Source organism: Ranitomeya variabilis, chromosome 4 (genome assembly GCF_051348905.1).
Source record: "Ranitomeya variabilis isolate aRanVar5 chromosome 4, aRanVar5.hap1, whole genome shotgun sequence".
In the NCBI taxonomy this organism is placed as follows: Eukaryota; Metazoa; Chordata; class Amphibia; order Anura; family Dendrobatidae; genus Ranitomeya; species Ranitomeya variabilis.
The window spans coordinates 14710669-14854847 of NC_135235.1; the positions used below are offsets into that span (position 1 = coordinate 14710669).

Below are 144179 nucleotides of genomic sequence, written 5' to 3' on the forward strand. Positions count from 1 at the left end.
ACCAACGCCATACCATACTGGTTTTACCACCAATGCCATACCTTACTGGTTTTACCACCAATGCCATACCATACTGGTTTTACTCCCAATGCCATACCATACTGGTTTTACCACCAACGCTATACCATACTGGTTTTACTCCCAATGCCATAACATACTGGTTTTACCACCAATGCCATACCATACTGGTTTTACCACCAATGCCATACCTTACTGGTTTTACCACCAATGCCATACCATACTGGTTTTACTCCCAATGCCATACCATACTGGTTTTACCACCAACGCTATACCATACTGGTTTTACTCCCAATGCCATACCATACTGGTTTTACCACCAAGGCTATACCATACTGCTTTTACCACCAATGCCATATCATACTGGTTTTAGCACCAACGCCATACCATACTGGTTTTACCACCAACGCTATACCATACTGGTTTTACTCCCAATGCCATAACATACTGGTTTTACCACCAACGCCATACCATACTGGTTTTACCACCAACGCCATACCATACTGGTTTTACCACCAACGCTATACCATACTGGTTTTACTCCCAATGCCATACCATACTGGTTTTACCACCAACGCCATACCATACTGGTTTTACCACCAACGCCATACCATACTGGTTTTACCACCAACACCATACCATACTGGTTTTACTCCCAATGCCATACCATACTGGTTTTACCACCAATGCCATACCATACTGGTTTTAGCACCAATGCCATACCATACTGGTTTTACCACCAATGCCATACCATACTGGTTTTACTCCCAATGCCATACCATACTGGTTTTACCACCAATGCCATACCATACTGGTTTTACTCCCAATGCCATACCATACTGGTTTTACCACCAATACCATACCATACTGGTTTTACCACCAATGCCATACCATACTGGTTTTACTCCCAATGCCATACCATACTGGTTTTACTCCCAATGCCATACCATACTGGTTTTACCACCAATGCCATACCATACTGGTTTTACCACCAATGCCATACCTTACTGGTTTTAGCACCAATGCCATACCATACTGGTTTTACCACCAATGCCATAACATACTGGTTTTACCACCAACGCCATACCATACTGGTTTTACCACCAATGCCATACCATACTGGTTTTACTCCCAATGCCATACCATACTGGTTTTACCACCAATGCCATACCATACTGGTTTTACCACCAATCCCATACCATACTGGTTTTACTCCCAATGCCATACCATACTGGTTTTACTCCCAATGCCATACCATACTGGTTTTACCACCAATGCCATACCATACTGGTTTTACCACCAATCCCATACCATACTGGTTTTACTCCCAATGCCATACCATACTGCTTTTACCACCAATGCCATACCATACTGGTTTTAGCACCAATGCCATACCATACTGGTTTTACGACCAATGCCATACCATACTGGTTTTACTCACAATGCCATACCATACTGGTTTTACCACCAATGCCATACCATACTGGTTTTACCACCAACGCCATACCATACTGGTTTTACCACCAACGCTATACCATACTGGTTTTACTCCCAATGCCATAACATACTGGTTTTACCACCAACGCCATACCATACTGGTTTTACCACCAACGCCATACCATACTGGTTTTACCACCAACGACATACCATACTGGTTTTACCACCAACGCTATACCATACTGGTTTTACTCCCAATGCCATACCATACTGGTTTTAGCACCAATGCCATACCATACTGGTTATACCACCAATGCCATACCATACTGGTTTTACTCACAATGCCATACCATACTGGTTTTACCACCAATGCCATACCATACTGGTTTTACCACCAACGCCATACCATACTGGTTTTACCACCAACGCTATACCATACTGGTTTTACTCCCAATGCCATACCATACTGGTTTTACCACCAACGCCATACCATACTGGTTTTACTCCCAATGCCATACCATACTGGTTTTACCACCAACGCCATACCATACTGGTTTTACCACCAACGCCATACCATACTGGTTTTACCACCAACACCATACCATACTGGTTTTACTCCCAATGCCATACCATACTGGTTTTACCACCAATGCCATACCATACTGGTTTTAGCACCAATGCCATACCATACTGGTTTTACCACCAATGCCATACCATACTGGTTTTACTCCCAATGCCATACCATACTGGTTTTACCACCAATGCCATACCATACTGGTTTTACCACCAACGCCATACCATAATGGTTTTACCACCAACGCCATACCATACTGGTTTTACCACCAACGCTATACCATACTGGTTTTACTCCCAATGCCATAACATACTGGTTTTACCACCAACGCCATACCATACTGGTTTCACCACCACCGCCATACCATACTGGTTTTACCACCAACGCTATACCATACTGGTTTTACTCCCAATGCCATACCATACTGGTTTTACCACCAACGCCATACCATACTGGTTTTACCACCAACGCTATACCATACTGGTTTTACCACCAATGCCATACCATACTGGTTTTACCACCAATGCCATAGCATACTGGTCTTACCACCAACGCCATACCATACTGGTTTTACCACCAACGCTATACCATACTGGTTTTACTCCCAATGCCATACCATACTGGTTTTACCGCCAATGCCATACCATACTGGTTTTACCACCAATGCCATACCATACTGGTTTTACCACCAACGCTATACCATACTGGTTTTACTCCCAATGCCATACCATACTGGTTTTACTCCCAATGCCATACCATACTGGTTTTACCACCAACGCTATACCATACTGGTTTTACCACCAATGCCATACCTTACTGGTTTTACCACCAATGCCATACCATACTGGTTTTACTCCCAATGCCATACCATACTGGTTTTACCACCAACGCTATACCATACTGGTTTTACCACCAATGCCATACCTTACTGGTTTTACCACCAATGCCATACCATACTGGTTTTACTCCCAATGCCATACCATACTGGTTTTACCACCAATGCCATACCATACTGGTTTTACCACCAATCCCATACCATACTGGTTTTACTCTCAATGCCATACCATACTGGTTTTACCACCAATGCCATACCATACTGGTTTTACCACCAATGCCATACCATACTGGTTTTACTCCCAATGCCATACCATACTGGTTTTACTCCCAATGCCATACCATACTGGTTTAACCACCAATGCCATACCATACTGGTTTTACCACCAATCCCATACCATACTGGTTTTACTCCCAATGCCATACCATACTGGTTTTACCACCAATGCCATACCATACTGGTTTTACCACCAATGCCATACCATACTGGTTTTACCACCAACGCCATACCATACTGGTTTTACCACCAACGCTATACCATACTGGTTTTACTCCCAATGCCATACCATACTGGTTTTACCACCAATGCCATACCATACTGGTCTTACCACCAACGCTATACCATACTGGTTTTAATCCCAATGCCATACTATACTGGTTTTACTCCCAATATATAACAATATTTCTAATCAGAGAAACTCGCTTCTTTCTTCACCTCTGAGCCATTTCTGTACAATCCCCGTGAACAAATCTTATGCAAGTTCACTGAGGGATCAGATTATAGCTGACTAATGGAGTCTATGGGAGAGGAAGAGACATTTTATGTTTTACCTCACCTGACTGCTGGATTCTACGCTACACTGCTCATTAATGCTGTTTAATGTCTTCCATTGTGCTGCTGCTTTTTATTAAGTGTGACAGAAGCAGGGGCATACTGAGCATGCGCTGCCATTTAGAAAGTGTTTTTCTCACCCCAGAGCTGGATTCACAGCTAGACTACCAAATACTGCTGCACAATGTCCTACATCAGAGGTGTCAAACTGCATTCCTCGAGGGCCGCCAACAGGTCATGTTTTCAGGATTTCCTTGTATTGCACAGGTGATAATTTAATCACCTGCACAGAATGATTCCAGCACCTTGTGGAATGCTAAGGAAATCCTGAAAACATGACCTGTTGGCGGCCCTCGAGGAATGCAGTTTGACACCTCTGTCCTACATGTTCTTACTTTCTGATAAGTGTAAGAGAAGCAGAGATATATTATGCTGATGCTGTATTCCAATACATATTTTTCTCACCCCAGAGCCGCATTCACATCTACACTGTTCACTACTGCTGTATAACATTCTCCATGCTGCTGCTGCTTTCTAGTAAGTGTTGTTTAATCTAGCCAGCACTAGATGCACAGCCACATTGCTCAGTACTGCTGTATTATATTCTCCATGCTGCTGCTGCGCTCTAGAGTTTAATCATACCCCAGAGCTGGATTAACAACCACATTGCTCAGTACTGCTGTGTAATCTACTCCATGCTGATGCTGCTTTCTACTAAGTGTTTACTCTTTCCAGTGTTAGATTCACAGCCACATCACTCTGTATTGCTTTATTGGATTCTCCATGCTACTGCTTTCCTAGAGTTCAATCACAGACTAGTGCTGGATTAACAACCACATTGCTCAGTACTGCTGTATTATATTCTCCATGCTGCTGCTGCTGCTTTCTAGAGTTTAATCTTACCCCAGAGTTGGAATCACAACCACATTGCTCAGTACAGCTTTATAATGTTCTCCATGCCTCTATTGCTTCTGAACATGTGCTACATAGAGGCTGGAGAGCATTATTCCATCATATCGGTGTGGTGTGTACGGGATACATCCTCGCAGCTTGTGTCCAGCCACTATTTCAGAAAAGTGAGCTGAGCCTCTGATGAAACGTGGTCGATTTTACACCACCCTAGACGCCAATAAACAAGGCAGCTGACCTGGAGTCACTGAACAAAATGAGGGACTTTTCATTGAGGTCAGTTACAGAAACTTGAAGAAATAGTGTAAAGGGTTAAGGTGGTGATGTGGGTTATATGGCCGCCATTGATTTGAGAATTGATAGGGAATTCCGGTCACTTGCTCTTACGATGTATCGCTGTGACATTTCTTCAGAAAACAGTTGCAGACGAATAACAGTTCAGGCCTGCGACTGTCAGAGGATGCTGGGAGTTGTAGACGATGGAGCGAGCTGCTGTTGCGCTCAACGATGCTGTATTGGATTTTCCTACACAGGAAACGATGATGAGTGCGGTGCAAATGTAATTTCTCCATCAATGATAATTAAATGCATATAGAGCTCTCAGCGTCTTTGGTCGACGGGTGTGAATAGGATAAGTGGTGACTTGTTGCTCCAAATTTAGAAGGAAAAGTTAATTACAATCTGAAAAAACTCCTGATGGGGCCCTGACAGCTCGGGCAGAATGCAGAGGATGACTCCATAGGACTTGTAATAGGATTGGTGGAACTTCCTGAATTTAAAGGGAAAGGCCACCGAAAATCCATCTGACTTCAACAAGGGGCCACGGAGCTCTAAGAAGACCCTGAGCCCATTCAGTGTTTGTTTAGTCCTATATAAATAGACTTGGGAAATAAAGAGGAGAACTCCCAAAAAACAAGAAATCCCCGCACTGGACCAGTGTTCTGGATGCTACATACTCACTATATGCTCACCTCACTCCTCAGGGCCTTGAAAATGGGGGTCTGGTCTTGGGTTTACATTTATGTAGATTGTCTGGTTGACAGATCAGGAGACACTTGGCCACTAAGTCACTATCACCGGTTCTCCAGAAATGCAGCAGATGTTAGTGTTGTGCCATTGTCCTTGAAGAAGTCCTGTCTACCGAGGGCCGGAGTGATGGCGGCATCTTCTCTGTCACTATAGAGCAGCACTTTCCCCCCGACACCGGTAGCTCATGTGCCCCCTTGACACAGCAGCCCATGTGCCCCCTGACAACAGTAGCTCATGTGCCCCCCTAACACCGGCAGCTCATGTGCCCCCATATGAGGACATGGCCTCCACAAGTTGTCACTGGAGGCTCTACGTAGTTTTCTTTGTCCTTTCTGACTCCATTTCTCTTGGTCTCATCTTTCCAGAGTCCCAGCGTCTCCTTATTTTGGGAACTGCACATTGTAGGTGGATTTTTTGTGCCTGGGCTTTATGAGGGGCTTCCTCTGTGGATGCCCCCATTACCTCCATGTTGCCATTCCTCTGCAGTGTGCGCCGGATTGTGTCCCCAGTTCAGCTTTTCACTTCTTTAGATAATAGAAGAGAACTTGCGTGTGGAGTTTCTTCCTCTTTTAGTGGTGACTTCCATGGCTGGACCTTGCTGTGAGACGCTGCAGTTCCAGCTTTGTTACATTTTTGTATCACTTTTGCTCCGGCACCTGATAAGTAAAGATCTTCTTGTAGCCATCACCTTTCTTAGGTCTTGTGACATTTCTCTTCCATGTGGTGCATTGCTGACAGCATGAAATGGGAAAGGTTTTTTTTTGTTCATTATTGCCTTTTTATAGTCCCCAGTATCTGTTGGACACCAGTGTAATGAAGAATTAGACTTATCTGTGGTTAAATTCTTATTAATTAGAATCTTGTAGTCTAAACATTAGCTTTGCTAAGAAAATACAGCTGCACTCTGAAACGCTATAATATGCAAACATTAAATATATAGAATTGGAACTGAGTTACTGCAGTAGAAAATACATATAAAATGAAGGTACTTAGTGCACAAATTGGACAATTCGTGAGAGCCCAACAGCCAGCGACAAGGCGAACCCCTTTGTTGGGACCATAACCTAACATGATGCCTCTCCGAAGCTAAACACCTACAATTTTAAGGGCAGGTAGGATCCAGCTGTAATTAACCACACCTTAGGCTGGTTTCACATGTCAGTGGCTCCGGTACGTGAGGTGACAGTTTCCTCACGTACCGGAGACACTGACACACGTAGACCCATAAAAATCAATGCATCTGTTCAGATGTCATTGATTTTTTGCGGACCGTGTCTCCGTGTGCCAAACACGGAGACATGTCAGTGTTTGTGGGAGCGCACGTATTACAAGGACCCAATAGAGTCAATGGGTCCGTGTAAAACACGGACCTCACACGGACGTTCTCCGTCTGGGGTCCGTGTGCGTGCAGGAGACAGCGCTACAGTAAGCGCTGTCCCCCCACATGGTGCTGAAGCCGCGATTCATATGTTCCCTGCAGCAGCGTTTGCTGCAGAGAAAATATGAATAATAGTGTTTAAAATAAAGATCTATGTGTCCGCCGCCCCCCCACCCCCTGTGCGCACCCCCGCTGTCCTGAAAATACTCACCCACTCCCACGTTGGCTGTCACTCCTTCCTCTCTGCCCCGCAGCTCCTACTGTATGCGGTCACGTGGGGCCGCTCATTTACAATCATGAATAGTCGGCTCCGCCCCTATGGGAGGTGGAGCCACATATTCATGACTGTAAATGATCGGCCCCACGTGACCGCATACACTAGAAGCCGCGGCCAGACCAGGAAGCAGCGAGGGAGGCGGGTAAGTATTTTCTGAACAGCGGGGGGGGGGGGGGGGGGGGGGCGCACAGGGGGTGGGGGGGCGGTGGACACATAGATCTTTATTTTAAACACTATTATTCATATTTTCTCTGCAGCAAACGCTGCTGCAGGGAACATATGAATCGCGGCTTCAGCACGATGCAGGGTACCACACGCGTGGGTACCACACGCTCCGTGTGGTACCCACTCGCCATACGGGCGGCACACGTGTGCCGCACGTATGGCCTACGTGAGTTCCCAGGCACACGGACACGGATAACTCCGGTACCGATTTATTCCGGTACCGGAATTATCTGGACGTGTGGGACAGCCCTTAGGCTGATGGGAGCAGTGCTCGGTCAGGAGGAGTGCACTGCGTATATCAAAAAGACTGACCAGCCCCTCCAAACAGAACAAGTGTGAACAGGTGCAAGCTGAGATGACCAAGTTTTTCTTAGCGTTATTGACTTGGTCATCTCAGCTTTCACCTCTTAACACTTGTCTTGTTCTTTTTGGAGGGCCTGGTAAGTTTTTTTGATAAACTTTAGCTTTTTTCCTAAGACTTTCATTGGGGTGTACTATTTTGTTTTGTTAAGAAAATTACTTTTTTGGGTGCAAAATAACAAATTTTGTTTGAAATTTTTTTTAGTACTTGGTCCCATAGAAAATGTTCATTCTGAACGGAAACTAAGGGTCTTCTGACATATCTGTTGGGGTGTACTTATTTATGCTGAGCACTGTAGGTGGTCTTTTCTTGTGTCTGTGTAGATAATAATGAAGGTACTGTGAGTAGCACCGGGGCATCGCGTCTGATACTGATCTTATTTATACCTATAAATCCTCTGAGTAGCGATAAAGTTACATGATGAACTCTTGTCAGTCCGCGGCCACCACTAGGGGGAGCACATGAGCTCACTGAATACTTAGCTGGGGAATAGATGATTCTACACATGAAGAATAAATGGAAACTTCACATCCCATCATCCCAACTCTGTGTACTTCAGTCTAGCTGATGTGTAATACCAGACGCGACCTAAATTCGGGAGTGGTGCTGTTCTTGTTTTCCTAATTGTATACAAGCATTGTTACTTTACTGATGGATATTCCCGCATTACTCTGTGACAGACAGGACCACATGGACATCACCATCTTCACTGAATACAATTGTTTGCTCTGGATTTGTGACATAGATCTATATTTTCCTCTAGAGCTTTCTCACTAGTGGTTTTCTCAGCTTCTTGTGTGTTTTTTTTTTATTGATATAAAATCCCCAGTTACAGGAATGAATCCTCCGAGGGACGAGCTCTTCATCCGGCCTGAATAATTAATATTTTATTAATCGATGGGAATCATTAACCAGAACAATAGAATAAAGTCCTTACAGGAAACATCTCAACATGTGGAATAACAAACTCTGTAATGTCCTATCATCAAGGGACCACTTATAGGGAACCGGATCCCCCCAACATTGAGTAATGTGATCAGTCCGAAGAAGAGGCAGACGGATCATAGGTATGAGATAGATAATAGAGAAATAATAGATACAAAATAATAGATAGATAATAAATAGATAATAGATAGATAATAGATAAATATAGATAGTAAATAAATAATAGATAGATAATAGATAGATGATAGATAATATATAGATAGATAATAGATTATAGATAGATAATAGATTATAGATAGATACTAGATATCAGACAGTAGATCTTCCACATATGACAGACAGGCTGACTACACGAAGAGCTGATACATCGCACATTCTTTTGTTATTTCATTATCCCACATCTGCTGCCATTTTTGCTGTCTGTATATGGAGGATTTATATCCTTTTACTATATCAGTTTTGTCACTTGTTCTATTACTGATATTATGTGCAGGTTGATAAGACTTGTACTATGGGGGGGCTGTGACCGGGACGAGCTCTGGCCCCTTCTTGTCTTGGCCCCATAGCACCAGGGGGAACATTTGCTGATTCTATGTGTTCCATATATTTTACATGATAACAGGCCATTGCTGGTCGCACTCCTCTGATATTCTGGACTCTCGTCGTCTTCTCCATTATCTGATATTCTGCAACAGTTCTGATTTTTTTGGATGGGTGTAAGTGGAGGGTCACAGCTCTGTTGCCCCCTGGTGGTTGCTGCAGGTGATGACATCATGAATTGTCGCTGCTTGTTTATATCATTGGAGAATCTGCCCGAAGCCAAAGCTCTACAGGTGACATCAAAATACAGGACAGACCCAGCAAATGTCAGGAGGAGGAGGGAAGAACTGAACCTAAGGAATTGTTTTCTTTACTTGGCATGCTGCCATCTTGTAACACATCATGGAGGATCTCAGTTGTAGAATTAATGTAGCCACAGGATCCGTGCTGATGGTAACCTGAGTTGCCTATGTAGATCCCTATACCGGCCTCATTACCTGCCCTTGGTGCTATTTAATGTGATAACTGTAAAATCCCAGACAACACCTTATTTGCTGCCAGTGAATGGAAACTTTCCTGTTTACATCCTGAGGCAGAAAACAAGTAGAAACCATGTCCTGATTCCACAGGGCTTGTCCTTCTTACATATGGCTTGTCCTTCTTACACAGGGCTTGTCCTTCTTACACAGGGCTTGTCCTTACACAGGGTTTGACCTTCTTACATATGGCTTGTCCTTCTTACAAAGGGCTTGTCCTTCCTACACAGGGCTTGTCCTGCTTAAATAGGGCTTGTCCTACTTACACAGGGCTTGTCCTTCTTACACAGGGTTTGACCTGCTTACACAGGGCTTGTCCTTCTTACATATGGCTTGTCTTTCTTACAAAGAGCTTGTCCTTCCTACACAGGGCTTGTCCTGCTTACAAAGGGCTTGTCCTACTTACACAGGGCTTGTCCTTCTTACATATGGCTTGTCCTGCTTACACAGGGCTTGTCCTGCTTACAAAGGGCTTGTCCTACTTACAAAGAGCTTGTCCTTCTTACACAGGGCTTGTCCTGCTTACATAGGGCTTGTCCTACTTACACAGGGCTTGTCCTTCTTACGCAGGGCTTGTTTGAACGAATCAATGTCTTTGGCCATTCAGATTGATCGGCGCCTGCGCGAGCACAAGGTGGTGCACCATATGGCGGTGTCCTCTGGGCTGAGTCCTGAGCCTATGCAATGTGATAGGATTTTGACTAGAGCAGAACGGCAGGAATTCAGACGTCAGAATGGGCTGTGTTTTTACTGTGGTGACTCTACTCATGCTATTTCTGATTGTCCTAAGCGTACTAAGAAGGTCGCTAGGTCTGTTACCATTAGTACTGTACAGCCTAAATTTCTCTTGTCTGTTACCCTGATTTGCTCATTGTCGTCCTTTTCTGTTATGGCATTTGTGGATTCAGGCGCTGCCCTGAAATTAATGGACTTGGAATTTGCCAAACGCTGTGGTTTTTCCTTGGAGCCTTTGCGGAGCCCTATTCCCTTGAGGGGGATTGATGCTACGCCATTGGCCAAGAATAAACCTCAGTACTGGACACAGTTGACCATGTACATGGCTCCAGCACATCAGGAAAATATTTGTTTTTTGGTGTTGCATAATTTGCACGATGTTGTTGTGCTGGGTTTTCCATGGTTACAGGTACATAATCCAGTGCTGGATTGGAAATCTATGTCTGTGACTAGTTGGGGTTGTCAAGGGATACATAGTGATGTTCCTTTGATGTCAATTTCCTCTTCCCCCTCTTCTGAAGTTCCTGAGTTTTTGTCAGATTTCCAGGATATATTTGATGAGCCCAAGTCCAGTTCCCTTCCTCCTCATAGAGACTGTGATTGTGCTATTAACTTGATTCCTGGCTGTAACTGCCCTAAGGGTCGACTTTTCAATCTGTCTGTGCCAGAGCATGCCGCTATGCGGAGTTATGTAAAGGAGTCTTTGGAGAAGGGGCATATTCGCCCGTCTTCGTCACCGTTGGGAGCGGGGTTCTTTTTTGTTGCCAAGAAGGATGGCTCCTTGAGGCCCTGTATAGATTATCGCCTTCTCAATAAGATCACGGTCAAATTCCAATACCCTTTACCTTTGCTTTCTGATTTGTTTGCTCGGATTAAGGGGGCTAGTTGGTTTACCAAGATTGACCTTCGAGGGGCGTATAATCTTGTTCGTATTAAACAGGGTGATGAATGGAAAACAGCATTTAATACGCCCGAAGGCCATTTTGAATACCTTGTGATGCCATTCGGGCTCTCTAATGCTCCATCTGTGTTTCAGTCCTTTATGCATGATATCTTCCGGAATTATCTGGATAAATTTATGATTGTATATTTGGATGATATTTTGTTTTTTTCCGATGATTGGGAGTCTCATGTGAAGCAGGTCAGGATGGTATTTCAGATCCTTCGTGCTAATGCGTTGTTTGTGAAGGGGTCTAAGTGCCTCTTTGGAGTTCAGAAGGTTTCGTTTTTGGGTTTCATTTTTTCTCCCTCGGCTATTGAGATGGACCCTGTTAAGGTCCAGGCCATTCATGATTGGACTCAACCCACATCTGTAAAGAGCCTTCAGAAATTTTTGGGCTTTGCTAATTTTTATCGCCGCTTCATTGCTAATTTTTCCAGTGTGGTTAAGCCTCTGACCGATTTGACGAACAAAGGCGCTGATGTGGTGAATTGGTCCTCTGCGGCTGTTTCTACCTTTCAGGAGCTTAAACGTCGTTTTACTTCTGCCCCTGTGTTGCGTCAGCCAGATGTTTCTCTCCCTTTTCAGGTTGAGGTTGACGCTTCTCAGATTGGGGCAGGGGCCCAATTTTGTCTCAGAGAAGTTCTGATGGCTCTTTGATGAAACCGTGTGCTTTCTTCTCCAGAAAGTTTTCGCCTGCTAAGCGTAATTATGATGTCGGCAATCGGGAGTTGTTGGCTATGAAGTGGGCATTTGAGGAGTGGCGACATTGGCTTGAGGGAGCCAAGCATCGCGTTGTGGTCTTGACCGATCATAAGAATCTGATTTGCCTTGAGTCTGCCAAGCGGTTGAGTCCTAGACAGGCTCGATGGTCTTTGTTTTTCTCCTGTTTTGATTTTGTGGTCTCGTATCTTCCGGGATCTAAGAATGTGAAGGCTGATGCCCTTTCTAGGAGTTTTTTGCCTGATTCTCCGGGAGTCCTTGAGCCTACTGGTATTCTCAAGGAGGGGGTGATTCTTTCTGCCATCTCTCCTGATTTACGGCGGGTGCTTCGGGAGTTTCAGGCTGATAAACCTGACCGCTGTCCAGTGGGGAAACTGTTTGTTCCTGATAGATGGACTAGTAAGGTAATTTCTGAGGTTCATTGTTCAGTATTGGCTGGTCATCCTGGGATTTTTGGTACCAGAGAGTTGGTTGCTAGGTCCTTTTGGTGGCCTTCCTTGTCGCGGGATGTGCGTTCTTTTGTGCAGTCCTGTGGGACTTGTGCCCGGGCCAAGCCTTGCTGTTCCCGTGCTAGTGGGTTGCTTTTGCCTTTGCCGGTCCCTGAGAGGCCCTGGACGCATATTTCCATGGATTTTATTTCTGATCTTCCTGTTTCCCAGAAGATGTCTGTCATCTGGGTGGTTTGTGACCGGTTTTCTAAGATGGTCCATTTGGTACCTTTGCCTAAGTTGCCTTCCTCCTCTGATTTGGTTCCATTATTTTTTCAGCATGTGGTTCGTTTGCATGGCATTCTAGAGAATATTGTGTCTGACAGAGGTTCCCAGTTTGTTTCTAGGTTTTGGCGGTCCTTTTGTGCTAGAATGGGCATTGATTTGTCTTTTTCTTCAGCATTCCATCCTCAGACAAATGGCCAAACGGAGCGAACCAATCAGACCTTGGAAACCTATTTGAGATGCTTTGTGTCTGCTGATCAGGATGATTGGGTGACCTTCTTGCCGTTGGCCGAGTTTGCTCTTAATAATCGGGCTAGTTCGGCTACCTTGGTTTCGCCTTTCTTTTGTAACTTTGGTTTTCATCCCCGTTTTTCTGCAGGGCAAGTTGAGCCTTCTGACTGTCCTGGTATGGATTCTGTGGTGGACAGGTTACAGCAGATTTGGACTCATGTGGTGGACAATTTAACGTTGTCTCAGGAAAAGGCTCAACGTTTTGCTAACCGTCATCGGTGTGTTGGTCCCCGGCTTCGTGTTGGGGATTTGGTCTGGTTGTCTTCTCGTCATGTTCCTATGAAGGTTTCTCCCCCTAAGTTCAAGCCTCGCTTTATTGGTCCTTATAAGATTTCTGAAATTATCAATCCGGTGTCTTTTCGTTTGGCCCTTCCAGCTTCTTTTTCCATTCATAACGTTTTTCATAGATCTTTGTTGCGGAGATATGTGGTGCCCATGGTTCCCTCCGTTGATCCTCCTGCTCCGGTGTTGGTTGAGGGGGAGTTGGAATATGTGGTGGAAAAGATTTTGGATTCTCGTTTTTCGAGGCGGAAGCTTCAGTATCTGGTCAAGTGGAAGGGTTATGGCCAGGAGGATAATTCTTGGGTTGTTGCCTCCGATGTCCATGCTGCCTATTTGGTTCGTGCTTTTCACTTGGCTCGTCCTGATTGGCCTGGGGGCTCTGGTGAGGGTTCGGTGACCCCTCCTCAAGGGGGGGTACTCTTGTGAATTCCGTCCTTGGGCTCCCTCCTGTGGTTGTGAATGGTACTTTTGTGAGTTCTGCCCTTGGGCTTCCTCTGGTGGTTTCGAGTGGAACTGCTGCTCCTTGAGTTTAGCTGTAGCAGCTGCTTTCACTGATCGTCTCTCCTGGCTTTGCTATTTAACCTTGCTCTGGTCTTCAGTTCATGCCAGCTGTCAATGTTTCTGGTTTGGGGTTCAGATCTCTCCTTGGATTTCTCTGATGGCCTGTCCATTTCAGCAAAAGATAAGTTTTTGCTAGTTCTTTGTTGTCCATTTGCTTTGGACTTTATTGCTCAGCTCATGTTATGTTTCCTTTTGTCCAGCTTGTCATTATGATATATTCAGGTTAGCTGGAAGCTCTGGGGAAGCAGATTTGCCCTCCACACCGTGAGTCGGTGTGGAGATCATTTTTGTAAACTCTGCGTGGATTTTTAGTTTTTAATACTGACCGCACAGTATCCTTTCCTATTCTGTCTATTTAGATTAGTATTGGCCTCCTTTGCTAAAATCTGTTTTCATTTCTGTGTATGTTATTTCCCTCTCCACTCACAGTCAATATTTGTGGGGGGCTATCTTTCCTTTTGGGAATTTCTCTGAGGCAAGATAGCTTTCTGTTTCCATCTTTAGGGGTAGTTAGTTCTCAGGCTGTGACGAGGTGTCTAGGGAGAGACAGGAACACTCCACGGCTATTTCTAGTGTTTTTGTTAGGATTAGGAACTGCGGTCAGTAAAGATACCACCTCCACAGAGCTTGTCCCATGTTGCTCTTTAACCACCAGGTCATATCAGTGTTGCTCCTTAACCACCAGGTCATAACACTTGTCCTTCTTACACAGGGCTTGTCCTGCTTCCACAGGGCTTGTCCTTACACAGGGCTTGTCCTTCTTACACAGGGCTTGTCTTTCTTACACAGGGCTTGTCTTTCTTACACAGGGCTTGTCCTGCTTCCACAGGGCTTGTCCTTCTTACACAGGGCTTGTCCTTCTTACATATGGCTTGTCCTTCTTACAAAGGGCTTGTCCTTCTTACAAAGGGCTTGTCCTTCCTACACAGGGCATGTCCTTCTTACACAGGGCTTGTCCTTCTTACACAGGGCTTGTCCTTACACAGGGTTTGACCTTCTTACATATGGCTTGTCCTTTTTACAAAGGGCTTGTCCTTCCTACACAGGGCTGTTATGGTCCTGGTGGTAGGAACACATGAACTGACCTGATAGGTAAACCAAAACATAGGACAAGCTCTGGGGATGTGGGAACTTTACTGACCGCAATTCTGATCCTATCAAAACACACTATAGGCAGCCATGGAGCGTTCCTAACTCGGCCTAGATGCCTCTGCACAGCCTGAGAAACTAGCTACCCCTAGAGAGAAACAAAGCCTCACTTGCCTCAGAGAAATTTTCCCCAAAGTGAGAGCAGCCCCCACAAATAATAACGGTGAGTTAAGAGGAAAACACAAACATAGAAATGAAAACAGGTTTTAGCAAATGAGGCCCGCTAAAAACTAAATAGTCAGAAGATAGCAAGGAATCTGTGCGGTCAGTATAAAATACTACAAAAAATTATCCACGCAGAGAATACAAAAAGACCCCCACACCGACTCACGATGTGAGGGGCGCAACTCCGCACCCCAGAGCTTCCAGCTAGCAATCAAATAGCATATAAGCAAGCTGGACTGAACTCATCATATACTGAGAAACATTTTCAAATAGCAATGAGAAAAAATAGACTAGCATGAACTTAGCTTCTCCACGAGGAGACAGGTCACAAGGGAAGTCCCAGAGAGATCTGAACCAGTACTGAATACAACGACAGCAGGCAACAAGTAAAGATCCAAGTGGAGTTAAATAGGCAGCAAGCCTAGCAGGAAACGAGGCAGCTGGAGTCCAGCTACAGACCAGCCGTAACACTCAAAGCCACCAGAGGGAGCCCAAGAACAGAACTCACAAAGTACCACTCATGACCACAGGAGGGAGCCCGAGAATGGAATTCACAACACAGGGCTTGTCCTGCTTAAATAGGGCTTGTCCTACTTACACAGGGCTTGTCCTTCTTACACAGGGTTTGACCTGCTTACACAGGGCTTGTCCTTCTTACATATGGCTTGTCTTTCTTACAAAGAGCTTGTCCTTCCTACACAGGGCTTGTCCTGCTTACATAGGGCTTGTCCTACTTACACAGGGCTTGTCCTTCTTACATATGGCTCGTCTTTCTTACAAAGAGCTTGTCCTTCTTACACAGGGCTTGTCCTGCTTACATAGGGCTTGTCCTACTTACACAGGGCTTGTCCTTCTTACGCAGGGCTTGTCCTTCTTACACAGGGCTTGTCCTGTTTACATAGGGCTTGTCCTGCTTACACAGGGCTCGTCCTGCTTCCACAGGGCTTGTCCTTCTTACACAGGGCTTGTCCTTCTTACACAGGGCTTGTCTTTCTTACACAGGGCTTGTCTTTCTTACACAGGGCTTGTCCTGCTTCCACAGGGCTTGTCCTTCTTACACAGGGTTTTACCTGCTTACACAGGGCTTGTCCTTCTTACATATGACTTGTCCTTCTTAAACAGGGCTTGTCCTGCTTACACAGGGTTTGTCCTTCTTACACAGGGCTTGTCCTGCTTACACAGAGCTTGTCCTTCTTACACAGGGCTTGTCCTTCTTACACAGGGCTTGTCCTGCTTACACAGGGTTTGTCCTTCTTACACAGGGCTTGTCCTTAAACAGGGCTTGTCCTTCTTACATAGGGCTTGTCCTGTTTACACAGGGCTTGTCCTGCTTACACAGGGCTTGTTACAATGTGTGATATTGCTGGTTTCTTGTCACCACTGTATTGTGGGCTGAGCTGGGAGCTTATAGGCGTATAAGTCCTATAAATCAACGTCTTCCCATAAGGATTCTGAATGCAGCTCTAGCTGTGACTGGAGTAGATGACACCACAAGATACAGTATAGCAGGGGACACTGTCGGTTTTGACCTCAGTATATATAAATGTATCCATACACATTAATCTGGGGAATGTAATCATTATTTACTAACATGTAGCAATGTTTCTTTCTCTCTTGTTCCCATAGAAACAAGCTGAAGTAATAGGTATTATATTTTAGGTGGAAACATCCGCCCCGTGCGTCCTGTGATGAGACCCCGGGTGGAAATTTACAATCATGCGATAGAGGATGAGCATGTGGTGGTATCACGCCAGCCGTGCCGTCCCCACATCAGTCCTCATATTCCATCTTCCTCTCTTAAATCCATTTGACATCTGTGTTTTTCGCTATTTTTCATTAATGGGTAGATGTGCCAGGCAGACGGGGAGACGGCCGCACTTACAGACTGTGGGATTTAAGAGATTTTCTCTTTCAGCCTCCGATTCTTATTTGTCTGACATGAGTTCTTGTAAATATCCTTTTTATTTCATTAACCCATTGAGAGTTGTATCCTGGGAGCGGCTCGGAGGCTCCTAACATTTAATGATGTTTTTGAAATCTTGAGATGTTCATTAATTTCTGAATTATAAATTAGTCCTTGTAGCCATCATGTATCGATCGTTTATCAATGCTTGTATCCATCCTCATGTCAATCATGTATCAATCGTGTATTAATCCTTGTATACCAACATTTGTATCAATTGCGTCATTCTGTCAATCATGTATCAATCATTGTATCAATCACACATCCATCCTCATGCCAACCATGTTTCTATCATGTATTAATCCTTTTAATTGTGTAATTGTGTCAGTCAGGTGTTAGTCCTGGTATCCATAATGTATCAATCCTGTATCAATCATCTGCTAATTATGTAACAATTCTTGTGTATCAATCATGCATCATCATGCATCAATCCTTGAGTAAAATTGCTACAATTATCCTTGATTCCAGTCCATGACCTGTGCTCCTGCAGAGGGTCCTGTGTTAGATTTGGGTCTTTAATTACAATGCAGCACTTTTATTAACTCTTCCTTCCATTTTTTCCCTCCAAAGTTAGCTTTTTCAGTGATCTGGTTTCTTTGGTCATAGGTCCACTTAAGACCAATCTGTATATTCTATTAATATATATAGAGGTCATATGGAGCTATTGGCTATATAAGAGAATATGGGCCTCTAACTATAATAATAATAATAATAACTACAACTATTGCAGTTACGGTACATTGGGGCCCGGGAGGCTGAATGGCCAATCTGTTGCAGGAATGTTGTTCTTTTTTTTGTGGGGAATATGAAATAACATGTTGCGATCACTTTCTAAATTTGCAAATTGATTTCTACTTATCTTCCACGATTGGGTGCAACTTCAGCAATGACCCCTCTAAGCCGTATAGCTTTACATGTACCATTGGTTGTTGTGTCCAGTACACAACTGAAATGAGAGATAGATCCCATCAAGTCTCCATCCCTCGCTCCACATACACATTGTCCTATGAGGAGCTCTGCCGGGTGTTTATCTTTCCTTGTATGTCTCCGACTCTGTGAGCACGAAAAACAGCAGTAATGTAGCGATGGATTCACCTCTTCATAAACACCTCTAAAACAAAATTGTACAATTGTCCAATCTGAAAATCGATCTCCGATCCCCGATCCTTCCAGTGAGAGACCGCCGGCGGGCAGTCTAGGGTAGAAATGATGTCTCCCCTAATTTCTAGGACTGTCTTAGAAGTTTGGGATACTAATGTCGGCATGTAATATAGCGACACCTCTCAGAACGTGTTTGTTGTATAATTATAGATCGTATTATAGATCGTCTCATTAATTAAAATGATTCCACTGCCTCAACCTAATTGTTTCAATTGCTTCTCTGTGCTGGACTGATAATAGTTTATTTAAATTAATAGAGTCGCTCATTAATGAACTAATATGCGGCAGAAAATGTGTCGGGATTAAACAACTATATATTTGCTTAAAGCCCAAAGAGTAGTTGGTCCGGCTCCACCATATTCTGCAGAGGTGCAGCCCCAGCATTTGTTATATTGGAGGGAATCAGCCATCATTATGACGCTAGATGACATGTCTGGGGAGACGTTAGGAAACATTCTTTAAATATTGGAAATTGCACCATTAGTTTAGTAATTGCTGGACCTTTTACACATTGAAGACGCATTTTATGATAGCAACATATTAGCAATGTGCAGGATTGGTCCTGCTCGAGGGGTAGCAAAAGGGTCGTGTTAAAATTGCTCTTAGCCCAGATTGTGATAACCAGATCGTGAGAAAATCCAGTGGTGAAAGTTTGAGTATGAGAGACTATGTATAAAGGCAGAATAGCCGAATTCGAGAGAAGCTGGTCTCTCTATAATTGTGCGATGATGGGCAGAGGCCGGAACCTTCTTCTATCTCAGGTCCAGTGTGAAATAAATCTAAGGATTTATGTAAGAAAAAAGTTAAGGAAAAGAAATGCAAAAAGTTTTTAAAAAACACAAAAAAACTGAAAAGTAGAAGAACGTTGACTACAGAGAAAGAGCCAGGAGCACAGCCTTGACTTCTGCTTAGAAGTTGCCACTACTTTGGTTCCAACTTCTGTATAAATATTCCCGAGCCGCCGGATAATGAATTCCCTCTCAATATGGAAAGCAATTTGTAACTGTTCCATATACAATAGTTACTTATCAGCAAATGTCTTGGCGCTGCAGTTCTCATCTAAATGAAGGAGCGTTGTCTTCTGCCGTCTGTTATCAGCCGCAGATTATCTGCTACATTGTAACAAAGGTAAACAGCGGACTTATTATCCTGCAGGACAAATATGAAGAGGTAATAATGGGGGAGCGCAGCGTCACTCGCGGTCAGGGTCACTTACACGGGCCGCCGCTTATGTTTGTAAAAGTGAAGTTTGCAAACTTTAAATATTAGAGTTTTAGAATTTATAATGAAGAAAAACCTGAGGATTTGCCTGAGCGGCTCACAGATCATGTGAGACATATTGCTGAATTACATTAGGGCCGAGAGCTTCATCATTATACAATGAATATGGAACATCTGTCTCCATAATATCTCTTTATAGGAGGAAAAGCTTCAAGTTTCATATAAATAGACCTAATTCTATCTGGGAGAAGACACCACTATGGCGACCTTCCTGTATACAGCGGCATGTAAAAGTTTGGGCACCCCTGGTCAAACTTACTTTTATTGTGAACAGTTAAGCAAGTTGAAGAGGAAATTATCTCTAAAAGGTCTAAAGTTACAGATGACACATTTCCTTTGTATTTTAGGCAGATAACTTTAACCAAGGTTTGAGACCTTAATTAGCCTGTTATGGTTATGGATTATTCACGATCATCGTTAGCAAAGGCCAGGTGATGCTAATTTCCAGCTTTATAATAACCCAGCCTCCACTAACCTTGTGCCAAAAACCAGTAGCCATGGGTTCTTCTAAGCAGCTACCTAGCACTCTGAGAATGGAAATGGTGGAGGCCCACAAAGCAGGAGAAGGCTATAAGAAGAGAGCAAAGCATTTTCAAGTTGCCTTTTTCTCAGTTGGAAATGTAATTATGAAATGTCTGTTACCAGGAACAGTGGAGATCAAGATAAGGTCTGAAAGACCAAGCAAAATTACAGTGACAGCAACTTGTAGCATTGCTAGAGAAGCAAATCAGAACCCCCGATTGACTGCAAAAGACCTTCAGAAAGATTTATCAGACTCTGGCGTTGTGGTACATTGTTCTACTGTTCAGAGGCACCTGCAGAAATATGACCTTCATGGGAGAGTCATCAAAAGAAAACCTCCTGCATCCTCACCATAAAAATTCAGCAGCAGAAGTATGCAAAAAAAATCTGAACAAGCCTGATGCATCGTGGAAGCAAGTCCTGAGGACTGATGAAGGTAAAATAGAACTCTGTGGCCACAATGATCAAAGGTATGTTTGTAGAAAAAGGGGCACAGAATTTCAGGAGAAGAACATCTCGCCCACCATTAAGCATGGGGGTGAATCCATCATGCTTTGGGGCTGTATTGCAGCCAATGGCACGGGGAACATTTCCTGGGTAGAGGGAAGAATGGATTCAATGAAATTTCAACAAATTCTTTACACAAACATAACACCATCTGCAAAAAAAGCTGAAGGTGAAAAGAGGAAGAGGATGGCTTCTACAAATGGATAATGATCCTAAACGCATGTCAAAATCCACAACAGACCTCAAAAGACTCAAGCTGAAGGTTTTACAATGGCCCTCACAGTCCCCTGATCTGAACATCATTGAAAATCTGTGCCTAGATCTCAAAAGAGCAGAAGAGGCAAAATGAAAAAGGAATCTCACAGGATTCCTGGTTCTCCAAGGAAGAATGGAGGAAAATCCCTCAAACAAGAATTGAAAGACTCTTGTCTGGCTACAAAAAGTGTTTACAAACTGTGCTTCTTCTTAATGGGGATGCTACTAGGTACTAACCATGCAAGGTGCCAAAACATTTGCATCAGCCCATTTTCCTTTTTGTAATTTTTAAAATGTAAATTTTAAATTGTTCTCCTGGTCTATTTTTTGTGTCTGTGCTCCTGACTCATTCCTGGTGTCTATGTTGCTTATTCCTTCCTGGTGACACCATTTTCATCTGCTTTTGTTATGTTTGTCCTTCTTGTCCGTCTGCTTCTCTCCTCCTGTTCCTGATGTCCATCCCACTTTCCAATTCTGCTGTCCGTGCTCCTGGGTCATTCCTGCTGTCTGTGCTCCTAGTCCAATCCTCGGGACCATCTACCGTTCCATTCCTAGTGTTGCTGCTCCTGGTCTATTCCTTTGAGACCATATTTCAGTCTTGTTCCTGCTGTCTGTGCTTCTGGTCCATTCCTCCGAGCTCCTAGTCATTTCCTGCTGTCTAGTCTTCTTGGAACTTTTTGACATCGATGCCTGGTTTGTTCCTGTTATTGATACACCTGGTTTGTTCCAGGGCTCTGTACTCATGGTGCACTCTGGATTTTCTTGTGATTTGTATACATTCCAATCTTGGTTCCTGGACTCTAGATTCGTTCTTGGTGCCCATGCTCTTGGTTCTGTCATTCGTCTGGGTTCGAACCCTTCAGCCTGTGCTCAGTGGTCGGCTTCTCTATCCACCAAGACACAGCAGATACACTGCTTCTCTGGGTGTTTAGTTTCTGTTGTCCTTGCTTCAGTCTTTTTAGGGTAACAGGTGTTTTCATTTGCTCATTTGTCTGCCCTATCACCTTTCTGGTGCGGCTTTATATACTTTCTTCCTGCTCGTATTTCCTGGTATTTAGGCCAACCAGTGAGAGACCAGCTAGAGTTTATCTCTCTGCCGATCATGTTCTTTACCCTGAACCTACCTTCTGTATCTTCTTAGGAAGTAGCCGGCATATTCTGTAACAGTGTATACTTAATCCTTTATTTTGTATTTCTTGTTTTGTTTCAGCCACTCTGGGATCTTTCCTTTTTCAGCACACTTTCCCTTCTGTAGGTAATTCACACTCTGCTCTGCCCTCCGCTCCTTTAGGAGGAACGTTAGGCACTCGATAGCCTTTCAATCAGCACAGTCTGTGGTTAGGACGGTCTCAGCTCACGCAGGGACCACTAGGGACTGCGGGTCAGGATATCTAATCTGTACAGGAACCAGCAAGGTTCTTTGTGTCTCTGCTCCTTTAAAATTGCCGGATCTGGTGACTGTCTCTTCTATTTTCTCCATCATAAGCAGAAGTTCATAGAATAATTCCCCCGAAGACTTTTCCATTTCACTTTCAGTGCATGTTCGCAGGTAATAAAACACAATCCTCATCAAGTCCGTAGACTAATTACAGCAGGAGACCGGAGAACCCGCGGAGATTAATACATCCCGCATTGGATTGTTACAGAGCGGAATATTATATTCCTATCGGCATCTGGGATTTCAGACTTCGCCGCTCGTGTGATAACATGCGCTGGAAACGACAGGAAACTTTGCTCCATAACCTGCAAGTTAATATAAACGATGGCGCTCATTTCTCCTGAGAGACCACTGCGGTCATGTATATGTATTTATGAATAAATGAACGCTGGCGCCGCCGTGGAGCCGCAGACGCTTTGTTTGTATCTTGATTAAACACGATGTTTTCGAACAGGATCTTCTGAAAGTAAATTGGATATTTTAATTAAAGTGTTGCACTTCATGCGCGGAGCCGCCCGTCTGAGCAGCGATAGCATCTTTTCAGGAAAGAGAAGAACAAATTAATTTATCACCAAAGGTAAAACTCCAGGAACCGGCGTCCGTGATGGCGAAACTGAGATAACCATCAATTTACCTGCACAAGAGAGGAACACATATTCACCTTATTTACCTTTACTGCAAATCCACAGGAAGCTGAGAGGAGATCATATGAGTATGTATGTATGAGTTGTATGCCCAGGTTATACCAGCTGTACATATATAATTATATACAGGAGATACCCAGGTTATACCAGCTATACATATATAATTATATACAGGAGATGCCCAGGTTATACCAGCTGTACATATGTAATTATATACAGGAGATACCCAGGTTATACCGGCTGTACATATATAATTATATACAGGAGATGCCCAGGTTATACCGGCTGTACATATATAATTATATACAGGAGATACCCAGGTTATACCGGCTGTACATGTATAATTATATATAGGAGATACCCAGGTTATACCAGCTGTACATATATAATTATATACAGGAGATACCCAGGTTATACCAGCTGTACATATATAATTATATACAGGAGATGCCCAGGTTATACCAGCTGTACATATATAATTATATACAGGAGATACCCAGGTTATACCAGCCCAGCTGTACATATGTAATTATATACAGGAGATACCCAGGTTATACCAGCTGTACATGTATAATTATATACAGGAGATACCCAGGTTATACCAGCTGTACATATATAATTATATACAGGAGATGCCCAGGTTATACCAGCTGTACATATATAATTATATACAGGAGATGCCCAGGTTATACCAGCTGTACATATATAATTATATACAGGAGATGCCCAGGTTATACCAGCTGTACATATATAATTATATACAGGAGATGCCCAGGTTATACCAGCTGTACATATATAATTATATACAGGAGATACCCAGGTTATACCAGCTGTACATATATAATTATATACAGGAGATACCCAGGTTATACCAGCTGTACATATATAATTATATACAGGAGATACCCAGGTCATACCGGCTGTACATGTATAATTATACACAGGAGATGCCCAGGATATACCAGCTGTATATATAATTATATACAGGAGATGCCCAGATTATACCAGCTGTACATATATAATTATATACAGGAGATGCCCAGGTTATACCAGCTGTACTTATATACAGGAGATACCCAGGTTATACCAGCTGTGCATATATAATTACATAAAGGAGATACCCAGGTTATACCGGTTGTACATATATAATTAGATACAGGAGATGCCCAAGTTATACCAGCTGTACATATATAATTATATACAGGAGATACCCAGGTTATACCAGCTGTAGATATATAAGTGTATACAGGAGATGCCCAGGTTATACCAGTTGTGCATAAATAATTATATACAGGAGATGCCCAGGTTATACCAGCTGCACATAAATAATTATATACAGGAGATGCCCAGGTTATACCAGCTGCACATACAGTATATGATTATATACAGGAGATACCCAGGTTATACCAGCTGTGCATGTATAATTATATACAGGACATGCCCAGGTTATACCAGCTGTACTTATATACAGGAGATACCCAGGTTATACCAGCTGTGCATATATAATTACATAAAGGAGATACCCAGGTTATACCGGCTGTACATATATAATTATATACAGGAGATGCCCAGGTTATACCGGCTGTACATATATAATTATATACAGGAGATACCCAGGTTATACCGGCTGTACATGTATAATTATATATAGGAGATACCCAGGTTATACCAGCTGTACATATATAATTATATACAGGAGATACCCAGGTTATACCAGCTGTACATATATAATTATATACAGGAGATGCCCAGGTTATACCAGCTGTACATATATAATTATATACAGGAGATACCCAGGTTATACCAGCCCAGCTGTACATATGTAATTATATACAGGAGATACCCAGGTTATACCAGCTGTACATGTATAATTATATACAGGAGATACCCAGGTTATACCAGCTGTACATATATAATTATATACAGGAGATGCCCAGGTTATACCAGCTGTACATATATAATTATATACAGGAGATGCCCAGGTTATACCAGCTGTACATATATAATTATATACAGGAGATGCCCAGGTTATACCAGCTGTACATATATAATTATATACAGGAGATGCCCAGGTTATACCAGCTGTACATATATAATTATATACAGGAGATACCCAGGTTATACCAGCTGTACATATATAATTATATACAGGAGATACCCAGGTTATACCAGCTGTACATATATAATTATATACAGGAGATACCCAGGTCATACCGGCTGTACATGTATAATTATACACAGGAGATGCCCAGGATATACCAGCTGTATATATAATTATATACAGGAGATGCCCAGATTATACCAGCTGTACATATATAATTATATACAGGAGATGCCCAGGTTATACCAGCTGTACTTATATACAGGAGATACCCAGGTTATACCAGCTGTGCATATATAATTACATAAAGGAGATACCCAGGTTATACCGGTTGTACATATATAATTAGATACAGGAGATGCCCAAGTTATACCAGCTGTACATATATAATTATATACAGGAGATACCCAGGTTATACCAGCTGTAGATATATAAGTGTATACAGGAGATGCCCAGGTTATACCAGTTGTGCATAAATAATTATATACAGGAGATGCCCAGGTTATACCAGCTGCACATAAATAATTATATACAGGAGATGCCCAGGTTATACCAGCTGCACATACAGTATATGATTATATACAGGAGATACCCAGGTTATACCAGCTGTGCATGTATAATTATATACAGGACATGCCCAGGTTATACCAGCTGTGCATATATAATTACATACAGGAGATACCCAGGTTATACCGGCTGTACATATATAATTATATAAAGGAGATGCCCAGGTTATACCAGGTGTGCATATATAATTACATACAGGAAATACCCAGGTTATACCGGCTGTACATATATAATTATATACAGGAGATGCTCAGGTTATACCAGCTGTGCATATATAATTACATACAGGAGATACCCAGGTTATACCAGCTGCGCATACATAATTATATACAGGAGATGACCAGGTTATACCAGCTGTACATATATAATTATATACAGGAGATGTCCAGGTTATACCAGCTGCACATATATAATTATATACAAGAGATGCCCAGGTTATACAAGCTGTACATATATAATTATATACAGGAGGTGCCCAGGTTATACCAGCTGTAGATATATAATTATATACAGGAGATGCCCAGGTTATACCGGCTGCACATATATAATTATATACAGGAGATCCACAGGTTATACCAGCTGTACATATGAGTCTCTGATTGGCGGCTCTATAGCTGTCAGGTTTGCTCTCTCTTCTCTTCTCTCTACGTTTCCTTTCTCGCCCTTCATTTCTTTACAGTTATGATGGCTGCCAGACAAGATAATGACGGATACACAGGACTCGTCCTGTACAAACGCTCTGAAGTTTTCATTGTTTCTATGGACTGATACATTTTGTTACATTTCCTAAAGTCAGGTTTCAGCACCTCGGACAGTTCACATTGTTCATTATTGTTAAACAAGGAGTTTTACATTTAGCAACGTTTAACAGAGATTATATAAAGGGGTCGTCCACCACTAGGACAACCTCATCGTGATCTAAATGTTTGGCCCCAATAAGATAATGAAGCCTGTACTCCCCTCCCTCCCTGGCGGCGTTCTCGCGGTGTCGGCACCCGCTCTCCCCGGGGGTCTTGTGCGGTTGCGGTGACACGTGAGCCTAGTGCCCAATCAGTGCTGGCGTCAATGTCTCCGGCTCCATCACCTGGTATCAGGAGTTTAGACCTCAAACTAGTGGGCTGTATGTAAAGACGCTTTCATGCTGAATAAATCCTTACCTTGCTGGTAGAAATCAGTTTTGCTGTTTTAGGGAAATCCATGGTTGAAATTGTATGCTAATTGTATGCTAATTGTATGCTAATTAGTTGCAGCTGCTGCGGGAGGATTTCTTGGATAGATTTATTCAACCCAGGTATCATTTTAATCAGTGTAACAGCGCGACCTGACAATACATGTACTTTACTTATCACAATCCTGATGACAGGTTCGCTTTAAATAATCTCTGTAACTCTAAATGTAAAACAGTAATGAACTCTGCGAACTGTCCGAGGTGCTGAAACCTCACTTTAAAATGTAACAAAATGTATCAGTCTGGCTCCACAAAAACACAGAAAGCTGTAAGTGCTGCGCCCGCCCACTGCACCTGCAACTCATTAGCATACAATTAGCATATAATTTCAACCATGGATTTCTATTAAATAGCAAACATGATTTCTCCAAGCAAAGTAAGACTTTAATCTGCACCTTGATGTATATGGTTTTATATATATTGTAAAGTTTCCACTCACTGAGTTGTGGCTTAGGCAGGCACGGGAAGCAGTTTAGATAAAACATCCGGGCTGGTTCATTAACACTCCATAAACTATGCCTTAAACATAGGAAATAAACAGCCTTTCGGTGCAGATAAACAAAAAAACAAAATAAACTGTCTAAATATCGGCACTTTTGTATTGTTCTGGTAAGCTCATTAGCATCTAATGGAGACATCTTCCCTCCACATACTGTGTCATAATGATACAGCTGGACCTTCTTATATCTGCCATACCACACCCCGGGGTGGGGATACGTGAACAGTCAGTCCCACCCATCTGTCTGACTGCTCGTATACCCAGTTGTTGACACACCCTATTAACACTCTCAGCACTATACGTACTGGAACTTACTTCCAGGCTTATATCACTGAGGACGTCTTTGATACATATTTTTGTCGAAGAGAAAAATGGTAAAGTCCATAAAGGCATCTCCAAAAAGAGGACATAACACCCTCACATTGAATATATGGGATTAATTATAACTGGGGAAGTGAGAAAGAACTGACACTTCAACCTTCATTGAAGTAGGACCTCCTGCCATGAACAGGCAATTAAAGCAGGTGATCTGCTGAGAGCTGGCCACCAAGTCTAGGTTTCGTATACTCAAGAGGTGGAGAATCCCCAAGGCAAGAGCTTCCTCTGTCCAAATGAATTATCTCAGACACTATGGAGCCAGTGATCAGTGATGAATATTGCGATTTGCATCGATCCGATATTCATGGGAGATATATTTTTAGCGTCGTGATGAAGTGACAAACATAATGTAGCACATAGTATGTCCATCTACAACTATATACAACTAGGTTCAATTATTCATACAGGCACCATCTGCAGAGGTAGAGGAATGGAGAAGTGAAGGGGTGGAGAAGCTATGTGGTAGAGAGGTGGAGGGATGGAGAGGTGTAGATGTGAAGGGGTGGAGACGTATAGGGGTGGAGAGTGGAGGTGTAGCTGGGTGGGGGATGGGGAGGTGGAGGGATGGCGACTTGGAATGGCATGGAGGTGGATGCTTGGAGAGGTGGAGGGGTTGGTGGTGGAGGGGTGGAAGGGTCAAGATGTGGAAAGGTAGAGGGGCAGAGGGTGGTGGAATGGAGAAGTGAAGGGGTGGAGAAGCTATGTGGTAGAGAGATGGAGGAGAGGATGGGTGGAGGTATAGAAAGGTGGAGATGTATAGGGGTGGAGGTGAAAAGGGGTGGGGGATGGGGAGGTGGAGAGGTTGGTGGTGGAGGGGTGGAAGGGTCAAGATGTGGAAAGGTAGAGGGGCAGAGGGTGGTGGAATGGAGAAGTGAAGGGGTGGAGAAGCTATGTGGTAGAGAGATGGAGGAGAGGATGGGTGGAGGTATAGAAAGGTGGAGGGATGGAGAGGTGGAGATGTATAGGGGTGGAGGTGAAGAGGGGTGGGGGATGGGGAGGTGGAGAGGTTGGTGGTGGAGGGGTGGAAGGGTCAAGATGTGGAAAGGTAGAGGGGCAGAGGGTGGTGGAATGGAGAAGTGAAGGGGTGGAGAAGCTATGTGGTAGAGAGATGGAGGAGAGGATGGGTGGAGGTATAGAAAGGTGGAGGGATGGAGAGGTGGAGATGTATAGGGGTGGAGGTGAAGAGGGGTGGGGGATGGGGAGGTGGAGAGGTTGGTGGTGGAGGGGTGGAAGGGTCAAGATGTGGAAAGGTAGAGGGGTGGGGGTGGATAGGTGAACAGGTCGAGACGTGGAGATGTGGAGAAGTACAGAGGTGGAGGGGTGAAGAGGTGGAGGAGCAGAGAGTAGGGGAGATGGAGGGGTAGAGAGGAGGAGAGATGGAGCGGTGGACACATAAGAGTCATGGACACATGGCGACGCTCTGTTTTCTGCTTTATTGCTTTATTCTTTCTTTCGTCTCCCATTGGGAATAAAGGAGATATAAAACCACACATTTCTTTTATTTTCACATTTTATGGTGACCAAAAAATTTGGCCAAGAACATTTTTCTGTATGAAAATTAATGAACACACCGTATGCCGCATGATTTACACTTAGTGATCTAGAGCCGCTGAGAAACTGCAACGAGACGTTTATTATAAAAACATCTGAAATATTCGCTACACAAACAACGATCACAAAGTAACATTTAAAATAAACAAACAAATGTCAGGTAACACATCCTGCTTTATGCTCCAGAGCTGCGCTCACTATGAAGCCTCCATCTGTATTATAAGAACGTAGCAAAGCTGGGAGGTCCGGCAACAAACCTGCTGACTGTTTCCAATAACTAACAGCATAATTGTGAGCGCCGCCCAGAGGGGAATCGATCAGGCATTATCTGCTGGAGCAGGATCACTGCAAAAAAGAACATAGAAATCACTAGGACACAATTTATTCCCCCCTGTTCTTGATGTATGTTGATAAACATGGAGATATTTGGGATTTGTATACTTATCTATGCACCGCTTGGTAGTATCTGGATGCTGTATGGTAACATATGGGTACTGTACAGCAATAGTATCTGGGCACTGTATGGTAGTATATGGGTACTGTATGGTATTATATGGGTACTGTGCAGTAACATATGGGCACTGTACAGCAATAGTATATGGGCACTGTATGGTAGTATATGGGCACTGTATGGTATTATATGGGTACTGTGCAGTAACATATGGGCACTGTACAGCAATAGTATATGGGCACTGTATGGTAGTATATGGGCACTGTATGGTATTATATGGGTACTGTGCAGTAACATATGGGCACTGTACAGCAATAGTATCTGGGCACTGTATGGTAGTATATGGGTACTGTATGGTAGAATATGGGCACTGTATGGTAGTATATGGGCACTGTATGGTAGTGTATGGGTACTGTATGGTATTATATGGGTACTGTGCAGTAACATATGGGCACTGTACAGCAATAGTATATGGGCACTGTATGGTAGTATATGGGCACTGTATGGTATTATATGGGTACTGTGCAGTAACATATGGGCACTGTACAGCAATAGTATCTGGGCACTGTATGGTAGTATATGGGTACTGTATGGTAGAATATGGGCACTGTATGGTAGTATATGGGCACTGTATGGTAGTGTATGGGTACTGTATGGTATTATATGGGTACTGTGCAGTAACATATGGGCACTGTACAGCAATAGTATCTGGGCACTGTATGGTAGTATATGGGCACTGTATGGTATTATATGGGTACTGTGCAGTAACATATGGGCACTGTACAGCAATAGTATCTGGGCACTGTATGGTAGTATATGGGTACTGTATGGTAGAATATGGGCACTGTATGGTAGTATATGGGCACTGTATGGTAGTATATGGACACTGTATGGTAGTATATGTGCACTGTACAGCAATAGTATCTGGGCACTGTATGGTAGTATATGGGTACTGTATGGTATTATATGGGTACTGTGCAGTAACATATGGGCACTGTACAGCAATAGTATATGGGCACTGTATGGTAGTATATGGGCACTGTATGGTATTATATGGGTACTGTGCAGTAACATATGGGCACTGTACAGCAATAGTATATGGGCACTGTATGGTAGTATATGGGCACTGTATGGTATTATATGGGTACTGTGCAGTAACATATGGGCACTGTACAGCAATAGTATCTGGGCACTGTATGGTAGTATATGGGTACTGTATGGTAGAATATGGGCACTGTATGGTAGTATATGGGCACTGTATGGTAGTGTATGGGTACTGTATGGTATTATATGGGTACTGTGCAGTAACATATGGGCACTGTACAGCAATAGTATATGGGCACTGTATGGTAGTATATGGGCACTGTATGGTATTATATGGGTACTGTGCAGTAACATATGGGCACTGTACAGCAATAGTATCTGGGCACTGTATGGTAGTATATGGGTACTGTATGGTAGAATATGGGCACTGTATGGTAGTATATGGGCACTGTATGGTAGTGTATGGGTACTGTATGGTATTATATGGGTACTGTGCAGTAACATATGGGCACTGTACAGCAATAGTATCTGGGCACTGTATGGTAGTATATGGGCACTGTATGGTATTATATGGGTACTGTGCAGTAACATATGGGCACTGTACAGCAATAGTATCTGGGCACTGTATGGTAGTATATGGGTACTGTATGGTAGAATATGGGCACTGTATGGTAGTATATGGGCACTGTATGGTAGTATATGGACACTGTATGGTAGTATATGTGCACTGTACAGCAATAGTATCTGGGCACTGTATGGTAGTATATGGGTACTGTATGGTATTATATGGGTACTGTGCAGTAACATATGGGCACTGTACAGCAATAGTATCTGGGCACTGTATGGTAGTATATGGGCACAGTATGGTAGTATATGGACACTGTATGGTAGTATATGTGCACTGTACAGCAATAGTATCTGGGCACTGTATGGTAGTATATGGGTACTGTATGGTATTATATGGGTACTGTACAGCAGTAGTATCTGGGCACTGTATGGTAGTAAATGGGCACTGTATGGTATATGGGTACTGTGCAGTAACATATGGGTACTGTATGGTAATAGTATATGGGCACTGTATGGTAGTATGTGGGTACTGTATGGTAGTATATGGGCACTGTATGGTAGAATATGGGTACTGTATGGGAGTATATGGGTACTGTATGGTAGTATATGGGTACTGTACAGCAATAGTATATGGGCACTGTATGGTAGTATCTGGATGCTGTATGGTAGTATATGGGTACTGTATAGTAACATATGGGTACTGTATGGTAATAGTATGTGAGCACTGTATAGTAACATATGGGTACTGTATGGTAATAGTATATGGGCACTGTATGGTAGTATATGGATACTGTACAACAATAGTATCTGGGCACTATATGGTAGTATATGGGCATTGTATGGTAGTATATGGGTACTGTAGAGCAATCGTATCTGGGCACTGTATGTTAGTATATGGACACTGTATAGTAACACATGGGTACTGTATGGTAATAGTATCTGGGCATTGTATAGTAATAGTATCTGGGCACTGTATGGTAGTATATTGGTACTGTATGGTAATAGTATCTGGGCACTGTATGGTAGTATATGGGCACTGTATGGTAATAGTATCTGGGCACTGTATGGTAGTATATGGGCACTCTGGTAGTATATGGGCACTGTACAGCAATCATATATGGACACTGTATAATAACACGGGTACTGTACAGCAATAGTATCTGGATATTGTATAATTTATCTGAGCAAAGTACATATCTGGACACTCTATAGTAGTATACAGTAACTCCACAGTAATATCTCGACACATTATAGTAGTATCTGACCATAGTATAGTAAATATCTGGACACTGTCTAGGACTTGCCTGCCATCAAGCACATCAGGGATGTTATTGGTCGGTGATTATACAGCAGCTGCCAGCAGTGGATCTTGATGTTTTGCCCATGTGCATCCAACAGCAGAACCTTCCTCAAACAACCATTAATAACCTCAGTGACAGCAGCCGAGGCCGGAGGTGCCGGGATGTCTGCACAAGGCTCACACTTTGGACTGAATAATCCAGATGGTTTGTAAATTTATTTTCCATTTTTCCATCATTTGCAGACCAGTAATATCTCCATCCTGCGGGCTCCATCTTTCCCCCCGCTTTTCCCTCTTGGTGTTACAATGTCATTGTTGAGGAGTGTGTGTTCTTGCAAAGCCAGGTAGGACTAAAATAAATCCTAGCCCTGCCGATCTTGATTAGATGCACTTGGCTAGTTATGACTAGGAACCAGGACATGAGTTCACCTTGTGTCAGTTTGCTGGATGTAGAGCAGAGTCGCATGTGCTGCTGGTGAGTGACCAGCCATAATGTGAGCTGTAGCTGGGAGAAAGACAAACCCGAGTCTCTCTCTGAATAGAGACTGCACGGGTCAGTGAGGAAAGCTGGGCAGTCTGTGTGTTGGAGCTGCAGAGTAATGTGTGGGAGCTGCAGCCTGTTCAGTGTGAACTGAGCATGGAGTTGAACACTTCTGTTTAGTGCTGGAATCTGTTGGATCTCTGGCTGAAGGTGATAATGAGACTGGTGGGATCAGCCTCTTATGTGTGTAAAGGAGAAAGGACTGTACTCTTATGGGGTGAGCTGCACTGACATACTGTATATGTGCTTCTGAATGAACGGTTTATTTGCTGTGATACCTTTGTGCCCAGAAGAGGCTGTTTTGGGTTTTGAATCCCTTGGGGTTTTATGAAAGCAATAAAACTGCAGCTGTCTGGACCAAACCACATCTCCTGTGTGAACGCTGCCTAATGCCTACCTGAGAGCGTGAATCCCTACAGTGTATACATGCATTCATATATTAGCTGAAGATACAATGTATCTAGAAACTATGTGACACTTTACCTGGGGATGGTAATGAACATGTGCACTATAGGACACTATTAGAACACTTGGGAATGTTACTTATATAGGGGTAAAGGATGTAATACTTTATGTGAGCACTGTATATCACTAATACACCATTATTTAGTTCACCTACTGTGGCAGTGGTATCAGTAATATAAAGCCCACCATACACGAGTGCCCAGACAATTACTATACAACCTATTCTCTCATTAGAGTGTCGGCCAGGACCCTCGATATTGGTGGGTTCAGTCCGTGCATTGGGGGCTTCTCATATAGCGCTGTCTCTCTTTTCACTCTCAGATGTAATATAGTATGCGGCAGACAGGACAATATATGGAATATTATATTGTAAGACATCAAGGAAGAAGAGAGGCATGTCCATTGTGAAAGGAAAACAGAAATCTGAACTTGCTGACACAATGTAAGAATAGTTACCTGCTGGAGGAGAAGCATTTCACCAGGAAGACAATGAGGAGGCACAGACAGACGAGCGCCGCTACGCCACAGTTGACGATAGTAAAATACATTTCACAGATGAGCAGAACATTGTGACACTGGCTATAGTAAGAATCTCTAAAGGAAACAATGACACAACCTGCAGAAAGCACAGAAATAACATAGTCAGAATATTTATTTATAAAAAATGGATCTGTGGATGATGCACTGTTATGTGGGGTCTGTGGATGATGCACTGTTATGGGGGGTCTGTGGATGATGCACTGTTATGGGGGGTCTGGATGATGCACTGTTATGGGGGGGTCTGTGGATGATGCACTGTTATGGGGATCTGTGTGATGATGCACTGTTATGGGGGGTCTGTGGATGATGCACTGTTATGGGGGGTCTGTGGATGATGCACTGTTATGGGGGGTCTGTGGATGATGCACTGTTATGGGGGATCTGTGGATGATGCACTGTTATGGGGGATCTGTGGATGATGCACTGTTATGGGGGATCTGTGGATGATGCACTGTTATGGGGGGTCTGTGGATGATGCACTGTTATGGGGATCTGTGTGATGATGCACTGTTATGGGGGATCTGTGGATGATGCACTGTTATGGGGATCTGTGTGATGATGCACTGTTATGGGGGATCTGTGGATGATGCACTGTTATGGGGGGTCTGTGGATGATGCACTGTTATGGGGGATCTGTGTGATGATGCACTGTTATGGGGGATCTGTGGATGATGCACTGTTATGGGGGATCTGTGGATGATGCACTGTTATGGGGGGTCTGTGGATGATGCACTGTTATGGGGGATCTGTGTGATGATGCACTGTTATGGGGGATCTGTGGATGATGCACTGTTATGGGGGATCTGTGGATGATGCACTGTTATGGGGGGTCTGTGGATGATGCACTGTTATGGGGGATCTGTGTGATGATGCACTGTTATGGGGGATCTGTGGATGATGCACTGTTATGGGGGATCTGTGGATGATGCACTGTTATGGGGGGTCTGTGGATGATGCACTGTTATGGGGGATCTGTGGGTGAAGCACTGTTATGGGGGATCTGTGGATGATGCACTGTTATGGGGGATCTGTAGATGACACACTGTTATGGGGATCTGAGGGTGAAGCGAAGCACTGTTATGGGGGATCTGTGGCTGACACACTGTTATGGGGATCTGTGGATGATGCACTGTTATGGGGGATCTGTGGGTGAAGCACTGTTATGGGGGATCTGTGGGTGAAGCACTGTTATGGGGGATCTGTGGGTGAAGCACTGTTATGGGGGATCTGTGGATGATGCACTGTTATGGGGGATCTGTGGATGACAGCAGCTTTACTATTATTTACCACTGCTGATCTGTAATGTATTGTTGCTATCACAGTGATATAATTACCATTACTTCTACACTGTTGCTTTTCTATTGTTTACTACTGCTGTTAGTTTACTATTATATACTAAACAGATAATACTACAAGTTCTCACTAGTGATATAATGCTGCTACTAGACTTTGCCACTACTACAACTCAAAGGTCATATAATACTACACAGGAATAGAGTTTTATTGCCGCTATGATTATATACCGATAGTACAGTGCAATATACAATTACTGTATGAAATGTTCTAAACCTCCCGAGTCACACAGTGCGACCACACGAAAACATAGCGCTAATATGGGCGCTCCACTCCTCCCGAGTCTCGCTTATTTCTAGGCAGTGCTGTACAGCCCCGAGCTCTGCCGCGCACTGGTTTCCCCCCACATACGGGGTATCGGCATGTTTAGGAGAGATTGCACAACAAACTGTATGGAGCCATTTCTCCAGTTACCCTTGTGAAAGTAAAAAAAAATTGGGTCTAAAGTAACATTTTTGTGAAAAAAAAATTAAATGTTTATTTTTCCTTCCACATTCCATTAATTCCTGTGAAGCACCTACAGGGTTAATAAACTTCTCGAATGTAGTTTTGAGCACCTTGAGGGGTGCAGTTTTTAGAAAGGTGTCAGTATAACACGGCCGAGAGCTATGTGATGTTTTATCGGACAGCGCTCGGCCCAATGCTATACTATGGCGCAGTGCAGATCTGCAATTATTTACTCATGTCGATTCAGGACCTGCTGTGAGTGCATCTGATATTCGGATCATGCGCACCCACACAAGTCTATGGGTGCGAGTGAAACATCAGACTGCACTTAGATGTCATCCAAGTGCAGTCTGATTACCACGGACGCTGGCAATGATAAGATGGAGAAATAATGGTCTCCGGACCTCTGCTGCCCTGACACTCGCATCAGAGTTTGATCTAATTATGCTAACGACAATCAGCCCGATCCTCTCTCATGAGACAACATAAACACGTGTGAACGCAGCCCTAATGTTGAGGTACACTCTGCCGATATGACATTGGGGCTGGAGACAACTGAACACTGGGCGGTAGAGTTGGGGCTCATACTCAGATCCTGCGAGTTCACGGCCAGTGAGTTCACTTCACCTATGAGAATTTTCCCACGGCTCACACTGATGTCAGAAAGGTGAATTCAGTTCATTGGCCATGAACTCGCTGGATCTGTCAGACGGCACCGCGAGCAGGAGAACTTTCTCACGCTCCTGGTGCCCTCAGACAGGGAATAGGAGTTCACAGGCAGACACTGAGCACACGGTGTCTGCTGGATGACAGGCTGTATGGTCCCATCATACACTGGGTACGGAAAGTATTCAGACCCCTTTAAAATTTTCACTCTTTGTTTCATTGCAGCCATTTGGTAAATTCAAAAGAGTTAGTTTTTTCCTCTTTAATGTTCACTCTGCACCCCATCTTGGGGATCCTCGGCCATTCTTCCTTGCAGATCCTCTCCAGTTCCGTCAGGTTGGATGGTGAACGTTGGTGGACGCCATTTTCAGGTCTCTCCAGAGATGCTCAGTTGGGGTTAGGTCAGGGCTCTGGCTGGGCCGGTCAGGAATGGTCGCAGAGTTGTTCTGAAGCCGCTCCTTTGTTATTTTAGCTGTGTGCTTAGGGTCATTGTCTTGTTGGAAGGTGAACCTTCGGCCAAGTCTGAGGTCCAGAGCACTCTGGAAGAGGTTTTCATCCAGGATATCTCTGTACTTGGCTGCATTCATGTTTCCTTCAATGACAACCAGTCGTCCTGTCCCTGCAGCTGAAAAACACCCCCATAGCATGATGCTGCCTCCACCATGCTTCACTGTTGGGCTTGTATTGGGCAGGTGATGAGCAGTGCCTGGTTTTCTCCACACATACCACTTAGAATTATCACCAGAAAGGTCTATCTTCATCTCATCAGACCAGAGAATCTTATTTCTCATAGTCTGGGAGTCCTTTATGTTTTTTAGCAAACTCTATGCTTTCATATGTCTTGCACTGAGGAGAGGCTTCCGTCAGGCCACTCTGTCATAAAGGTCTGACTGGTGGAGGCTGCAGTGATAGTTGACTTTGTGGAACTTTCTCCCATCTCCCTACTGCATCTCTGGAGCTCAGCCACAGTGATCTTGGGGTTCTTCTTTACCTCTCACCAAGGCTCTCCTCCCACGATTGCTCAGTTTGGCTGGACGGCCAGGTCTAGGAAGACTTCTGGTGGTCCCAAACTTCTTCCATTTAAGGATTATGGAGGCCACTGTGCTCTTAGGAACCTTGAGTTCTGCAGAAGTTCTGTTGTACCCTTGGCCAGATCTGTGCCTTGCCACAATACTGTCTCTGAGCTCCTTGGCCAGTTCCTTTGACCTCATGATTCTCATTTGGTCTGACATGCACTGTGAGCTGTGAGGTCTTATATAGACAGGTGTGCGCCTTTCCAAATCAAGTCCTATCAGACTAATTACAGCTGGACTCCAATGAAGGAGCAGAACCATCTCAAGGAGGATCACAAGGACATGGACAGCATGGGACTTAAATATGAGTGTCTGAGCAAAGGGTCTGAATACTTATGACCATGTGATATTTCAGTTTTTCTTTTTTAATACATTTTCAAAAATCTCTACATTTCTGTTTTTTTTCAGTCAACATGGAGTAAACATTAATGAGAAAAAATTAACTTTTTTGAATTTACCAAATGGCTGCAATGAAACAAAGAGTGAAAAATGTAAAGGGGTCTGAATACTGTACCCACTGTACATCCATGCAGCCTGCCATCTAGATGTAGCAGAGCTGGACCCGTCGTGGGACAAATGAATTAAAAGCATCTCTGTGGAAAGGTGATGAATATTTTTTTTTTTTACCTCTTGCAGATGACAAAGTCATTGGGGTAATGGGCGAGGTCATAAGTATGGTTTAGTTAAGATTATTAAAGGAGTCTGTGTCATTCACAGACACACAGGACTTTTTTCTGGGTGTCTGTGTTTTCTTACAATGTGACTATGGGATTAGTAATGGGGGCGTCTTAATGATGCCTCTCCATTACTAATCTCGGGGCTTGATGTCACCTGACAATACAAAGGTGACATCAACCCCCCCAACTCTTACCCCACTTGCCACCACTACAGGGCAAATGGGAAGAGTGAGCCTAAGTGCCAGAATTGATGCATCTTAGAGCTGCGCCTTTTCTGGGGCAGCTAAGAGCTGATGTTTTTAGCCTGGGGGGGCAGTATCCATGGCCCCTTCCTAAGCAATTGATATCAGCTTGCAGCTGTCTGCATAGCCTTTGCTGGTTATTAATTAAAGGGGACCCCACGTGAGTTTTTTGGGGGTCCCTTATTTTCATAGCCGGCAAAGGCAAAGTATACAGTTGTGAGCTGATATTTATAGCCTGGGAAGCTCCAAGGGTATTACCACCTTCCCAGGCTATAAACATCTGCCCCCAGCTGTCGGCTTTCCCTCTGCTGGTTACAAAAATTGTTCGGGAGACCACACCATTTTTTTCCCAAAATTAATCTTTTATTAATTAAATACATGTACAATAAGCTGCACACACACTGTAACAGAGGCTGGACAGACATCTGGGATGATTTAGTGAATCCTGCTTTGAGCAGGGGGATGGACCAGATGACCCAGGATGTCCGTTCCAACTCTACTATTCTAGGATTCTACTAATTGTATTTGTCACAGACATCTGTACATCTACCTATTCTATGTGTATTTACTGTATGTAATCCATTTCTTCTATTCTGTCGGCTCCTGCAGTGATTCTACAGTACATGGCTGCCGAGTTGCCAGATTTTCTTCTATCTAATATACAGTATATACATATATGTGTGTGTGTCACTGACATCTATATGTCTATGTATTCTAGTGTATATATCTATTATATCTATTCTATTCTGTCACTGTGATTTACAGTAATTGTATGCTGCACATGAATTGCAAGCTTTTATTATATATATATATATATACCGTATGTGTGTTTTGAAGAATATTTCCTTGAAAAGAGAATTGCTTTATGTAAATGCTCATGTTACAATCGCATTGCAGTTGGATGTAAGTCTGATGCTAGCTCTGAAAAATCGAATTGTACTCCCATAAAAAACGCATTACACTTGTCCGACTCTCCTGCATCAAAATCGGACCGATTTTAAAATTGCTAGTGTGACTCCAGCCGATCGGATACAGCAGCGTTTTTGATGCGCTCTATTTTCTCTATGTTGTAATCATGCAGGTAAATCCAGATGTGTACAGTGAAACATGCAGATTTACTGCGTCTAATGAATGACTATGGGTGATACTGGCATCTCCGCTGCGGCTCGTAATCTCACACCACAGGGGGAGTATACGCAGCGTCAGATAGAAACACAGCGGGCACGGGACTTATAGAAACCAATCCACTGTGCGTCTAATGTAGAACGCAGCGAAGGTGAGCTGTGCCCACACCGCTGCTCTTCCTGACCGTGGCACGTACTCTAAGGCTACTTTCACACTGGCGTTAACTGCAATACGTCGCAATGCGTCGTTTTGCCGAAAAAACGCATCCTGCAAAAGTGCTTGCAGTATGCGTTTTTTCTGCATTGACTAACATTAGCGACGCATTTGCGACGCATTGACACACGTCGCAACCGTCGTGCGACGGTTGCGCCGTGTTGTGGCGGACCGTCGGGAGCAAAAAACGTTACATGTAACGTTTTTTGCTCCCGACGGTCCGCTTTTTCCGACCGCGCATGCGCGGCCGGAACTCCGCCCCCACCTCCCCGCACTTCCCCACACCTCACAATGGGGCAGCGGATGTGCTGGAAAAATGCATCCGCTGCCCCCGTTGTGCGGCGGAGACAACGCTAGCGTCGGGGACCTCGGCCCGACGCACTGCGACGGGCCGAACCCGACGCTAGTGTGAAAGTACCCTTAGAGTTGCAGTTATAGACAGAAGTTACCAGCAGAGTTGACCTGGTTGTGCAGCTAAGATCTAGCAGCTCTGCACTGACCAAGTAGAATCAATCACCTCCTGCAGCAGCCCCTGTGTGCTCCGTCCTGGCTGCTTTCTCTGAGCCCCTGTGTGCTCTGTCCTGGCTGCTTCCTCTGAGCCCCTGTGTGCTCTGTCCTGGCTGTTTCCTCTGAGCCCCTGTGTGCTCCGTCCTGGCTGCTTTCTCTGAGCCCCTGTGTGCTCCGTCCTGGCTGCTTTCTCTGAGCTCCTGTGTGCTCCATCCTGGCTGCTTCCTCTGAGCCCCTTGTGCTCCGTCCTGGCTGTTTCCTCTGAGCCCCTGTGTGCTCCGTCCTGGCTGCTTCCTCTGAGCCCCTGTGTGCTCTGTCCTGGCTGCTTCCTCTGAGCCCCTGTGTGCTCTGTCCTGGCTGCTTCCTCTGAGCCCCTGTGTGCTCCGTCCTGGCTGTTTCCTCTGAGCCCCTGTGTGCTCCGTCCTGGCTGCTTCCTCTGAGCCCCTGTGTGCTCCGTCCTGGCTGCTTTCTCTGAGCTCCTGTGTGCTCCATCCTGGCTGCTTCCTCTGAGCCCCTGTGTTCTCTGTCCTGGCTGCTTCCTCTGAGCCCCTGTGTGCTCTGTCCTGGCTGCTTCCTCTGAGCCCCTGTGTGCTCCGTCCTGGCTGCTTCCTCTGAGCCCCTGTGTGCTCCGTCCTGGCTGCTTCCTCTGAGCCCCTGTGTGCTCTGCCCTGGCTGCTTCCTCTGAGCCCCTGTGGGCTCCGTCCTGGCTGCTTCCTCTGAGCCCCTGTGTGCTCTGCCCTGGCTGCTTCCTCTGAGCCCCTGTGTTCTCTGTCCTGGCTGCTTCCTCTGAGCCCCTCTGGGGTCTGTCCTGGCTGCTTCCTCTGAGCCCCTGTGTGCTCTGTCCTGGCTGCTTCCTCTGAGCTCCTGTGTGTTCCGTCCTGGCTGTTTCCTCTGAGCCCCTGTGTGTTCCGTCCTGGCTGCTTCCTCTGAGCCCCTGTGTGCTCTGCCCTGGCTGCTTCCTCTGAGCCCCTGTGTTCTCTGTCCTGGCTGCTTCCTCTGAGCCCCTGTGTGCTCTGTCCTGGCTGCTTCCTCTGAGCCCCTGTGTGCTCTGTCCTGGCTGCTTCCCCTGAGCCCCTGTGTGCTCTGTCCTGGCTGCTTCCTCTGAGCCCCTGTGTGCTCCGTCCTGGCTGTTTCCTCTGAGCCCCTGTGTGCTCTGTCCTGGCTGCTTCCTCTGAGCCCCTGTGTGCTCCGTCCTGGCTGTTTCCTCTGAGCCCCTGTGTGCTCTGTCCTGGCTGCTTCCTCTGAGCCCCTGTGTGCTCCGTCCTGGCTGCTTCCTCTGAGCCCCTGTGTGCTCTGTCCTGGCTGCTTCCTCTGAGCCCCTGTGTGCTCTGTCCTGGCTGCTTCCTCTGAGCTCCTGTGTGTTCCGTCCTGGCTGCTTCCTCTGAGCCCCTGTGTGCTCTGTCCTGGCTGCTTCCTCTGAGCCCCTGTGTGCTCCGTCCTGGCTGCTTCCTCTGAGCCCCTGTGTGCTCTGCCCTGGCTGCTTCCTCTGTGTTCCTGTGTGCTCCATCCTGGCTGCTTCCTCTGAGCCCCTGTGTGCTCTGTCCTGGCTGCTTCCTCTGAGCTCCTGTGTGTTCCGTCCTGGCTGCTTCCTCTGAGCCCCTGTGTGCTCTGTCCTGGCTGTTTCCTCTGAGCCCCTGTGTGCTCTGTCCTGGCTGCTTCCTCTGAGCCCCTGTGTGCTCTGTCCTGGCTGTTTCCTCTGAGCCCCTGTGTGCTCTGTCCTGGCTGCTTCCTCTGAGCCCCTGTGTGTGCAGATTCTAGTTACGTCACTTGCAGGAGGACACAAGCGCTGGTTGTGGGGTGCTCTGGAGTATAAGGCTAAGTTCACACTGGCATTTTTTCAACATTTTATTTATGCATTTTTAATGCAAATTTTCAGATGCGTTTTACAGTACCAGCAAAGTCTATGACATTTCTGAAATCCCATGCGCGCAGCTTGTTTTTTTTCTCAACAGGGTTTTGTGCTTTGCTGCGTTTTTTACAGAATGGAGCAGGTCACTTCTTTCAACTTTTGTCCAACGTTTTTCACCCATTGAAAGTAATGGGTGGTGAAAATTCACACCTAAGAACACAGGTATCAGGTTTTGCTGTGTTTTTTTGTGCCAAAACCTGTTTAAATTAAATAAGATTTTTTTTTGCATTAATCTTTATCAGCATGCACAAGAGATAAATGTAGCATAACAAAACCGCAGGAAAAAAAAAGCACCAAAAACGCAGCAAAAATGCATTTTTGATGCAGCTTCTTTCCTGCCAAGGGATCAGGTTTTACTGCGAAAAAAACAGCAAAAATGCCCAGTGTGAACATAGCCTAACTGCTCACATGTGAGGTCCATAGGTAGGAGGCAGAAAGCGAGGGGATGTGACCTAAAGCTAACGGGCAAGGCCTGAAGGTTAGGGGTGTGGCATGAAAGGAAGGGGCAAGTCCTAAATATAAAGGGCGTGGCCTTAAGGTTAGATAGGCGTGGTCTAATGATGAAGGGGCATGACCGGAATCTAGAGGGGGTGTGGTCTAATGAAGAAGGGGCATGACCTGAAGCTAGATAGGGTGTTGTTGCTGCTTCTCATTGCAGTGCAGGATGAGTAGATCCCGGCCATGGCAGCAGGGCAGAATCTCAAAATCGTGACTGTCGCTCTGTATCAGGGACGGTTGGGAGCTATGGAATATAATCGGGTGGTAATAGGGTGTAACTGTTACAGCAGTAACATATAACTGGGTGGAAATCATGCATTGTATCGTCTTACCTGCAATATGGAAACCTATGGATACAATTCCAGATGAAATGGCGGCATGTTTGGTCTTCTTTGTGCCACTTCTTTTGAACTTATAAACTGCTGGTAATAAAGACATCAGAGCCAAAGCCTGAAGGATCACATTGTAAGGAAGATATGGCATTCCGGGGCATCGGTTGAAATATATACTTGCTGAAAGAAAAAACGTAATTTCGTGTTGAATTGTGAAAATGTAGAAATATTAGTTCTCTTATTCTATGAGGGCTCATCCTCATGTGGGATGTCCGTCAATATGAACAGCAGTAAATGTATAATATATTATATACTCTACTGACTCCAAAGGGAAATGTAAAGTAAGATTGTGGCACAATGCAAAGGCAGAGAGCACAGAATACATTGTTAACCCACTTAGGTGAAGAGGACAATAGTGGCTGCGGCATCTAAGCGGTTTTAGCAAAACACTCTCATCCATGACAGCACCCACACAATGCAAGAAATGTTATAGCAAGAAGAGGCCTCACGAGAGCCCACAGGTGCCAAATTTTTGGCCAATTCTCAGCTTCTCTTCACAGCAGACTGAAAATCATAATACAGAGAAAAGTTTCATCGTTATTATTATATTAATGATCAGAAGATGGAATGGTCTCATCACATCTCTGCTGAAACAGCAAACACTCTAATGTAAGAGCGGTCACACTATAGAGCTCTGTAATGTAAGAGAGATCACACTATAGAGCTCTATACTGTAAGAGCGGTCACACTATAGAGCTCTGTACTGTAAGAGCGATCACACTATAGAGCTCTGTACTGTAAGAGCGGTCACACTATAGAGCTCTGTACTGTAAGAGCGGTCACACTATAGAGCTCTGTACTGTAAGAGCGGTCACACTATAGAGCTGTGTACTGTAAGAGCGGTCACACTATAGAGCTCTGTACTGTAAGAGCGGTCACACTATAGAGCTCTGTACTGTAAGAGCGGTCACACTATAGAGCTCTATACTGTAAGAGCGGTCACACTATAGAGCTGTGTACTGTAAGAGCGGTCACACTATAGAGCTCTGTACTGTAAGAGCGGTCACACTATAGAGCTGTGTACTGTAAGAGCGGTCACACTATAGAGCTCTGTACTGTAAGAGCGGTCACACTATAGAGCTCTGTACTGTAAGAGCGGTCACACTATAGAGCTCTGTACTGTAAGAGCGGTCACACTATAGAGCTCTGTACTGTAAGAGCGGTCACACTATAGAGCTCTGTAATGTAAGAGAGATCACACTATAGAGCTCTATACTGTAAGAGCGGTCACACTATAGAGCTCTGTACTGTAAGAGCGATCACACTATAGAGCTCTGTACTGTAAGAGCGGTCACACTATAGAGCACTGTACTGTAAGAGCGGTCACACTATAGAGCTCTGTACTGTAAGAGCGGTCACACTATAGAGCTCTGTACTGTAAGAGCGGTCACACTATAGAGCTCTGTACTGTAAGAGCGGTCACACTATAGAGCTCTGTACTGTAAGAGCTGTCACACTATACAGCTCTGTACTGTAAGAGCGGTCACACTATAGAGCTCTGTACTGTAAGAGCGGTCACACTATAGAGCTCTGTACTGTAAGAGCGGTCACACTATAGAGCTCTGTACTGTAAGAGCGGTCACACTATAGAGCTGTGTACTGTAAGAGCGGTCACACTATAGAGCTCTGTACTGTAAGAGCGGTCACACTATAGAGCTCTGTACTGTAAGAGCGGTCACACTATAGAGCTGTGTACTGTAAGAGCGGTCACACTATAGAGCTCTGTACTGTAAGAGCGGTCACACTATAGAGCTCTGTACTGTAAGAGCGGTCACACTATAGAGCTCTGTACTATAAGAGCGGTCACACGATAGAGCTCTGTACTGTAGGAGCAGTCACACTATAGAGCTCTGTACTGTAAGAGCGGTCACACTATAGAGCTCTGTACTGTAAGAGCGGTCACACTATAGTGCTCTGTACTGTAAGAGCGGTCACACTATAGAGCTCTGTACTGTAAGAGCGGTCACACTATAGAGCTCTATACTGTAAGAGCGGTCACACTATAGAGCTCTGTACTGTAAGAGCGGTCACACTATAGAGCTCTGTACTTTAAGAGCGATCACACTATAGAGCTCTGTACTGTAAGAGCGGTCACACTATAGAGCTCTGTACTTTAAGAGCGGTCACACTATAGAGCTCTGTACTGTAAGAGCGGTGACACTATAGAGCTCTGTACTGTAAGAGCGGTCACACTATAGAGCTCTGTACTGTAAGGGCGGTCACACTATAGAGCTCTGTACTGTAAGAGCGGTCACACTATAGAGCTCTGTACTGTAAGAGCGATCACACTATAGAGCTCTGTACTGTAAGAGCAGTCACACTATAGAGCTCTGTACTGTAAGAGCGGTCACACTATAGAGCTCTGTACTGTAAGAGCGGTCACACTATAGAGCTCTGTACTGTAAGAGCGGTCACACTATAGAGCTCTGTACTGTAAGAGCGGTCACACTATAGAGCTCTGTACTGTAAGAGCGGTCACACTATAAAGCTCTGTACTGTAAGAGCGGTCACACTATAGAGCTCTATACTGTAAGAGCGGTCACACTATAGAGCTCTGTACTGTAAGAGCGGTCACACTATAGAGCTCTGTACTGTAAGAGCGGTCACACTATACAGCTCTGTACTGTAAGAGCAGTCACACTATAGAGCTCTGTTCTGTAAGAGCGGTCACACTATAGAGCTCTGTACTGTAAGAGCGGTCACACTATAGAGCTCTGTACTGTAAGAGCGGTCACACTATAGAGCTCTGTACTGTAAGAGCAGTCACACTATAGAGCTCTGTACTGTAAGAGCGGTCACACTATAGAGCTCTGTACTGTAAGAGCGGTCACACTATAGAGCTCTGTACTTTAAGAGCGATCACACTATAGAGCTCTGTACTGTAAGAGCGGTCACACTATAGAGCTCTGTACTGTAAGAGCGGTCACACTATAGAGCTCTGTACTGTAGGAGCGGTCACACTATAGAGCTCTGTACTGTAAGAGCGGTCACACTATAGAGCTCTGTACTGTAAGAGCGGTCACACTATAGAGCTCTGTACTGTAAGAGCGGTGACACTATAGAGCTCTGTACTGTAAGAGCGGTCACACTATAGAGCTCTGTACTGTAAGGGCGGTCACACTATAGAGCTCTGTACTGTAAGAGCGGTCACACTATAGAGCTCTGTACTGTAAGAGCGATCACACTATAGAGCTCTGTACTGTAAGAGCAGTCACACTATAGAGCTCTGTACTGTAAGAGCGGTCACACTATAGAGCTCTGTACTGTAAGAGCGGTCACACTATAGAGCTCTGTACTGTAAGAGCGGTCACACTATAAAGCTCTGTACTGTAAGAGTGGTCACACTATAGAGCTCTGTACTGTAAGAGCAGTCACACTATAGAGCTCTGTACTGTAAGAGCGGTCACACTATAAAGCTCTGTACTGTAAGAGTGGTCACACTATAGAGCTCTGTACTGTAAGAGCGGTCACACTATAGAGCTCTGTACTGTAAGAGCAGTCACACTATAGAGCTCTGTACTGTAAGAGCGGTCACACTATAAAGCTCTGTACTGTAAGAGTGGTCACACTATAGAGCTCTGTACTGTAAGAGCAGTCACACTATAGAGCTCTGTACTGTAAGAGCGGTCACACTATAAAGCTCTGTACTGTAAGAGTGGTCACACTATAGAGCTCTGTACTGTAAGAGCGGTGACACTATAGAGCTCTGTACTGTAAGAGCGGTCACACTATAGAGCTCTGTACTGTAAGGGCGGTCACACTATAGAGCTCTGTACTGTAAGAGCGGTCACACTATAGAGCTCTGTACTGTAAGAGCGATCACACTATAGAGCTCTGTACTGTAAGAGCAGTCACACTATAGAGCTCTGTACTGTAAGAGCGGTCACACTATAGAGCTCTGTACTGTAAGAGCGGTCACACTATAGAGCTCTGTACTGTAAGAGCGGTCACACTATAAAGCTCTGTACTGTAAGAGTGGTCACACTATAGAGCTCTGTACTGTAAGAGCAGTCACACTATAGAGCTCTGTACTGTAAGAGCGGTCACACTATAAAGCTCTGTACTGTAAGAGTGGTCACACTATAGAGCTCTGTACTGTAAGAGCGGTCACACTATAGAGCTCTGTACTGTAAGAGCAGTCACACTATAGAGCTCTGTACTGTAAGAGCGGTCACACTATAAAGCTCTGTACTGTAAGAGTGGTCACACTATAGAGCTCTGTACTGTAAGAGCAGTCACACTATAGAGCTCTGTACTGTAAGAGCGGTCACACTATAAAGCTCTGTACTGTAAGAGTGGTCACACTATAGAGCTCTGTACTGTAAGAGTGGTCACACTATAGAGCTCTGTACTGTAAGAGCGGTCACACTATAGAGCTCTGTACTGTAAGAGCGGTCACACTATACAGCTCTGTACTGTAAGAGCGGTCACACTATAGAGCTCTGTACTGTAAGAGCGGTCACACTATAGAGCTCTGTACTGTAAGAGCGGTCACACTATAGAGCTCTGTACTGTAAGAGCGGTCACACTATAGAGCTGTGTACTGTAAGAGCGGTCACACTATAGAGCTCTGTACTGTAAGAGCGGTCACACTATAGAGCTCTGTACTGTAAGAGCGGTCACACTATAGAGCTGTGTACTGTAAGAGCGGTCACACTATAGAGCTCTGTACTGTAAGAGCGGTCACACTATAGAGCTCTGTACTGTAAGAGCGGTCACACTATAGAGCTCTGTACTATAAGAGCGGTCACACGATAGAGCTCTGTACTGTAGGAGCAGTCACACTATAGAGCTCTGTACTGTAAGAGCGGTCACACTATAGAGCTCTGTACTGTAAGAGCGGTCACACTATAGTGCTCTGTACTGTAAGAGCGGTCACACTATAGAGCTCTGTACTGTAAGAGCGGTCACACTATAGAGCTCTATACTGTAAGAGCGGTCACACTATAGAGCTCTGTACTGTAAGAGCGGTCACACTATAGAGCTCTGTACTTTAAGAGCGATCACACTATAGAGCTCTGTACTGTAAGAGCGGTCACACTATAGAGCTCTGTACTTTAAGAGCGGTCACACTATAGAGCTCTGTACTGTAAGAGCGGTGACACTATAGAGCTCTGTACTGTAAGAGCGGTCACACTATAGAGCTCTGTACTGTAAGGGCGGTCACACTATAGAGCTCTGTACTGTAAGAGCGGTCACACTATAGAGCTCTGTACTGTAAGAGCGATCACACTATAGAGCTCTGTACTGTAAGAGCAGTCACACTATAGAGCTCTGTACTGTAAGAGCGGTCACACTAGAGAGCTCTGTACTGTAAGAGCGGTCACACTATAGAGCTCTGTACTGTAAGAGCGGTCACACTATAAAGCTCTGTACTGTAAGAGCGGTCACACTATAGAGCTCTATACTGTAAGAGCGGTCACACTATAGAGCTCTGTACTGTAAGAGCGGTCACACTATAGAGCTCTGTACTGTAAGAGCGGTCACACTATACAGCTCTGTACTGTAAGAGCAGTCACACTATAGAGCTCTGTTCTGTAAGAGCGGTCACACTATAGAGCTCTGTACTGTAAGAGCGGTCACACTATAGAGCTCTGTACTGTAAGAGCGGTCACACTATAGAGCTCTGTACTGTAAGAACAGTCACACTATAGAGCTCTGTACTGTAAGAGCGGTCACACTATAGAGCTCTGTACTGTAAGAGCGGTCACACTATAGAGCTCTGTACTTTAAGAGCGATCACACTATAGAGCTCTGTACTGTAAGAGCGGTCACACTATAGAGCTCTGTACTGTAAGAGCGGTCACACTATAGAGCTCTGTACTGTAGGAGCGGTCACACTATAGAGCTCTGTACTATAAGAGCGGTCACACTATAGAGCTCTGTACTGTAAGAGCGGTCACACTATAGAGCTCTGTACTGTAAGAGCGGTGACACTATAGAGCTCTGTACTGTAAGAGCGGTCACACTATAGAGCTCTGTACTGTAAGGGCGGTCACACTATAGAGCTCTGTACTGTAAGAGCGGTCACACTATAGAGCTCTGTACTGTAAGAGCGATCACACTATAGAGCTCTGTACTGTAAGAGCAGTCACACTATAGAGCTCTGTACTGTAAGAGCGGTCACACTATAGAGCTCTGTACTGTAAGAGCGGTCACACTATAGAGCTCTGTACTGTAAGAGCGGTCACACTATAAAGCTCTGTACTGTAAGAGTGGTCACACTATAGAGCTCTGTACTGTAAGAGCAGTCACACTATAGAGCTGTGTACTGTAAGAGTGGTCACACTATAGAGTTGTGTACTGTAAGAGCGGTCACACTATAGAGCTCTATACTGTAAGAGCGGTCACAATATAGAGCTCTGTACTGTAAGAGCGGTCACACTATAAAGCTCTGTACTGTAAGAGCGGTCACACTATAGAGCTCTGTACTGTAAGAGTGGTCAAACTATAGAGCTCTATACTGTAAGAGCGGTCACACTATAGAGCTCTGTACTGTAAGAGAGGAAACACTATAGAGCTCTGTACAGTAAGAGCGTTCACACTATAGAGCTCTGTACTGTAAGAGCGGTCACACTATAGAGCTGTGTACTGTAAGAGCGGTCACACTATAGAACTCTGTACTGTAAGACCGGTCACACTATAGAGCTCTGTACTGTAAGAGCGGTCACACTATAGAGCTCTGTACTGTAGGAGCGGTCACACTATAGAGCTCTGTACTATAAAAGCGGTCACACTATAGAACTCTGTACTGTAAGAGCGGTCACACTATAGAGCTCTGTACTGTAAGAGCGGTCACACTATAGAGCTCTGTACTGTAAGAGCGGTCACACTACAGAGCTGTGTACTGTAAGAGCGGTCACACTATAGAGCTGTGTACTGTAAGAGCGGTCACACTATAGAGCTGTATACTGTAAGAGCGGTCACACTATAGAGCTCTGTATTGTAAGAGCGGTTACACTATAGAGCTCTGTACTGTAAGAGCGATCACACTATAGAGCTCTGTACTGTAAGAGCGGTCACACTATAGAGCTCTGTACTGTAAGAGCGGTCACACTATAGAGCTCTGTACTGTAAGAGCGGTCACACTATAGAGCTCTGTACTGTAAAAGCGGTCACACTATAAAGCTCTGTACTGTAAGAGCGGTCACACTATAGAGCTCTGTACTGTAAGAGCAGTCACACTATAGAGCTGTGTACTGTAAGAGCGGTCACACTATAGAGTTCTGTACTGTAAGAGCGGTCACACTATAGAGCTCTATACTGTAAGAGCGGTCACAATATACAGCTCTGTACTGTAAGAGCGGTCACACTATAAAGCTCTGTACTGTAAGAGCGGTCACACTATAGAGCTCTGTACTGTAAGAGTGGTCAAACTATAGAGCTCTATACTGTAAGAGCGGTCACACTATAGAGCTCTGTACTGTAAGAGAGGACACACTATAGAGCTCTGTACAGTAAGAGCGTTCACACTATAGAGCTCTGTACTGTAAGATCGGTCACACTATAGAGCTGTGTACTGTAAGAGCGGTCACACTATAGAACTCTGTACTGTAAGACCGGTCACACTATAGAGCTCTGTACTGTAAGAGCGGTCACACTATAGAGCTCTGTACTGTAAGAGCGGTGACACTATAGAGCTCTGTACTGTAAGAGCGGTCACACTATAGAGCTGTGTACTGTAAGAGCGGTCACACTATAGAGCTCTGTACTGTAAGTGCGGTCACACTATAGAGCTCTGTACTGTAAGAGCGGTCACACTATAGAGCTCTGTACTGTAAGAGCGGTCACACTATAGAGCTGTGTACTGTAAGAGCGGTCACACTATAGAGCTCTGTACTGTAAGAGCGGTGACACTATAGAGCTCTGTACTGTAAGAGCGGTCACACTATAGAGCTCTGTACTATAAGAGCGGTCACACGATAGAGCTCTGTACTGTAGGAGCAGTCACACTATAGAGCTCTGTACTGTAAGAGCGGTCACACTATAGAGCTCTGTACTGTAAGAGCGGTCACACTATAGTGCTCTGTACTGTAAGAGCGGTCACACTATAGAGCTCTGTACTGTAAGAGCGGTCACACTATAGAGCTCTGTACTGTAAGAGCGGTCACACTATAGAGCTCTGTACTGTAAGAGCGGTCACACTATAGAGCTCTGTACTTTAAGAGCGATCACACTATAGAGCTCTGTACTGTAAGAGCGGTCACACTATAGAGCTCTGTACTTTAAGAGCGGTCACACTATAGAGCTCTGTACTGTAAGAGCGGTGACACTATAGAGCTCTGTACTGTAAGAGCGGTCACACTATAGAGCTCTGTACTGTAAGGGCGGTCACAGTATAGAGCTCTGTACTGTAAGAGCGGTCACACTATAGAGCTCTGTACTGTAAGAGCGATCACACTATAGAGCTCTGTACTGTAAGAGCAGTCACACTATAGAGCTCTGTACTGTAAGAGCGGTCACACTATAGAGCTCTGTACTGTAAGAGCGGTCACACTATAGAGCTCTGTACTGTAAGAGCGGTCACACTATAAAGCTCTGTACTGTAAGAGCGGTCACACTATAGAGCTCTATACTGTAAGAGCGGTCACACTATAGAGCTCTGTACTGTAAGAGCGGTCACACTATAGAGCTCTGTACTGTAAGAGCGGTCACACTATACAGCTCTGTACTGTAAGAGCAGTCACACTATAGAGCTCTGTTCTGTAAGAGCGGTCACACTATAGAGCTCTGTACTGTAAGAGCGGTCACACTATAGAGCTCTGTACTGTAAGAGCGGTCACACTATAGAGCTCTGTACTGTAAGAGCAGTCACACTATAGAGCTCTGTACTGTAAGAGCGGTCACACTATAGAGCTCTGTACTGTAAGAGCGGTCACACTATAGAGCTCTGTACTTTAAGAGCGATCACACTATAGAGCTCTGTACTGTAAGAGCGGTCACACTATAGAGCTCTGTACTGTAAGAGCGGTCACACTATAGAGCTCTGTACTGTAGGAGCGGTCACACTATAGAGCTCTGTACTATAAGAGCGGTCACACTATAGAGCTCTGTACTGTAAGAGCGGTCACACTATAGAGCTCTGTACTGTAAGAGCGGTGACACTATAGAGCTCTGTACTGTAAGAGCGGTCACACTATAGAGCTCTGTACTGTAAGGGCGGTCACACTATAGAGCTCTGTACTGTAAGAGCGGTCACACTATAGAGCTCTGTACTGTAAGAGCGATCACACTATAGAGCTCTGTACTGTAAGAGCAGTCACACTATAGAGCTCTGTACTGTAAGAGCGGTCACACTATAGAGCTCTGTACTGTAAGAGCAGTCACACTATAGAGCTCTGTACTGTAAGAGCGGTCACACTATAAAGCTCTGTACTGTAAGAGCGGTCACACTATAGAGCTCTGTACTGTAAGAGCAGTCACACTATAGAGCTGTGTACTGTAAGAGTGGTCACACTATAGAGTTGTGTACTGTAAGAGCGATCACACTATAGAGCTCTATACTGTAAGAGCGATCACACTATAGAGCTCTGTACTGTAAGAGCGGTCACACTATAGAGCTCTATACTGTAAGAGCGGTCACACTATAGAGCTCTGTACTGTAAGAGCGGTCACACTATAGAGCTCTGTACTGTAAGAGCGGTCACACTATACAGCTCTGTACTGTAAGAGCAGTCACACTATAGAGCTCTGTTCTGTAAGAGCGGTCACACTATAGAGCTCTGTACTGTAAGAGCGGTCACACTATAGAGCTCTGTACTGTAAGAGCGGTCACACTATAGAGCTCTGTACTGTAAGAGCGGTCACACTATAGAGCTCTGTACTGTAAGAGCGGTCACACTATAGAGCTCTGTACTGTAAGAGCGGTCACACTATAAAGCTCTGTACTGTAAGAGCGGTCACACTATAGAGCTCTGTACTGTAAGAGCGGTCACACTATAGAGCTGTGTACTGTAAGAGCGGTCACACTATAGAGTTGTGTACTGTAAGAGCGGTCACACTATAGAGCTCTATACTGTAAGAGCGGTCACAATATAGAGCTCTGTACTGTAAGAGCGGTCACACTATAAAGCTCTGTACTGTAAGAGCGGTCACACTATAGAGCTCTGTACTGTAAGAGTGGTCAAACTATAGAGCTCTATACTGTAAGAGAGGTCACACTATAGAGCTCTGTACTGTAAGAGAGGACACACTATAGAGCTCTGTACAGTAAGAGCGTTCACACTATAGAGCTCTGTACTGTAAGAGCGGTCACACTATAGAGCTGTGTACTGTAAGAGCGGTCACACTATAGAACTCTGTACTGTAAGACCGGTCACACTATAGAGCTCTGTACTGTAAGAGCGGTCACACTATAGAGCTCTGTACTGTAGGAGCGTTCACACTATAGAGCTGTGTACTGTAAGAGCGGTCACACTATAGAGCTGTGTACTGTAAGAGCGGTCACACTATAGAGCTGTATACTGTAAGAGTGGTCACACTATAGAGCTCTGTATTGTAAGAGCGGTTACACTATAGAGCTCTGTACTGTAAGAGCGGTCACACTATAGAGCTCTGTACTGTAAGAGCGATCACACTATAGAGCTCTGTACTGTAAGAGCGGTCACACTATAGAGCTCTGTACTGTAAGAGCGGTCACACTATAGAGCTCTGTACTGTAAGAGCGGTCACACTATAAAGCTCTGTACTGTAAGAGCGGTCACACTATAGAGCTCTGTACTGTAAGAGCAGTCACACTATAGAGCTGTGTACTGTAAGAGCGGTCACACTATAGAGTTGTGTACTGTAAGAGCGGTCACACTATAGAGCTCTATACTGTAAGAGCGGTCACAATATAGAGCTCTGTACTGTAAGAGCGGTCACACTATAAAGCTCTGTACTGTAAGAGCGGTCACACTATAGAGCTCTGTACTGTAAGAGTGGTCAAACTATAGAGCTCTATACTGTAAGAGCGGTCACACTATAGAGCTCTGTACTGTAAGAGAGGACACACTATAGAGCTCTGTACAGTAAGAGCGTTCACACTATAGAGCTCTGTACTGTAAGATCGGTCACACTATAGAGCTGTGTACTGTAAGAGCGGTCACACTATAGAACTCTGTACTGTAAGACCGGTCACACTATAGAGCTCTGTACTGTAAGAGCGGTCACACTATAGAGCTCTGTACTGTAAGAGCGGTCACACTATAGAGCTCTGTACTGTAAGAGCGGTCACACTATAGAGCTGTGTACTGTAAGAGCGGTCACACTATAGAGCTCTGTACTGTAAGAGCGGTCACACTATAGAGCTGTGTAATGTAAGAGCGGTGACACTATAGAGCTCTGTACTGTAAGAGCGGTCACACTATAGAGCTGTGTACTGTAAGAGCGGTGACACTATAGAGCTCTGTACTGTAAGGGCGGTCACACTATAGAGCTCTGTACTGTAAGAGCGGTCACACTATAGAGCTGTGTACTGTAAGAGCGGTCACACTATAGAGCTCTGTACTGTAAGAGCGGTCACACTATAGAGCTGTGTAATGTAAGAGCGGTGACACTATAGAGCTCTGTACTGTAAGAGCGGTCACACTATAGAGCTGTGTACTGTAAGAGCGGTGACACTATAGAGCTCTGTACTGTAAGAGCGGTGACACTATAGAGCTCTGTACTGTAAGAGCGGTCACACTATAGAGCTGTGTACTGTAAGAGCGGTCACACTATAGAGCTCTGTACTGTAAGTGCGGTCACACTATAGAGCTCTGTACTGTAAGAGCGATCACACTATAGAGCTGTGTACTCTAAGAGCGGTCACACTATAGAGCTCTGTACTGTAAGAGCGGTCACACTATAGAGCTCTGTACTGTAAGAGAGGTCACACTATAGAGCTCTGTACTGTAAGAGCGATCACATTATAGAGCTCTGTACTGTAAGAGTGGTCACACTATAGAGCTCTGTACTGTAAGAGCGGTCACACTATAGAGCTCTGTACTGTAAGAGAGGACACACTATAGAGCTCTGTACAGTAAGAGCGTTCACACTATAGAGCTCTGTACTGTAAGATCGGTCACACTATAGAGCTGTGTACTGTAAGAGCGGTCACACTATAGAACTCTGTACTGTAAGACCGGTCACACTATAGAGCTCTGTACTGTAAGAGCGGTCACACTATAGAGCTCTGTACTGTAAGAGCGGTCACACTATAGAGCTCTGTACTGTAAGAGCGGTCACACTATAGAGCTGTGTACTGTAAGAGCGGTCACACTATAGAGCTCTGTACTGTAAGAGCGGTCACACTATAGAGCTGTGTAATGTAAGAGCGGTGACACTATAGAGCTCTGTACTGTAAGAGCGGTCACACTATAGAGCTGTGTACTGTAAGAGCGGTGACACTATAGAGCTCTGTACTGTAAGGGCGGTCACACTATAGAGCTCTGTACTGTAAGAGCGGTCACACTATAGAGCTGTGTACTGTAAGAGCGGTCACACTATAGAGCTCTGTACTGTAAGAGCGGTCACACTATAGAGCTGTGTAATGTAAGAGCGGTGACACTATAGAGCTCTGTACTGTAAGAGCGGTCACACTATAGAGCTGTGTACTGTAAGAGCGGTGACACTATAGAGCTCTGTACTGTAAGAGCGGTGACACTATAGAGCTCTGTACTGTAAGAGCGGTCACACTATAGAGCTGTGTACTGTAAGAGCGGTCACACTATAGAGCTCTGTACTGTAAGTGCGGTCACACTATAGAGCTCTGTACTGTAAGAGCGATCACACTATAGAGCTGTGTACTCTAAGAGCGGTCACACTATAGAGCTCTGTACTGTAAGAGCGGTCACACTATAGAGCTCTGTACTGTAAGAGAGGTCACACTATAGAGCTCTGTACTGTAAGAGCGATCACATTATAGAGCTCTGTACTGTAAGAGTGGTCACACTATAGAGCTCTGTACTGTAAGAGCGGTCACACTATAGAGCTCTGTACTGTAAGAGCGGTCACACTATAGAGCTCTGTACTGTAAGAGCGGTCACACTATAGAGCTCTGTACTGTAAGAGCGGTCACGCTATAGAGCTGTGTACTGTAAGAGCAGTCACGCTATAGAGCTCTGTACTGTAAGAGCGGTCACACTATAGAGCTCTACTGTAAGAGCGGTCACACTATAGAGCTGTGTACTGTAAGAGCGGTCACACTATAGAGCTCTGTACTGTAAGAGCGGTCACACTATAGAGCTCTGTACTGTAAGAGCGGTCACACTATAGAGCCCTGTACTGTAAGAGCGGTCACACTATAGAGCTGTGTACTGTAAGAGAGGTCACACTATAGAGCTCTGTACTGTAAGAGCGGTCACACTATAGAGCTCTGTACTGTAAGAGTGGTCACACTATAGAGCTCTGTACTGTAAGAGCGGTCACATTATAGAGCTCTGTACTGTAAGAGCGGTCACACTATAGAGCTCTGTACTGTAAGAGCGGTCACACTATAGAGCTCTGTACTGTAAGAGCGGTCACACTATAGAGCTCTGTATTGTAAGAGCGGTCACACTATAGAGCTCTGTACTGTAAGAGCGGTCACACTATAGAGCTGTGTACTGTAAGAGCGGTCACACTATAGAGCTCTGTACTGTAAGAGCGGTCACACTATAGAGCTGTGTAATGTAAGAGCGGTGACACTATAGAGCTCTGTACTGTAAGAGCGGTCACACTATAGAGCTGTGTACTGTAAGAGCGGTGACACTATAGAGCTCTGTACTGTAAGAGCGGTCACACTATAGAGCTCTGTACTGTAAGAGCGGTGACACTATAGAGCTCTGTACTGTAAGAGCGGTCACACTATAGAGCTGTGTACTGTAAGAGTGGTCACACTATAGAGCTCTGTACTGTAAGAGCGGTCACACTATAGAGCTGTGTACTGTAAGAGCGGTGACTCTATAGAGCTCTACTGTAAGAGCGGTCACACTATAGAGCTCTGTACTGTAAGAGCGGTGACACTATAGAGCTCTGTACTGTAAGAGCGGTCACACTATAGAGCTCTGTACTGTAAGGGCGGTCACCCTATAGAGCTCTGTACTGTAAGAGCGGTCACACTATAGAGCTCTGTACTGTAAGAGCGGTCACACTATAAAGCTCTGTACTGTAAGAGCGGTCACACTATAGAGCTCTGTACTGTAAGAGCAGTCACACTATAGAGCTGTGTACTGTAAGAGCGGTCACACTATAGAGTTGTGTACTGTAAGAGCGGTCACACTATAGAGCTCTATACTGTAAGAGCGGTCACAATATAGAGCTCTGTACTGTAAGAGCGGTCACACTATAAAGCTCTGTACTGTAAGAGCGGTCACACTATAGAGCTCTGTACTGTAAGAGCGGTCACACTATAGAGCTGTGTACTGTAAGAGCGGTCACACTATAGAGCTCTGTACTGTAAGAGCGGTCACACTATAGAGCTGTGTAATGTAAGAGCGGTGACACTATAGAGCTCTGTACTGTAAGAGCGGTCACACTATAGAGCTGTGTACTGTAAGAGCGGTGACACTATAGAGCTCTGTACTGTAAGGGCGGTCACACTATAGAGCTCTGTACTGTAAGAGCGGTCACACTATAGAGCTGTGTACTGTAAGAGCGGTCACACTATAGAGCTCTGTACTGTAAGAGCGGTCACACTATAGAGCTGTGTAATGTAAGAGCGGTGACACTATAGAGCTCTGTACTGTAAGAGCGGTCACACTATAGAGCTGTGTACTGTAAGAGCGGTGACACTATAGAGCTCTGTACTGTAAGAGCGGTGACACTATAGAGCTCTGTACTGTAAGAGCGGTCACACTATAGAGCTGTGTACTGTAAGAGCGGTCACACTATAGAGCTCTGTACTTTAAGTGCGGTCACACTATAGAGCTCTGTACTGTAAGAGCGATCACACTATAGAGCTGTGTACTCTAAGAGCGGTCACACTATAGAGCTCTGTACTGTAAGAGCGGTCACACTATAGAGCTCTGTACTGTAAGAGAGGTCACACTATAGAGCTCTGTACTGTAAGAGCGATCACATTATAGAGCTCTGTACTGTAAGAGTGGTCACACTATAGAGCTCTGTACTGTAAGAGCGGTCACACTATAGAGCTCTGTACTGTAAGAGCGGTCACACTATAGAGCTCTGTACTGTAAGAGCGGTCACACTATAGAGCTCTGTACTGTAAGAGCGGTCACGCTATAGAGCTGTGTACTGTAAGAGCAGTCACGCTATAGAGCTCTGTACTGTAAGAGCGGTCACACTATAGAGCTCTACTGTAAGAGCGGTCACACTATAGAGCTGTGTACTGTAAGAGCGGTCACACTATAGAGCTCTGTACTGTAAGAGCGGTCACACTATAGAGCCCTGTACTGTAAGAGCGGTCACACTATAGAGCTGTGTACTGTAAGAGAGGTCACACTATAGAGCTCTGTACTGTAAGAGCGGTCACACTATAGAGCTCTGTACTGTAAGAGTGGTCACACTATAGAGCTCTGTACTGTAAGAGAGGTCACACTATAGAGCTCTGTACTGTAAGAGCGGTCACACTATAGAGCTCTGTACTGTAAGAGCGGTCACACTATAGAGCTCTGTACTGTAAGAGAGGTCACACTATAGAGCTCTGTACTGTAAGAGCGATCACATTATAGAGCTCTGTACTGTAAGAGTGGTCACACTATAGAGCTCTGTACTGTAAGAGCGGTCACACTATAGAGCTCTGTACTGTAAGAGCGGTCACACTATAGAGCTCTGTACTGTAAGAGCGGTCACACTATAGAGCTCTGTACTGTAAGAGCGGTCACGCTATAGAGCTGTGTACTGTAAGAGCAGTCACGCTATAGAGCTCTGTACTGTAAGAGCGGTCACACTATAGAGCTCTACTGTAAGAGCGGTCACACTATAGAGCTGTGTACTGTAAGAGCGGTCACACTATAGAGCTCTGTACTGTAAGAGCGGTCACACTATAGAGCTCTGTACTGTAAGAGCGGTCACACTATAGAGCCCTGTACTGTAAGAGCGGTCACACTATAGAGCTGTGTACTGTAAGAGAGGTCACACTATAGAGCTCTGTACTGTAAGAGCGGTCACACTATAGAGCTCTGTACTGTAAGAGTGGTCACACTATAGAGCTCTGTACTGTAAGAGCGGTCACATTATAGAGCTCTGTACTGTAAGAGCGGTCACACTATAGAGCTCTGTACTGTAAGAGCGGTCACACTATAGAGCTCTGTACTGTAAGAGCGGTCACACTATAGAGCTCTGTATTGTAAGAGCGGTCACACTATAGAGCTCTGTACTGTAAGAGCGGTCACACTATAGAGCTGTGTACTGTAAGAGCGGTCACACTATAGAGCTCTGTACTGTAAGAGCGGTCACACTATAGAGCTGTGTAATGTAAGAGCGGTGACACTATAGAGCTCTGTACTGTAAGAGCGGTCACACTATAGAGCTGTGTACTGTAAGAGCGGTGACACTATAGAGCTCTGTACTGTAAGAGCGGTCACACTATAGAGCTCTGTACTGTAAGAGCGGTGACACTATAGAGCTCTGTACTGTAAGAGCGGTCACACTATAGAGCTGTGTACTGTAAGAGTGGTCACACTATAGAGCTCTGTACTGTAAGAGCGGTCACACTATAGAGCTGTGTACTGTAAGAGCGGTGACTCTATAGAGCTCTACTGTAAGAGCGGTCACACTATAGAGCTCTGTACTGTAAGAGCGGTGACACTATAGAGCTCTGTACTGTAAGAGCGGTCACACTATAGAGCTCTGTACTGTAAGGGCGGTCACACTATAGAGCTCTGTACGTAAGAGCGGTCACACTATAGAGCTCTGTACTGTAAGAGCGATCACACTATAGAGCTCTGTACTATAAGAGCAGTCACACTATAGAGCTCTGTACTGTAAGAGCGGTCACACTATAGAGCTCTGTACTGTAAGAGCGGTCACACTATAGAGCTCTGTACTGTAAGAGCGGTCACACTATAAAGCTCTGTACTGTAAGAGCGGTCACACTATAGAGCTCTGTACTGTAAGAGCAGTCACACTATAGAGCTGTGTACTGTAAGAGCGGTCACACTATAGAGTTGTGTACTGTAAGAGCGATCACACTATAGAGCTCTATACTGTAAGAGCGATCACACTATAGAGCTCTGTACTGTAAGAGCGGTCACACTATAGAGCTCTGTACTGTAAGAGCGGTCAAACTATAGAGCTCTATACAGTAAGAGCGGTCACACTATAGAGCTCTGTACTGTAAGAGAGGACACACTATAGAGCTCTGTACAGTAAGAGCGTTCACACTATAGAGCTCTGTACTGTAAGAGCGGTCACACTATAGAGCTGTGTACTGTAAGAGCGGTCACACTATAGAGCTCTGTACTGTAAGAGCGGTCACACTATAGAGCTCTGTACTGTAAGAGCGGTCACACTACAGAGCTCTGTACTGTAAGAGCGGTCACACTATAGAGCTCTGTACTGTAAGAGCGGTCACACTATAGAGCTCTGTACTGTAAGAGCGGTCACACTATAGAGCTGTGTACTGTAAGAGTGGTCACACTATAGAGCTCTGTACTGTAAGAGCGGTCACACTATAGAGCTGTGTAATGTAAGAGCGGTGACACTATAGAGCTCTGTACTGTAAGAGCGGTCACACTATAGAGCTGTGTACTGTAAGAGCGGTGACACTATAGAGCTCTGTACTGTAAGAGCGGTCACACTATAGAGCTCTGTACTGTAAGAGCGGTGACACTATAGAGCTCTGTACTGTAAGAGCGGTCACACTATAGAGCTGTGTACTGTAAGAGTGGTCACACTATAGAGCTCTGTACTGTAAGAGCGGTGACACTATAGAGCTCTGTACTGTAAGAGCGGTCACACTATAGAGCTCTGTACTGTAAGAGCGGTGACACTATAGAGCTCTGTACTGTAAGAGCGGTCACACTATAGAGCTGTGTAATGTAAGAGCGGTCACACTATAGAGCTCTGTACTGTAAGAGCGGTCGCACTATAGAGCTGTGTACTGTAAGAGCGGTGACACTATAGAGCTCTACTGTAAGAGCGGTCACACTATAGAGCTCTGTACTGTAAGAGCGGTGACACTATAGAGCTCTGTACTGTAAGTGCGGTCACACTATAGAGCTCTGTACTGTAAGGGCGGTCACACTATAGAGCTCTGTACGTAAGAGCGGTCACACTATAGAGCTCTGTACTGTAAGAGCGATCACACTATAGAGCTCTGTACTATAAGAGCAGTCACACTATAGAGCTCTGTACTGTAAGAGCGGTCACACTATAGAGCTCTGTACTGTAAGAGCGGTCACACTATAGAGCTCTGTACTGTAAGAGCGGTCACACTATAAAGCTCTGTACTGTAAGAGCGGTCACACTATAGAGCTCTGTACTGTAAGAGCAGTCACACTATAGAGCTGTGTACTGTAAGAGCGGTCACACTATAGAGTTGTGTACTGTAAGAGCGATCACACTATAGAGCTCTATACTGTAAGAGCGATCACACTATAGAGCTCTGTACTGTAAGAGCGGTCACACTATAGAGCTCTGTACTGTAAGAGCGGTCAAACTATAGAGCTCTATACTGTAAGAGCGGTCACACTATAGAGCTCTGTACTGTAAGAGAGGACACACTATAGAGCTCTGTACAGTAAGAGCGTTCACACTATAGAGGTCTGTACTGTAAGAGCGGTCACACTATAGAGCTCTGTACTGTAAGAGCGGTCACACTACAGAGCTCTGTACTGTAAGAGCGGTCACACTATAGAGCTCTGTACTGTAAGAGCGGTCACACTATAGAGCTCTGTACTGTAAGAGCGGTCACACTATAGAGCTGTGTACTGTAAGAGTGGTCACACTATAGAGCTCTGTACTGTAAGAGTGGTCACACTATAGAGCTGTGTACTGTAAGAGAGGTCACACTATAGAGCTCTGTACTGTAAGAGCGGTCACACTATAGAGCTCTGTACTGTAAGAGCGGTCACACTATAGAGCTCTGTACTGTAAGAGCGGTCAAACTATAGTGCTCTATACTGTAAGAGCGGTCACACTATAGAGCCCTGTACTGTAACAGCGGTCACACTATAGAGCTCTGTACAGTAAGAGCGGTCACACTATAGTGCCCTGTACTGTAAGAGCGGTCACACTATAGAGCTCTGTTCTGTAAGAGCGGTCACACTATAGAGCTCTGTACTGTAAGAGAGGTCACACTATAGAGCTCTGTACTGTAAGAGCGGTCACACTATAGAGCTCTGTACTGTAAGAGCGGTCACACTATAGAGCTCTGTACTGTAAGAGCGGTCACACTATAGAGCTCTGTACTGTAAGAGCGGTGACACTATAGAGCTCTGTACTGTAAGAGCGGTCACACTATAGAGCTCTGTACTGTAAGAGAGGTCACACTATAGAGCTCTGTACTGTAAGAGCGGTCACACTATAGAGCTCTGTACTGTAAGAGCGGTCACACTATAGAGCTCTGTACTGTAAGAGCGGTCACACTATGGAGCTCTGTACTGTAAGAGCGGTCACACTATAGAGCTCTGTACTGTAAGAGCGGCCACACTATAGAGCTCTGTACTGTAAGAGCGGTCACACTATAGAGCTCTGTACTGTAAGAGCGGTCACACTATAGAGCTCTGTACTGTAAGAGCGGACAAACTATAGAGCTGTGTACTGTAAGAGCGGTAACACTATAGAGCTGTGTACTGTAAGAGCGGTCACACTATAGAGCTGTGTACTGTAAGAGAGATCACACTATAGAGCTCTATACTGTAAGAGCGGTCACACTATAGAGGTCTGTACTGTAAGAGCGGTCACACTATAGAGCTCTACTGTAAGAGCGGTCACACTATAGAGCTCTGTACTGTAAGAGCGGTCACACTATAGAGCTCTGTACTGTAAGAGCGGTCACACTATAGAGCTGTATACTGTAAGAGCGGTCACACTATAGAGCTCTGTACTGTAAGAGCGATCACACTATAGAGCTCTGTACTGTAAGAGCGGTCACACTATAGAGGTCTGTACTGTAAGAGCGGTCACACTATAGAGGTCTGTACTGTAAGAGCGGTCACACTATAGAGCTCTGTACTGTAAGAGCGGTCACACTATAGAGCTCTGTACTGTAAGAGCGGTCACACTATAGAGCTCTGTACTGTAAGAGCGGTCACACTATAGAGCTCTGTACTGTAAGAGCGGTCACACTATAGAGCTCTGTACTGTAAGAGCGGTCACACTATAGAGCTCTGTACTGTAAGAGCGGTCACACTATAGAGCTGTATACTGTAAGAGCGGTCACACTATAGAGCTCTGTACTGTAAGAGCGATCACACTATAGAGCTCTGTACTGTAAGAGCGGTCACACTATAGAGCTCTGTACTGTAAGAGCGGTCACACTATAGAGCTCTGTACTGTAAGAGCGGTCACACTATAGAGCTCTGTACTGTAAGAGCGGTCACACTATAGAGCTGTATACTGTAAGAGCGGTCACACTATAGAGCTCTGTACTGTAAGAGCGATCACACTATAGAACTCTGTACTGTAAGAGCGGTCACACTATAGAGCTCTGTACTGTAAGAGCGGTCACACTATGGAGCTGTGTAGTGTAAGAGCGGTCACACTATAGAGCTCTGTACTGTAAGAGCGGTCACACTATAGAGCTCTGTACTGTAAGAGCGGTCACACTATAGAGCTCTGTACTGTAAGAGCGGTCACACTATAGAGCTCTGTACTGTAAGAGCGGTCACACTATAGAGCTCTGTACTGTAAGAGCGGTCACACTATAGAGCTCTGTACTGTAAGAGCCATCACACTATAGAGCTCTGTACTGTAAGAGCGGTCACACTATAGAGCTCTGTACTGTAAGAGCCATCACACTATAGAGCTCTGTACTGTAAGAGCGGTCACACTATAGAGCTCTGTACTGTAAGAGCGGTCACACTATAGAGCTGTGTACTGTAAGAGCGGTCACACTATAGAGCTGTGTACTGTAAGAGCGGTCACACTATAGAGCTCTGTACTGTAAGAGCGGTCACACTATAGAGGTCTGTACTGTAAGAGCGGTCACACTATAGAGCTCTGTACTGTAAGAGCGGTCACACTATAGAGCTCTGTACTGTAATAGCGGTCACACTATAGAGCTCTGTACTGTAAGTGCGGTCACACTATAGAGCTCTGTACTGTAAGAGAGGTCACACTATAGAGCTCTGTACTGTAAGAGCGGTCACACTATTGAGCTCTGTACTGTAAGAGCGGTCACACTATAGAGCTCTGTACTGTAAGAGCGGTCACACTATAGAGCTGTGTAATGTAAGAGCGGTCGCACTATAGAGCTCTGTACTGTAAGAGAAGTCACACTATAGAGCTCTGTACTGTAAGAGCGGTCACACTATAGAGCTCTGTAATGTAAGAGCGGTCACACTATAGAGCTCTGTACTATAAGAGCGGTCACACTATAGAGCTCTGTACTGTAAGAGCGGTCACACTGTAGAGCTCTGTACTGTAAGAGCGGTCACACTATAGAGCTGTGTACTGTAAGAGCGGTCACACTATAGAGCTCTGTACTGTAAGAGCGGTCACACTATAGAGCTCTGTACTGTAAGAGCGGTCACACTATAGAGCTATGTACTGTAAGAGCGGTCACACTATAGAGCTGTGTACTGTAAGAGCGGTCACACTATAGAGCTGTGTACTGTAAGAGCGGTCACACTATAGAGCTGTGTACTGTAAGAGCGGTCACACTATAGAGCTCTGTACTGTGAGAGCGGTCACACTATAGAGGTCTGTACTGTAAGAGCGGTCACACTATAGAGCTCTGTACTGTAAGAGCGGTCACACTATAGAGCTCTGTACTGTAATAGCGGTCACACTATAGAGCTCTGTACTGTAAGTGCGGTCACACTATAGAGCTCTGTACTGTAAGAGAGGTCACACTATAGAGCTCTGTACTGTAAGAGCGGTCACACTATTGAGCTCTGTACTGTAAGAGCGGTCACACTATAGAGCTCTGTACTGTAAGAGCGGTCACACTATAGAGCTGTGTAATGTAAGAGCGGTCGCACTATAGAGCTCTGTACTGTAAGAGAAGTCACACTATAGAGCTCTGTACTGTAAGAGCGGTCACACTATAGAGCTCTGTAATGTAAGAGCGGTCACACTATAGAGCTCTGTACTATAAGAGCGGTCACACTATAGAGCTCTGTACTGTAAGAGCGGTCACACTGTAGAGCTCTGTACTGTAAGAGCGGTCACACTATAGAGCTGTGTACTGTAAGAGCGGTCACACTATAGAGCTCTGTACTGTAAGAGCGGTCACACTATAGAGCTCTGTACTGTAAGAGCGGTCACACTATAGAGCTATGTACTGTAAGAGCGGTCACACTATAGAGCTGTGTACTGTAAGAGCGGTCACACTATAGAGCTCTGTACTGTAAGAGCGGTCACACTATAGAGCTCTGTACTGTAAGAGCGGTCACACTATAGAGCTCTGTACTGTAAGAGCGGTCACACTATAGAGCTGTGTACTGTAAGAGCGGTCACACTATAGAGCTGTGTACTGTAAGAGCGATCACACTATAGAGCTCTGTACTGTAAGAGAGGTCACACTATAGAGCTCTGTACTGTAAGAGCGGTCACACTATAGAGCTCTGTAATGTAAGAGCGGTCACACTATAGAGCTCTGTACTATAAGAGCGGTCACACTATAGAGATCTGTACTGTAAGAGCGGTCACACTGTAGAGCTCTGTACTGTAAGAGCGGTCACACTATAGAGCTGTGTACTGTAAGGGTGGTCACACTATAGAGCTGTGTACTGTAAGAGCGATCACACTATAGAGCTGTGTACTGTAAGAGCGGTCACACTATAGAGCTCTGTACAGTAAGAGCGGTCACACTATAGAGCTGTGTACTGTAATTGCGGTCACACTATAGAGCTCTGTACTGTAAGAGCGGTCACACTATAGAGCTCTATACTGTAAGAGCGGTCACACTATAGAGCTGTGTACTGTAAGAGCGGTCACACTATGGAGCTCTGTACTGTAAGAGCGGTCACACTATAGAGCTCTGTACTGTAAGAGCGGTCACACTATAGAGCTCTGTACTGTAAGAGCGGTCACACTATAGAGCTCTGTTCTGTAAGAGCGGTCACACTATAGAGCTCTGTACTGTAAGAGCGGTCACACTATAGAGCTCTGTACTGTAAGAGAGATCACACTATAGAGCTCTGTACTGTAAGAGCGGTCACACTATAGAGCTCTGTACTGTAAGATCGGTCACACTATAGAGGTCTGTACTGTAAGAGCGGTCACACTATAGAGCTCTGTACTGTAAGAGCGGTCACACTATAGAGCTCTGTACTGTAAGAGCGGTCACACTATAGAGCTCTGTACTGTAATAGCGGTCACACTATAGAGCTCTGTACTGTAAGTGCGGTCACACTATAGAGCTCTGTACTGTAAGAGAGGTCACACTATAGAGCTCTGTACTGTAAGAGCGGTCACACTATTGAGCTCTGTACTGTAAGAGCGGTCACACTATAGAGCTGTGTACTGTAAGAGCGGTCACACTATAGAGCTGTGTACTGTAAGAGCGGTAACACTATAGAGCTGTGTACTGTAAGAGCAGTCACACTATAGAGCTGTGTACTGTAAGAGAGATCACACTATAGAGCTCTGTACTGTAAGAGCGGTCACACTATAGAGCTCTGTACTGTAAGATCGGTCACACTATAGAGGTCTGTACTGTAAGAGCGGTCACACTATAGAGCTCTGTACTGTAAGAGCGGTCACACTATAGAGCTCTGTACTGTAAGAGCGGTCACACTATAGAGCTCTGTACTGTAATAGCGGTCACACTATAGAGCTCTGTACTGTAAGTGCGGTCACACTATAGAGCTCTGTACTGTAAGAGCGGTCACACTATAGAGGTCGGTACTGTAAGAGCGGTCACACTATAGAGCTCTGTACTGTAAGAGCGGTCACACTATAGAGCTCTGTACTGTAAGAGCGGTCACACTATAGAGCTCTGTACTGTAAGAGCGGTCACACTATAGAGCTGTGTACTGTAAGAGCGGTCACACTATAGAGCTCTGTACTGTAAGAGCGGTCACACTATAGAGCTCTGTACTGTAAGAGAGGTCACACTATAGAGCTCTATACTGTAAGAGCGGTCACACTATAGAGCTGTGTACTGTAAGAGCGATCACACTATAGAGCTCTGTACTGTAAGAGAGGTCACACTATAGAGCTCTGTACTGTAAGAGCGGTCACACTATAGAGCTCTGTAATGTAAGAGCGGTCACACTATAGAGCTCTGTACTATAAGAGCGGTCACACTATAGAGCTCTGTACTGTAAGAGCGGTCACACTGTAGAGCTCTGTACTGTAAGAGCGGTCACACTATAGAGCTCTGTACTGTAAGAGCGGTCACACTATAGAGCTGTGTACTGTAAGAGCGGTCACACTATAGAGCTGTGTACTGTAAGAGCGATCACACTATAGAGCTGTGTACTGTAAGAGCGGTCACACTATAGAGCTGTGTACTGTAAGAGCGGTCACACTATAGAGCTCTGTACTGTAAGAGCGGTCACACTATAGAGCTCTGTACTGTAAGAGCGGTCACACTATAGAGCTCTGTACTGTAAGAGCGGTCACACTATAGAGCTCTGTACTGTAAGAGCCATCACACTATAGAGCTCTGTACTGTAAGAGCGGTCACACTATAGAGCTCTGTACTGTAAGAGCGGTCACACTATAGAGCTGTGTACTGTAAGAGCGGTCACACTATAGAGCTGTGTACTGTAAGAGCGGTCACACTATAGAGCTCTGTACTGTAAGAGCGGTCACACTATAGAGGTCTGTACTGTAAGAGCGGTCACACTATAGAGCTCTGTACTGTAAGAGCGGTCACACTATAGAGCTCTGTACTGTAATAGCGGTCACACTATAGAGCTCTGTACTGTAAGTGCGGTCACACTATAGAGCTCTGTACTGTAAGAGAGGTCACACTATAGAGCTCTGTACTGTAAGAGCGGTCACACTATTGAGCTCTGTACTGTAAGAGCGGTCACACTATAGAGCTGTGTACTGTAAGAGCGGTGACACTATAGAGCTCTGTACTGTAAGAGCGGTCACACTATAGAGCTCTGTACTGTAAGAGCGGTCACACTATAGAGCTGTGTACTGTAAGAGCGGTCGCACTATAGAGCTCTGTACTGTAAGAGAAGTCACACTATAGAGCTCTGTACTGTAAGAGCGGTCACACTATAGAGCTCTGTAATGTAAGAGCGGTCACACTATAGAGCTCTGTACTATAAGAGCGGTCACACTATAGAGCTCTGTACTGTAAGAGCGGTCACACTGTAGAGCTCTGTACTGTAAGAGCGGTCACACTATAGAGCTCTGTAGTGTAAGAGCGGTCACACTATAGAGCTCTGTACTGTAAGAGCGGTCACACTATAGAGCTGTGTACTGTAAGAGCGGTCACACTAGAGCTGTGTACTGTAAGAGCGATCACACTATAGAGCTCTGTACTGTAAGAGAGGTCACACTATAGAGCTCTGTACTGTAAGAGCGGTCACACTATAGAGCTCTGTAATGTAAGAGCGGTCACACTATAGAGCTCTGTACTATAAGAGCGGTCACACTATAGAGATCTGTACTGTAAGAGCGGTCACACTGTAGAGCTCTGTACTGTAAGAGCGGTCACACTATAGAGCTCTGTACTGTAAGAGCGGTCACACTATAGAGCTCTGTACTGTAAGAGCGGTCACACTATAGAGCTGTGTACTGTAAGGGCGGTCACACTATAGAGCTGTGTACTGTAAGAGCGATCACACTATAGAGCTGTGTACTGTAAGAGCGGTCACACTATAGAGCTGTGTACTGTAAGAGCAGTCACACTATAGAGCTCTGTACTGTAAGAGAGGTCACACTATAGAGCTCTATACTGTAAGAGCGGTCACACTATAGAGCTGTGTACTGTAAGAGCGGTCACACTATGGAGCTCTGTACTGTAAGAGCGGTCACACTATAGAGCTCTGTACTGTAAGAGCGGTCACACTATAGAGCTCTGTACTGTAAGAGCGGTCACACTATAGAGCTCTGTACTGTAAGAGCGGTCACACTATAGAGCTCTGTACTGTAAGAGCGGTCAAACTATAGAGCTGTGTACTGTAAGAGCGGTAACACTATAGAGCTGTGTACTGTAAGAGCAGTCACACTATAGAGCTGTGTACTGTAAGAGAGATCTTACTATAGAGCTCTGTACTGTAAGAGCGGTCACACTATAGAGCTCTGTACTGTAAGAGCGGTCACACTATAGAGGTCTGTACGGTAAGAGCGGTCACACTATAGAGCTCTGTACTGTAAGAGCGGTCACACTATAGAGCTCTGTACTGTAAGAGCGGTCACACTATAGAGCTCTGTACTGTAAGAGCGGTCACACTATAGAGCTCTGTACTGTAATAGCGGTCACACTATAGAGCTCTGTACTGTAAGTGCGGTCACACTATAGAGCTCTGTACTGTAAGAGAGGTCACACTATAGAGCTCTGTACTGTAAGAGCGGTCACACTATTGAGCTCTGTACTGTAAGAGCGGTCACACTATAGAGCTGTGTACTGTAAGAGCGGTCACACTATAGAGCTCTGTACTGTAAGGGCGGTCACACTATAGAGCTCTGTACTGTAAGGGCGGTCACACTATAGAGCTCTGTACTGTAAGGGCGGTCACACTATAGAGCTCTGTACTGTAAGAGCGGTCACACTATAGAGCTCTGTACTGTAAGAGCGGTCACACTATAGAGCTCTGTACTGTAAGAGCGGTCAAACTATAGAGCTGTGTACTGTAAGAGCGGTAACACTATAGAGCTGTGTACTGTAAGAGCAGTCACACTATAGAGCTGTGTACTGTAAGAGAGATCTTACTATAGAGCTCTGTACTGTAAGAGCGGTCACACTATAGAGCTCTGTACTGTAAGAGCGGTCACACTATAGAGCTCTGTACGGTAAGAGCGGTCACACTATAGAGCTCTGTTCTGTAAGAGCGGTCACACTATAGAGCTCTGTACTGTAAGAACGGTCACACTATAGAGCTCTGTAATGTAAGAGCGGTCACACTATAGAGCTCTATACTATATGAGCGGTCACACTATAGAGCTCTGTACTGTAAGAGCGGTCACACTGTAGAGCTCTGTACTGTAAGAGCGGTCACACTATAGAGCTCTGTACTGTAAGAGCGGTCACACTATAGAGCTCTGTACTGTAAGAGCGGTCACACTATAGAGGTCGGTACTGTAAGAGCAGTCACACTATAGAGCTGTGTACTGTAAGAGCGGTCACACTATAGAGCTCTGTACTGTAAGAGCGGTCACACTATAGAGCTCTGTACTGTAAGAGCGGTCACGCTATAGAGCTCTGTACTGTAAGAGCGGTCACACTATAGAGCTCTGTACTGTAAGAGCGGTCACACTATAGAGCTGTGTACTGTAAGAGTGGTCACACTATAGAGCTGTGTACTGTAAGAGCGGTCACACTATAGAGCTCTGTACTGTAAGAGCGATCACACTATAGAGCTGTGTACTGTAAGAGCGGTCACACTATAGAGCTGTGTACTGTAAGAGCGGTCACACTATAGAGCTGTGTACTGTAAGAGCGGTCACACTATAGAGCTCTGTACTGTAAGAGCGGTCACACTATAGAGCTCTGTACTGTAAGAGCGGTCACACTATAGAGCTCTGTACTGTAAGAGCGGTCACACTATAGAGCTCTGTACTGTAAGAGCGGTCACACTATAGAGCTCTGTACTGTAAGAGCGGTCAAACTATATAGCTGTGTACTGTAAGAGCGGTAACACTATAGAGCTGTGTACTGTAAGAGCGGTCACACTATAGAGCTGTGTACTGTAAGAGAGATCACACTATAGAGCTCTATACTGTAAGAGCGGTCACACTATAGAGCTCTGTACTGTAAGAGCGATCACACTATAGAGCTGTGTACTGTAAGAGCGGTCACACTATAGAGCTCTGTACTGTAAGAGCGGTCACACTATAGAGCTCTGTACTGTAAGAGCGGTCACACTATAGAGCTCTGTACTGTAAGAGCGGTCACACTATGGAGCTCTGTACTGTAAGAGCGGTCACACTATTGAGCTCTGTACTGTAAGAGCGGTCACACTATAGAGCTGTGTACTGTAAGAGCGGTCACACTATAGAGCTCTGTACTGTAAGAGCGGTCACACTATAGAGCTCTGTACTGTAAGAGCGGTCACACTATAGAGCTCTGTACTGTAAGAGCGGTCACACTGTAGAGCTCTGTACTGTAATAGCGGTCACACTATAGAGCTCTGTACTGTAAGTGCGGTCACACTATAGAGCTCTGTACTGTAAGAGAGGTCACACTATAGAGCTCTGTACTGTAAGAGCGGTCACACTATTGAGCTCTGTACTGTAAGAGCGGTCACACTATAGAGCTGTGTACTGTAAGAGCGGTCACACTATAGAGCTCTGTACTGTAAGAGCGGTCACACTATAGAGCTCTGTACTGTAAGAGCGGTCACACTATAGAGCTATGTACTGTAAGAGCGGTCACACTATAGAGCTGTGTACTGTAAGAGCGTTCACACTATAGAGCTCTGTACTGTAAGAGCGGTCACACTATAGAGCTATGTACTGTAAGAGCGGTCACACTATAGAGCTCTGTACTGTAAGAGCGGTCACACTATAGAGCTCTGTACTGTAAGAGCGGTCACACTATAGAGCTATGTACTGTAAGAGCGGTCACACTATAGAGCTATGTACTGTAAGAGCGGTCACACTATAGAGCTCTGTACTATAAGAGCGGTCACACTATAGAGCTCTATACTGTAAGAGCGATCACACTATAGAGCTGTGTACTGTAAGAGCGGTCACACTATAGAGCTCTGTACTGTAAGAGCGGTCACACTATAGAGCTCTGTACTATAAGAGCGGTCACACTATAGAGCTCTATACTGTAAGAGCGATCACACTATAGAGCTGTGTACTGTAAGAGCAGTCACACTATAGAGCTCTGTACTGTAAGAGCGGTCACACTATAGAGCTGTGTACTGTAAGAGCGGTCACACTAGAGCTGTGTACTGTAAGAGCGATCACACTATAGAGCTCTGTACTGTAAGAGAGGTCACACTATAGAGCTCTGTACTGTAAGAGCGGTCACACTATAGAGCTCTGTAATGTAAGAGCGGTCACACTATAGAGCTCTGTACTATAAGAGCGGTCACACTATAGAGATCTGTACTGTAAGAGCGGTCACACTATAGAGCTCTATACTGTAAGAGCGATCACACTATAGAGCTGTGTACTGTAAGAGCGGTCACACTATAGAGCTCTGTACTGTAAGAGCGGTCACACTATAGAGCTGTGTACTGTAAGAGCGGTCACACTAGAGCTGTGTACTGTAAGAGCGATCACACTATAGAGCTCTGTACTGTAAGAGAGGTCACACTATAGAGCTCTGTACTGTAAGAGCGGTCACACTATAGAGCTCTGTAATGTAAGAGCGGTCACACTATAGAGCTCTGTACTATAAGAGCGGTCACACTATAGAGATCTGTACTGTAAGAGCGGTCACACTGTAGAGCTCTGTACTGTAAGAGCGGTCACACTATAGAGCTCTGTACTGTAAGAGCGGTCACACTATAGAGCTCTGTACTGTAAGAGCGGTCACACTATAGAGCTGTGTACTGTAAGGGCGGTCACACTATAGAGCTGTGTACTGTAAGAGCGATCACACTATAGAGCTGTGTACTGTAAGAGCGGTCACACTATAGAGCTGTGTACTGTAAGAGCAGTCACACTATAGAGCTCTGTACTGTAAGAGAGGTCACACTATAGAGCTCTATACTGTAAGAGCGGTCACACTATAGAGCTGTGTACTGTAAGAGCGGTCACACTATGGAGCTCTGTACTGTAAGAGCGGTCACACTATAGAGCTCTGTACTGTAAGAGCGGTCACACTATAGAGCTCTGTACTGTAAGAGCGGTCACACTATAGAGCTCTGTACTGTAAGAGCGGTCACACTATAGAGCTCTGTACTGTAAGAGCGGTCAAACTATAGAGCTGTGTACTGTAAGAGCGGTAACACTATAGAGCTGTGTACTGTAAGAGCAGTCACACTATAGAGCTGTGTACTGTAAGAGAGATCTTACTATAGAGCTCTGTACTGTAAGAGCGGTCACACTATAGAGCTCTGTACTGTAAGAGCGGTCACACTATAGAGGTCTGTACGGTAAGAGCGGTCACACTATAGAGCTCTGTACTGTAAGAGCGGTCACACTATAGAGCTCTGTACTGTAAGAGCGGTCACACTATAGAGCTCTGTACTGTAAGAGCGGTCACACTATAGAGCTCTGTACTGTAATAGCGGTCACACTATAGAGCTCTGTACTGTAAGTGCGGTCACACTATAGAGCTCTGTACTGTAAGAGAGGTCACACTATAGAGCTCTGTACTGTAAGAGCGGTCACACTATTGAGCTCTGTACTGTAAGAGCGGTCACACTATAGAGCTGTGTACTGTAAGAGCGGTCACACTATAGAGCTCTGTACTGTAAGGGCGGTCACACTATAGAGCTCTGTACTGTAAGGGCGGTCACACTATAGAGCTCTGTACTGTAAGGGCGGTCACACTATAGAGCTCTGTACTGTAAGAGCGGTCACACTATAGAGCTCTGTACTGTAAGAGCGGTCACACTATAGAGCTCTGTACTGTAAGAGCGGTCAAACTATAGAGCTGTGTACTGTAAGAGCGGTAACACTATAGAGCTGTGTACTGTAAGAGCAGTCACACTATAGAGCTGTGTACTGTAAGAGAGATCTTACTATAGAGCTCTGTACTGTAAGAGCGGTCACACTATAGAGCTCTGTACTGTAAGAGCGGTCACACTATAGAGCTCTGTACGGTAAGAGCGGTCACACTATAGAGCTCTGTTCTGTAAGAGCGGTCACACTATAGAGCTCTGTACTGTAAGAACGGTCACACTATAGAGCTCTGTAATGTAAGAGCGGTCACACTATAGAGCTCTATACTATATGAGCGGTCACACTATAGAGCTCTGTACTGTAAGAGCGGTCACACTGTAGAGCTCTGTACTGTAAGAGCGGTCACACTATAGAGCTCTGTACTGTAAGAGCGGTCACACTATAGAGCTCTGTACTGTAAGAGCGGTCACACTATAGAGGTCGGTACTGTAAGAGCAGTCACACTATAGAGCTGTGTACTGTAAGAGCGGTCACACTATAGAGCTCTGTACTGTAAGAGCGGTCACACTATAGAGCTCTGTACTGTAAGAGCGGTCACGCTATAGAGCTCTGTACTGTAAGAGCGGTCACACTATAGAGCTCTGTACTGTAAGAGCGGTCACACTATAGAGCTGTGTACTGTAAGAGTGGTCACACTATAGAGCTGTGTACTGTAAGAGCGGTCACACTATAGAGCTCTGTACTGTAAGAGCGATCACACTATAGAGCTGTGTACTGTAAGAGCGGTCACACTATAGAGCTGTGTACTGTAAGAGCGGTCACACTATAGAGCTGTGTACTGTAAGAGCGGTCACACTATAGAGCTCTGTACTGTAAGAGCGGTCACACTATAGAGCTCTGTACTGTAAGAGCGGTCACACTATAGAGCTCTGTACTGTAAGAGCGGTCACACTATAGAGCTCTGTACTGTAAGAGCGGTCACACTATAGAGCTCTGTACTGTAAGAGCGGTCAAACTATATAGCTGTGTACTGTAAGAGCGGTAACACTATAGAGCTGTGTACTGTAAGAGCGGTCACACTATAGAGCTGTGTACTGTAAGAGAGATCACACTATAGAGCTCTATACTGTAAGAGCGGTCACACTATAGAGCTCTGTACTGTAAGAGCGATCACACTATAGAGCTGTGTACTGTAAGAGCGGTCACACTATAGAGCTCTGTACTGTAAGAGCGGTCACACTATAGAGCTCTGTACTGTAAGAGCGGTCACACTATAGAGCTCTGTACTGTAAGAGCGGTCACACTATGGAGCTCTGTACTGTAAGAGCGGTCACACTATTGAGCTCTGTACTGTAAGAGCGGTCACACTATAGAGCTGTGTACTGTAAGAGCGGTCACACTATAGAGCTCTGTACTGTAAGAGCGGTCACACTATAGAGCTCTGTACTGTAAGAGCGGTCACACTATAGAGCTCTGTACTGTAAGAGCGGTCACACTGTAGAGCTGTGTACTGTAAGAGCGGTCACACTATAGAGCTCTGTACTGTAAGAGCGGTCACACTATAGAGCTCTGTACTGTAAGAGCGGTCACACTATAGAGCTCTGTACTGTAAGTGCGGTCACACTATAGAGCTCTGTACTGTAAGAGAGGTCACACTATAGAGCTCTGTACTGTAAGAGCGGTCACACTATTGAGCTCTGTACTGTAAGAGCGGTCACACTATAGAGCTGTGTACTGTAAGAGCGGTCACACTATAGAGCTCTGTACTGTAAGAGCGGTCACACTATAGAGCTCTGTACTGTAAGAGCGGTCACACTATAGAGCTATGTACTGTAAGAGCGGTCACACTATAGAGCTGTGTACTGTAAGAGCGTTCACACTATAGAGCTCTGTACTGTAAGAGCGGTCACACTATAGAGCTATGTACTGTAAGAGCGGTCACACTATAGAGCTCTGTACTGTAAGAGCGGTCACACTATAGAGCTCTGTACTGTAAGAGCGGTCACACTATAGAGCTATGTACTGTAAGAGCGGTCACACTATAGAGCTATGTACTGTAAGAGCGGTCACACTATAGAGCTCTGTACTATAAGAGCGGTCACACTATAGAGCTCTATACTGTAAGAGCGATCACACTATAGAGCTGTGTACTGTAAGAGCGGTCACACTATAGAGCTCTGTACTGTAAGAGCGGTCACACTATAGAGCTCTGTACTATAAGAGCGGTCACACTATAGAGCTCTATACTGTAAGAGCGATCACACTATAGAGCTGTGTACTGTAAGAGCAGTCACACTATAGAGCTCTGTACTGTAAGAGCGGTCACACTGTAGAGCTCTGTACTGTAAGAGCGGTCACACTATAGAGCTCTGTAGTGTAAGAGCGGTCACACTATAGAGCTCTGTACTGTAAGAGCGGTCACACTATAGAGCTGTGTACTGTAAGAGCGGTCACACTATAGAGCTGTGTACTGTAAGAGCGATCACACTATAGAGCTCTGTACTGTAAGAGAGGTCACACTATAGAGCTCTGTACTGTAAGAGCGGTCACACTATAGAGCTCTGTAATGTAAGAGCGGTCACACTATAGAGCTCTATACTATATGAGCGGTCACACTATAGAGCTCTGTACTGTAAGAGCGGTCACACTATAGAGCTCTGTACTGTAAGAGCGGTCACACTATAGAGCTATGTACTGTAAGAGCGGTCACACTATAGAGCTATGTACTGTAAGAGCGGTCACACTATAGAGCTCTGTACTATAAGAGCGGTCACACTATAGAGCTCTATACTGTAAGAGCGATCACACTATAGAGCTATGTACTGTAAGAGCGGTCACACTATAGAGCTATGTACTGTAAGAGCGGTCACACTATAGAGCTCTGTACTATAAGAGCGGTCACACTATAGAGCTCTATACTGTAAGAGCGATCACACTATAGAGCTGTGTACTGTAAGAGCAGTCACACTATAGAGCTCTGTACTGTAAGAGCGGTCACACTGTAGAGCTCTGTACTGTAAGAGCGGTCACACTATAGAGCTCTGTAGTGTAAGAGCGGTCACACTATAGAGCTCTGTACTGTAAGAGCGGTCACACTATAGAGCTGTGTACTGTAAGAGCGGTCACACTATAGAGCTGTGTACTGTAAGAGCGATCACACTATAGAGCTCTGTACTGTAAGAGAGGTCACACTATAGAGCTCTGTACTGTAAGAGCGGTCACACTATAGAGCTCTGTAATGTAAGAGCGGTCACACTATAGAGCTCTATACTATATGAGCGGTCACACTATAGAGCTCTGTACTGTAAGAGCGGTCACACTGTAGAGCTCTGTACTGTAAGAGCGGTCACACTATAGAGCTCTGTACTGTAAGAGCGGTCACACTATAGAGCTCTGTACTGTAAGAGCGGTCACACTATAGAGGTCGGTACTGTAAGAGCAGTCACACTATAGAGCTGTGTACTGTAAGAGCGGTCACACTATAGAGCTCTGTACTGTAAGAGCGGTCACACTATAGAGCTCTGTACTGTAAGAGCGGTCACGCTATAGAGCTCTGTACTGTAAGAGCGGTCACACTATAGAGCTCTGTACTGTAAGAGCGGTCACACTATAGAGCTGTGTACTGTAAGAGCGGTCACACTATAGAGCTGTGTACTGTAAGAGCGGTCACACTATAGAGCTCTGTACTGTAAGAGCGATCACACTATAGAGCTGTGTACTGTAAGAGCGGTCACACTATAGAGCTCTGTACTGTAAGAGCGGTCACACTATAGAGCTGTGTACTGTAAGAGCGGTCACACTATAGAGCTCTGTACTGTAAGAGCGGTCACACTATAGAGCTCTGTACTGTAAGAGCGGTCACACTATAGAGCTCTGTACTGTAAGAGCGGTCACACTATAGAGCTCTGTACTGTAAGAGCGGTCACACTATAGAGCTCTGTACTGTAAGAGCGGTCACACTATAGAGCTCTGTACTGTAAGAGCGGTCACACTATAGAGCTCTGTACTGTAAGAGCGGTCACACTATAGAGCTCTGTACTGTAAGAGCGGTCATGCTTTGCACACATGAATAATGAAGGAGTAGAGAACTTATTTGCTAATTGCATTCTTACCTATGACTATGGCAGTAATGCATGCCGGCATCCATACTATTAGAATTGTTAATGTTGTCTCTGAAAAAAAGGTAAAATTTCATTATAGTGAACTAAGCAATTTTACAACTGTAGAAAGTTTACTGCCCATCAGCATTTCATTTCAAGTAGTGCACATGAAATACTTCATGAGGTTACTGCTGGATCAATAATATGATACGGAAGTCACTCAGGATCAGTAATGTAATGTATGTACACAGTGACTGCACCAGCAGAATAGTGAGTGCAGCTCTGGAGGATAATACAGGATGTAACTCAGGATCAGTAATGTAATGTATGTACACAGTGACTGTACCAGCAGAATAGTGAGTGCAGCTCTGGGGTATAATACAGGATGTAACTCAGGATCAGTAATGTAATGTATGTACACAGTGACTGCACCAGCAGAATAGTGAGTGCAGCTCTGGAGTATAATACAGGATGTCACTCAGGATCAGTAATGTATGTACACAGTGACTGCACCAGCAGAATAGTGAGTGCAGCTCTGGGGTATAATACAGGATGTAACTCAGGATTAGTAATGTAATGTATGTACACAGTGACTGCACCAGCAGGATAGTGAGTGCAGCTCTGGAGTATAATACAGGATGTAACTCAGGATCAGTAATGTAATATATGTACACAGTGACTGCACCAGCAGAATAGTGAGTGCAGCTCTGGGGTATAATACAGGATGTAACTCAGGATCAGTAATGTAATGTATGTACACAGTGACTGCACCAGCAGGAAGAGGTGGAGCCTGCTTGCCGTGTGCTCTGTGTGCTGCGTAGAGAGAGCTCCTGGGAAGGGAGGTAAACTTTTTCATCCAGGACTTTTTGTCTGCCCCCTTCCCAGGAAAGAAGGCTCATTTTGGGACTGGCCTCCGGGGCTGGGCCCCCGGCTCCCGCCTCCCGGTCCAAGCCGGCGGGGGGTGGGAGGACTCCAACTCCGGCTAGGGCTACAAGATCTGGCCAAGAATCAGGCAAGGGATCCAGCATGAAGACCCGTAGGACCCCTGAGGCCGCGGCGGCTCCTTCCCCCGGAGGTAGGCCGAGTACGAGCAGGGGTGCTGCAGCGGTGCCCCTTGGTTGGGGTACTAAGGCGGCTAGAGAATCCGCCGTGGGCTATGGTTCACGCATCCATGCGCACCTCTGCGAGTATGAGGACGCCTCAAGGAAGCTAAAATCCCTCTGGGGGGAGTTGAGGGTAGCTAAGGAGAGGTCTGACAGGGCCTCCGGCAATAAGAAGGCCGAGCTATCCGCCGCGGTCAAGAAGATCAAACAATTCATACAAGACCTGGAAAGCCGGAGGTGTGAGATCCTGGATGGCAGCGGGCCCTTCCGTGAAAAGCTGGAGAACGACGACCGGTTCAGAGCCATGACCGGTGGGGCTCCGGAGGGGTCACGGAGCTCCGGCCAGGTGGTGGAGGAGGATGATGAGGAATGCGAGGAGGAGGTCGCGCCCTACCCACCGCCTGGTGGCCTGGTAAGAGATCTCCAGGTGGCTCTCCCGTCAGATTCTGGCCCTTCAGGGGACAGCGGGAGCGAGGGGGAGGATGAGGATGGTGGTAGTAGCAGCGAGGGGGGCTGCCTCGTCATGCAGCAGATCCGGCAGATCGAGTCCCCAGTCCGTTTTAACCAGCTGAGGTTCGGGGATGAGATCTGTGAGGACGAGGCAACCAGGAGGGGGATGAAGAGAAAGGCAAAAAAAAGTAAGAAGAAGAAAACATCTACTGTGGAGAAATATGTGTATGTCCCCCTCTCTGGGGCCCCCCGATCCCGCTGTGCGGCACCCGCTACCCACCCCGGCTCGGGCTCTGTTGTGGGTCCGCAGCGAGGGAGCGGGGAGATTACAGGCCATGACACGCAGGGCGCTGCCTCTGTTTGTGGTAATGGAGGGGGTAGTGATGTGTCTGATATGGAGCATGGTGTGGAAGGTGGCCCAGCGGTGGGCAAGAGAGTGGCAGCCGGGACCGCATCTCCGGCGGTGAGCGCTGGGGTGTCTGGGTCCCCCACTTACGGATCCGCTAAATCTGGATCGCTTCTGGGGACCCAGGCACCTAGTAAAGTAAAGGGGGCGGGGCCTGCGGTGAAGGCGGGGTCTGCGGTGAAGTCGGGGCCTCCTGCATTGGGGGCACCGCCGCTGGTGGATGCTGAGGAAGAGTGGCCTAGCCTGGGGCCGGCTGCTGGAGCTGCTGTGGCCAGGCTGTTTGTGGCCCAGGGTGTGGTGGTGGGGGGTGCTGTGCCTCAGGGGACTGGTACCGCTGGGGGGATTCCGGGGGGTGGATCCAGCTCTGGGTCGGCTCTGGGGGTCCCGCTGCGGCCGGTCTCAGGGGGCGTGGCCTCCTCGGCACCCGCTGCCCATGCAGGTGCAGCTTTGGATAGCTCTGCTGTGCGGCTGAAGGCTGGGGGCGTGGCTTCCCAAAGAAAGGAAAAAAAAATGGACTTAGCCAGCAATGGAGCAGGGACTGCAGCAGACAGCAGCAAGGGCGCCTGCCTGGCGGGGTCCCCTGAGTCTGGGGGCTTACCTGCGGTGGGGGCTCCGGTGACAAGGCAGGATGGAGCTGGAGGCGGGTCTGCACCTGGCTTCCTACCTGCCAGTGAGGGAGGAGACTCTGTGCCTGCTGTGGTGGAAAGTCAGGCTGTGCTGCTTAAGTCCCATGGCAGCAGGACTCTTAAAGGGACAGCAGCGCTGTGTGTGCCAAACCCCCCAGCAGGGAGGATGCCACCAGTAGGTGGCGGTAGCCGTGAACCTGGAAATACCCAAAAGGTGAGGCAAAATAAAACTGACCCCAGTGTGTATGTGAGTGAGAGTGGGGTGACTGATGGAGTGGATGAGGAGGGTGCGGGTATGGAAGTGTCTATGGTTGAGGATGCGAGTGGCAGTGCGTCTAAGGTGGCAAGTGTGAGTACGGTGTCTGATGGTAGTGGGAGAAGGGGGGAGGGGGCCGGTCCATCTGCCCCCCCAGCCACAGGTTCTCGGAGTTATTCGGGGGTGGTGGCTGGAGCCCCGGGGTCTAGTCAGGGGGTTTCCTCGCCTCTGGACCTCAGGGATAGCGTTTTGCGGCGCCGCTTCCTGGAGGCCCTCAAAAAGGGAGAACGGACGATCGAAGTAGAGGGAAGAGTGGTGGACTTGGCCTTTTGGCTGGATAGACACGGCCAGGCTGCCTTCCAAGATAAAAGGGAAGGGGAAACGGTTTGGTCCCTCCCGACAGCCGGGCAGGGGGTGGCCAGGCGGAATGTGGTCCGTCTTCGGTGGAGGGGCAGTGAAGCGTGCCCGCCAAGGGCGAGGGTTGTGGAGCTCCTTCTGAAGATGGACTTCAGGGCGACGGACATCTTTGCCCTGATTCATCCGTTTGGCACCTCCTTCTTCGATGTCAGTTTTGTTCGGCCAGAGGGCTTGGAGCTTTTCTGGTCGAATTTCGAACTGGCAAAGGGGGAGCCCGGCTGGCGAGACTTTGCCGTGCAGGCGGTGTCTCGCCAAAATAGTGTAAAGAGGGTGACCGTTCTGACAAGTAACGAGTCACTCTCTGGGGTCGACATAATGACGTGGCTTTCCCGTTATGGGGAAGTCACCGAGGTCCCTAAAAAAAATAGGGACGAGTTTGGCATTTGGTCAGGGGGCTGGACCTTCATGGTAAAGTTGAAGGTTTCAGGAGGTACGGTCACCCACATCCCTTCCTCAGCATTTCTGGGGAGGGACAGAATCCAGATCTTCTACCAGGGGCAACCGAAGGTCTGCCACAGGTGCGGTGATCCCCGCCACTTCAGCGCAGGCTGCAAGGTACAGAAATGTGCCTTGTGTGGCGGGGTAGGCCATCTTGCCGCGGCCTGTGGTGACATTAGGTGTCACCTGTGTGGTGACCTAGGTCACCCGTATAGCCGCTGCCCCCGTTCCTTTTCCAGCACCATCTCTGGCCCGGCAGGGGGGAGCCAAGGGGGGGTCCCCGGTGGTGCAACTTCTGCTGTGGCTGAGGGTGGAGGCATGAGGGGAGCTGAGGGGTCGGTGAGAAAAGGCGAGGCTGGTACATCTGCCCACCAGTGGCAACAGGTGAGGAGCCGTAAGGGCAGGGGGCAGGATAAGCCTCAGGCAACTGGGGTGATGACTGCCCCCACCCTGGAGACGGCAGCCAAAGCCTCTGAGGCCCTGGGGGAGAAGGCGGTGAGCGAGGAGATCCGGAGGATGGAGAGGGAGGAGTTGGCTGCTTCTGATAACTCTTCCCAGTATGAAAGTCTGGATGAAGAGGTGGTGGAGCAGCCTAAAAAAACGGGTGACAATCGTACCGGTAAGAGTCGGAAGAAGAGGAAGAACAAGGCTAAAAAATCTAAGCCCCCCCCCCTGGCCACTGGGGTGCCTACGGAAGGGCTCGCTGACTCCCCTCTGATCCCCCTCTCCAATCGGTTCCAAGCCCTCAATGACTCTGCTGTGTCGGAGGTCGGGGGTGAGGGGCCGGTCGCAACATCTGGGGTGCCTTCGGGGAGTGGTGAGGTCTGTCCTCCGGGGGATTCACACTCCTCTGGAGGGGGGACCACCTCGGGGTCCAGGGGCAAGGAATCTATTTCTGGGAAATCCAGTGCTATAAAAGAGGATATGGACACCTCGGTATCTTTAAAGAGGAGGGGTGAGTCGGGCTCCTCCTCAGAAGGGGAGAGGAAATCAGGGGGTACGGTTAAAAAACAGGCCATCTAACTCAATCACCCATGATGGCGGAACCTACCCCGTTGACTCTGGCGTCGATTAATGTCGCCAGCATAAAGTCAGATACGGCTAGATTTACGGCCTTTGATTTTTTCACCCGGGTTGAGGCTGATATTTTATTTTTGCAGGAGACCAGACTAACGGACCTGGGGTCCATCTACAAAGCAAAGAGGGAATGGAGGAGTGGGCCCTCATACTGGTCTCTTGCGGCCGAGCCGTATAGCGGGGTAGCGGTCCTTTTTAAGACCGTGGAGGTGGAATGCAGACGGGTGATCGAGGTAGAAATGGGGAGATGTTTGGTCCTTGACGTCTTCATGAGGGGACAGGAGCTTCGGCTCATCAATATCTATGGCCCACAATCCAAGTGGGACCGTAAATGTCTCTTCCTGAGGATCAAGCCCTATCTTTTTACGAGCCGGCAGGTGGTCTTCGGTGGGGATTTTAATACTGTAACCAGACTCCGTGATAGGGGAGGCCCCGGAGACCGGCTGGCTTATGATAGCGTAGCCTTGAATAGCATAGTAAGCGAAGCTCGCCTGGTGGATGTCCACATCCGGCACACCCCAGGTCACGGGGGTTTCACCTTTTTTAGGGGAAGCAGTAGGTCTAGGATAGATAGGTTTTTTTTAAAGGAGGAAGCCGTCTCTTCTGCAGTGTCCGCTGTTGAGGTGGAGTTCTCCGATCACTGTTTCATTTTCTTTACTTTGAATGTTACAGAGACCCCCCGGATGGGGAGAGGCCTATGGAAGCTGAATTCGTCCCTTCTGGAAGAGGCGGAAGTAAGACAGTCCTTTGAGGAATTTCTTCAGAGCCAGGTACCTCTCTTGGGTCTTTGTAGCAGTAAGTCTGAGTGGTGGGAGATCTTCAAAAGAAGGGTCGCAGGGTTCTTCCGTCAGCTCTCGAGCCTCAGAGGCCTGAACAGGTACCGCCTGTATCGGGAGCTGGGGAGGAAACTCGAGCAGCTCGTCTCGACTGGAGGGGACCGAGAGGAAATCTCCAGGGTGAAGACCTTGCTCAAGGGGTGCCAGTATGATAGGCACACATCCTTGGTTTTTGAGAGGGATTTCGGGAGGTACCGCTCGCCCGACCCTTACAGAAACTGCAGGTTGTCAGTGAATTGTAAGATGGTGAGAGGACTGATTGACAGTACGGGGTCCCTGAACAGATCCAAATCAGGGATCCTGGAGGTGGTCAGATCCTTCTACTTGCACCTCTTGGGGAGGAGGGATCCTGATCGGGATGAGATGTCGGCTTTCCTGACTGAAACCATCCCTGAGCCAGGGGATGACCCCTCTCTTCATGTTTTGGCAGAAGCAATCAGGGAAGAGGAAGTGAGACGGGCGATTGATGGGCTCCGGCCCAAAAAGTCGCCCGGTCCGGATGGCTTAACATCCGAGTTCTACAAGACTTTTAGGGACTCTTTGGTCCCCCTCTTGACTGAGGTTTTTAATGAGTGCCTCTCCTCGGACATTCTACCCAGTTCAATGAGGAAGTCAGCCCTGATTATCCTGTCAAAGGGTAAAGACTCGTCCCGTATTGAGAATTGGCGTCCCATAGCGCTTCTCAATACGGACCGAAAGGTTCTGGCAAAGGTGCTTTTTAATCGGTTGGTGCAGTTTGCGCCCCGGCTCCTTTCGGGGGCCCAGCACTGCTCTGTTCCAGGCTGCAGTACATTTAGTGCTGTGCTCGGTGTCCGGGAGGCAGTGGAGCAGGGCAGGTCACTGGAAGGGGTACTTGCTGTCCTTAGACCAGGCGAAGGCCTTTGACCGGGTTAACCATGAGTACCTCTGGTCCGTCCTTCTGAGGTATGGTCTGCCTGGGAGGTTTGTTGATTGGTTGAGAGTTTTATACAATGGGTCAGAGACTTTTCCGCTCGTGAACGGTTGGGTCGGACACCCTTTTGAGGTGAGGTCTGGTGTCCGCCAGGGCTGTCCTCTGAGCCCGCTGTTATACGTGTTTGCGATCGACCCCCTTTTAAGGAGGGTGGAGCGTGGACCGTTGGTGGGAGTCAGGATGGACCAGGCGGAGCCAGAGGCCGCCTTGAGGGTAGTGGCGTACGCTGATGATGTTTCCCTTTTTGTATCCTCGAGAGAGGAGGCAGATTGGGTGATGTCTGAGGTTGAACGCTACTCGGTGGCATCCGGTTCCATGATCAACCGGGACAAGTGTGAGAGTCTCTGGCTGGGAGGGGGAGATCCAAGTTTTGATCTCCCGGACACCCTTCCAGGGCCTCAGGCCACAGCAAAAATATTAGGCATCAGTTTCGGCCCGGGGGACTATCCCCAGCAAAACTGGGAGGGCAGACTTAAGATTGCCGCCCAGAAGGTGGATCAGTGGAAGGGTTGGTCTTTGACCCTAAGGGAAAGGGTTAGTCTTGCCAAGGGCTATTTGCTTCCTTTGCTAATATATTTGGGCAGCGTCTGCATCTTGCCAGAGCCTCTTTGGACACGGGTCTACAGCCTGTTTTTCCAATTGTTATGGGGAAATAGGCTGAACCTAATCAAGAGGGAGGTCACGTACCGCACGAGGAGACTAGGAGGGTTGGGTATGGTCAACCCAGTGGTGTTTCTAGTAAACACCTTTCTTAAGGCAAACATCGCCAACCTCTGGTCAGAGAGGGCTCCTCTGTGGGTATTCTCCTGTAGGGGGTGGTTTCGGCCTTTCTTCCAGGAATGGGAGACAGGAGGGCAGGTAAAGGACCTTCGAACACCTCATGGGCATCTTCCGGCTTATGCTACCCCGGTTCTGAAGGTGGGGTCTGGGAGTGTGGGAGATCAGGACCATGTCGAGAAGGTTACTTGACAATAGGGTCCTGTTGACCCACTTTCAGAAGCCCCTGGCGCTCAGGGATTGCCCAATCTGGGATCTGGAGGTGGGGCTCGGGTTATTGAACTCTAAGCGGATCCCCTTGAAGTTTTGGGACTTGGCTTGGTGCTGCTTCCATGGGAAGCTGTATGTGAGGGACAACCTGAAGTGCAGATGCTCTGATGACCGGGATTGTCCCCGCGAAGAGTGTGGCGGTATGCTTGAAAGCATGGAGCATTTCCTGCTTCGGTGTCCCTTTAATACAGAGGTCTACAGCAGGGTGGGTGCTTCCATTGGCTGGCCTTTCCTATGCGGAGTGGGCCTATGGGGCATTCAGGTCCCTTGGTGGCCGAGATCGGGGCACTGTTTTCTTAGTTAGTTTAGTAACTAGGTTCCACACGTGGAATGCACGGTGTCTAGTGTCTACTCAGCGGAAAGTCCTCCCCAGGGAAGAGGTGATTAGGAACATCCTGGGTGACCTGGCAAAAGTGCGCTTGCTGGAGTTTGAGAGGCTGGGTGCAGGGAGGGCCTCTCTTCTTTGGAGGGGTTTCTCCTTTAATGTGCCCTAGGGAGAGTTAGGTTCTGTGTGCCTGTGATAGGGTTGAGTTAGTCTTTTTTATCTTTTTATCTTTATTTTGTAGGGTCAGATAGATGTGTAGGGACAGGGAGGGACAGATAGGGACAGTCTTTAGGGACAGGTAGTTAGTATTAGGTTGGTAGTGAGGGTCAGTGAGGGACAGGTAGGGGCAGGTAGGGAGAGATTGGTAGGGCTATAGGGACAGGATTTTCTCTTTTGTGTTGTTAGGGAGGGTCAGGGTGATGTGCGGTAGATTAGGGTGAGAGCCTCTATGGTCTCCAGTTCCTGGTGGTGGGCTGTAACCCTCACTTATAGATTTTTGTTTTGTAATTGGTAACCCGGGTATAGGGCTTGCAAGCATTGAACTTGGGCCTGTTCTTTGGTCATGGTTAAGGTGTGTACTGGTTATTATTATGTTATTATTGATTATATGTTATTATAAGGTTGTATATATGTTACATGTGTACTATGATGCGTGTAGGGGGGATTTAGTTTAGGTGGGGTGGGGGGTTTCTTGGGGGGTGGGGGGATGGGTTTTGGAGAATGGACGTCCGGCGGGATGCCAAGAAGAGGAAAAAAGGGCCATAAACTTCTATGGACCTTGTTCTATAGTGAAGGCCACAAACTTTCGTGGGACCTTGTGTGATAGGCCACAAACTCTCGTGGGACCTTGTGTGATAGGCCACAAACTCTCGTGGGACCTGGTGTGATAGGCCACAGACTTTCGTGGGACCTTTGGGGGAATGGTGGTGGTTTAGTTTAGGAGGTTAAAAAAAAAAAAAAAAAAAAAAATAAAAAAATATATATATATATATATATAAAAAAAATATATGATTACGTTTTGGCCAGGTGGCCTATTTGCTTTCTTTAGGGCAGTTGGCCGACTTTTGTTTATTTTTCTAGGGATGAATGCATGGGTATGTGTGTATGAGGGAAAAAGGTACAAGGGGAGAGGAAAAAGGATATAGGTTGAGGTCTCTTCCCTTGCTGGGGGGTATTAATGAAATGGAGGAACATTTTGTTTGTATAAATATGCTGGACATTGGACTTTTGGGGACTGTGAATAATTTGTTTTGTTATTGAGTTTGTCTGTAAGCTTTGTTTTGTACTTTTATAATAAAAAAGAGATACAGGATGTCACTCAGGATCAGTAATGTAATGTATGTGCACAGTGACTGCACCAGCAGAATAGTGAGTGCAGCTCTGGGTTATAATACAGGATGTAACTCTGGATCAGTAATGTAATGTATGCACACAGTGACTGCACCAGCAGAATAGTGAGTGCAGCTCTGGAGTATAATACAGGATGTAACTCAGGATCAGTAATGTAATGTATGTACACAGTGACTGCACCAGCAAAATAGTGAGTGCAGCTCTGGAGTATAATACAGGATGTAACTCAGGATCAGTAATGTAATGTATGTACACAGTGACTGCACTAGCAGAATAGTGAGTGCAGCTCTGGGGTATAATACAGGATGTAACTAAGGATCAGTAATGTAATGTATGTACACAGTGACTGCACCAGCAGAATAGTGAGTGCAGCTCTGGAGTATAATACAGGAGGTAACTCTGGATCAGTAATGTAATGTATGTACACAGTGACTGCACCAGCAGAATAGTGAGTGCAGCTCTGAAGTGCAATGCAACATAGTTTTTTGATGCAGTATATTTCTATAGAAATATTAACAGTTTTCCATGTACAACACTGGAGTGGCACTATAGTGGCATGGTAGCTATAAAATGAGTATGGGGATATTTATTATTTTTCATCATATGCAGTTAACATAATTTTTTTTACCCTAAAATCTATTTTTGGCTTTCCTCCTATAGGTTTTGTACATATTTTCACGCGTGCATTTTTTTATAGAGCTATTTACTGCATTCGGATAGAAAATGTCAGATACCTGAAATTACAGATAAAGGGTATACAGTACCATCTCTAGTAACGTTTCTCGCAGCTTCTCCACTATTCACAGTCTCTTTAATACTTTCCGTTAAGTTCATAGATAAAATCTTGATGTAGTTTATTACTCACCAAAAACGGGTTGTACAAATTGTGATGTATTTGCAAAATAAAAATGCAATGCATGAAACCAAACAGCGAACTGAATACAGATGTCAAACTATTGAAGGTTTTCTGATGTAGACTTCTACTCACCAACAATGCCGACCGACATCCTGAAAGGAAAAACAGTGGAATTGAATCCAGATCATGTTTTCGATTAATTTGGTAACAATTTCCCCCTACATTTATTACTATCTTGTTTTGAAAGCTGATATAAAATTCTATATATTTCTATGTAATTCTATAAATTAATCCGCTTACCTTGACAAGACAATTTTTTTAAATAGATGCTTCAGAAAATGAAACTTTGCTCATATTGTGGTGGCAACTATTTATAGGCGTGTAGAAGGGAACACTCCCCTAATAAAGTCATGGGCCCGGCTTAAAACACTGCAGTAAATTGTTTCTTTTTTAAAACTGCACATTTATGTCCTTATAAGCTATATAAACTCCAATAATAGTGTCATAACTGGAGCATAATGATCTCTTCACATGGCAAATCCTGGAAGATCAACTTATACTGAATGGAATGAAAAATCACAAAGCTGATGTACAATATTTGGTGTCACGGGGGGATACGATTGCTCTATGTATCTCCTCTATTAGTGGAGAAGTATAAAAGTATGGAAAAAAAACTTTGTTTCATTTTTTCTTTTTCATTTATCCACTGTATATCTTTATCTATACAGTAGTGTTCACAATAATAGCCGTGTGTTCAGAAACAAGAGCAAATCTTAGAATCTTTCTCCTGGTTTTTATTTCCAGCACTGGGAACATTGCACAAAACGAGATTATATATAGTTTTGAACTACGGTTTGTGCCAAGTCTGGCTCTAGAACAAAGAATCAGGTCTCTGGGGCCCACGTCACTACATACCCTACATCCAGGCTATATCTCACCTGGAGCGATGGATTCCCAAAGCCCTCGGTCCAGATGAGCAGCAGATGTGCAGCACGGACACATGACGTTGTTGCAGCAGGGCGGTCTTGTTGCAGCCACAAAGGCTGTAGAGGTTGAATGGCAACTGAAAGGGTAAAATAGAAGATTGCCAGGAAAGCAAAGCCTTCACATAGGAATGTAGCAGAGCCCAGTGATGTAACACAGTTGAGTATTTCAGTGAACTGACTGCATCAATGTAGCAGAGTTGAGTAGTTCAGGAAACTCACTGTAGTGATGCAACAGAGCCCAGTAATGTAGCAGAATTGTATAGGTCAGGAGACTCACTGTAGTGATGTAACAGAGCCCAGTGATGTAGCAGAATTGTATAGGTCAGGAGACTCACTGTAGTGATGTAACAGAACCCAGTGATGTAGCAGAGTTGAATAGTTCAGGAAACTCACTGTAGTCATGCAACAGAGCCCAGTGATGTAGCAGAATTGTATAGGTCAGGACACTCACTGTAGTGATGTAGCAGAGCCCAGTGATGTAGCAGAATTGTATAGGTAAGGAGACTCACTGTAGTGATGTAACAGAACCCAGTGATGTAGCAGAATTGAATAGGTCAACAGACTCACTGTACTGATGTAACATAGGCCAGTGATGTAGCAGAATTGTATAGGTCAGGACACTCACTGTAGTGATGTAGCAGAGCCCAGTGATGTAGCAGAATTGTATAGGTCAGGAGACTCACTGTAGTGATGTAACAGAACCCAGTGATGTAGCAGAGTTGAATAGTTCAGGAAACTCACTGTAGTCATGCAACAGAGCCCAGTGATGTAGCAGAATTGTATAGGTCAGGACACTCACTGTAGTGATGTAGCAGAGCCCAGTGATGTAGCAGTATTGTATAGGTAAGGAGACTCACTGTAGTGATGTAACAGAACCCAGTGATGTAGCAGAATTGAATAGGTCAACAGACTCACTGTAGTGGTGTAACATAGGCCAGTGATGTAGCAGAATTGTATAGGTCAGGACACTCACTGTAGTGATGTAGCAGAGCCCAGTGATGTAGCAGAATTGTATAGGTAAGGAGACTCACTGTAGTGATGTAACAGAGCCCAGTGATGTAGCAGAATTGAATAGGTCAACAGACTCACTGTAGTGATGTAACATAGGCCAGTGATGTAGCAGAGTTGAATAGTTCAGGAAACTCACTGTAGTCATGCAACAGAACCCAGTGATGTAGCAGAATTGAATAGGTCAGGAGACTCACTGTAACATTATAGCAAAATTGAGTAGGTCAAGAAATTCACTGAAGCAATGTAGTAAAGCTCAGTGATGAAGCAGAGTTAAATAAGATGGGAGGCATCTCATTGTAGAAGAGAGGAATTGTATTGTACAGTCCAGCAATGTAGTAGAGCTCAGTATGTCAGGAAGTACTGTAGAAGAGTGGAACAGTATTTCAGGGCCCGGTGATGTAGTAGAGCTGGGTACATGAGAAGGCGCCATAGCAGAGGGGAGTGTTGCTGCAGAGCACAGCTCTATAACAGTTATAGGAATGCTGGGATGCACCAATAAAGAATGAAGAGATGCTGCAGAGCCCAGTGATGTAGCAGAGCCCAGTGATGTAGCAGAGCCCAGTGATGTAGCAGAGCCCAGTGATGTAGCAGAGCAGGGTATGACAGGACATACCGCACAAAGTGAAGCATTACAAGTCAATAGTGGCATACATTCCAACTGCCTGCCCTTAACACTCAACACCCAACTCACAGTGACCATAGGGCTTCGTTCACACGTTGAGTTTTTGCTGCGTTTTTTTAAAGCAAATTTTAAGCTGTGTTTTCCTGTACCAGCAAAAGCTCTGAGATTTCAGAAATCTCACGTACACAGATTGTTTTTTTTTTTTCCTGACTGAATTGGAAAACTGCTGCGTTTTTCAAAACTGCAGCCTGTCACTTATTTCAGCGTTTTGCAGCATTTTTTCACCCATGGTAAGTGCAAAAATGCAGCAAATAACACGGGTATTAGGATTTGCTGGATTTTTGGTGCAAAAACCTAAGGAAGTTGCATAATTTTTGGGCAGCACTAAACTATCAGCATGCATAAGAGACAATACAAATGCAGCAAATATGCAGCAAATTGCGCAGCAAGAATGCAGCAAAACCCAATTTTTGTAAGCAGTTTCTTTACTGTCAAGAGTGCAATAATAGTGTACATTTCAGCAAAAACCCTACACCCCTAGAATTAAAAGCTGACATGGCTAACTTCTCCTTTACACAGAACTTCCTTGTTAAACACAATTATTTTTATAACATGGATTATAGATCATAGGTTGTTTTAGTATAAATATAATGAAGAGTAAAATGTAAATACTAAGTAACCAGGTAACAATATGTTTTTTTTTGTTTAATATATCTAGGTTGTAAATTGATAACTTCATGATATTTTCTAGGAGGAAATCGTGCATGTAAGAATGTAGAAATTCTTTCCACTTTGCACTTGGAATGATGGCGCTGTGCTAGGTGGAATAAGTTTAACTGATGGTTGATAATTTATAGATTAAAATAGCTTATAAATAAAAAAAGTCTTGTAACCCCGTAATAAAATGTAAACATGTAAAGTTCAACAAGGAGCTTCTCCGGGAGGGTTTCCGGCATGACAATATATCTAATTGTTGAGTTATTGGCATTTTGTTCTGTGTGAGCTTCTCTGGTGTCTGCTCAACAAGGTAATTATGTGTATTGATAACTGCTCATAAATAAAATCTATCTATTTTTCAACACGATGTCACTAGATAAGAGCGAATCAATTCAATGTGAATCAAACTCATGTTACGTTTTGAGGAACCCCCAAAATTTCAACAGTTTGAAAGGTGCATCTGCAAAAATGGCCACTGCCATTTTGCACAATGCAGAACATTGAATCGACTGGAAAAGGCTCACAAGCAAACTTTCCAATAATGCCTTGCAGCTACAGTGGGATGTAAAAGTTTGTGCACCCCTGGTCAAAATAACTTATTATGAACAGTTAATCAAGCTGAAGATGAAATGATCTAAAAGGCCTAAAGTTACAGATGACACATTTCCTTTATATTTTAGACCAAAAAAAATGTTCATCTTTTACATTTTAAAAATTACAAATAGGAAAACGGTCTGATGCTAAAATTTTGGCACCCTGCATGGTTGGTACCTAGTAGCACCCTATTTTGTAAGTATCACAGCCTGTTATCGCTTCTTTTAGTGAGACAAGAGTCTTTCAACCTTGTGTGAGGGATTTTCCTCCATTCTTCCTTGGAGAATTCCTCCAGTTCTGTGAGATTCCTGGGTCGTCTTACATCCTCTATTATTTTGAGGTCTAGTCACAGATTTTCAATGACGTTCAGGTCAGGAGACTGTGAGGGCCATTGTGAAACCTACAGCTTGCGCCTTTTGTGTGGATTATGACGTGTGTTTAGGATCATTCTCCATTTGTAGAAGCCATCCTCTTCCTCTTCTCCCCTTTAGCTTTTTAACAGATGGTGTTATGTTTGCATCAAGAATTTGTTGAAATTTCATTGAATCCTTTCTTCCCTCTACCAGTGAAATATTCCCCGCGCGATTGGCTGCAACACAACCCCAAAGCATAACTGATCTTCTCCCATGATTAATGGTGAGATGTTCTTTTCCTGAAATTCTGTGCCCTTTTTCTCTACCTTTGATCATTGTGGCCACAGAGTTCTATTTTAACTGATGCTAAAATTTTATGGTGAGGATGCAAGTATCACGAAGGTGTCAGTTCCCTCTGGAAAACCTGAAATTAAGACGGTCACTTCGGGTAATGAATCACAGGTCTTCTGTAGAGATGATGTGATTTGTGTCCCATATTAATTGGATTTCGTTTCTTCTGGTGATGAAGAGGTTAACGACCTTTTCTGTGCTGATCAGAAACATGCAGCTCCATTCCAGCTGCTTCCGATCCGGTCATTAACTCTTCCTATATAAACTGATCAGGTGGTTTAACCCCTTTACCCCCAAGGGTGGTTTGCATGTTAATGACCAGGCCAATTTTTACAATTCTGACCACTGTCCCTTTATGAGGTTATAACTCTAGAACGCTTCAACAGATCCTGGTGATTCTGACAATGTTTTCTCGTGACATATTGTACGTCATGACAGTGGTAAAATTGCTTTGATATTACCTGCGTTTATTTGTGAAAAAAATGGAAATTTGGCGAAAATTTTGAAAATGTCGCAATTTTCCAACTTTGAATTTTTATGCAATTAAATCACAGAGATATGTCACGCAAAATACTTAATAGGTAACATTTCCCACATGTCTACTTTACATCAGCACAATTTTGGAACCAATTTTTTTTTTGTTAGGGAGTTATAAGGGTTAAAAGTTGACCAGCAATTTCTCTTTTTTACAACACCATTTTTTTTTGGGACCACATCTCATTTGAAGTCATTTTGAGGGGTCTATATGATAGAAAATACCCACGTGTGACACCATTCTAAAAACTGCACCCCTCAAGGTGCTCAAAACCACATTCAAGAAGTTTATTAACCCTTCAGGTGTTTCACAGGAATTTTTGGAATGTTTAAATAAAAATGAACAATTATTTTCACAAAAAATTTACTTCAGCTCCAATTTGTTTTATTTTACCAAGGAAAACTGGAGAAAATGGACCCCAAAAGTTGTTGTACAATTTGTCCTGAGTACGCCGATACCCCATATGTGGGGGTAATCCACTGTTTGGGAGCATGGCAGAGCTCGGAAGGAAAGGAGCGCCGTTTGACTTTTCAATGCAAAATTGACTGGAATTGAGATGGGATGCCATGTTGCGTTTGGAGAGCCACTGATGTGCCTAAACATTGAAACCCCCCCACAAGTGACACCATTTTGGAAAGTAGACCATCTAATGAACTTATCTAGATGTGTGGTGAGTAGTGTTGAGCATTCCGATACCGCAAGTATCGGGTATCGGCCGATATTTGCGGTATCGGAATTCCGATACCGAGATCCGATACTTTTGTGATATCGGGTATCGGGATCGATATTAATGTGTAAAATAAAGAATAAAAATAAAAAATATTGATATACTCACCTCTCCGACGCAGCCTGGATCTTATCGATGTAACCGGCAGCTTCCGTTCCTAAGAATGAGCGCTTGAAAGACCTTAGATGACGTCGCGGCTTGTGATTGGTCGCGTGTCGGTCACGTGACCGCTCACGCGACCAATCACAAGCTGCGACGTCATCTAAGGTCTTTCAAGCGCTCATTCTTAGGAACGGAAGCTGCCGGTTACATCGGTAAAGTCCAGGCTCCGTCGGAGAGGTGAGTATATCAATATTTTTAATTTTTATTCTTTATTTTACACATTAATATGGATCCCAGGGCCTGAAGGAGAGTTTCCTCTCCTTCAGACCCTGGGAACCATACAGGATACCTTCCGATACTTGGTGTCCCATTGACTTGTATTGGTATCGGGTATCGGTATCGGCGATATCCGATACTTTTCGGGTATCGGCCGATACTATCCGATACCGATACTTTCAAGTATCGGACGGTATCGCCCAACACTAGTGGTGAGCACTTTGACCCATTAAGTGATTCACAGAAGTCTATAATGCAGAGCCGTAAAAATAAAAAATCATATTTTTTCACAAAAATGATCTTTTTGCCCCCAATTTTTTATTTTCCCAAGGGTAAGAGAAGAAATTGGACCACAAAGGTTGTTGTCCAATTTGTCCTGAGTACGCTGATACCCCATATGTGTGGGTAAACCACTGTTTGGGCGCATGGCAGAGCTTGGAAGGGAAGGAGTGCCATTTGACTTTTCAATGCAAAATTGACAGGAATTGAGATGGGACGCCATGTTGCGTTTGAAGAGCCACTGATGTGCCTAAACATTGAAACCCCCACAAGTGACACCATTTTGGAAAGTAGACCCCCTAAGGAACTCATCTAGATGTGTTGTGAGAGCTTTGAACCCCCAAGTGTTTCACTACAGTTTATAACGCAGAGCCGTGAAAATAAAAATTCTTTTTTTTTCCACAAAAATTATTTTTTAGCCCCCAGTTTTGTATTTTCCCAAGGGTAACAGTTGAAACTAGATCCCAAAAGTTGTTGTCCAATTTGTCCTGAGTACACTGATACCCCATATGTGGGGGGAAACCACCATTTGGGCGCATGGCAGAGCTCGGAAGGGAAGGAGCGCCATTTGGAATGCAGACTTAGATGGATTGTCTGCAGGCGTCACATTGCGTTTGCAGAGCCCCTAATGTACCTAAACAGTAGAAACCCCCGACAAGTGACCCCATATTGGAAACTAGACCCCCCAAGGAACTTATATAGATGTGTTGTGAGAGCTTTGAACCCCCAAGTGTTTCACTACAGTTTATAACGCAGAGCCGTGAAAATAAAAAATCCTTTTTTTTCCCACAAAAATTATTTTTTAGCCCCCAGTTTTGTATTTTTCCAAGGGTAACAGGAGAAATTGGATGCCAAAAGTTGTTGTCCAATTTGTCCTGAGTACCCTGATACCCCATATGTTGGGGAAATCCCCTGTTTGGGCACACGAGAGAGCTCGGAAAGAAGGGAGCACTGTTTTACTTTTTCAACACAGAATTGGCTGGAATTGAGATCGGACGCGATGTCGCGTTTGGAGAGCCCCTGATGTGCCTAAACAGTGGAAACCCCCCAATTATAACTGAAACCCTAATCCAAACACATCCCTAACCCTAATCCCAACAGTACCCCTAACCACACCTCTATCCCAGACACACCCCTAACCCTAATCCCAACCCTATTCCCAACCGTAAATGTAATCCAAACCCTAACCGTAACTTTAGCCCCAACCCTAACCCTAACTTTAGCCCCCACCCTAACCCTAACTTTATCCCCAACACCTAACCCTAACTTTAGCCCCAACCCTAACTGTAGCCTTAACCCTAGCCCCAGCCCTAACCCTAGCCCTAACCCTAATGGGAAAATGGAAATAAATACATTTTTTTAATTTTTTTATTTTTCCATAACTAAGGGGGTGATGAAGGGGGGTTTGATTTACTTTTATAGCGTTTTTTTTAGCGGATTTTTATGATTGGCAGCCGTCACACACTGAAAGACGCTTTTTATTGCAAAAAATATTTTTTGCGTTACCACATTTTGAGAACTATAATTTTTCCATATTTGAGTCCACAGAGTCATGTAGGTCTTGTTTTTTGCGGGACGAGTTGGTGTTTTTATTGGTAACATTTTCGGGCACGTGACATTTTTTGATCGCTTTTTATTCCGATTTTTGTGAGGCAGAATGACAAAAAGCCAGCTATTCATGAATTTCTTTTGGGGGAGGCATTTATACCGTTCCGCGTTTGGTAAAATTGATAAAGCAGTTTTATTCTCCTGGTCAGTACGATTACAGCGATATCTCATTTATATTTTTTTTAAGTTTTGGCGCTTTTATACGATAAAAACTATTTTATAGAAAACATAATTATTTTGGCATCGCTTTATTCTGAGGACTATAACTTTTTTATTTTTTCGTTGATGATGCTGTATGGTGGCTCGTTTTTTGCGCCACAAGATGACTTTTCAGCGGTACCATGGTTATTTATATCCGTCTTTTTGATCGCGTGTTATTCCACTTTTGTTTGGCAGTATGAGAATAAAGCATTGTTTTTTGCCTCGTTTTTTTTTTTTTTTTTTTTACGGTGTTCACTGAAGGGGTTAACTAGTGATATAGTTTTATAGGTCGGGTCGTTGCGGACGTGGCAATACTAAATATGTGTACTTTTATTGTTTTTTTTTATTTAGATAAAGAAATGTATTTATCGGAACAATATATATATTTTTTTGGGGGGGGAATTTTTAAAAATTTTTTTTTACACATTGGAATATTTGTTTTTTCACACTATAACATTGCCCCAGGGGGGGGCATCATGTTATAGTGTAAGATCGGTGATCTCTCTGACACTTTGCTGTGCACGGTGTCAGATCACCGATCTGACGTGCACTTTTTCTATGCTTCCCGGCGTCTGCTCTGAGCAGGCGCAGTGAAGCCACCTCCCTGCAGGACCCGGATGCCGCGGCCATCTTGGATCCGGGCCTGCAAGTAGGAGGAGGAGGTAAGAGACCCTCGCAGCAACGCGATCACATCGCGTTGCTCCGGGGGTCTCAGGGAAACCCGCAGGGAGCCCCCTCCCTCTTCGATGCTTCCCTATACCGCCGGCACACCGCGATCATGTTTGATCGCGCTGTGCCGGGGGTTAATGTGCCGGGGGCGGTCCGTGACTGCTCCTGGCACATAGTGCCGGATGTCAGCTACGATAGGCAGCTGACACCCGGCCGCGATCGGCCGCGCTCCCCCCGTGAGCGCAGCCGATCGCGCTGGACGTACTATCCCGTCGGTGGTCATACCGGCCCACCCCACCTCGACGGGATAGTACGTCCAATGTCAGAAAGGGGTTAAATTGACCACATACATATTTTTTCCAAAAAACGTTTATATAAACTGGTCAGACCGTATTGTCTCAGCCGGTGAAAGGTTAATCTTCCTGTGCTGGGTGCTAAAGCTAAGTTGTTGAAGTAGAGTTGTTGCAGAAGAGTTCTGTGGTTTGCTGTAGTACGTGTGTGTTTATCTCCTGGTTTTTGTACCCATTTAGTTTATTCCTCCCTAGTGTTGGTTAGATCTTTTGCATGATAGAGGTTTTCTGTAATCTCTGTTTTGTCTTTGTGTCTTGTTTGCATTACATTTCTGTCCCATGCCTCATGGGTTGGGGGAGGGGACATATCAGAGTTTAACAGGAGCATAGTAAGGTCAGAGACTCGGGCCTCTCTACCATCAAGAGAACCCCCGGGGCAGGGATAGTTAGGGTTCCAGTTCCAGAGACAGCTGAGTGTTGTGAATTTGGATTCTGGGCTCCCCCGGTGGCCGCTTGTGGAATTGGACTTGTCATCCTCTTTCCTGTTTCACCTGTTTCCATCAGTAGTGGGTGTCGCTATTTAAGCTCATTTCTCTGGTGGTTTCTTGCCGGTCAACAATGTTATCTGATGCCTCTCAGTGCTTGTTCCTGCTTCTAGACTACTACTAGATAAGTTGGACTTTTGTCCATGTTTCGTTTTGCCTATTTGTTCCAGTTCACAGCTGAAGTTTTGTTACTGTGTCTGGAAAGCTCTCGTTGATCAGGGATTGCTACTCTGGTGTTATGAGTTAATGCCAGAGTTTAAGGTAATCTCTGGATGGTGTTTTGTTAGTGTTTTTCTGCTGACCATGAAAGTATACTATCTGTCTTCTGCTATCTAGTAAGCGGACCTCAAATTTGCTAAGACTATTTTCCTGCTGCGTTTGTTGTTTCATCTGAACTCACCGTCATTATATGTGGGGGGCTACTGTCTTCTTTGGAATATTTCTCTAGAGGTGAGCCAGGTCTTATATTTCCCTCTGCTAGCTATTTAGGTCTTAGGCCAGAGCTGGGCATCTAGCAATAAATAGGAAATGCTACCTGGCTATTTCTAGTTGCGCGGCAGGCTTAGTTCATGGTCAGTATAGTTCCATCTTCCGAGAGCTTGTCCCTCTATAGGCTTGCTATGATCTCTGCCTGCAGAGATCATGACAGTTTGACCGGCCAATAAAGTGTTAAAGACCCAGGTTGAGAAAGGAGAGTTATAAGAAGTCTGCTGGAATTTTTTTTTTTTTTTTTTTTTTTTTTTTCCTCCAGTCTGCCTTGCTGCAGTCTTTTTTCTCTCTCTCCTCCTAATCTCTGTATGGCTCTGTGTGCACCTGACAATAATGGATCTCCAGAGTGTAACTGTGGGTTTGAATAATCTCATCACGAAAGTACAAAATTTACAAGATTTTGTGGTACATGCTCCAGTATCTGAGCCGAGAATTCCTTTGCCGGAGTTCTTCACAGGGAATAGAGCTAGCTTCCAGAATTTCCGAAATAATTGTAAGCTTTATTTGTCCCTGAAGTCTCGTTCAGCTGGAGACCCTGCTCAGCAGGTTAGGATTGTGATTTCCTTGCTCAGGGGTGACCCTCAAGATTGGGCCTTCTCATTGCCAGCAGGGGATCCTGCGTTGCGCGATGTGGATGCGTTTTTTCTGGCCTTGGGCTTGCTTTATGAGGAACCTCATTTGGAACTTCAGGCAGAAAAAACTTTGATGGCACTATCTCAGGGGCAAGACGAAGCTGAGGTTTACTGCCAAAAATTCCGTAAATGGTCTGTGCTTACTCAGTGGAATGAGTGCGCCTTGGCGGCAACTTTCAGAGAAGGTCTCTCTGATGCCGTTAAGGATGTTATGGTGGGGTTCCCTGTGCCTGCAGGTCTGAATGAGTCCATGACAATGGCTATTCAGATTGATAGGCGTCTGCGGGAGCGCAAACCGGTGCACCATCTGGCGGTGTCTATGGAAAAGACGCCAGAAAGTATGCAGTGTGATAGAATTCTGTCCAGGAGCGAGCGACAGAATTTTAGACGGAAGAATGGATTGTGCTTCTATTGTGGGGATTCTACTCATGTTATATCAGCATGCTCTAGGCGTACAAAGAAGCTTGATAAGTCTGTTTCCATTGGCACCATTCAGTCTAAGTTTATTTTGTCTGTAACCCTGATTTGCTCTTTGTCATCCATTGCCACGGACGCCTATGTTGACTCTGGCGCCGCTCTGAGTCTTATGGATTGGTCCTTTGCCAATCGTTGTGGTTTTGATTTAGAGCCTTTGGAGACTCTTATTCCTCTGAAGGGGATTGACTCCACCCCATTGGCTAATAATAAACCACAATACTGGACACAAGTAACCATGCGTATCAATCCGGATCACCAGGAGATTATTCGTTTCCTGGTGCTGTATAGTTTACATGACGATTTGGTACTGGGATTGCCATGGTTGCAGTCTCACAATCCAGTCTTGGACTGGAGAGCAATGTCTGTGTTGAGCTGGGGATGTAAGGGTATTCATGGGGACTTACCTTTGGTTTCTATTTCGTCGTCCATTCCCTCTGAAGTCCCTGAGTTCCTCTCTGATTATCAAGACGTCTTTGACGAACCCAAGCTTGGGTCGTTACCTCCGCACCGTGAGTGCGATTGTGCCATAGATTTGATACCGGGTTGCAAATATCCAAAGGGTCGTTTGTTTAATCTGTCTGTGCCGGAACATGCTGCTATGCGGGAATATGTAAAGGAGTCTTTGGAAAAGGGACATATTCGTCCATCTTCTTCTCCCTTGGGAGCTGGGTTTTTCTTTGTCTCAAAAAAGGACGGCTCTTTGAGACCATGTATTGATTATCGGCTTCTGAATAAGATCACTGTTAAGTACCAATACCCATTGCCATTGCTTACTGATTTGTTTGCTCGTATAGAGGGTGCTAAGTGGTTCTCTAAAATTGATCTTCGTGGGGCGTATAATTTGGTGCGGATCAGGCAGGGGGATGAGTGGAAGACCGCATTTAATACGCCCGAGGGCCACTTTGAGTATTTGGTCATGCCTTTTGGTCTTTCTAATGCCCCTTCAGTTTTCCAGTCTTTTATGCATGATATTTTCCGCGATTTTCTGGATAAATTTATGATAATATATCTGGATGATATTCTGATTTTTTCTGATGACTGGGACTCTCATGTCCAGCAGGTCAGGAGAGTTTTTCAGGTTCTGCGGTCTAATTCTTTATGTGTGAAGGGGTCTAAGTGCGTTTTTGGGGTCCAGAAAATTTCCTTTTTGGGGTATATTTTTTCTCCCTCTTCCATTGAGATGGATCCCGTCAAGGTGCAAGCTATTTGTGACTGGACTCAGCCCTCCTCTCTTAAGGGTCTTCAGAGATTTTTGGGCTTTGCCAACTTTTACCGCCGATTTATTGCTGGTTTTTCGGATGTCGTTAAACCACTGACTGATTTGACCAGACATGGCGCTGATGTTGCTAATTGGTCCCCTCATGCTGTAGAGGCCTTTCAGGAGCTTAAGCACCGTTTTGCCTCTGCCCCTGTGTTACGTCAGCCTGATGTGAATCTGCCTTTTCAGGTTGAGGTTGACGCTTCGGAGATCGGAGCTGGGGCAGTGTTGTCGCAGAAAGGTTCCGACTGCTCCGTCATTAGGCCTTGTGCCTTCTTTTCTCGCAAATTTTCGCCCGCAGAGCGGAATTATGATGTTGGGAATAGGGAGCTTTTGGCCATGAAGTGGGCGTTTGAGGAGTGGCGCCATTGGCTAGAGGGGGCTAAGCATCAGGTGGTGGTATTGACTGACCACAAAAATTTGATTTATCTTGAGACTGCCAGGCGCCTGAATCCTAGACAGGCGCGCTGGTCTTTATTTTTTTCTCGCTTTAATTTTGTGGTGTCATACCTACCGGGTTCTAAGAATGTTAAGGCAGATGCCCTTTCTAGGAGTTTTGACCCGGACTCTCCTGGTAATGCTGAACCCACAGGTATCCTTAGGGAGGGAGTAATTTTGTCGGCCGTTTCTCCTGATCTGCGGCGGTCCTTGCAAGAGTTTCAGGCGGATAGACCGGATCGTTGTCCGCCTGATAGACTGTTTGTTCCGGATGATTGGACCAGTAGAGTCATCTCTGAGGTACATTCTTCTGCATTGGCAGGTCATCCCGGAATTTTTGGTACCAGGGATTTGGTGGCAAGATCCTTCTGGTGGCCTTCCCTGTCACGAGATGTGCGAGTCTTTGTGCAGTCATGTGACATTTGTGCTCGGGCCAAGTCTTGTAGTTCTCGGGCTAGCGGACTGCTGTTGCCCTTGCCTATTCCTAAGAGGCCTTGGACACACATCTCGATGGATTTTATTTCAGATCTGCCTGTTTCCCAGAAGATGTCTGTCATCTGGGTGGTCTGTGACCGTTTCTCTAAAATGGTCCATTTGGTTCCTCTGCCCAAGTTGCCTTCTTCTTCTGAGTTGGTTCCTCTGTTTTTTCAGAATGTTGTCCGATTGCACGGTATTCCTGAGAATATTGTTTCTGACAGAGGTACCCAATTTGTGTCTAGATTTTGGCGGGCATTCTGTGCTAGGATGGGCATAGATTTGTCTTTTTCATCTGCTTTTCACCCTCAGACTAATGGCCAGACCGAGCGGACTAATCAGACCCTGGAGACATATCTGAGGTGTTTTGTCTCTGCTGACCAGGATGATTGGGTTGCTTTTTTGCCATTGGCAGAGTTCGCCCTCAATAATCGGGCCAGCTCTTCCACCTTGGTGTCCCCGTTTTTCTGTAATTCGGGGTTTCACCCTCGATTTTCCTCCGGTCAGGTGGAATCCTCGGATTGTCCTGGAGTGGATGCGGTGGTGGAGAGATTGCATCACATCTGGGGGCAGGTTATGGACAATTTGAAGTTGTCCCAGGAGAAGACTCAGCGTTTTGCCAACCGTCATCGTCGTGTTGGTTCTCGGCTTTGTGTTGGAGATTTGGTGTGGTTGTCTTCTCGTTTTGTCCCTATGAGGGTCTCTTCTCCTAAGTTTAAACCTCGGTTCATCGGCCCTTATAGAATATTGGAGATTCTTAATCCTGTTTCTTTCCGTTTGGACCTCCCTGCGTCCTTTTCCATTCATAACGTTTTTCATCGGTCGTTATTGCGCAGGTATGAGGTACCTGTTGTACCTTCAGTTGAGCCTCCTGCTCCGGTGTTGGTTGAGGGTGAGTTGGAGTACGTTGTGGAGAAAATTTTGGACTCTCGTGTTTCCAGACGGAGACTCCAGTATCTGGTCAACTGGAAGGGTTACGGCCAGGAGGATAATTCTTGGGTCAATGCATCTGATGTTCATGCTTCTGATCTTGTTCGTGCCTTCCATAGGGCTCATCCTGGTCGCCCTGGTGGATCTGGTGAGGGTTCGGTGCCCCCTCCTTGAGGGGGGGTACTGTTGTGAATTTGGATTCTGGGCTCCCCCGGTGGCCGCTTGTGGAATTGGACTTGTCATCCTCTTTCCTGTTTCACCTGTTTCCATCAGTAGTGGGTGTCGCTATTTAAGCTCATTTCTCTGGTGGTTTCTTGCCGGTCAACAATGTTATCTGATGCCTCTCAGTGCTTGTTCCTGCTTCTAGACTACTACTAGATAAGTTGGACTTTTGTCCATGTTTCGTTTTGCCTATTTGTTCCAGTTCACAGCTGAAGTTTTGTTACTGTGTCTGGAAAGCTCTCGTTGATCAGGGATTGCTACTCTGGTGTTATGAGTTAATGCCAGAGTTTAAGGTAATCTCTGGATGGTGTTTTGTTAGTGTTTTTCTGCTGACCATGAAAGTATACTATCTGTCTTCTGCTATCTAGTAAGCGGACCTCAAATTTGCTAAGACTATTTTCCTGCTGCGTTTGTTGTTTCATCTGAACTCACCGTCATTATATGTGGGGGGCTACTGTCTTCTTTGGAATATTTCTCTAGAGGTGAGCCAGGTCTTATATTTCCCTCTGCTAGCTATTTAGGTCTTAGGCCAGAGCTGGGCATCTAGCAATAAATAGGAAATGCTACCTGGCTATTTCTAGTTGCGCGGCAGGCTTAGTTCATGGTCAGTATAGTTCCATCTTCCGAGAGCTTGTCCCTCTATAGGCTTGCTATGATCTCTGCCTGCAGAGATCATGACAGCTGAGACCCCCCTTATTTAACGAACCCCATCACAGTGTAACATTTTCACCAGCCTGACATTTTGTATCTTGGTATGGATCCTGCTGCAGTCCTTGCCAAACAGGGCCTGTTGCTTGACCTATAAGACCTGCAATCTAGGGTCTCATAGCAGCAGACTGTTGGTCTGGTGGGCAGTCAGGCTTAACCAGAGCCTAAGATGTTCCTCCTAGATAGGTTTTCTGGGGGATGGGACAAATTTGTTGTGTTCTGTGAAGCCTGCAAGCTTTTTTTTAGGCTTTGTCCTCGTTCATCTGGAAGTGAGGAGCAATAGGTTGGGATTGTTATTTCTCTCCTCCAAGGAGATCCTCAATCCTGGACCTTCTTACTTCCATCAGACTCATTGACTCACCGGTCGGTTGATGTTTTTTTGAGGCTTTAGGCCTCATGTATGATGATCTGGACTGTGTCTCCCTTGCTGAGTCTAAGCTATGTAAGCTCCAGCAGGGAGACCGGCAGGCAGAGGAATTCTGCTCAGAGTTCCTTAGATAAGCCACTGACACCTGGTGGAATGATCCTGCTCTTAGGAGTCAGTTTTGTTAGGGTCTGTCTGAAAGACTAAAAGATGCACTAGCACTTTACGAGACTCCTGAGTTGTTGGAGGCTGCCAAGGCTCTGGCCACATGCAGAGATAGACGCCTCAGAGATAGACCTGTTCTGACTCCGCACTCTATGGTAATCCCTAAAACCGAGGTTCTCCATGTGTGCTCTGAAGAACCGATGCAGTTAGGAGGAGCCTCTCCTCGGTTATAAGTCTCTTACGGTTCGCCGCAAAACAGGGTTGTGTTTTTTCTGTGGTCAAAAGGGACATTTCACTGGGGTCTGACATTCTTTTCCAAAGCATAAAAAAACTGTCAGAGAACGTCTCACCCCAGGTTGTGTGGAGGATCACCACCTGGGTGTATATATCTTCTCCCTGTGTGTATCTAAGTTTTTCTTACCCGCAGAAATGGTTATTGGTATGAAACCTGAGAAAATATCTATCCTCTTGAATAGTGGGGTGGGAGCCAATATTGTGGTTGCTCGGTTCGCACGGGACCTTGGTCTTCCCTGTAGTTCTCTGGCCAACCGCTCCCCATAGTTGCGATTGACTCTGCACTTCTCAGTCAGGGAAATTTGATGCCAGTAGTGCACCTATGAACCTGTGCAATGTGAACCTGTGCATGGGGGCTCTTCACAGGGAGCTCCTTTCTTGTGATATCTTGGAAAGTCTCCCTACTCCTCTTGTGTTGGTCTTCCCTGGATAACTGGGCATAATGGCAGCACTTTTGGGGTTTGCTAACTACTATCATAAATTGATTAAAAACTTCAGCTCGATTGTCATGTCAGTGAGGAGTTTGACAAAGAAAAGTACAGACTTCTCGAGGAGGTCCCACTGCACCGGGCAGGCATTTTCTTCTTGGAAGAAATGTTTTTTGACTGCTCTGGTACTCATTCAACCCAATGCTTCTTAACCATTTTTTGGTGAGGTTGATGCATCTGAGGTGGGGTCGGGGCTGTATTGTCTCAAGGGTCATCCCCTGGTAAATGGCATCCATGTGCTATCTTCTCTTAAACATTATTGTCGACCGAAAGGAACTATGATGTAATCAATAGAGAACTTTTAGCCATTAAGTTGGATTTTGAGGAGTGGGTCTCTTTTTGGAGGGCTCAGTCCACCCTGTCACTGTCATTACTGATCATAAATATCTGAGGTTCTTCAAATCTGCTAAATGTCTTAATACTGGACAAGTTAGATGGTCTTTGTTTTTTACCCGGTTTAATTTTGTTGTCACTTACCGTCCTGTGGTTAAGATTGTCAAAGCTGATGCTTTATCTCGGAGGTTCCCTGGGGGTGGTTGTTCGGGCGATGCTGTCCCTGTTTTACAGGAAGGGGTGGTCGTCTCTGCTGTGTTTTCTGAGCTGGAGGGAGAGGTATTGAAGGCTCAGGGGGACGCCCTGCTTGTCATTTAGAGAAAATATTTGTACCATTGCATCTGCGTCTCAAAGTTTTAAGGACACATCATGTTGCTGGTCATCCAGGTAGCAAAGTGACCTTGACCTCCTTTCTCGTCGTTTTTGGGGGTCAAGATTACATCGGGATGTAGTCAACTTTGTGTCTTGCTGTAACGTCTGTGCACGTTCTAAGACCCTGCATACTCATCCTTCACGGGGTTCCTTCAGATGTGGTGCTCCTGCTCACTGACTGATCCTGGTGGGTTATCAAGGCGTAAGAATTTAGATTAATTGATAGACTACACTCAATACATGCAGTGGTGTACTGGCTGGGATTTTCCTCCCTATTATAGTCTTATTTGATAATCTGACTTATTTTGAGTTATTGTACTCTTACCAGTAACACCATGCCTTCTACTGGGATTATAAGAAATGCTAAAGCACTGGCATTTTATGATTGGCATTTTCCACTAGTACAGTAATTTTCCATGGTTCATTTCCCATTTCCACCATACTTTGTTGTTGGATGAGTTATTCTCCATGTTCTCATTGAGCCCTTCCTATTACCGTGTCTTCATATATATAATGTACATGTTTATATACCTGTCTTTATATTTGTTTTTTTGAATAAAACTTTGTAGAAATTTTTAAATGGACAGTTACTTTTGGTGTTTGAGGGTAAAACAGTGTGGCAATACTTTATTGAACCACAAAACAGTGGCTCCTCGCTTTTGGCGGTCAACCGCAGAGAGGAGATAATGACAAGCTTAGGAAGCTGATCGAAAGCAGCGAGGTATGTGTCCAGGTGACCTGATGGTCCCAACCTGAATTCTTCAAGACATCTCTGAGGGTTAAGGAATGGTCAATAGAGCAGATTTGTGTTCTTCCAGCTGGGGCCGTGGCCTGACATTCTGTAGAGTCACTTGGAACAGAGGCAAAGTCTCCTTATATAGTTCACAACTATCCTTCAAACCATCGTTCAAAGTGGTAAGGGGTGATGAGGTTGACCCGCATTGTTTGATTATTTATAGTTTATCCTTCAATGTTTGCAAGTCAACAAACTGCATGGCCTGGTAAAATATATACTCGACATATTAGCAGACATCATTGTTCAGTGACCTTGCGTCCCTGTATTGGAAAGATAACAGTACAATTAATTGTAGAAGCTGATATAAGAGGTAATTTCCTCAATTCAACCTACAAGAAGAGTCAATAATTCAGACGATAGTTTATGATTTTGGGCCTACGGAATTTACGTCTGGCATAATTAAGAAATGCTGTGTCATCACAATTACTTAGATTTTTTATTTTTATGTTATGTAAAGGCTAAACAGGCAGATGTGAGCTGATATTAAGAAATTGGGAACCTTTATAGATATTGGCCCCTTCCCAGAATAATAACACCAGTCCCCAGCTATCTGCTTTCCCTCAGCTGGTTTTTAAAAATACGAGGGACCCGAAGTCATATTTTTTTGGGTCCCCCCTTTTTAATAATGAATAAAGGTTATGCAGATAGCTTTGAACTGCTATTAATATGTTAGCAACCTTTATGGATATTGGCCCCTTCACAGAATAATAACACCAGCTCACAGGTGTCTTCTTTTCTTACTAATGCGATTTAACTGTGGGAGGGGTCCCAATGAATGGATGGATATTTACACTTGACATTGATAAGAATAGTCAACATTGACTTACATTGATTTTGGACTGTGTGTTGTCAAGCCTTACAACATCCTATTCATTTTATCCAGCCTGTTCGATAAACTAATTAACTCAATCTTAACTGACTAAATTAAGGAATTTAAACCATTTTTATATCCATATTTTTCGCAGGGCAATTGTCCTACTTTTACCCACATTACCACTGTATTTCTAGGTCTTGCTCAGTGGTGGTCGGGCTCAGCCTCCTCACCTTGGCATTTGTGAGACATTTTGACCTCTATACCTATACAGCGGCACACTTGGGGGAATCTTCTGGATGGATGCCGCTGATGGAACATGACATAATTACATCGCACACTTCCTCCCCGGGTCAAGCGCTGGTTGTTCATTCCTCTATTAGAATAGTTTCACTTTACTCCTGTAATAAAAATATTTGTGTAAAGTTCAACAAGGAAGTTATGTGGGAGAAGGAAAGTTATTGGGGGTAGACACGAACCCGAAGCCCCTTCCCAGGTAATTACAGACTGGACATTACTGATCTGTTACTTATTCCTGGGAAGATACAAAGTTTACATCACCAGAAAAATATTAAGATGTTAAATCAGACACATCATCGAATACAACAGCTCAGCAGTCAGTATCACACAGGAGAGGATTAGATACACAGCTCAGCAGTCAGTATCACACAGGAGAGGATTAGATACACGGCTCAGCAGTCAGTATCACACAGGAGAGGATTAGATACACGGCTCAGCAGTCAGTATCACACAGGAGAGGATTAGATACACGGCTCAGCAGACAGTATCACACAGGAGAGGATTAGATACACGGCTCAGCAGTCAGTATCACACAGGAGAGGATTAGATACACGGCTCAGCAGTCAGTATCACACAGGAGAGGATTAGATACACGGCTCAGCAGTCAGTATCACACAGGAGAGGATTAGATACACGGCTCAGCAGTCAGTATCACACAGGATAGGATTAGCTACACGGCTCAGCAGTCGGTATCACACAGGATAGGATTAGATACACAGCTCAGCAGTCAGTATCACACAGGAGAGGATTAGATACACGGCTCAGCAGACAGTATCACACAGGATAGGATTAGATACATGGCTCAGCAGACAGTATCACACAGGATAGGATTAGATACACAGCTCAGCAGTCAGTATCACACAGGATAGGATTAGATACACGGCTCAGCAGACAGTATCACACAGGATAGGATTAGATACATGGCTCAGCAGTCAGTATCACACAGGATAGGATTAGATACACGGCTCAGCAGACAGTATCACACAGGATAGGATTAGATACACGGCTCAGCAGACAGTATCACACAGGATAGGATTAGATACACGGCTCAGCAGTCAGTATCACACAGGATAGGATTAGATACACGGCTCAGCAGACAGTATCACACAGGATAGGATTAGATACACGGCTCAGCAGACAGTATCACACAGGAGAGGATTAGATACACAGCTCAGCAGTCAGTATCACACATGGCAGGATTAGATATTTGAGTTTAGCAGGATGGTATCACATATGATAGGCTTAGGTACAGCAGTTGCTATCACAGGTTTTCCCTGCACTGTTTTCTTTTTTACTTAGGATTTACGGTTTCTGGTTGTAGAACTGACGGTTGATATTTGTAGATTCGGTGCAGATTTATTTGCAGAACATTTCGCCAGCGGCTCCGGACACTTTATCATCTGGATGTATATGTACAGTGTTTTATAGTCCTCGTTCTTCTCGCAGATTAATATTCCTCCCGCCGGCCCCAGTAATCACCTGCACATATTTTCTTTACAGATTAATAAATTGTCCTTCACTTGTGTCCGCTGTCGAAGCTTCAGCTGGAGCAGGTCCAGGTGTCACAGGTATCATCACAGGTCAGGACCAGAGATGGATGAGAGGGGTCAATATGGCTGTGTGCACACGTTGCGGATTTTTCGTGTTTTTTTCACTATAAAAACGCGATAAAAACACATCCCATCATTTAGAATGCATTACGCAATTTTTGTGCACATGATGCATTTTTTTTCCGCTAAAAAAACGCATCGAGGTAAAAAACGCAGCATGTTCGTGAATTTTGCGGATTTCCCACTATATTATTGCATTGGGAAATCTCGGGAAAAAAACGCAAAAAATCCGCAAAAAAAGAGCAAAAAACGTATGCGGATTTCTTGCAGAAAATGTCCAGTTTTGCTCAGGAAATTTCTGCAAGAAATCCGGATGTCTGCATATAGCCTAACACACATCACTAGGGCTCATGATGCGGAGAGGACAGCTTCCCCGTTAATGCTGTGATGATTGCCCAGGATCAGAGTCATCTCCGATCTCGGCTGCTGCATCTGTCAGGCACAGCCGCTCTCTACTGTTTCTGCGGACACCATCGTTGTGCACAAGTAAGGACCAAGTGCTTAGATTGATGTCCGCCTCATGGGATTGCTGTCATTTCTTCAGGAGGCACAGATTCACCGGCATCAGTCATAAGCAGCAGTATAAGCAAGATAGGACTGGCCCACAGGGGAACAGGAGAATCCTCCGGTGGGCCGCTATGCAAAACTAAGCCACATGAGCAGTAGTGGGCCAATACATCAATTCACTATGTACAGACAAACGCGGCATCATCATTCATTCAACAAACTACCTACTCTATTATAGAGGTAAATATGTGGAAGAGGATAATCTGAGATTTGCTTGTAGGTGAACAGTGGCCCCATAAGTCAATGTTACTGGTGGACCCTTGCCACCATGGCCAACACTGTATGTTGTGGCCAGGGCCGGATTTAGTCAAACTGGGACCCTAGGCAACAGTTTAAAATGTGTCCCAAAAGCTAACATATTGCACCATCACACAGAAACATTTCAGTTGTATTTACATGCGCTGATTTCAGGCCACTAAACGAGCGTGATCGACAATTTTGAAGTCGCTCACCGCTTCTTTCCCGGCCTCTTTACACCGGCTGAGGATGGGGACAGAATGATCACTAGTAGATCAATCTGTCCACACACAGCATCATCTTATCAGCAACATATATGCAGTTTTCACTGGGCGATGTGCTGATGAGAACAATGATTTTTGTTCCAGCATAACCAATCCAATCACTTGATGAATAGCAGCATTTTGAACCCCCCTAGTCCTCCATATAGTATAATACACTCTTCATAGTCCTCCATATAGACTACTGCACTCCCCATAGTCCTCCATAAAGGTTAATGCACTCCCCATAGTCCTCCACATACTATAATACACTCCCCATAGTCCTCCATATAGTATAATGCACCCCACATAGTCCTCCATATACTATGATATACTCCCCATAGTCCTCCATATACTATAATACATTCCCCATAGTCCTCCATAGAGTATAATGCACACCCCATAGTCCTCCATATACTATAATACACTCCCCATAGTACTCCATAGAGTATAATGCACTCCCTACAGTTCTCCATATAGTATAATACACAGCCCATAGTCCTTCATATAGTATAATGCACCACACATATTCCTCCATATAGTATAATGCACTCCCCATAGTCCTCCATACAGTATAACACACTCCCCTTAGTCCTCCATATAGTATAATACACTCCCCATAGTCCTCCATATAGTATAATACACTCCCTATAGTCCTCCATATAGTATAATGCACTCCCCATAGTCCTCCATAAAGTATAATGCACTCTCCATAGTCCTCCATATAGTATAATACACTCCCCATAGTCCTCCATATAGTATAATACACTCCCTATAGTCCTACATATAGTATAATACACACCCCATAGTCCTCCATAAAGTATAATGCACTCCCCATAGTCCTCTATATAGTAGAATGCACTCCCCATAGTCCTCCATACACTATAGTACACTCTCCATAGTCCTGCACAGTATAACAGGCTCCCCATAGTCCTCTATATAGTATAATACACTTCCCATAGTCATCCATATAGTATAATACACACCCCATAGTCCTCCATTAAGTATTAGGCACTCCCCATAGTCCTCCATATAGTATAATGCAGCCACCCCATAGATTATAATGCAGCCTCCCCATAAATATAATGCAGACCCCCTCATATAGTATAACGTAGCCCCCTCATAGAATATAATGTAACCCCTGATAGAATATAATGTAGCCCCACTCATAGAGTATAATGCAGTCCCCATATAGAATATAATTCTGCTCTCATATAGTATAATACAGCCCCCCATAGAATATAAAGCAGTCCTACAGTATTATGGCCACCATATACGGTATATCGTATTCCTGGGCGTGGAGAACAGTGAATATTCATTCCCTTTAGTAGCGGGCACATGTGATCACTCAGCAGTAGGAAGCCTGCTGTGCCCGCTATTAAAGTGAAATGAATATTCACTATAGTCCCTCCCATGTCTCGGTACCAGCTTCCATGCATAGCGGTGGGAGGGGCTTTGCGCTTGGGGAGCAGTGAATATTACTTTCTCTTTAGCAGGGGGCACAAGATTTAGCCACAACCGCTGGCTCCTTCCTCTTGTGACCCGCTGCTCCGCCGCTGCTGCTGCATCGCTGGCATCGAGTTGGTCCTCCTGACTCATGGGCCCCATAGCAGCTGCGAAGTGTGCCGCTATTAGCGACACGCCATTGGCTGAGGGGCCCTGGGGCAGAGGGAGCCCTAGGCAGCTGCCTAGTCTGCTTGCCCCTAACACCGGCCCTGGCTATTAGATATTTACTGTGTCAGTTTGGATAGAGGTGGAAATATCTCCTGTTCTCCACGGATAACATGTGGTTTTAGTTTTTTTACAACTGGTGATTTTCTATGTAATGATACTTTTCAGATATTAATAAAGATGTTTCTTTGCATAGCTGAGATGTGCTGGAGAGGGTTATTATTGTTATTTTTTCCTTTTTTTATTTTGTAATTTCCTTGTCTACACATTAATCCATATTACTATTATTTAGGTCCCCAATCATTAATTTGTATGTCTTTATGACCCACGTTTCATAAATTGGGTGAATATTTTACAACCTGACTGACTGAGCCGATACCGATTAACCCCTTGCAGTCACACCTCCGTGTTGGGCGGACGTCTATAAGACGTGTATAATGGCAGATCAGTGATGGATGTGGATTGCCCCCCAAGGGCAGTGGGGTACTCGGTACCGGGTCCTGCAGTACACAGGGGGGTGTCACGGTGGCTGACCCGGTCCGTGGCCCTGGGACGTCCGTGTAAAAGGGAAAGGTCTTTTAGGGGAATGTTCGTGACGCCACCTGTGGTATTCGGTCAGGGTGACTGACGCTGCTTTAAGGGGTCCGCTGGGTGATGTTATGGCAGCTAGATGGTATACCTTCCCACAGGTGAAGTATGTCCCCAGGGCTTCCCAGTGTGTGGATGGTGGATGGTGAGAGGAGCAGTAAATAATGAGGACACAAGGTTGCAGTCTCTTTACCTTTACTGAAGGCTTCAGCATCCACAGTCCAGAGCACCAGATCACAGGGCAGGCAGGGTCCGACCGGTTTGGAGGCAAGTCCAGAGTCCCCTTATCCAGGTGGAAATCAGTAGCCTTCCCTTGCGCTGCGGTGGTGTAGTCCCTTACTGCCTATGGCTTCACATAAGGGTCTCACAGATGTGATGTTTCGCTCTCTCTGTCCCCCGTATAGGATAGGACAATACCCGCATGACTGGTGACTTGAGCCTCTTTATAGGGTCTCTTAGATAACCCGGCTCTGTAGGTGTCACCGTGCCTCCTGGGTGTAAGTGCGGACAGGTAACCTGCAATCAGCTGTCCTGCCGGTCTCTGAAATAAGGCGTAGAGGTCCTTACTCCCTAGGTGTTCCGGCTACCGGGGTTTTGTGCCTCAGAAGGAGGCAGCCTGAGCGGGGCTCATCCCCTTCTGGTATCCTCTCCTTTGCTTCGACTTCCTTCACGCTCGCTGTAATACAGTTCTGCCTTTCAATGTCTCTTTCTGGGAGCTGCAGCTCTGAGGGCATGCACAGCTCCGTCAACCTTCCATCCTCCTCAGACTCTGGTCTGGAACTCCCTCCAGAACTCCTGACTGGAGCTCTGCCATGAACTGAACTCACTTTCCCCACAGACTACCAGTTATATATATACTATATGGTGGTCCGATTCTAACGTATCGGGTATTCTAGAATATGCATGTCCACGTAGTATATTGCACAGCCCATGTAGTATATTGCCCAGTTACGTAGTATATTGCCCAGCCACGTAGTATATTGCCCAGCCCACGTAGTATATTGCCCAGCCACGTAGTATATTGCCCAGTTACGTAGTATATTGCCCAGCTACGTAGTATATTGCCCAGTTACGTAGTATATTGCCCAGCCACGTAGTATATTGGCCAGTCACGTAGTATATTGCCCAGCCCACGTAGTATATTGCCCAGCCACGTAGTATATTGCACAGCCACGTAGTATATTGCCCAGCCACGTAGTATATTGGCCAGTCACGTAGTATATTGCCCAGCCACGTAGTATATTGCCCAGCCACGTAGTATATTGCCCAGCCACGTAGTATATTGCACAGCCACGTAGTATATTGCCCAGCCACGTAGTATATTGGCCAGTCACGTAGTATATTGCCCAGCCACGTAGTATATTGGCCAGTCACGTAGTATATTGCCCAGCCACGTAGTATATTGCCCAGCCCACGTAGTATATTGCCCAGCCACGTAGTATATTGCACAGCCACGTAGTATATTGCCCAGCCACGTAGTATATTGGCCAGTCACGTAGTATATTGCCCAGCCCACATAGTATATTGCCCAGCCACGTAGTATATTGCACAGCCACGTAGTATATTGCCCAGCCACGTAGTATATTGGCCAGCCACGTAGTATATTGCCCAGTGACGTAGTATATTGCCCAGTCACGTAGTATATTGGCCAGTCACGTAGTATATTGCCCAGTCACGTAGTATATTGCCCAGCCACGTAGTATATTGCCCAGCCACGTAGTATATTGCCCAGCTATGTAGTATATTGCCCAGCCACGTATGTCACAGGTTAAAAAATTAAAAATAAACATATACTCACCTTCCAAGGGCCCCTTGTAGTCCTGTCACCTCCTTCTCGCGCAGGTGCGCAGGACCAGTGATGACGTCGCGGTCACATGACCGTGTCGCGGTCACATGACCGTGACGTCATGGCAGGTCCTTGTCGCAGACCATCCTTGCCACCGGAACCTGCCGCTTGCATGGAGCGGTCACCGGAGCGTCGCGAGGAGCGGGAAAGGCGGCGTGAGGTGACTATATAATGATTTTTTATTTTTTTTACTATTGTTAACATTAGATGTTTTTACTATTGATGCTGCATAGGCAGTAAAAACTTGGTCACACAGGGTTAATAGCGGAGGTAACGGAGTTACCAACGGCATAACGCGGTCCGTTACCGCTGGCATTAACCCTGTGTGAGCGGTGACTGCGGGGAGTATGGAGGGACTAATCGGACTGTGGCCGTCGCTGATTGGTCGCGGCAGCCATGACAGGCAGCTGGCGAGACCAATCAGCGAATTGGATTCCATGACAGACAGAGGCCGCGACCAATGAATATCCGTGACAGACAGAAAGACAGACAGACGGAAGTGACCCTTAGACAATTATATAGTAGATGGGGAGTGACCTAATAAATAGGAGCAGAAGCTCCCCCTGGTGGTCTGGAGTGTGAATGTGTTGCATGTTTGTGATACCTGGATGCAATTATCCTTCTTTGCCTCCAAACGCAGCATCACTCTCCCCGAGAGAAAAGCAATACCACTGCGATGACCGGGACCCTGGGGTGCCGCAGATGCACCATTCAGCGCCATATACAGACTGATTAATACCATTAGGTGCCAGCAAGCCTTAGTCATATCTCCTCTGTGTATGTGACTGGTGTTCATTTACAGCCTGAACTTCACTCATAACGTGCAAGCGCTTTGGAACTACAACTGCCATCATGGCTTCCATGTGCAGTGCATCGAGTATTGCGGTCTATCATACAGTGGTGTGATGTGTGACTCGAAGGGTATGTTTCCACTATCAGGATGGCCGGCGGTATCGCCGCAGCGGCGAAGCCGCTCGGCGCTAAGCCCCGCCCCCTTTCTGGGACGCGATCATGCCGGATGTGTTAACTCTTCACATCCGGGATGATCGCTCTCTCCCATAGGGCCCTGTGATATGCCTTGCGGGGACGCTGCGTCCCCGCAAGGTGTACGGACATGCTGCGATCTGAAAAGACGCGCAGCATGTCCGGAGTCGCAGGGCCGCCGCGTGCGGGTTTCCACGCAGAGTGGAGACGGGATTTCATAAAATCCCCTTGTCACGATATGGTATGAAATATCATAAGTTAGTTTTCTTGCTAGCATGCGGGGGCTAAACCCCCCCTCTCTCTGGTTCTCTTTCCTTCCCTGTGTTTCTATCTGTCTGTGTAGAAGAGCTTGCCTTGTGGGGGAGTTTTATGGACGGAAGGTATTTACGACGGTCATAGCTGCAAGGGAAATTTGTGTTAGCAGGAACTGTTAGAGAAACTTCTAGAATCATGAAAGTCTTTTGTTCCATTTTTGTAAGATATTACGCAAACCGTTTACGTTAAAAACACGAAAATAGATGTTCTTATTCTCTCTCGGTGGATCTATCAATAACTCTAATCACAGGCTTGTAGCTCCCTCTGGTGAAGAAGTAGGGATTGCTCTGTAAATAATAGGACATATTTGATCTCATAAGAAAGCTCATGTTAATACAAGCTGAATGCTGGGTGTGCTATGATTCTGATATGTACTGGAACGGAGTTATAAGCATTAGACCAATTTGTATTCAAAGTACTCAGACTGAAAGGTAGGAGGATCTGGAAAAGCCAGCCCTTTCTGTGATGTCACTAGCTGTAGGTCTTAAGTTTGTGGCCAGATCCCCAGCTCCTTCTTCTTGTCTTTTCCTGTGAGGCCTGAGCAGCACGACAAATGAGCTGGGATGTCTGGTTGCCTGCAATGCAATGATCTGAGAATATGTGAGTGTTATCTTTTCTTCATTTAATCCTTTTATTTTCATAATTACCTTGTACATATTTGCAATTGTCTCATTTGTAACATCTTTGTAAAATATTTTATAAACACTGCCTAAAAATCATTTATGGGGTATACTCTTTAATACTAGTTCGTTCTTCCTGCCCTAAACCGTACCCTGTCTCTGAAGGGAATTACGCTACTATTTTGGGGGTTAGCAGCCGAACCCGTTTAATCGGCGCTGGTGGCAGCTTACCGTGTGCCGGCTGTTGGGGGGTCACTGTAGCGACTGCGGCTTGATAATTATTGTTCCTGCCTGAGTGGGAGTAGTTATCGCGTTGCTGTAGTGCGCCCAATAGCCAGTACATAGCAGGCAGCCTTTCTGGCGACTAATTACCCCAGGTGCAGTACCTAATCTGACCTGAGAGTAAGGGGGGCGCCAGAGAGCTGCAAGTGTTAAGTGGAACTGTAAGCGGGATAGACACAAATCCCTGCAGTTCATGGTATATTGAAGAGCAGTGGGATACCTAAAATAAGCCCCTGCTGTAAACAAGAGGTCAATAGCCTCGTGTGTGTTCTTTTTTCATCACGTTGTGGCAGTGGAGGGATAACTAGGATAAGCCCCCCTGCACATGTGATAGCCGTCTGCTGGTCTAAAGTCACCCCAATCCGTGACATATTGTGGGCAGCGGCTAAGGGATCTTGACAGTCACGGTGTGAATCGTGACATATTGGTGGCAAGGCGGTGGGATATTAGAGCATTAGTGATTTGGTTTGAGCAATCATTCCTCTCACTAAAAACTTGCAGAAAGTTCTTGCGAGAACTCTGCGCAAATAAGTTTGGAGAACGAACTCAGTGTTTATTAGTTGTGAGACAATTGTGTACTGGTAATTATCTCTTCCCTTTTTCTTCGTTTTTCTATCCTATCTTTTATTTGGCAACCATGGTTGTGCTGGGAGAAACCTTTTATGAGCAGCAGACCAAAGACACCCTTGTGGCCTTGTGCAAGTCACAGCACATTGACTATGCAAACAAAAACAAAAGCCAACTGGTCGCAGTCCTGATGCAATGGGAAGCCGCTCTAGACCACTCACAGAGCCCAGAAGCCGCAGATGCCAGCACCAGCGAACATGGTGCTGCAGCAGAGGTCCAACCACTGAATGCTCGCCCCGTTAGCAATCCGGGCGAATTGGACCCCCACCTGCAGGCGGCCTTGAAAGAATTCCCCACTGACGACCATGAGGGACGTCGGCAGCTGATTCAGCAATACCGGCAGGAGGCTGAGGCCCGAGCTGAGCGAGAGGCCCAGCGAGCCGAGCGAGAGGCCCAAGCGCAGCGGGAGTACCAGCTGCAGATGGCCCGACTGCAAATGCAGGGGTCGTCCCAGTCCAGTCGTGAGCCCAGCAGCGCTCAGACACCAAAGCCCCGGCCCGACCACTTTCCTGTTATGGAAAAGGATGGGGACTTGGACACTTTTCTGCGGGCCTTTGAGAAGGCCTGCAGACAGTACCAGCTGCCTACACAAGAATGGGCACGGTACCTGACACCAGGGCTGAGAGGAAAAGCTCTGGAGGCGTTTGCTGTCCTCCCTCAAGAACAAGATGGTGACTATGAGGCCATCAAGCAGGCTCTCATAGCTAAGTACCAGCTTACACCCGAGGTGTACCGTAAAAAGTTTTGGACCCTCCTACGTGGCCTACACGACAGTTACAGTGATGTGGTGCATAGACTGGGGACCCACTTTGACCAGTGGACCCAAGGACTGTCAGTGACCACCTTTACACAGCTGCGAGACCTGATGATCAAAGACCAGTTCTTCCGTCTTTGCCCAACTGAAGTGCGACAGTTCGTGATGGACAGAGAACCCAACGATGTGACGAAAGCAGCGCAGATTGCCGATGCCTATGAGGCCAACCGTAGATCGGAAGTGCGGAAGCCAGTCACCACCAGCTGGAGAGGGGGTAAGCCTGCAGCCAACGCCAGTACCCCTGCCAGCCAACACACCAGAGGTCCTGTCCCCGTGGCCAACAGCACCAGACCTACCACCGAACGTCGCCAGTGTTACCACTGCAGGCAGACTGGACACCTCAGTCACCAATGTCCAGCCAAGCAGAAGAACCCCTCATCCCAGGCCCCAGGGCCTAATGCAGCTGTTCTTTTGGTGGGTGGTGTGGTTGGGAGGGTGTGTGACAACGTACAGCCCGTCACTGTGGGAGGTCGTGTTGCTACAGGCCTCAAGGACACCGGGGCTGAACGAACCCTCATCCGACCCGAACTGGCGGCCCCTGAAGAAATCATTCCGGGGAAAACCCTAACTGTCACTGGGATTGGGGGCATCAGCTGTCCCTTACCGATGGCCCGGGTTTTTATTGATTGGGGTGCCGGGAGCGGGGTGAAGGAAGTGGGGCTGTCTGATAATTTGCCCACTGATGTTTTGTTGGGGACTGATTTGGGGAGGTTGGTTGCATACTTCGTGGATGACCCTCCTCCCCAATCTACTAATGAGGGTAAAGTTAACCCTGATGATGATGATGATGATGATGATGATGATGATGATGGGAAATCGCATGTGTTACCTGACCATGCTTTATCTTGTAGTGATGCATCTGTTAACCATTTTTTCCCTAGGATTGATGGTGAAAATGTTGTACCTGTGCCAACTGTATCTGATAATAATGTTTCTGTGAAAGTTGATGTGTCCATAGGTACAGGAGTGCTCAGCCACGTCGCTCTGCGGAGTGAGACGGCTGAGGAACCCCTAGCAGGGGCAAGTGTCGGTGCTACAAGAAATGGGGAGATACATGGGAACCGTGAGCAAGGTGATGCCATGCAATTGACCAGTGCCACCGAGGAAGGTAACTGGCCCATAAGTAGCAATGCTCCTGAGGTAATGGGGGAGGATGGGGAGGTAGAGCCCATAGCAGCGTCAGCTGATGGGTCTGTAGAAACCCCCGGGGAGACAGCCTACGTAGCTGCTGTCACCCGCAGTCAGAGTGCCCGGAACACAGATACCTGTCTGCCTTCCGGACCCTCCTCAGTCATCAGTGTGACTGAACCAGAGGTGGACCCAGTGCAGGTCCCAGAGGGCTCCCGTGGGCAAGGGACCCTGACATCGCTTTTGGCTTCCCCTAGCCAGGAGTTTCAGGCCGCTCTGCACACAGATGCGAGCCTAGAGAGTTTGAGACAACTCGCCGGGACGCGCTTCTCCGAGACTGATAAGGAGAAGGTGTTCTGGGAAGGAGGAAGGTTGTACCGGGAGACAGTACCCGGAGAATCACAAAAGGAGTGGTTGAGGGAAAGACAGCTGGTCGTCCCACAGCAATTCCGGGGTGAGTTGTTGCGGATTGCCCATGAGATCCCGCTAGCTGGACACTTGGGTATCAGCAAAACTAAGGCCCGGCTGTCTCAACACTTCTATTGGCCTAAGATGGGGACAGATGTGTCAAACTACTGCCGCTCCTGTGTCACCTGTCAAAGAGTGGGGAAGGCGGGGCCTGCTCTTAAGGCTCCCCTGATCCCTTTGCCAGTGATAGAGGAGCCTTTCCAGAGGATTGCGGTGGACATTGTGGGCCCGCTGGCCGTCACCAGCAGCTCTGGAAAGCAATATATTCTTACTGTGGTAGACTACGCTACCCGGTACCCAGAGGCAGTAGCTCTGTCGTCAATTAGGGCAGATAAGGTGGCGGATGCCCTGTTGGCCATCTTTTCACGTGTAGGATTTCCCAGGGAAATGCTTACTGATCGAGGGACCCAATTTATGTCTCACCTAATGGAGGCTCTCTGTAAGAAAATGCAGGTGAAGCACCTGGTATCGAGTGCATATCACCCACAGACCAATGGCTTGTGTGAACGCTTCAATGGTACCCTCAAACAGATGCTACGCATGCTGGTTGAGACACAAGGGCGCGACTGGGAGCGGTACCTCCCACACCTGCTATTCGCTTACCGAGAGGTTCCGCAGGCCTCGACGGGGTTCTCCCCCTTCGAGCTCCTGTACGGCAGGCGAGTCCGGGGACCCCTTGGGTTGGTAAGAGAATCCTGGGAAGAGGAGCCGAACCCTTCTGAAGTGTCCATAGTGGAGTATGTCATGCGCTTCCGTGACAAGATGCAGACCTTGACGCAGTTGGTGCATGACAACATGACGCAGGCTCAGGCTGATCAGAAGCACTGGTACGACCAGAACGCCCGGGAGCGGACCTACCATGTGGGTCAAAAGGTGTGGGTGCTGGTTCCTGTACCAACGGATAAGCTTCAGGCAGCCTGGGAGGGCCCATACGTCGTCCACCAACAGCTCAACCCGGTCACCTACGTGGTCACGCTTGACCACGCTTGGGGTAGGCGAAAGGCCTTTCACGTCAACATGATGAAGGCTCATCACGAACGTGAACCTTTCGTCCTACCGGTCTGCAGCTTACCCGAAGACGGGGAGGAAGACACCCTCCTGGACATGCTGGCCCAAGCCAAGGCCCGTGGGTCCATTGAGGACGTGGAGGTGAGCGCCTCGCTAGATGAACCACAGCGGTTGCAGTTGCAAACCACACTGGAACCCTTCCGGGTCGTGTTCTCCAACCGGCCTGGAAGGACTGAGGTAGCGGTCCATGAGGTGGACACCGGGAATCACGCCCCACTACGGCGAACACCCTATCGAATCTCTGACCAGGTGCAGCAGATTATGCGCCAGGAGATCGATGAGATGTTACAGCTGGGGGTGATTCGACGGTCAAAGAGCGCGTGGGCCTCACCTGTAGTTCTCGTGCCAAAGAAGGACCGGACCACCCGGTTCTGCGTGGACTACAGGGGGCTCAACGCCATTACAGCCTCTGACGCGCACCCAATGCCGCGCATCAAGGAGCTGCTTGAGAAGTTAGCTGGCGCAGAATACCTGACAATAATGGATCTGAGTCGCGGATACTGGCAGATTCCCCTGAGCCCCGAGGCGCAGGAGAAGTCCGCCTTTATCACACCCTTTGGACTGTACGAGTCCACGGTCATGCCCTTCGGCATGAAGAATGCCCCTGCCACTTTCCAGCGGATGGTCAATCTCCTGCTTCAGGGACTGGAGAAGTACGCTGTGGCGTACTTAGATGACATTGCCATCTTCAGTCCCTCCTGGGATGAACCCCTGCAGCATCTCGAGGAGGTGCTCGGGCGAATTCACCGAGCAGGACTGACCATCAAGCCGGGAAAGTGCCAGATGGGCATGAGGGAGGTTCACTACCTGGGGCACCGGGTAGGCGGAGGCACCCTGAAACCGGAGCCGGACAAAGTGGGCGTGATCGTGAACTGGCCCACTCCCAGGAACAAGAAACAGGTGATGTCCTTCCTGGGCACTGCAGGGTACTATAGGCGCTTCGTGCAGCACTATAGTAGCCTGGCAAAACCTTTGACGGACCTCACCAGGAAGAAGCTACCCCACATCGTCAACTGGACAGATGGCTGTGAGGGGGCCTTCCAGGCGTTGAAAACCGCACTGTGCAACGCCCCTGTGTTGAAAGCAGTCGACAGCAGTCGACCATTCTTGGTACAGACCGACGCCAGCGAGTTTGGCCTTGGTGCTGTGCTCAGCCAGGTGGACTCGGAGGACCAAGAGCACCCCGTGTTGTACCTGAGCCGGAAACTTTTGCCGAGGGAAGTGGCCTACTCCACCATTGAGAAGGAGTGCCTGGCCATAGTCTGGGCCCTGCAGCGCTTGCAGCCCTACTTGTACGGGCGCACCTTCACTGTGGTGACCGACCACGACCCTCTGCGCTGGCTAAGCACCATGTGTGGAACCAATGGCAGGTTGCTACGCTGGAGCCTTGCCCTTCAGCAATTTGACTTCACCATTAAACACAAAGCGGGCAAAGAGCATGGTAATGCAGATGGACTCTCCCGCCAGGGTGAACCCACGGAGGTGCGCATGGAGGCATACCGAGAGGTCCTGCCGCCGTAGCGCACGCCAAAAGGGGGAGGTGTCACGATATGGTATGAAATATCATAAGTTAGTTTTCTTGCTAGCATGCGGGGGCTAAACCCCCCCTCTCTCTGGTTCTCTTTCCTTCCCTGTGTTTCTATCTGTCTGTGTAGAAGAGCCTGCCTTGTGGGGGAGTTTTATGGACGGAAGGTATTTACGACGGTCATAGCTGCAAGGGAAATTTGTGTTAGCAGGAACTGTTAGAGAAACTTCTAGAATCATGAAAGTCTTTTGTTCCATTTTTGTAAGATATTACGCAAACCGTTTACGTTAAAAACACGAAAATAGATGTTCTTATTCTCTCTCGGTGGATCAATCAATAACTCTAATCACAGGCTTGTAGCTCCCTCTGGTGAAGAAGTAGGGATTGCTCTGTAAATAATAGGACATATTTGATCTCATAAGAAAGCTCATGTTAATACAAGCTGAATGCTGGGTGTGCTATGATTCTGATATGTACTGGAACGGAGTTATAAGCATTAGACCAATTTGTATTCAAAGTACTCAGACTGAAAGGTAGGAGGATCTGGAAAAGCCAGCCCTTTCTGTGATGTCACTAGCTGTAGGTCTTAAGTTTGTGGCCAGATCCCCAGCTCCTTCTTCTTGTCTTTTCCTGTGAGGCCTGAGCAGCACGACAAATGAGCTGGGATGTCTGGTTGCCTGCAATGCAATGATCTGAGAATATGTGAGTGTTATCTTTTCTTCATTTAATCCTTTTATTTTCATAATTACCTTGTACATATTTGCAATTGTCTCATTTGTAACATCTTTGTAAAATATTTTATAAACACTGCCTAAAAATCATTTATGGGGTATACTCTTTAATACTAGTTCGTTCTTCCTGCCCTAAACCGTACCCTGTCTCTGAAGGGAATTACGCTACTATTTTGGGGGTTAGCAGCCGAACCCGTTTAATCGGCGCTGGTGGCAGCTTACCGTGTGCCGGCTGTTGGGGGGTCACTGTAGCGACTGCGGCTTGATAATTATTGTTCCTGCCTGAGTGGGAGTAGTTATCGCGTTGCTGTAGTGCGCCCAATAGCCAGTACATAGCAGGCAGCCTTTCTGGCGACTAATTACCCCAGGTGCAGTACCTAATCTGACCTGAGAGTAAGGGGGGCGCCAGAGAGCTGCAAGTGTTAAGTGGAACTGTAAGCGGGATAGACACAAATCCCTGCAGTTCATGGTATATTGAAGAGCAGTGGGATACCTAAAATAAGCCCCTGCTGTAAACAAGAGGTCAATAGCCTCGTGTGTGTTCTTTTTTCATCACGTTGTGGCAGTGGAGGGATAACTAGGATAAGCCCCCCTGCACATGTGATAGCCGTCTGCTGGTCTAAAGTCACCCCAATCCGTGACATATTGTGGGCAGCGGCTAAGGGATCTTGACAGTCACGGTGTGAATCGTGACACCCCTCCACTATGCTGGAACATCTGGACGCTGCTTGTTTGACGCTGCAGCGTCAAACAAGCAGCGTTTACTGACCGTGGAAACATACCCTTATGGCCGCCTGCTTTGTGGTCGTCATGAGGACTCTATTACTGACTGAGGGGAACATCTGCAGACATCTGTTCCTGGCCAGGAGAAGTCATCATAGCGGTCTGGGTGGAATGGAGGAGATTTATAAGGAATTATTACCCGAGCACTGAGCATATGATGCTTCTCCCTGTCCCCGGTCCTGGTCCCCATCTCCCGTTCGCTGCGCTCTGCATCTTTCATACCAGTCTTATGTAATTACGAGAACAACAAAAATCCAAAGTTTATTATAACAGAGATCAGAAACGTTCCTTATACATAAACATCAACGCCTAAAACAGCGATACAATTGTGGAAATCTGTGAGAGGTGGTATCGAATCCGTAGACACCAGAGCTGCAGTTGAAATTTTGCAGGCTTCACAGCAGAAATCTCCCAGCATCCTTTGCTTGTTCAGGATTTGCACAGAGATGGTTCTGTAATTTGCATTTTATACATTGCTGTGTTTACATCATCACTGTATAGATATCTATCCTGTATTACAGGAGATCAGCTAAATTGGTGATCTGATAACAAGCTTGCTGACTGTTTCCAATAACAACAAGCAGAAATGTGCAAAAACAAAAATGAGGAAGGTTAGGCGTCATCTGCTGGATCAGCTCGTTTAGATTTCCTAAGAAAAGGAGAAAAGAAATAATTAGGAGGCACAATCAGTCAATTCATGTTTGTTTATAAAAAGACTAAGGCCAGGTTCACATTACGTTATCAGCAGCCCGTTCTACACATGCGTTAATGGGCTGCTGTTAACACAAGTGCCGATATGTCATCCCGCTAGTGAAGATTGAGCTGCAGCCCGCGTCCCAGGGTCCGTCACTCAATGACGGCACATCGTTAGCGCACGCCTATTGTGGGCGTGCGCTAGCGATGCGTCCGACATTGGACTAAATGGCGGCGTTAGCGGACTACGCTACACCGCATTATGCGGCGGTGTAACGTAGTCCGTCTAACGGACTCCAAAAACGCAATTTGAACCTGGCCTAAGGCTGCCGTCAGTATTTGGTCAGTATTTTACGTCAGTATTTGTAAGCCAAAACCAGGAGTGGGTGATAAATGCAGAAGTGGAGCATATGTTTCTATTATACTTTTCCTCTATTTGTTCCACTCCTGGTTTTGGCTACAAATACTGATGTAAAATACTGACCAAATACTGACCGTGTGACACCGGCCTAAGGGGTAACATTTCTACTTGTGGTGATCGCCAAGTCAGTGTAAGGAGACTTATTGGCCCGCAGTGCTCCTCGGGGAATATTAACATGCAAGTATCCATTTCAGAGTGAAAGAGAACACCACTCTGCCAACCTTAGAGGGCAGGGCTGTAGTGCCAACCTTAGAGGGCAGGGCTGTAGTGCCACTTACTGGAGCAAGCAATCCTAAAATCCAACATTAACCCTTTAAGGGCCCTGCCGTCTTCTGCTCTGAAGAGGCTCTTTGCATATTTATAAAAAGTAACACATTTTGTTTGCTTCACAATTTTACACATTGATACATTGTTGGTAATGTAGCAAAGCTCAGAACCTTCTGTAATATCTCCTTTTTGTCTGTTGATTTCCGTGTTACACCAACTTTTCTTACCAAGACTCGTTTCCCTCAGTCTTTGTCGCCGGTTACTTGTTATTCCTCCTTTTCTCACAGGTGGAGAACATACAACAGACTTTCATTCCATGTATGTGGTTGTTGTTGGTGGTTCAATATTGAATATGCACAGTCTGGATTTGCATGGGATACTTATCTAGGCCCATATAGTACTATCTGGATATTGTATGATGATATTATATGTAATATTTGTTATATGGTGCTATGTGAGCACGATCTATCAGAGATCTATGTGGCACATTATTGTGTGTTATCTACATGCTGTATGACATGATCTGGGCGCTGTGCAGAATCACCTGGCAATGTATATGACCAGAATATAGGAGCTGTGTGATCTATACACTTAGGAACTGTATAACACTTTATCCATGCACTTTATCCTATGGTACGCGTAGGGCGTGCATCCTACAATAAGCATGGGGCATGCATCCTACAGTACGCGTAGGGCGTGCATCCTATGGTATGTGCAGGATGTGCATCCAATGGTAGCCACAGGACGTGCATCCTTCAGTATGCCCGGGAGGTGCATCCTACAGTACACACGGGACGAACATCCCACAGTACGCCCGGGACTTGCATCCTACAGTACAGTACGCATGGGATGTGCATCCTACAGTACAGTACGCATGGGATGTGCATCCTACAGTATGCCCGCCCGGTACCTGAATTCTACAGTACGCTCAGGACGTGCATCCTACAGTACGCTCGGGACTTGCATCCTACAGTACAGTACGCATGGGATGTGCATCCTACAGTACAGTACGCATGGGATGTGCATCCTACAGTACGCCCACCCGGTACCTTAATTCTACAGTACGCTCAGGACGTGCATCCTACAGTACAGTACGCTCGGGACATGCATCCTACAGTACAGTACACATGGCAGGTGTATCCTGCAATACACCCGGAACGTACATGCTACAGTACAGTACACATGGCACGTACATCCTACAGTACAAATGGGACGTGCATCCTACAGTTCACCCAGAACATGCATTCTACAGTACAGTACACATGTGATGTGCATCCTAGAGTACACCCGGAACGTGCATGCTACAGTACAGTTCGCATGGGATGTGCATCCTACAATACACATGGGACGTGCATCCTACAGTACACATGGGATGTGCATCCTACAGTTCACCCAGAACATGCATGCTACAGTACAGTACACATGGGATGTGCATCCTATAGTACACCCTGAACATGCATGCTACAGTACAGTACACATGGGATGTGCATCCTACAGTACACATGGGACGTGCATCTTACAGTACACATGGGATGTGCATCCTACAGAACAGTACACATGGGACGTGCATCCTACTGAACACATGGGATGTGCATCCTACAGTTCACCCAGAACATGCATGCTACAGTACAGTACACATGGGATGTGCATCCTACAGTACGCCCATTACATGAATCCTACAGTACATGTGGGACGTGCATCCTATAATATGTGCATCCTGTCCCATATACTATACCCTGTTTAAGTAGTTTGGATGAAACCCATAGAATCACTGGATCTTAATTTTCTTTTGTCCCACAAATGAATAAAAAATGGGATGTTTGATAATTATGGAGGCTGGAGAACTGAACTTTGGACAAATCCGCCCTGCTTCGCCCAGTGCACCACTGAACGTGTTCCCATGTGACCAAGACTCTTCTGAAATGAGTTGATGAATCTCTACTGTAGCGACATTTATTAGGACAATGGGTTGTATTCTGACGACCATTGTAAAACTCAGGTCAATGCGAATTTAATTAGCTGTAATAATGAATTGTTGTAACATTTACCTATTATAACAGAAGTAGCAGATTTTAATGTAGGAACCCAAATTATCCAGTGCAGCTAATCCAGTTTCGACACAAGAGAAAAAGAAAATTACTTTGTCGCAGGATAAAATATCTTCTATCCGAGAAAGATAGTAAGAAACTGCAAAAACACAGAAAAGGCTATAATGTAGTCAGAGTCTATAATACATTTTTGCATTCAGTAAATATTCTGATAACACAACATTTATAATAGAGAATGAACCTACAATATTCCACTTAGAGGGAATCTGTCAGCAGCATTTCATCCCCCATCTGTTTATATGTGCATGTCGACAAAGACAAGTCCAGAAATACCTGTACATGTGCAATCCATTCCTCTGTTATATCAGCACTTAAATTGATATATAAGTGAGACTGAAGGGCTGTGGTAAATCTGAATCCTCTGTCACTCCAGCTCTATTCTCAACCCAGCACCGGCTCCTCCTTCTTGACTGACAGCCTCTATGCTATGTGACTTCAGGCAAAGGAACCTTCAGTCAAAGTAGGAAGAGGTGATGCTGGAAGAGCTGGAGTGACGGAGGCTTAAGATCTACCAGAGTGCTTTAGCCCCATTTGCATATCATTCAAACGCTAATTTCTATGGAGGAATGGACCGGATTGCTGAACTTATCTTTGAAGATCTGCATGTGTAGAATTAATTTGAGGATGAAATCCTAGTATAGTGTAAAGCTCCTTGAAACGTGGCAATTAAAAAAAAAATTATCAACCTTTGACATTTTCCTGTCAATCCCGACCAGCTCACCTATTCTTTAGAAAGGTCTTTAGTTCCCTGGAGGGAAAGGGTGAGTTGAAGCTCGTCACACAAACTCATCATAATTTATTTCACAAAAGTGGCCAAAAAAAAAGTCCCTGGATGGAGTGACATTGCTGGGGAAAGTGCACGGTTCTTAGTGAATTTGGCGTCTCTTGCTCCAGTGCGCAGTTTATTAAGAATGACATAGACAATACCTCTATTGATGGATCAGGGGCCGCAGTCTGGGGACAATTGTAACTGGATGAGCCACAATATAATCTAAATCAGCGCTTGGTGGGACATATTCATAACAGTGATGTGATCTACAAGCCCAATCTGAAAATATTTAAAGCTCCGCCCATATAGTTAAGCCCCACCCCATTAATTCGACACTGAAGGCTCCACCCCCTATAGCTGAGCCCCACCCCCATTCATGCACTGTAAGCCTCCCAGGGCTATAGACCGACTAGCGGACTGGGCTAGGATGAGCTTTCACAGCCTTATCCTTCTGCAAATGTAATTGTGATGGGCCCCATCCTCCCCGGGCCCCAGTGTACGTTCTCTTCATAAGGTATATACCCGCTCCTGAGCTATAACATTGCTGTGCAGTACTAGCGGATAGGACGAACCTGTGCAGACCATGCATGTAGAACTCACTAAGAAGCAGAGTGCAAACCACTTTATCAGAGCTGAATTCTTTTTCGCTTGTATGTAAAATATCACGGACTGGAGCAGCAGACACGCCGACTGAACGATTAAAAGATTCGGTAGATGAGGGAGATTCGGACAATTGTGTAAATTCACAAATCCTGCAAAAAAGAAGTTGCTGTTAGAGAGTGTCTGTCAGACTTACTGAGAGTGCGCTTCAGTCTTTCAGTCATAGAGGTGTGTTCACAGCGAGGAGCGGCTGTAAGCATGACCTGGCATATTGACTGACAGCTTGTTCTGTACAGATGTGCTGCAGAGTGAGCTGTCAATTAAAGTGCCAGGTGCGTGGTTACAGCGGCTCCTCGATGTGTACTGACTGGTGACTGAAGCCGCTTCGTGCACATCTCTATGACTGAAAGCGGCCGGCTCCTGGGAAGAATATATGTAATTTTCTCCCATTAGAGATACTTTCAGTAGTATTAGCACACAGTTAACTTGTAGATGAACTCTATATCTGCAGGCATTTTTGCCGCAGCTTCTTTCTTGCCAAGAAATCAGGTTTTGCTACAAAAATAAAAGGCAGCAAAATACACAAGTATCATTATTTGCAGCATTTTGCTGAAGAAAAGTCATGGAAAGCAACTCAGCTTTATTAGCATGCACAAAGAGACACAAGTTAGCCCAAAAAACACACCAAAAAAACGCACCAAAACCTCAACGAAAAACGCACCAAAAAAGCGCCAAAACAGCAACAAGCCCGAAGTTTAGTAATGAACAGATAATAAATAAAAGGTACATAAAGTGTTAAATAAAGACACACACACAATCTGCGTGAAACGCAATATCTGTTTATTTTTCAAAACATTAAAGAAAAAAATTGCGTGGGCTCCCACGTAATTTTCATAACCAGCAGAGGGAAAGCCGACTGCTGAGGGCTGATGTTAATATTCTGGGAAGGAGCCAATAGCCATAAAGGTTCCCAGGCTATTAATATCAGCTCACAGATGTTAGCTTAGCCTTTACTGGCTGTTTTACAGGGGAACCCCAGAAAAAATTGACATGGGGTCCCCCTATGAAATCAAAACAGCAAAGGCTAGGCAGACAGCTGCAGGCTGATATTAATAGCCTGGGAAGGGACCATGGATATTTTCACCCCCCCAGGCTAAAAACATCAGCTCTTAGCCCCTCCAGAAATGGCACATCTTATAGATGCACCAATTCTGGCACTTAGCCTCGCTCTTCCCACTGGCCCTGTAGCGGTGACAAGTGGGGTAATATTTGTGGGATTGATGTCACCTTTATATTGTCCTGTGACATCAAGCCCACGGGTTAGTAATGGAGAGGTGTTAATAAGACACCTATCCATTACTAATCATATAGTTATATGGTCAAAATAGACACAGCCAGAATAAAATCCTTTATTAATCTTAATTAACCATGCTTACTGCATCGCCTAATCCCCGACTCCCTTGATCTCCTGCAACAACAATAAAATAATAAGCCAACATATAATACTCCCTGTCTGCTGTAGTCCATTTACTGACTGTCCCACGACTATCTCATGTGTAGAATAGTCACATCAGGAGATGTTACTGCTCTACCCAGGCTCTGGTGATACACTGACAGGAGCTAATATCTCCCGCAGTGTATCACAGAGCTGCAGTGAGAGTTCACCGGAGTTCATCACTCCGGTGCTCTCACTTTATGTCAGTATCGCTGTGTGAGTATTTTCCCAAGCAACGGTGCCATAAGTGACAGCACCATAGCCAATCAGCTGATACACTGCGGGGGCGATTAGCTCCTGTCAGTGTATCGCTGGTCGGGTAGAGCCGTCACATCTCCTGATGTGACTGTTCTACACATGAGATCGCCATGGGACAATCTGGATTAGCTTGGACTACGGCGGACTGGGAGTATATGTTGGTTTATTATTTTATGTTATTTCTAGGAGACGAGGGCGTTGGGGATTTGGTGTGTGGTAAGTATAATGTGTTTTTATTTCTATGTGAATTATGTATGTATGTATTATGTGAATAATGAATTTGTATGTAATTTTATGTTATTTTTTTAACGGTGAGCGCAGGTGCAGGCGCCGGCAGATGATACTACTCTCCCATCAGCAGCAACTGTTGTCACTGTTATCAGTAACACCAGAGATAGCCCGATGGGAGCAGTAGTCTCATCGACCCAGGTGCCAGCAGATGATACTACTCTCCCATTAGCGGCACGTGCTGTCACTGTTATCAGTGACACCAGAGATAGCCCGATGGGAGCAGTAGTCTCATTGAGCCAAGCCTGCTTCACCGCTGCGGGTCACAGTCAGCTGCGGAATCACGCTGACATATGCCAGCATGATCCCGCAGCGCTGTGACCGACAGTACCTGCGGTAGCGTTACTGCACACACAGACATCCGCACACACAAGCAGACATCCACACTTTTCCCATGGATTTCCGCAGTTTTCAGACCCTCAAAAGACCTCTGGGGGGGTCACGGCCAAAATGCTCGAGTTTCCTATAGATTTACATTGGGTTCGTTGCTCAGGTCGAGGACCCGAGTATTCCAATTTGCTAAACCCGAGCAATGAGCACCCGAGCATTTTTGTTCTCGCTCATCACTAGTGAGGATAATAAGTATTTGATACACTGCCGATTTTGCAAGTTTTCCCACCTACAAAGAATGGAGAGATTTGTAATTTTTATCATAGATACACTTCACCTGTGAGACACAGAATCTAAAAATAAAATCCAGAAAATCACATTGTAGGATTTTTACATAATTAAATTGCATGAAATAAGTATTTGATCACCGACCAAACAGCAATAATTCTGCCTCTCACAGACCTGTTCGTTTTTCTGTAAGAAGCCTCCTACTCTACACTCATTACCTGTATTAGTTGCACCTGTTTAACCTTGTTATGTTACCTGTATAAAAGACACCTGTCCACACACTCAGTCACACTCCAACCTCTCCACCATGGCCAAGACCAAAGAGCTGTCTAAGGACACCAGGGACAAAATTGTAGACCTGCACAAGGCTGGGATGAACTACAGGACAATAGGCAAGCAGCTTGGTGAGAAGACAACAACTGTTGCATTGACACAATTATTAGAAAATGATAGAAACACAAGACTGGTGTTATGGACCTGGTGGTTAAGAGCACCCGGAATGACCTGATGAGTAAACTCAAAAACGGAACTAGCTCTGGGGAAGTGGGAACTCTGCTGACCGCAAACCCTACTCCTATCACACACACTAGAAATAGCCGTGGAGCGTACCTAACTCTCCCTAGACGCCTCTTCACAGCCTAAGAGCTAACTACCCCTAAAGATAGAAATAGAAGCCTTACCTTGCCTCAGAGAAATTCCCCAAAGGTAAAGGCAGCCCCCCACATATATTGACTGTGAGTTAAGAGGAAAGTCACAAACGCAGGAATGAAACACATTTAGCAAAGGAGGCCAGATTTCACTAAATAGTCAGAGGATAGAATAGGGAACTATGCGGTCAGCACAAAAAACTACAAAAAAACCACGCAGAGTATGCAAAAAGTTCCCCACACCGACTCACGGTGAGGAGGTGCCACTCTGCACCCCCAGAGCTTCCAGCTAGCAAGGAAATATCATGATAGCAGGCTGGACTAGAAATTAGCAGTACTAAGAAATATTTTCAGGAAGCAGTAACAACAATTGAACAAGCAAGGGCTTAGCTTCTGCTGGAGTAGACAGGTCCTCAGAGAAGTCCAAGAGAGATCTGAACCAATACTGAGACATTGACAGCTGGCATGAAGTAACAATCTAAGTGGAGTTAAATAGGGAAGCCAACATAGCAATAAACGAGGGCAGCTGATAAAGCCAACCTCAGTGACCAGCAGTTCCGCTCGAAGCCACCAGAGGGAGTCCAAGAGCAGAACTAACCAAAGTACCATTCATGACCACAGGAGGGAGTCCGAGAACGGAATTCACAACAGTACCCCCCCTTGAGGAGGGGTCACCGAACCCTCACCAGGGCCCCCAGGCCGATCACGACGAGCCAAATGAAAGACACGAACCAAATCGGCAGCATGGACATCGGAGGCAACAACCCAGGAATTATCCTCCTGACCATAGCCCTTCCACTTAACCAGGTACTGAAGCTTCCGTCTCGAAACACGAGAATCCAAAATTTTCTCCACCACATACTCCAACTCCCCCTCAACCAACACCGGAGCCGGAGGATCAACGGAGGGAACCATAGGCGCCACATACCTCCGCAACAACGACCTATGGAACACATTATGGATGGCAAAAGAAGCTGGAAGGACCAAACGAAATGACACAGGGTTGAGAATTTCAGAAATCTTATAAGGACCAATGAAACGAGGCTTAAACTTAGGAGAAGAAACCTTCATAGGAACATAACGAGAAGACAACCAAACCAAATCCCCAACACGAAGTCGGGGACCAACACAACGACGGCGGTTAGCGAAACGTTAAGCCTTCTCCTGGGACAACGTCAGATTGTCCACTACGTGAGTCCAAATTTGCTGAAACCTGTCCACCACAGAATCCACACCAGGGCAGTCAGAAGGCTCAACCTGCCCCGAAGAAAAACGAGGATGAAAACCAGAATTGCAAAAAAAAGGCGAAACCAAAGTAGCAGAACTAGCCCGATTATTAAGGGCGAACTCAGCCAATGGCAAGAAGGTCACCCAATCATCCTGATCAGCAGAAACAAAGCATCTCAGATAGGTTTCCAAAGTCTGGTTGGTTCGTTCGGTTTGGCCATTTGTTTGAGGATGGAAAGCCGAAGAAAAAGACAAATCAATGCCCATCTTAGCACAAAAAGACCGCCAAAACCTAGAGACACACTGGGAACCTCTGTCCGACACAATGTTCTCTGGAATGCCATGCAAACGAACCACATGTTGAAAAAATAATGGCACCAAATCAGAGGAGGAAGGTAATTTAGGCAAGGGTACCAAATGGACCATCTTAGAAAAGCGATCACAATCCACCCAGATGACAGACATCCTTTGAGAGACAGGAAGATCTGAAATAAAATCCATTGAAACATGCGTCCAAGGCCTTTTCGGGACTGGCAAGGGCAAAAGCAACCCACTGGCACGAGAACAGCAGGGCTTAGCCCGAGCACAAGTCCCACAGGACTGCACAAAAGAACGCACATCCCGTGACAAGGAAGGCCACCAAAAGGACCTAGCCACCAAATCTCTGGTACCAAAAATCCCAGGATGACCGGCCAACACCGAGCAATGAACCTCAGAAATAACTCTGCTAGTCCACCTATCAGGGACAAACAGTTTCTCCGCTGGACAACGGTCAGGTCTATCAGCCTGAAACTCCTGCAGCACCTGCCGCAAATCAGGGGAGATGGCAGACAGAATTACCCCCTCTTTGAGAATACCAACCGGCTCTGGGACTCCCGGAGAATCAGGCACAAAACTCCTCGAAAGGGCATCCGCCTTCACATTCTTAGAACCTGGAAGGTATGAGACCACAAAATCGAAACGGGAGAAAAACAGCGACCATCGAGCCTGTCTAGGATTCAACCGCTTGGCAGACTCGAGATAAGTCAGATTTTTATGATCCGTCAAGACCACCACGCGGTGCTTGGCTCCCTCAAGCCAATGTCGCCACTCCTCGAATGCCCACTTCATAGCCAGCAGCTCCCGATTGCCAACATCATAATTACGCTCAGCAGGCAAAAACTTTATAGAAAAGAAGGCACATGGCTTCATCACAGAGCCATCAGAACTTTGAGACAAAACAGCCCCTGCTCCAATCTCAGAAGCATCAACCTCGACCTGAAAAGGGAGCGAAACATCTGGCTGACGCAACACAGGGGCCGAAGAAAAACGACGTTTCAGCTCATGAAAAGCCTCAACGGCCGCAGAGGACCAATTCACCACATCAGCACCTTTCTTTGTCACATCAGTCAAAGGTTTAACCACACTAGAAAAATTAGCGATGAAGCGACGGTAAAAATTAGCAAAGCCCAGGAATTTCTGGAGGCTCTTTACAGATGTAGGTTGAGTCCAATCATAAATGGCTTGAACTTTAACAGGATCCATCTCGATAGTAGAAGGGGAAAAAATGAAGCCCAAAAAGGAAACCTTCTGAACTCCGAAGAAACATTTAGACCCCTTCACAAACAAGGAATTAGCACGAAGGACCTGGAATACCATTCTGACCTGTTTCACATGAGACTCCCAATCATCCGAAAAGACCAAAATATCATCCAAATATACAATCATGAACCTATCCAGATACTTTCGGAAGATGTCATGCATAAAGGACTGAAACACAGATGGAGCATTTGAAAGCCCGAATGGCATTACCAGGTACTCAAAATGGCCCTTGGGCGTATTAAATGCTGTTTTCCATTCATCGCCCTGTTTAATACGCACAAGGTTATACGCCCCTCGAAGATCTATCTTGGTGAACCAACTAGCCCCCTTAATCCAAGCAAACAAATCAGACAGCAGAGGCAAAGGGTACTGAAATTTGACCGTGATTTTATTGAGAAGGCGGTAATCTATACAGGGTCTCAGAGAACCATCCTTCTTGGCCACAAAAAAGAACCCTGCTCCCAACGGTGATGAAGACGGGCGAATATGCCCTTTCTCCAAATAACTCCGCATAGCGGCGTGCTGTGGCACAGATAAATTGAAAAGTCGGCCCTTAGAAAACTTACTACCAGGAATCAAATTTATAGCACAATCACAATCCCTATTAGGGGGTAGGACACTTGATTTGGGCTCATCAAATACATCCTGGTAATCCAACAGAAACTCAGGGACTTCAGAAGGAGTGGAAGAAGAAATTGACACCAACGGAACATCGCCATGTACCCCTTGACAACTCCAACTAGACACAGACATTGATTTCCAATCCAATACTGGATTATGAACCTGTAGCCATGGCAAACCCAACACGACCACATCATGCAAATTATGCAACACCAAAAAGCGAATATCTTCCTGATGTGCAGGAGCCATGCACATGGTCAACTGAGTCCAGTACTGAGGTTTATTCTTGGCCAACGGCGTGGCATCAATTCCTCTCAATGGAATAGGATACTGCAAAGGCTCCAAGAAAAATCCACAGCGCCTGGCAAACTCCAAGTCCATCAAATTCAGGGCAGCGCCTGAATCCCCAAACGCCATAACCGAGTAGGATGACAAAGAGCAAATCAGAGTAACAGACAAAAGAAATTTAGGCTGTACAGTACCAATGGTGGCAGACCTAGCGAACCGCTTAGTGCGCTTAGGACAATCAGAGATAGCATGAGTGGGGTCACCACAGTAAAAACACAGCCCATTCTGACGTCTGTGTTCCTGCCGTTCAGTTCTGGTCAAAGTTCTATCACATTGCATAAGCTCAGGCCTCTGCTCAGAGGACACTGCCAAATGGTGCACAAGCTTGAATGGCCAAGGACATTGATTCATTCAGACCAGCAGGCGTGGGGAACCCCACCATAACATCCTTAAGGGCTTCAGAAAGACCCTTTCTAAAAATTGCTGCCAGGGCACACTCATTCCATTGAGTAAGCACAGACCACTTTCTAAACTTCTGACAATATACCTCCGCTTCATCCTGACCCTGACACAAACCTAGCAAGATTTTCTCTGCCTGATCCACTGAATTCGGTTCGTCATAAAGCAATCCAAGCGCCAGAAAAAACGCATCTACATTAAGCAATGCAGGATCTCCTGGCGCAAGGGAGAATGCCCAGTCTTGAGGGTCACCACGCAACAAAGAAATAATATTTTTTACTTGCTGAATGGGGTCACCAGAGGAGCGGGGTTTCAAAGCAAGAAACAGTTTACAATTATTTTTGAAATTCAGAAACTTAGATCTATCCCCAGAAAACAAATCAGGAATTGGAATTCTTGGCTCTAACATCAGATTCTGAACTACATAATCTTGAATGCTTTGTACCCTTGCAGTGAGTTGATCCATACAAGAGGACAGACCTTGAATATCCATATCTACACCTGAGTCCTGAACCACCCAGAGGTTAAGGGGAAAAGAGAGACAAAACACACTGCAAAGAAAAAAAAATGGGTTCAGAACTTCTCTTATCCCTCTTTTGAGATGCATTAACACTTTGGGCCAACTGTACTGTTATGGACCTGGTGGTTAAGAGTACCCGGAATGACCTGATGAGTAAACTCAAAAACGGAACTAGCTCTGGGGAAGTGGGAACTCTGCTGACCGCAAACCCTACTCCTATCACACACACTAGAAATAGCCGTGGAGCGTATCTAACTCTCCCTAGACGCCTCTTCACAGCCTAAGAGCTAACTACCCCTAAAGATAGAAATAGAAGCCTTACCTTGCCTCAGAGAAATTCCCCAAAGGTAAAGGCAGCCCCCCACATATATTGACTGTGAGTTAAGAGGAAAGTCACAAACGCAGGAATGAAACAGATTTAGCAAAGGAGGCCAGATTTCACTAAATAGTCAGACGATAGAAAAGGGAACAATGCGGTCAGCACAAAAAACTACAAAAAAACCACGCAGAGTATGCAAAAAGTTCCCCACACCGACTCACGGTGAGGAGGTGCCACTCTGCACCACCAGAGCTTCCAGCTAGCAAGGAAATATCATGATAGCAGGCTGGACTAGAAATTAGCAGTACTAAGAAATATTTTCAGGAAGCAGTAACAACAATTGAACTAGCAGGGACTTAGCTTCTGCTGGAGTAGACAGGTCCTCAGAGAAGTCCAAGAGAGATCTGAACCAATACTGAGACATTGACAGCTGGCATGAAGTAACGATCTAAGTGGAGTTAAATAGGGAAGCCAGCATAGCAATAAACGAGGGCAGCTGATAAAGCCAACCTCAGTGACCAGCAGTTCCGCTCGAAGCCACCAGAGGCAGTCCAAGAGCAGAACTAACCAAAGTACCATTCATGACCACAGGAGGGAGTCTGAGAACGGAATTCACAACAGACTGGCATCAGTCATCTGGGGCTCCATGGAAGATCTCGCCTCATGGGGTAAGAATGATTCAGGGAAAGGTCAGGAATCAGCCTAGAACTACATGGGAGAACCTGGTCAATGACCTAAAAAGAGCTGGGACCACAGTCTCAACCAAGACCATTGGTAACACACTACAAATGTCATGGATTAATGTCCTGCAAGGCACACAAGGTCCCCCTGCTCACGACAGCATATGTCCAGGCCCGTCTGAAGCTCGCCAATGAACATCTGGATGATCCAGAGGAGTCATGTGGTCAGATGAGACCAAAATAGAACTTAGTGATATCAAATCCACTTGCCGTGTTTGGGGGAAAAACAAGGATGAGTACAACCCCGAGAATACCATCATAACTGTGAAGCATGGTGGGGGAAACATCATACAATTCTGCAAAAGGGGACAGGACAACTGCACCTTATTGAAGGGAGGATGGATGGGGTCATGTGTTGTGAGATTTTGGACAACAACCTACTTCCCTCAGTAAGAGCATTGAAGATGGGTCGTGGCCGGGTCTTCCAGCATGACAATGACCCGAAACACACAGCCAGGACAACTAAGGAGTGGATCTGTAAGAAGCATTTCAAGGTCCTGGAGTGGCCTAGCCTGTCTCCAGACTGGAACCCAACAGAAAATCTTTGGAGGGAGCTGAAACTCAGTGTTGCCCAGAGACAGCTCTGGAACCTGAAAGGTTTGGAAAACATTTGTGTAGCGCTGCTGCTGGGGCCCATGCATGGTGTCCTCTTCTCCCTCCATGCAGGGACACAGGCTTACTCACCGCATCATCCCTTGACGTGGTCCCCGGCGTGCTCCTGCTTTCTGATTCATGTGTGCATGCTGCAGTCCCGGCATCCTAGTGCGCACATGCACGCTCTCCCCTGTTATTATACCATAAACTAATATACTAATATACTAAATGCTCTCGGCTTGTAACTGAGAGGCTTTTAGTATATTCAGTACACCTTCAAGATGGCTCCCAGCCAATTGCTGGGAGTCATCGTATATGGAAGACTCCCTCTCCCCTACAGAGTTGCCAAGCAACGAGTACAATCATTAGTGAGTTGTGAGGTCCCCTAGTTCCGGAGCGGCAATGGCCCTGAATGTTATCCCCTGGTCCTAGTGTGGCCAGTCCTGTATCCATAGTCCCCTGGTCCTAGTGTGGCCAGTCCTGTATCCGTAGTCCCCTGGTCCTAGTGTGGCCAGTCCTGTATCCATAGACCACAGGTCCCGGAGTGGCCAGTCCTGCATCATTAGTCCTCTGGTCCTGGAGTGGCCAGTGCCTGAACATTATTCCCCAGTCTGTGTGTGGCCAGTCCCTGTTGCAGTAACTAAGACTGATGTGTCTGAACTAAGCCCTACATCAGTGTCAGCGTACCTGGTCGCTGTGGTCTGCAGCTGCAGTATCGAGCTTTGCCCAGGACTGGTACCTGGCTTCTACCTGCAGCCCAGCCTGTCTGCACCATGAGGAGCTCCAGTGAACACCATGTAGCCTCTTAGCTACGCCCCTTCTTGGGCAGGCTCGCCCTGTGGCACAGTGGGTCCACAAATCCACATGAGCTTTTAAGCGTAACAATCTGTATGTAGGAGGGGGCCAAAATCCCTGCTGCAGTGTCTGCAAACCTGATCAGGAACGACAGGAAACATCTGACCTCTGTAACTGCAAACAAAGGTTTCTGGACCAAATATTAAGTTTTGTTTATCTATTGTATTAAATACTTATTTCATGCAATAAAATGCAAATTAATCATGTAAAAATCCTACAATGTGGTTTTCCGGATTTAATTTTTAGATTCTGTCTCTCACAGGTGAAAGTGTACCTACGATAAAAATTGCAGACCTCTCCATTCTGTGTAGGGGGAAAACTTGAAAAATCAGCTGAGAATCAAATACTTATTTTTCCCAATGTAGCTGAGTATTTAATGGCTGCAATTTCTTTACAAAAGCTAAATCAAGAGGGACAACGATTATATGTTTTTGGTGGGGTGAGAGCGGGAACAGTATTTTCTGCTCATATTTTGTAATTCCAATGTTTCAGAAAAAATCATTTTGAGGAGCTTGAAGCTTATCAATAAAAAAGATTTCTTACCTATGACTATCCCTGCAGAGCTCTCTAATATCCAAAAACCTGCAAAAAATACTGCAAATACAAAAGTTACAATGAAATAGAAGAATGTGCCGTACAAAAACTTGAATACATTAACTATTCGTAGTTCACACTGTGTACATACATTACATTACTTATCCTATACTCAGTTACACCCTGTATTATACCCCAGACCTGCACTCACTATTCTGCTGGTGCAGTCACTTTGTACATACATTACATTACATTACTGATCCTGAGTTACATCCTGTATTATACTGCAGAGCTGCACTCCCTATTCTGCTGGTGCAGTCACTGTGTACATACATTACATTACAGATCCTGAGTTACCTCCTGTATTATACCCCAGAGCTGTGCTCACTATTCTGCTGGTGCAGTCACTGTGTACATACATTACATTAGTGACCCTGAGTTACATCCTGTATTATACCCCAGAGCTGCACTCACTATTCTGCTGGTGCAGTCACTGTGTACATACATTACATTACTGATCCTGAGTTACATCCTGTATTATACCCCAGAGCTGCACTCACTATTCTGCTGGTGCAGTCACAGTTAGAACTTGATGTACTGCAGATATATAATGTAATCATTTGCAGAGCTATTACATTTTTAGTAATTTGCTTTTCCACTCACTTAAAGTCTGCACTGATATCCTGTGAAATAGATGAAAAGAGAAATGAGTGAAACTAATGATTTTTATATCTTTCTAATAACTTTCCCCCATAATTTGCTGCATTTTGTATCTTTTCATGTAATTTTATATACTTACATTTTCAGGATGAAATAAGAGATACAAATTTTCCAGACACTTTACAAAGTGAATCTCGCACAAAATCAAGTCACCAGTATTTATAGATCCGTTCAAGTGAACACCCAGCTCATAAAGAGATGGGGCCAAGAAGACAAAGATCACAGCAGTATATTCTTTCTCTTTGTAAAATGCAGCATTTTTTTCTGTAATCTATGGAAACTGTGATTCTTACCCTTCCCATACTGATAGTTCTGCTTCACATCTCTCGTCTTACTTTCTACACTGTTAATAAGTTGTGTAACATTAAGAACCTTCAGATGTGTAAGAAAGACCTAAGTAGTCAGGGAAGCGTCTGCTATTGAAGATTCTAAATACTAAATATTTTTTCAAAAAAAGATACTGGTTATTCATGAGGTACTGGTGATATTCACACAAAAATACATCCAGTGATACTGGTTTTACATCCAATGATACTGGTTACACGCCCATATGGTGCTGGTGATGCTTCACATCATGCTTGACACTTGTGTTCTGCATATATTGCATGAAAAGTCTTGTGTATTTTATGCTAAATGTATCTATAGGCCCTATTCACTAGACAGAAGTTTTCATCTTGCCTTTTTTGGTCTGCTGTAGGGATGAATGAACCCGTGGAAGTTTAGGTTCTGGTACCCGATCCGAACTTTAGTCTCTCTCTCCAGCTTCTTTAGATATGAACTTTCGTGGCTTCCCCTCCTTGTGGAGTGTGTCAGTGACGCCTTATGGACATCTGTCATGTCAGCAGTCTTCCCCATGATTGTGGAGCTACTGACACAGACTAAGGGACCTTTTTAAATGCTTATTAGTGATGAGCGAATATACTCGTTACTTGAGATTTCTCGAGCATGCTCGGGGGTCCTCCAAGTATTTTTTAGTGCTCGATGATTTAGTTTTTCTTGCCACAGCTGAATGATTTACATCTGATAGCCAGCATAAGTACATGTGGGGATTCCCTAGCAACCAGGCAACCCCCACATGTACTTATGCTGGCTAACAGATGTAAATCATTCAGCTGCAGCAAGAAACACTAAATCTCTGAGCACTAAAAAATACTCGGAGGTCACCCGAGCGTGCTCGAGAAATCTCCAGTAACGAGTATATTCGCTCATCACTAATGCTTATGTGTGTGTCTGCATGTGTATGTGCAACGCCCCCACTGCCGCAGGGCCGAGGGGTACCCGGTACCGGGCCTCTGAGTCTCTGCTCTGGGGTTGTCACGGTGGCTAGGCCCGGTCCGTGACCCTGCTGAAGGGGAGTACAGTAAGTGATAGATATGGATGGTGGTGGTGGTGCGGTGCAGTAAATAACGAGGACACCAGGTTGCAGTCTCTTTACCTCTTTATTGAAGATCTCTGAGTCCTCAGTCCGGAATACGGTTCACCAGGCTGCGCAAGTCCGGCCGGTCCGATGGCACCTCCAGAGTTCTCCTTGCAGGTGGAAATCTGTGCCTACCTGCTAGCGCTATGTGTTGCGGTCCTTCCCTGCTGTGCTTACGGAAAGTCCCCACAACTGTTGTGTCCGTTTCTTAAGTTCCCTCACAACTCGATTAGATGATGTTCTGCTAATCCTCCGTCCCTCCCTGGTGTTACGGTTAGGACGGCACCCGTATGACGGGTAGGCTCGGAGCTCTTCCAGGACCCTAGAGTCGCCCCTCTCCACAAGTTGCCCCCCAAGACTGCATAGGTGATATAGGTGAGACAGCCCGCCTTTGACTGACTGTCCTGCCGTTGGTTTGAAGTATTGCCTGAAGCTGAATATAGTAATACTTCCTCGGCGTTCCGGCCGCCGGTTGTGCGCCTCAGTAGGATGTTGCCTCGGTCTTGCAGCACGTCTCCTACTGGTATTCTCCTTCTTGCTTTGATCTCATTTCTCACTCAGCACAATATATCTCGCTTCTATTCCTTTCTTTGGGCACCGCCGCTATACTGAGCAGGCACGGTCCCGTTACGTTCTGTCCAGTTGCCAAGCCTCTGTCAGGATCCCACCCCCGACAGGGGCCCTACCGAATCTTCCCTCACAACACCCTCTGCCACAAGGTGTTGCCTGGTTCCAACCCAGTCAGCTTTCTCTCTAACTTCCTGCCTGACCCCCAGTTTTACCAGTATGTGAGGAGTGGCCTAATGAATAGAACCCTTAGCTCCCCCTGGAGGCCCGGCTGTGAAATGTATTGGTGTCTGTGATACCTGGTCAGATGAACTCCTTCAGTGCCATCGGACGCACCATAGCTCCCCTTAGCGGCGGAGCCACAGTACTGCAACGACCAGGACTCTGGGGCGCTGCACTCCCCCCCGGTTAAATCCAGTACTCCTGGACTGGGAAGAAAACAACAATACAGATTAGCAAAAAGACATACAATTTTGAAAATGCAATAACAATAAGTAGGCTTGTACAGAGCTTCCCTTTATGGGAGGTAAGGACACTTGAACGTTACAAACATGGTTAAACATTATAAATTACAGGCTATAAACAACTCCTGTTACCCAACCGGGTATTCTACTCAGTGCAAACTTTTGAATAATAAGTTAACATTGCCTTTAAGGACGTATACTTCCTATCCACTAAAGACTTTACTTATAAACATTATAATATTAATTAACTCTTTCATTCTCCTTCGTTAAATCTGCAGGACCGCCTGTCCTAACGGCTCCAGACCTACTGCCTCTCCTTTCTTTACAGGACCGCCCCTTTCAGCCCGGGCCTACTGCCTTTTCAACTACTATACACAGTATAGAACATAACATTTCTTTCAGTTTGAGAGCACTGAGCCATCTCTGGATGGCTCCTAGGAGGACTCGCCACTAACCCCTACGGGTTCACTTTCTGTCCTCATTTTTCTATCAACATTATCAAACATTAAACTTCCATCATTACTTTTCTTACTGACAAACATGCAGGACGCTATGTCTACCCCTACGGGTCTGCTGCATCTTTCTTCTAACTTTTACTTTAGAACACATTATTAAACATTTCCTTCTTTCAGCTAGTTAGTTACATTTAACTTTCACATGTAAGCATCATCATCACTTTCTTTTTGTCAAGTCATTATTGCTATCTATCTGTCTTAAAGCAATATAACAAGTGAACATCCCCTTTAAGAGAGGGCCAAGTCTTTATGAGGTAGCCCATCTTCTCAAGCTACCAGTCCATACTCAGCAAAGGCTCCGGTGCGGTATCTTCGCAAAGAGTCCTTCTTTAAGTAAAACCAGTAGGGAGCACCTTTAAGAAGGTGCAAACTATTTACAAGCAGTTTGTATCATGCACTGTTCATAATTCCAGCAGTTCCAAAGTAACTTGTGCAAAACGTAGAAAACAAACAAAAGCAATAGGGATCCCGGGTCAACAAAGGGATCCCTTTAAGAGTTAACCCTGGACGGGTTTTAGCAGCAACATAGCAG

At 45.8% G+C, this 144179-nt stretch overlaps 2 protein-coding genes across 3 annotated transcripts; both read right to left on the reverse strand.

The window, feature by feature from the left end:
- Window positions 1-29792: 29792 nt before the first annotated feature.
- Window positions 29793-88846, reverse strand: LOC143768328 (uncharacterized). Its single transcript, XM_077257015.1, has 6 exons — window positions 88822-88846; window positions 88654-88673; window positions 78395-78454; window positions 43500-43679; window positions 34374-34533; window positions 29793-29894 (listed from the first exon to the last, which is right to left on the reverse strand). The coding sequence occupies exons 2-6, from the start codon at window positions 88670-88672 to the stop codon at window positions 29867-29869; spliced, it is 447 nt and encodes a 148-aa protein (XP_077113130.1). The 5' UTR covers window position 88673; window positions 88822-88846; the 3' UTR covers window positions 29793-29866.
- Window positions 88847-124297: 35451 nt separating this feature from the next.
- Window positions 124298-140843, reverse strand: LOC143768329 (uncharacterized). Of its 2 annotated transcripts, XM_077257016.1 has the most exons (6): window positions 140764-140812; window positions 140628-140647; window positions 139974-140024; window positions 128893-129072; window positions 127492-127630; window positions 124298-124711 (listed from the first exon to the last, which is right to left on the reverse strand). In XM_077257016.1, coding segments are annotated over exons 1-6 (429 nt in total). In that variant the 5' UTR covers window positions 140766-140812; the 3' UTR covers window positions 124298-124674. The 2 variants fall into 2 exon arrangements, 1 of the variants encoding a protein (XP_077113131.1); XR_013213809.1 differs by lacking the exon at window positions 140628-140647 and having other exon boundaries at window positions 140764-140843.
- Window positions 140844-144179: the final 3336 nt, after the last annotated feature.

What these genes read in the sequence shown, in the direction of transcription:
- LOC143768329 (XM_077257016.1), bottom strand. An exon ending in GATATCAGTGCAGACTTTAA is followed by an intron (nt 140,025 to 140,627) that starts GTGAGTGGAAAA and finishes TTGTATTTGCAG; the next exon opens with TATTTTTTGCAGGTTTTTGG. An exon ending in TACATGCATGGTCTGCACAG is followed by an intron (nt 127,631 to 128,892) that starts GTTCGTCCTATC and finishes GTGTTTTTGCAG; the next exon opens with TTTCTTACTATCTTTCTCGG.
- LOC143768328 (XM_077257015.1), bottom strand. An exon ending in CATTACTGCCATAGTCATAG is followed by an intron (nt 43,680 to 78,394) that starts GTAAGAATGCAA and finishes TTTTTCTTTCAG; the next exon opens with CAAGTATATATTTCAACCGA. An exon ending in CATAGGTTTCCATATTGCAG is followed by an intron (nt 34,534 to 43,499) that starts GTAAGACGATAC and finishes TGCTTTCTGCAG; the next exon opens with GTTGTGTCATTGTTTCCTTT.